Source organism: Dromiciops gliroides, chromosome 2, assembly GCF_019393635.1.
Source record: "Dromiciops gliroides isolate mDroGli1 chromosome 2, mDroGli1.pri, whole genome shotgun sequence".
NCBI lineage: Eukaryota > Metazoa > Chordata > Mammalia > Microbiotheria > Microbiotheriidae > Dromiciops > Dromiciops gliroides.
The window spans coordinates 122,471,412-122,593,307 of record NC_057862.1 but is presented as its reverse complement, the minus strand read 5'-3'; the positions used below and the strand labels follow the sequence as shown (position 1 = coordinate 122,593,307).

Sequence of the window (121,896 nt, the reverse complement as noted above, 5' to 3'; positions counted from 1 at the left end):
GGAGTATTTTTGAATGTGGCCAACAATGGCATAATTTGGCTTGACCGTGCATACTTAACAGGCTTTTGTTTTTCTTTTAGCAAATGAGTGTTCATGGGAACGTTAAAATAAAAGGTACATCAAGAAAAAGCCCTGAGGAGTGGAAGGATAGATTAGAGGTCTTGAAGTAGTAGATGAAAGTAGAAGTTAAGCCTAGGGGGTGATAGCATGATAAAAGTTTAGCGCAAGAGGAATGTCTGGTTTATTATTTTTTTTTAATTAGGGAAATGGAACAGGTGGTTAATGGTGACATCCGGTGTATGACCATCCCCTTGGGTGGCAGGGGGGCGGTATAGCAGTAGGACATGGGATTCAAGGAGGCTGAGTCCAATCCACGGGCATTTTTATTAAGCTGTAATTTGTGAGTACGAACTTTGACCTTCCTTTGCGTGTCCCCGCCCCCGCTCCCCCCCCACTCCCCACCGCCCCCTAGCACTTAGCAGAGGGCCTGGTACATAGAAGGCACTTAATAAATGTTTGTTGACTGACTGATGTAGGTTTATTTACTATGTGCTGGGGATACAAAGGCTTAGGCAGTTTGGAGGAGTATCAGCACGGATGCTAAAGGGTAGTGAGGGAGGAAAGACGTAGAAGGAACAACCCAAGAAGCGTTAGAGCACACTAGAGATAGAGAGCTGTGCTTTTGATGTTTTGAGACTGTGAACATCAAAAAGGGGCTGCGGACTGTCCGAATATAAGGGAGGACTGAAAGGGGCAGTGGAGAAGGAGACGCAATTAATCCACTCCCGCAAATTAAAATAAAGCTGTGGCTCCAACCTATTTATTCTGGTTTACCAAATGCCAGCTCCTTTCCCACTATAACAGACTGTCACGGCTACTTCCCTATTACCTTCTTGCTCTCCCCCCTTCTTTGTAAGACTCTTGGAACCGTCCATGCCATGAAAACAAGAAGAACGGAAGGCGGCAGCCGGAGTGTGGTGGGGGCGGGAGTTGTTGCCCTGAATGACGGAAGTGAGGTCATCGCGGTGTCCACTTTAGCGGGAAATTCGGAGTCAGTCCGCGGCTGTTTGGCGGAAGTGACCGGCAAGAAACCCGGGGGCCCTGAGCTCGAGCAGGAACTGTGCTTTTGGGGGTCCTGCCCGGCTACAAGCCTGGGCTCATTAGGTCCAGTGGTTCGGGAGCCCGGTAACGGGGGAAGGCTTGGGGCGCAGGGCTGAGGTGGGTCTCCAGCCTCCTAGTATTTGGCGCTTCTAGTGCCCGGGCCTGCAGGGCAAGGGGAAATGGGGAGGGGGGGGGGGGAATCCTGGGTCAGCCCCGGTCCGCCGGCCTCGCGGGGATTTGTGTCTGGTTCCCGGGGTTTGTGTCTCATCCCCTCCTCCTCAGGAGGCTGTAACCTCCATGAAGCCAGGAGCTGTTTACCCCGCAGCTGTCTCTTTTCTCCCTCCCTCCTCTGCCCGGGGATTCCGCACATAAAGTGCTGCAGAAGTGTTTACAGAGTGAGGAGCCTCGGACCAGAAGCCAATTACTCCGAGAAACTGCCTCCTTTTTAATTTTAAGAGATGGAAAGAACTTTAAAAGTCGTCTCATCTAACCTTTTCATTTTACCCTGAGAGGCCAAGTGAGTGGCCTGTGCTTGTACAGCGAGTGCTGTCAGTGACAGCCCTCCCACGGAGCCGAGCTCTCCCGCTTCCTAATCCCGGGCTCCGGGCTGATCACAATATTCTCACCGGAATATTGAGAACCTCAGTGACCTGCTAGTTCAGCTCCTGTTGCCAGTTTATGGATGTTCATGAACTCGGGCAGATCGTTTATCTGTTATTTGCCTTAGTGTCTAGTAGCTACTACGCAAGCATTTGTTGATTTATATTGAATTTATCTTCTCTTAGGTGTCATCAAACTTTGGAGTCATCTTTGACTCCACCCTGTTCTCCTAAATCCAGGCAGTACACATGCCTTAGCTTAACTTCCAATTGCTTCTCAGATTTTCTCTTGCTTCCCAACAGTTATTACACTATCTTGGTCTTTATCATCTGAATTTTAGCTGGTCTCTTTTTCTCTGGTTTTATTCTCGTTCACCAACCCCCCCCCCCCCAACTACCAGATTTATCTTTCTAAAACACTGCTTTTGTCATATCAAAGAAACCTTCAGGAGTTCACCAATGGCTACAGTAGTGATAGTTTTCAATTTTTTCCCCCCTCAAGGCACAGTTTCTTTGCCGTGACATATCATAGCACCCAGGACATTTAAATTTGTAAGAGAAGAGGGTTCTCAGGCAATCCATCTGGGTCTTTGAATTCTTCTGCCTTTCTCTTTCAACCTTTTCTCCTCATCTTTATTTATTCTCTTAGACTTCACAACAGAGGAAGTGGCTTGCTACTTTGGATAAAGCTGCAGTTGTGACCTTTGCAGTGCCAAACCAATTCGAGCAGACAGCAAAGTGCACCTGGCACTGGTGCCAACGATTTTGTCACATAAAATTAGGAAATTGGTGTTCTAAGGGACACTGTTTGAGAACCTTTGGCCTAGAGGATAAACTCCTTACTCAGGCTTTTGAGACTTTCAGTTTGTCTTTACTCTTTCAACTTTTCCCCCCACTACTCCTCACCTTGAAATTTCCATTCCAGCTGAGCTGCTTTACTTTCTCTTCACAAACACAATTTGTGAGGTCTATCCCTATGCCTTTGATGGTCTTGTTGCTACCTGTCCCATTTCAGAAGCCTTGCCTATCTCAGCAGAATGTCTGTAGCTCTTTTGTATAGCACAGCACATAGCATATTATTTTGTATTCTCAGTTAATTGTATCTATCCAGTACAACAAAGTTTTGAGAATGATAAACTTTTTTGTTTGTTTGTTTTGAGGGGCAATGGGGGTTAAGTGACTTGCCCAGAGTCACATAGCTAGTGAGTGTCAAGTGTCTGAGGTTGGATTTGAACTCAGGTCCTCCTGAATCCAGAGCTGGTGCTTTATCCACTGTGCCACCTAGCTGCCCCAGAGAATGATAAACTTTTGTAGTTCTCAGTACCTTGTATATGGTAGGTGCTCAGTAAATATTTTCTGTTCATAGAATTTACCCATGACCTGGTAGCCATAGAGTTTAGCCTCTTATTACTAGAGTATGATGGAAGTGACTGGTATATTATTGAGTATGTCCCATACCACTCATTGCAAGGCAACACATTAATTAAAATTACAAATCATTTACAGTCCCGAGATATTGTAAACGAGCTATTTTTCCCTTTTCCTTTTTAAAGAAGATAGCAATGTGAAAAGGTGATTTTTGTCTTAAGAATGTTTTCTGTTCCAATAAGATAAACTAATCAAAGATATATCAAGACTGATGTCCCTAGAAAACAAGTTAGGCTTTGGAATGAAATTAGTGGCAGCTCAGTATTAATAATAATTGCTATCGGGGCAGCTAGGTGGCACAGTGGATAGAGCACTGGCCCTGGAGTCAGGAGTTCCTGAGTTCAAATCCGGCCTCAGACACTTAATACTTACTAGCTGTGTGACCCTGGGCAAGTCACTTAACCCCAATTGCCTCACTAAAAACCAAAACCAAAATAATAATTGCTAGCACTTGTATAGTGCTTTAAAATTTACAAAGTACTTTACAAATATTTCATTTTTCTCACAGCATCATTGGGAAATGGGTGTTCTATCCTCATTTTAAAGAGGAGAAAACTGAGGCAAATAGTGGTTAAATGATTTGCCCAGGGTTACGAAGCTAATGTGTCTGAATCTGGATTTGAACTCAGGTCTTCCTGACTCCAGATCCTAAACAATCTCTACTGTGCTATTGTGACCAGTTGATTATTCATTTTGAGCAGTTCTCTCTCCTGAACAAAAGCTATGAAGGTCACTTGAGTACAATAGAGATTCCTGGGAAAGAGAAGGTGTTGGGGAAATCTAGAGATTGTTTTCAGTGCATTAAAATAAAAATACTTTGTTTTTCAGGAGGTTAGGAAAGAGAAACAGACCTGGTTGCCTGCCAACTTCTCTTTCAGCTCTGGGATTCTGTGAAAACCAAACAGTTGTGTAATGTATTTTCTCCACAGTTCCCTGAGATAGGCTACAATGGACCAGAAAATTATCTTGCTAGCAGCAGAAAAAACAGCAGAGAAACTGCAAGAATTTCTGCAGTGCCTGAAAGATGATGAGGTGAGTATGAAGATTCCAATTATTATTAATTATTGATGGAGAAAATTCTAAAAGTTTTTAGTAGGTACTAAAATGCTATATTATGTAAATGGAAAATAATGGTAATAAAAGAACAACTAATCTTTGATCCTCAAACTTTGGTTTTCCTGAAATATGTGAAGAGAGGACAAGAATTTAAGTAATTTATACATGAATGAGAAGTTCTTTGATGTTCTGTGATGTCATTGATGTGGGCATTTGCTGAAGTGGTGCCTTTTCTTCTTTAACCCCTTCTGTTCATGACCTCCCATGAACTTTTCCCTGGAGGTCCCCTCAGTAGATCAGAAGCTTCCTCTGGATTATGATCAGGGTCAGCACCATTGGAAGACATAGGCCACCTTCTTAGGATCCCTTGCTCTTGCTTCCTGAATGGCCTACCTCTTTTCCTACTTCATAGCTTTCTTGGATGAAGTCTTTCACAGCATTTCTTGACTTGTTTCATTTGTAATAAGACTGTCAGGATTGATATGATTCAGTTCTTGTGGGTGGGGGGTGGAAATGGAGGGGGGAAGAGAAATTGGAACACAAAGTTTTTAAAAAATTGATGTTAAAATTTTGTTTTTACATATATTTTGGAAAATAACATTCTATTAAAAAAAAAAGATTGATATGATTCAGGTCATCCAACGTTGAGTTCTCCAGCTAAGTGTACTGAGTACTAACAATTAAGCTAATGTGTAGAGATAGTTTGAAAACTGATTCTTAGCACCTTCTATCTCCTTCTTTGCCATTCTGCCACTATTGCAATCCTGGTTAGGTACGTGGTGAATAAGGCTCAGAGTTTTTAATGTATTGGTGCTATAGTAGTTGAAAATGATGTAGGCCTATCCTATTCACTACTTTATGGCAGCACTTACTGAACATTAAGATAAGGCTTTATTTTTTGCTGGGCAGTGGGGGTTAAGTGACTTGCCCAGGGTCACACAGCTAGTAAAGTGTCAAGTGTCTGAGGCCATATTTATCCACTGCACCACCTAGCTGCCCCAGGCTTCACTCTTAATTATTCTTTGAAACATGCTAAACTGCTATTTGCATGAGTTATGATTACTTTGTTTTACAGAAGTAAAATAAAAAGGTTGAGTTAACAGCATTTTAGTAAAATCTACCCTACTCCCATGTATATAAATATATATATATATAAATGGGGGCATTTGTGGCTTTTAGTGTCATTTAGAGGTCTGTGCCTACCCAGGTATATCTTTTATGTACTTTTTTACTAAAGAAGGATGTTTCTTACCATTCCCTAAAATTTACAGCCATTCTTCTTTCTGTGTTTACAGCTGACTGGTCTCCTTCAGAAGCATGCAGTGAAAGGAAAATCACCTGGAACACTGCTGAAAGGCATCTTCAAGGGTAATGATGAGGTTATAACACTAATGCCATTTCCTAAACATGCCTTAAACAATTGCCTTATTTCACCGGTTGTTAGTCATTGAATTTATTTACTGTGAAAAAAGATAACCTTTGCTAGAACAAAACGAAAGGACAGTTGGGGGGTTGTTCTTATTGTTGTTGATTTTAAAAAATTATTGGATAATATTCAAATGGTGTTGGTTTATTGGTGATTAAAGGAAGCTTTTTGCCTACTGTCCCCCTTGATTTGCTGTCTTTAGAAGTGTATTTAAGGCAATAACAGTCATTGCTACCTCATCTATACTTAATTTGAGGCTATGGAGCCCTAGGGTTTAATAAAAGACTTCATCCTGTGTTTCTTCAAAACACAGGTTTTCTTTTTCAGTCAAGCCATTCTTTGCTGCAGGGCAGCAGTCTCCCACTTCTCATGAGAGAAATGTTCAAATTGTTTGAGGCCACACGCATGGAAGCTTGAATTTTCCTACTATCCCTTTTAATCAGCATGCTAAACCCTACCCAAGAGTAACCCCACTATTTGCCTTCTCTGTGCCTCTTCTTGGATGGCTAAGGAAATCACACAACTGTGCTGGCTAGGTCCTTTACAAATTTGTGGTTTTGTAGCTCATCTAGACCCTCATTAGTGCAAAGCAGTGTTTACTTTTCCTTGGGACCATCTAGGTGGCATAAAGCACTGGCCCTGGATTCAGGAGGACCTGAGTTCAAATCCAGCTTGACATTTGACACTTACTAGCTGTGTGACTCTGGGCAAGTCACTTAACCCTCATTGCCCCACCAAAAAAAAAAATAGTTTGCTTTTCCTTAATGTACTCTCTATTGCACTACCTGCAGGGCTTGTGTCAAACATTTCTTCTTTCCTTAAGCCTTCCATTCAATCTTTTGTTACCCTTCCTCTCAATTGTGAACCTTAAAAAATACTTTATTGAGAAATTAGATGCTATTTTCTGCAAGCTCCTTCTCCTCTACATCTAAAAACCCCATAGGAGAACCCCCCACCTCTCCAGTGTAATGAAGGAGTGGCCCTTCTCTTCAGGGCTAACTAAAATACTTAGACTCTGGATTTCATCCCATCTATTCCAGCAGACTGCCTCTGCAACTATCCTCTCTCCCTAATCTTAAATTTCTATCTCTGGCTCCCTCCCTGCTCTCATACCCAGGCAGCTCCCATTCTTCTTCTCCTTTTTTTTTTTTTTTTGGTGAGGCAATTGGGGTTAAGTGACTTGGCCCAGGGTCACACAGCTAGCAAAGTGTCAAGGGTCTGAGGCTGGATTTGAACTCAGGTACTCCTGACTCTAGGGCCCGTGCTCTATCCACTGCGCCACCTAGCTGCCCCCAGCTCTCATTCTTTAAAAGCAAACAAAAAATGTTCCTTGACCCCTGAAATTATTATCCTAAACATCTGTCTTTCACAGCCAAACTCTTAGAAAAAGCTGTCAGGACTTGTTATCCTCACTTCTCAGCGACTTGCAGTCTGGTCTCCAACATTACTGGTGATTTCTTTTTTTTTTATTTTTTTTTTTTTGGGCAGGGCCATGGGGGTTAAGTGACTTTCCCAGGGTCACACAGCTAGTAAGTGTTAAGTGTCTTAGGCTGGATTTGAACTCAGGTCCTCCTGACTCCAGGGCAGGTGCTCTATCCACTGTGCCACCTAGCTGCCCACTAGTGATTTCTTAATAGCCAAGTCCAGTGGTCTTTCCTCAGTTCTGCAGAGTTTGACTCTGCTGATCACCTTGTCTTGGTGGATAGTCATTCCTGTGGATTTTCATGACATTTTCCTCCTACCCATCTGGCTACTCCTGTTTCTTTTTCTGGCTTCAGATCATGCCTCTTAGTTCTGGGTACAGTCCAGGGTTCTTTCCTGGACCCTATTCTATTTCTATATCCTTGTCAGTTATCTCATTGGCTCTCATGGGATCATTTATCATGTCCGGGCAGGTGACTCCCAAAACGCTATATCTAGCTGTTTTCCTGTGATTCTGCATTTCCAGCTGCTTATTGGACATAGCCCACTGGTTGTCCTGTGGTAATTTACACTCATGATTAAAACAGAATTCCTCTCTCCCCCCTCCCCCATCTCTCTTCTCCTTCTAACCATGCAGGTTTGCAGTCTTAGAATCATTCTCAGTTTCTCATTTTCCTTTACCTCTGATATTTAATTGGTTGCCAAGACTTGTTGAATCTATCTCCATAACATCTCTCTCATCCATCCATTTCTCTCCATTCATATGGCCATCACTCTAGTTCAGGCCCTCATCACCTATCACTTAGACTACGCAGAAGCCTCATAATTCATATCCTTATTTCAAGTCTCTCTCTTTAAAATCTGTTCTCCACCCAGTTACCAAGACGATAGTTCTAGGCATATGTCTGACTCCTACTCAAGATACCAGTGACTTTCTATTGTCTCTAAAGTAAAATACAAGGTGCTAAAGCTCTTCATAATCTGGTTTCAGTCTTCTTTTCCTTGTAACTTACATGTAACTCTCCTTTCACATGATGTACAGTTCTCCCAGAGTGGCCTATTTATTCCTCCTATACAACATTCTATCTTTCATCTTCATTTCTTTGAACAAGTCGTCCTTCAGGTTTAAAATACATTTCTTTCTCCACTTCTGCCTTTTGGAAATCCCTACCTCCCATCAAAACTTAAGTGAAATACTACATGAGGTCTTTCCTGATTCGGATCCCTTCGTCCTCCCCTCAAAAAATTTATCTACATTTACTTTATATATGCTACGTATTTACATGTGCATGTTTTTTCTGCTAATAGAGGATAAGTTCCTTGATGCGGGGACAGTTTTATTTTGGTGTTTTGTATCTCAGCCCCTACCTCAGTGACTGACATAAAATAAGCACTTGTAGGGCTGAAAGAGAAGGAAGATCACTTCTCTTAGGTGGGCTTAGCAAGTAAAAGGCGAAGAATGAAAAGAGGCTATCAGCAACCAAGGCCTACTACTCCTGCTAGAAATGTCATGATCTTTTTTTTCCATTTAATAGCATTTTATTTTTTTCCCAATTTACATGTAAAGATAGCTTTCAGCATTCCTTTTTGTACGATTTTGAGTTCCAAGTTTTTCTCCCTCCCTTCCCTCCCCCTCCGCAAGACAGCAAATAGTCTGATATAGGTTATACAGTACAATCATGTTAAATATAGGAAATAAAAATATAGGAAATGCCAGGATCTTGATGAAGTATTTTTTCTTCTAACAAATATATTTAGAATTAATTATTATGGCACTCCTCTGCTGAGCTCTGACTTATTTCTAGCTTATTGAAAAGGATGCCTTTGAGAGTACAGTTTTTAAAACCCTGTGTACATATGGCTGACAACTGACAGTATTTTGAAGTGGCCTTATATTAGAATTATCTGACAATCACCCTTGTCACAATCAGTATGAAATATCCTCTCAAAAAGACTTTTTGTTCCTTGCAACATCCAGTAATTCATAGAAAAGAAAAATTTCAGTGCATTTCTTGTAGTCAACTAGTAATATAATACTATAAAGTACTATGAATTTGCCTTTTAGCCACAGCTTTTAGGTACTACTATGATTTGTATTTGAGAGATGCATGATTTATTAGTCTTTTGTGTGTCTTAATTTGCTTTCTCTATGTATCATATATAATAATAATAATAGTATTTCTTCTTTTCGCTTTGTTTTTCAACCCCTTCTTCTAAAACAATAAGGTTCCCCATGTTCTGATGAGACTGGAGCCCTTAGGAGACTCAAAGTATACAAATATTGTATCCAGTTGGTGGAGTCAGGAGATCTGCATAGAGAAGTAGCATCTGAGATCACAGGGCTACTGATGCTTGAGGTAGGATGAGAGCTAAGGGTTCTTTGGGCTGGCTTTCCCAGGTTTGTACTTTGTTAAAAGGAGAGTTGTGTGGGGCAGCTAGGTGACACAGTGGATAGAGCACCGGCCCTGGAGTCAGGAGTACCTGAGTTCAAATCTGGCCTCAGACACTTAACACTTACAAGCTGTGTGACCCTGGGCAAGTCACTTAACCCCAATTGCCTCACTAAAAAAAAAAAAAAAAAGGAGAGTTGTGGATATTTCAATGTGTTAGCCTCAGCACAGTGCCATCTTTTATTATTGGCAACAGTTTTTTGTTTTTGTTTTTGTGTTTTAGTGAGGCAATTGGGGTTAATTGACTTGCCTAGGGTCACACAGCTAGTAAGTGTTAAGTGTCTGAGGCCGGATTTGAACTCAGGTACTCCTGACTCCAGGGCCGGTGCTCTATCCACTGCGCCATCTAGCTGCCCCATATTGGCAACAGTTTTTATATCTGGTTTTTGGGCCATACAAAATATCTAATAATTACATTGACTCTCTAGTGTTGTGTACTTTTGAAAACTTGACATGTTTGTGGTATAAAAAACAGGGTAATTGGTGGGAAATGTTATACCCCTTATACGGCCATTTCTGGTTTTTAGCATGAAGGCAGTGATCCTTTCAGGTTATTGCTTGAGCCTTTCGGGAGTAATTCGACAAAAGGTGTTGTTTCTTGGAAAAACATATCAATCATCTTCTGACCTTTATTTGATTTCTTTGACCTTTGACCTTTTAGGCTCACAGTCTGCCTGGCTCCTCATTGGTTGAGCTAGCCAATGGATTTGTTGATATTATCAGGGAAGGCAGCTTGGTGAATGGGAAGTCTTTGGAGTTATTACCCATTATCCTTACTGCCCTAGCTACCAAAAAGGAAAACCTGGCTTATGGAAAAGGTAATTTCTTTCCACTTTTCAATAATTCAATTCAGCAAACATTTATGAGTGCCTACTGTGTACAGAGTATTGTGTTATATGCTGGGGGAAATATGAAGTTTAGGTAAGCACTGAGGAAGCTTGCAGTCTTGTAGGGGAATAAGACATAAATATAGGCAACTTTAATGTACAATACTGAAGGATCAGTTCATAAGAAAGGTCTATAACAAAGTGCTCTGTGAAGTTGCAAGGGGAATATGGAAGCTTATAGCACTAAGACCTCTTTTTGTTTTAGGAAATGTTAAGAAATAATACATAAGTGCCATAGTCTCGCATTAATAAAAAGTCTAATGCATCTTCCTTGAATAAAAGACAAACAATTCAGGAATGGATCTTGATTTCTTGTTCCTGAGAGACTTTGTAACTTTTGTGCTAACCAAACCAGGAAGGGAAATGTCTTTGTTTATTCCAATTTAAGATCAGTCTTTGCTCAGATTGAAAGGGAAGTAAACCCTTGGAAGGAGTGGTGAAAGATAGAATAATTGGTTTGGGGATGACATTTTCTCTAGGGTACACTGATATCAGTGTTAATAAAATTCTGTTTGGTGAATCTAAAAGCCATATTACAAAGAGTTGAAAAGAGAATTGGTGCTGAGAAAGAGGTACCAGGCATAAATAACTTTCATAAAAAGTTTGGTAGTGGGAGGCAGCTAGGTGGTGCACTGGATAAAGCACTGGCCTTGGATTCAGGAGGACCTGAGTTCAAATTCGACCTCAGACACTTGACACTTACTAGCTGTGTGACCCTGGACAAGTCACTTAACCCTCACTACCCTGCCAAAAAAAAAAAGTTTGGTAGTAAAGAGGAAGAAAGAAATGGTCACTGTATGGGGCTAAGGAAAAGCTTTTAAGGATTGGATAAAACCTGAAAATTTTTTTTAGTAGGATGAGAAGAAATTAGTGGGGAGGGAAATATAAAAGGAGTATGAGAGAGAAGGGGCAGCTCCTGGAGGAAGAAGTTCTGGGACCAATGTGTGAGTAGGACTGGGCAGAAGAAAGGAGAATAAAGGTGGCTGATGATTCTTGGACACTTTGAGGAGCGGAGGTGGGAGGATGAAGTTGCTCCTATTGGATGTCTTTGGTCTCCTCAGTGAAGTAGTGTAGAAGGCTGAGTTGTGTACTGTCAATGTGGGGGTTGAGAGATTGAGGAGGGAATTATTTGGAACAGCTCCTATGGGGAATGAGAGTGATCATTAAAGGAAACTGGAATAGTTGTTGAGCATCAGTGAGGATCCAGGTCATTGTCTTTTCTTTGAAATAGATTAATTCATCATTGCAGTTTGTATTTCCAGGTGAGCTGAATGGTGAAGAATATAAGAAGCAGCTGATTAACACTCTGTGTTCTAGCAGGTAAGTCTGTCAATCATCTTGTGATTTTTTTTTTTCCTCCAGAGCTATCCATGGCCACAAAGAACAGGGACTTGGGTTTTTTAAACAATAAGTTTCCTCTTGCACCCTTATCATATGTTGTACCAGTATAGAATCATTTAATTTATATTGAATTATTTTAGACCAGTTCCATTCATGTTCTCAATGAACCATTTTCTTAGTGTGGGGATGTAGCTCACTTTAGGAGAGTCTTCATGGAGCTTCAGGTGTTCTCAGCTTCTCAAGCTAATAGTTACCCCTCACTTCGTCCTTTTTCTGATGGTCAGTTTCTTAAGAAAGAAAAGAGGCATACCCTTAGCCTCTTTGGATTTATTATGGCATAGTTTATCCACTTTCTTCCTATCCTTGCCTATTAGCATGACATATTAAGAGAAGGAAGAGATCTTAGCTGCTTGGGCTTAGTGGTATTAGCACCTATACTACATATGATAATACTAATCCTTTAAAGAATCACTGCAAACTATGGAGTCCATATACCTGGTCTTTATTTCCTTTTTACTCACATAACCTTGAGGTTTTTCTCTGCTCTGTTACGTGAAGTGAAAGTTGCTTGCAAGTGAAATTTGAATCCCTGGGAAAAGGAATGGAAAAACAGGTGTTTTAAGAGGTCGATTCCAATTACAACAAATATTTTGCAATGAAATATGACAAAAAGATTTCCAAGCATTAATTGGTAAATTGCTTTTCTTAAGGAGTATTTAATATAACAAAATTGTAATACGACAGAAAATATGGATAATTCTATAGGTTTATTTTAAAAGATTTTATCTGGGGGCAGCTGGATGGCGCAGTGGATAGAGCATTGGCCCTGGAGTCAGGAGTACCTGAGTTCAAATCCAGCCTCAGACACTTAACACTTACTAGCTGTGTGACCCTGGGCAAGTCACTTAACCCCAATTGCCTCACTAAAAAAAAAAAAGATTTTATCTGTTTGATTATCTAGAGTTTTCTACTATGAGTTGTAGACGTGGTGTTTTTTTTTTTAGTGAGGCAATGGGTTAAGTGACTTGCCCAGGGTCACACAGCTAGTAAGTGTTAAGTGTCTGAGGCTGGATTTGAACTCAGGTACTCCTGACTCCAGGGCCAATGCTCTATCCACTGTGCCATCTAGCTGCCCCGTAGATGTGTGTTTTATTGTACAATGGAAAGGGCACTGGAGATGGAGTTAGACCTGACTTAGGTTTGAGTCCCAGTTCCACCACTTATTAGCCAAATGGCCTTGGTCCTCTCATACACTAAACTGTGGTTATTGGGCCAGATGATCTTGAAGGCCCTTCCCACCTGTAGCATTGTATGCATTAATAGTCAAGTTGAAAAGGTGGCAGGTGATACTTTGTGGAGAGGAGAAAGAGGCAATTATTTCTTCTGCACCTCACAGTTATAGTTTGTCAAGAAAAGAATTGAATTCCTGCTTCCTAACATAATTTTGCAGACTGAGTCAAAGGTGAGAAACCTTTTATAATTAAGAAGCTGAAAATTACTCAAAGGAGTATATAGCTATAGATTGTCATGGACAATGGAGATTTTATGAGCCAATTTTTAAAATTACTGCATATAATGCAAGACTACAAAAGTAAGAAACAGTTTTTAAAAACCATAGCTTCTTTGCTCTCTTCTGTGTAGTCTTGGTCTCTTGCTTCTGCCTTTGTTTAACTCCTGGGTTTTGGTTTTAGTTTTTAGTTGAGTTCTGCACATTCTTATACATTGAACTCAAAAGCTGCTGAGTAGATGATTGGAAGCTCATGGAAGTACCACCAGATGTTGCCTTGTTTATTTATATGTTTTTTTAAATCCTGAGTCACTTACATTGTATGATGCCCACTGTAAACAGTGGAACAATTTTACTTCTTTGTATCTACCATAATAAGCACTGCTGTGGTAGTAAAGAGGGAAATAAAACATTAAATAAAATTCTCTAAAAACCAGAGCCATTTTACTCAGCTACAGAATTGCATCCTACTTGCTGTGTGTTTAAAGAAATATGCAGAAAGACAGAACTGAGAGTTGCAAAAGTTTACCATTTCTTATCTACATCATGCTGCTTTCTAATAGGGTCAAACCAAGTTTGACCAGCCAAAATTGTTCTCTTTGGGCTAGTTTTTGCAAATTAAAATAAGTAACTTTTCTTCTTTTTGCATTTTGTTTAACCAGATGGGACCAGCAGTTTGTAATCCAACTTACTTCCATGTTCAGGTAAAATGCTAGTTTTCCCTCTTTCTTTTCCTGGCCTGTCTTTTTAGAAACTTGTTGCATTATACTCTCACGTGTCAGTGGCTCATCTGTGAAATGTCTGGGCTATTAGCACATTTACTATCATATTTCATATTAAAAGTTCCTTTTCTCTTTGGCATCATTCATACTATTTAAATCAAAGTATAAGCCTATGGGAGGAATATGGTGTAGTGAAAAAAAGCCAGAAAAATGTGGATAATTTATCAGTATGATTATCTAGAATTTTCTACTATGAGCTATAGAGGTGTTTTTATTGTAGGATGGAAAGGGCACTGGGGTTGGAGTTAGGGTTTGAGTCCCAATTCTGCCACTTATTTAGTTAAACAAGCTTGGGCCTCTCATGCCCTAAAATGAGAGTGTTGGGCCAGATGATTCTGAAGGCCCTTCTCCCACCTGTAGCATTGTATGCATTAATAGTAAAGGTGGGAGGGTGGGAGGTGACACTTTGTGGAGAGGAGAAAAAGGTCAGAGGTTAGAAGACTTGTATTCAAAGCTGTATATAACTATGGACAAGTCACTTAATATCTATATGCTTACTTTCATCACCTGCAAAATGAGTGGCTTGAACGAGTTTGTCTGCAGGGTCCCTTCCATCTCTACATCTTAGGATCTTACAGGCTTTTCTATAGTCTTTGGTCTTTGCTTGAGTGGGTTTATTGTTTCTTCTAATGGGCTCTAGTCAGAAATCAAAAGGTAGATTAGTCCAATAATTCCCTGCAATTTTGTTTCTCAGAAATGTAAATGCTGTGAAGATTAAGGTAGAAATAAATAGCATTTGAGTATCCAGGATATGTCCACAAGATATAAAAATGTCTTGATCCACAGGGATGTCCCACTAAGCATAGAGGAGTTGGAATTTGTGGTAGAAAAGGTCCTGAGAATGCTCTCCAAGCTGGACCTCCAAGAGATACCTCCTTTGGTCTACCAGCTTCTGTTGCTTTCCTCTAAGGTAGGAACCAAAAAAACTTTTGCTCCAAAATTGAATTAGCCAAATTGAAATGGGCCATTCAGAATGGTCCAACCTATTATTCTCTGATTGGAGTTTAGAGATAACTCCAGAAATATTTTAGGGTATTGATTATGCGTTTCAGCTGTATGTGGGTACATTTGACTACACCTCACACTGAGAAAAACACATTCGCATAGTGGCAGACCAAGTTTTGTGTGCAGCAGCAAAATTAGTGGCTGTGGCAAATAAGTCATATTGTTTTCCCTTGTCTGGTTTCTCAGAGCCACTCTAGACCCACATGAAAGTATTCCGTGACCAATATGTGATCCAAAGATATAGTTTGGGTCCATTTAACTTTATGTTTAGGAATCCTTTGGATTTAAAGGCACTGTTAAACTTGGATGATTTACTTCATCTTTTTGTTTTTGTTTTGATTTACATAATTTCCAGGGATGTAGGACAAAAGTTCTGGAAGGAATTATAGCTTTCTTCAGTCAGCTGGATAAATCACACAATGAGGAGCAGAGTGGTGATGAGTGAGTAATATACAGGCGGTTTGAAATAGTTGTTTTTAAAAATTCATTCTCCTCTAAAACAAAAGTTTTCAGTAGTATATAATTACATTTTTTTTTATCTACTCTTGATTTTCCCTACCCAGAGCCTTCCTAGTCTCTATATACTCTGCAATAAAGCTGTGGAGTTGGAGAACACTCAACCTTCTCACTTGGCTATCCTCTCCTGTAAGCTTTGTGGTTAGCTACAGGGTTTATATAAAAATACTAGTGATTATTTGCTCTTGGTATAACCTGCACTAAATAATTGAGGACTGAGCTATTTCCTGGATTGTTATACTGAAAATATACCATTTCCTAGTTTCAAGTAGAGACAGTTCTTGCTTCCTCCCCTAGCCAAAACCCAGGATCCTTGGTACAGGGCAATACAAGCAGGAGCCAGAACCAGAGCCCAAGCAGTCTGCATAATACCAATTTACCTCAAGTAAGAACTGTCTGTATTGAAAGGCACTGCATGGGAGTAGGTAGGTGGTGCAGTGGATAAAGCACTGGCCCTGGATTCAGGAGGACCTGTGTTCAAATCCGGCCTCAGCCACTTGATACTTACTAGCTGTGTGACCCTGAGCAAGTCACTTAACCCTCATTGCCCCAACAAAAAAGAAAAGAGAAAAAAAAAAAGAAGGCACTGCAAAGGATTGTACTTCTGCCCAGCTATAGATCATCCAGGCAACCAGGCCTAATTCATAGTCATCAGTAGTGATTGACTTTCAATTTCTTTTTTGTATTATTGTTATTATGAATTTTACAACCAGCCTCCCAATAAACAATTATATATACAAATTTAAATAGAAAAAAAGAATTATATGTGAAACCACAAATCTCTTAGGAGGAACAGGTTATTTTTTTTTAAAAAACTTTAAGTTCAACATATTACTTTAAGGCTATCCTATTTATATGTCTCATAAATTTCCTTTTGTTCTATGTGCTTTTAAAAATGCTTCAGTGACCTTTTTTGCCTCCTTTTTTTTTGACAACACTGTCTATCTTTTCTCTCCTCTCAAATCCCTCGTGTCATATGAAAATAAGGAAAAACAGTCCTTATAACAAATAAGTATCCTCAGGCAAAACAAATCCACACATTTGCCACACACACAAAAATATATGTCTTATTTGGTACTTTGAGTCCATACCCCTCTGTTAGAAAGTAGATAGCCTTCTCCCCAATTGATCCTCTGAAGGCCTGGTTAATTATTTCACTGATTAGATTGATTTATGAAGTCTTTCAAAGTAGGTGTTTTGTTTTTTTAAAATGCTGGATATTGTTATTGTATAAATTTTTCTCCTTCACATTGTGATAGCTCATGGGAGAGACCTTGAATTTCTGTTCTTGATAAAACGTATTTGATCTTCATTTCTTTTTAAAAAACAATTTAAATTTTTATGTTTTGTTTTACATCACCTTAGTTTCCAAATATATATCTCCTTTCTTAAGTACCTGTTGAGCCATCCCCTGTTACAAAAAGGAGAAAAAGTAAGGGAAGAAGATGTTTAGCAAAACTATCTATACAATATTCCACACCTATAGTCCTCCACCTTTCAAATCAAGGAAAGGAAGTATAATTTCTCCTCTCTTCTTTAGCGAGGAGCTTGTTTATAAAACATCCAGCTTTCTTCTTTTGTGGCTGTTCTTTACATTTACCTTGTTGTGGTCATTGTATACATAGTTTTCCTGGTTCTGTTTACATTATTAGTTCCAACAAGTTCCTATACTTCTTTGTTTTCTTCATGTTCATTGTTTCTTATACACAGAATGTTCCATTATGTTCATGCACGACAATATGTTCCTCAATAGGCAGGCCCCTCATTTGGTTCCAGCTTAGTGCTACTACAAATGCTCCAATAAATATTTTGGTATATACTCCTCCTTATTTCTTTAGCTCTTTGCGCAGATGTCGTCTTCACTTATGCCATCTCTTCTACCAGCATCGCTCTCTCCATCTCCAATGTTACCTATTTTTCAAAGCTAAGCATAAGTGCCATGTCCTAATGAAGCTTCCCGAGATCAGTGATTTCTCATTCCTCAGAATTCTTCACGTACTTAGTGTCTATTTTGTACTTTCTCTGCTCAGTTTTAAGTTGCTGAAAGACAAGGACAGTTCCTTCTCCTTTACTTCCTTGCACATTATAGATGCTCAAAAATACTTATTGAACGAATCCATTTCTATTTTATTTGAGTCCAGTATGATTTGTTCCAGGGGCACAATTGAGTGTCTCAGCCAATTGCTCAGGCTCAGCGATGCAGCCCAGACCTTTCTTCCTATTCCTTTAGCTTGTTGGACCTTGTCACAGTGCCCTCTGGTGAACTGCGTCATGTGGAAGGCACCATTATCCTGCACATTGTGTTTGCCATCAAGTTGGACCGGGACCTAGGCAGAGAACTCATGAAACACTTGAAGGTAGAGCAAAACCTGAATGTGATTCAGTGTCTCTTGGTGATGTGGGGAGAGATTTAAACCAGAAATCAGTTTATGTTGGTCAATAATATCAGGACTCAAGTGAGAATATTATAGCATAAACTTACCTAAAAAGCAGATCATCCTTCTACACTTAGAAAAGTGAGACCAAATGATCTTCAACATATCATTAAGCAGGACATTTAAAGCTTTGCTGTAATTTGTTTTAATGAAAAAATCCCTGATATATTTGTCGGTAAATAGTCTTTTCTCGGTTACTATCTTATATGACTGTAAACCTTAGCTTCAGTTCTTTACTCTAAGAAGTGATGATAATGCTGTTTGTTTTTAACAGTCTTTCATAATCTTCCAATTATATCTCCTGTTGATCAATGTAATGAGTGTAGACCCTCTGAATATTAAAGTATTTCGATTTTTAGCAATTACTAGCTTGTAGCTGATGACTCAAGTTGCTGTCTCTTATCAGTGCTCTGTGATGGGCAGCCTCATGCTGGCCCCAGAGTCAGAGGGACCTCAATCCAACACCTGTCCTTACTAGCAGTGTGTCTCTGAAATTGTGTTTGCTTTGGTGTCCTCTCCTAAGAAAGGCTTATGTCTAGTGTCTCCCTCATCGGCTTATTTGGGGAATCCAATGAGATAAGGCATGTAAAGTACTTTGTAAGCTTTAAAGCTCTGTACAGATGCTGCTATTCTTAGCAAGCACTGGCCGTTCTACCTTGTTTTGAGGGAGGAGGAGCACTTAACAGAAAAGGGCTAGGTTTTCTAACAGAACAGGGACTGGGTCAAATAAATGTTACTCACTTGTTTCTCTAGAAAAAGACCAAATCACCAGCTTCATAGAATTTCTGTGAAGGTGAGTTATCAATTAATGCCTGTTGAATAGCTACTAATGAGCATAATCAAATAATCTATTAGGTGCTTTGAACCCCTACAGAGAAAGGCACCATAAAAATCCAGAGTGGTTTTATTGTACTATTTGCTATTGTTGTGCTTTTGAGTTGTAAGTAATAACTTCTTTTTTTTTTTTCCTGTTATGTTTATCCTAGGCAGGGCAGCAAGGAGATGCCAACAAGACTATATGTCCCTTCAGCATTGCACTCCTACTCTCAGTAGCAAGAATACAGAGATTTGAGGAACAGGTATTTATGTGAAAGGGTGGGATTCCTTAGTACCTAGCATGTATTTAGTGAGCATTTCTCTCATTTCCTTGGGGGAACAATACTTGGAGGCACTAGTCTCTGCCATCAGTTATATGATTTGTAGCCAATCTGTGGGGTCCAGGGTGACCTTTATATGTTGCCTTCTCATGTCTTTGTTTTCTTGTGGAAGAATTAGGGGATGGAGGGAGAAGTAAAAAATAGAAATTTAAAAAAAGAGCCCCCCCCCAAAAAGACAGGACGGGAACTTTAACAGAATTTTTGAACATTTTTGTTATGCATTGATTTTTAGAGATTGCTTCTGGTTGAATAAAAATTAGTTCAGGTGGGTAGATTGGTCATAGGGATATAGGAGGAGCCTAGTGTCCTTTCTCTTCAGAATTCTTGTCTCCCAAGCACTAAAAGAGTTAGAATTAATGATTTGTAATCCCTTCTTTCAAGGGGAAGGTTTTAGGTCAAGAATTCCCAACCTGGGGTACATGAAGCTTGTCAAAAGAATACAAGGAATATTTAATAAATAACTACATGAGCCTATTAAAATTTTCAAAAAGTAGTAATGTTAGTGAAAACATTTACAGATTTAAGAGGGGATGTTCGAGGAGAGTCGGGGTGAGAAGAGGAGGGAGTGTTATAGTGCATCTGAAAAATTTGATTCATGTTGACCACAAAATCAAATGAATTAAGTTTGGATTGGGGGGGGTGTTTTTTGTTTTTTTTGGTGAGGCAATTGGGGTTAAGTGACTTTTCCAGGGTCACACAGCTAGTAAGTGTCAAGCGTCTGAGGCCAGATTTTAACTCAGGTACTCCTGATTCCAGGGCCAGTGCTCTATCCACTGCGCCACCTAGCTGCCCCGAGGTTTGGATTTGAAACAAGTTTCATATTGACCTAAAAAAAGTATTAGTTACAGTGACCCAGTAAAAGATCAGCTACTTGATCTCCACAATAACCAAAAACTCTGAATTGATTTTCAGTCACTGAATTTATAAAATTTTTGATGTGCCCTTGGAGGAGCAGATCCCATTCGTACTAAACATATTCATCAGGCTTTAATTCTGTTTATAACAACTCATCTCTGAGAATCAGAATTCTTAGTCTTGTTCTCAATGAAATCTAAAGCAAGAAAACAGTTTGGAGGCTGAACATGATATGCAACTATCTCTTTTAAAACTTATACCAAGAATAAAACAGTTGATTGACAAGGAACAGAATCAAGAATCTCCCTGACTATGTTCTGATGAACATTTAACAATGTTAACATAAGAAGATGATAGTGAGAGCTGCTATTTTTTTTGTTTGTTTGATTTCTGTTTCCTCTAATTGTATTAGGTATTTGACCTTCTGAAAACATCAATTCTCAAAAGCTTCAGGGACCTTCAGCTCCTCCACAGCTCAAAGTTTCTGCAGAACCTTGTCCCTCAAAAACCTTGTATCTCCACAATGATCCTAGAAGTGGTTAAGAATAGGTGAGTTAGTGAATAATGCTTCCCATTTGCCATTATTGCTTTGGAAAATATTGTTTTAGGTCACGTGTATGTGCCTGCTAGTATCTGAGGAAATGTGTCCATAAACAAGTATAAGCAAAATAAATACAGGGTAAATTTAGGGGATGAGGCAGTAGCAGCTGGGGCGGGGGCTCAGGAAAGGCTTTGCTTGAACAGAATTTCGAAGGAAACAGGATTTGAAGAGGTTGAGATGAGGTGACAGTGCATTCCAGCATGGGGGTACAGAGTTAGAGAAGGAAGATGTGGCATTGTGTGTGGGCAGCCACAAGAATGCCAGTTTGGTAGAGTTCAGAAAGAGAGTAGCTGATATGATACAGTTGGAAAGTTGGGACCAAGATATAAAGGGCTTTAAAACTAAACAGATGCTTATGTTTGATCCAAGAGGCAATCAGGAACCATTGGAATTTATTAAGTATGGGGAATGGCACCTGTCAAATCTGCATTTTCGGATAGTCAATTTGGCAGCTGTATCAAAGATGAGTTGGAGAGGGGAGAGACTTGAGAGCAAGGGAGACCAATTAGGAGACTTGCAGTAGTCCAGGCAAGAGGTAATAAAGGCCTGAATTAGAGCTGTGGCTTTGTGAGTAGAAAGAAGAAGATGGATGTTAGAGATAGGGAGATAGAAATTACAAGATTTAATGATTTCATTCTTGAATGGTTCCTGTCTCCCTGGGATGACTTCCCCTGAAACATTGTAGTCCATGCAATTCTACCTCTCTGTCCTCCCTTTGAAATGTGCTTTCCCAAAATTTAAGGTGCATGTCATACTATGCCCAGCTTTTCATCCCAACAAGTAATTATTGAGAATCAGATCCAGAATATACTCTCCTCTTGTTGTTTCTTCTACCTTTTGAAATAAGAAATTAACAAGAAGTTATTAGCTGCTCTTCTTTCAGATGTTTGGATAATTTATGCTCTCTGTCACTGTTCAGTGTCTCTTGTTAATCTGTTTCCCAAACTCCTCATCTATTTCCTCTTTCTAGGTGGTCTATAATGTACTGCAGTGACAAAATCACTTCTGTTTCTCTCTTTTGCCCTTCACCCAAATATTCTCTCCTGTTTCCTTCACTCTAGTTCCTGTGTTTTCTTATCTGAGTATGTCTTCTTAATGTAAAATATACCTTCACCCCTCTTTTACCTATCTTGTTTCTTTTAAATAAAATATTCCTTTCCAGAGCCAAAGTCCAGTCATGAGTTTCATCCCACCAAATCTGTGATAACCATGAGGTCAAATTTCACCACTAGTTCTTCTTGTTTTTATTGCCTAAACTTTGGGCATTTGTGTATAAACACTTGAGGCTATGAGTTTTACCACTTTTTTTTGCTTGGATTTTTTCTCCTATGAGTTTGTATACCACCTACTATTCTTCTAAATCTATATGGTATCTAATTTGGGGGATCTTCATAAGTAGTCTTCCCCTTCCTTCATCCGCTTTAGTTTAAAGCCTTTTGATTGGATTTACAAGAAACCTGTCAAAACAGCAGACTTACCAGCTTTTGTTAGATCTGCTCTATCTCTGGCCAAGAACCATCAATCCTGTATTTCAGGGTCCAGAAATCCAAATGCTCTTCTCAGATACCATCTTCCTAGCCATCATTTCACTCCCCAAATTATTTTTTTTCTCCCATAACCCTTGCCTTCGGTGGGCAAAAATGAGGAAAACACAACCTGGGCATGGTTTTTTGCCCAAGACTTCATCATCATTGGTGATATGTTTTGGCTTCCTTCTTGAAGGATCATTCGTGGGTAGCTGTTTGTGTTAAGTCTAAGAAGGTTCTCTGTCATGTCTTGGATACAAGCCCCAGAAAAGACAAGAAATTTCTTTACTGTTGTAAGGTAGCCTCCCCTGCCTTAGAACCCTTGATCAGAGAATTACCAACTTCTTCTTCTCCTGTCCCTCCCACCCCCACCCCCATGAGCTCTCATCCAGTGACTGAATGCTATATCTTGTTCTTGGGAGTGACGTAGGAGGCAAAAAAAGGGTCAACAGAAAAACCTAAGACCCAAGCTTTAATTCAGATATTAGCTCCAAAAGGGAGTTAGACCCCAGTTAATGGATAACTTATGGTTCTCATACCCACAGTGATCAGTACCCATAAAAAATGGGTCAGGTCAAATAACAATAAAGGAAATGACAAGGGTATAGAAATTCTAAAGAAAAATGATTATATTTTGAAACTAGCCATGAGAATCAGAAAGAGACATGCGCAGAAAAGGCCAAATTTGTCCCCAGATTCACCTTATGACGTGTAAACCCCCAAAACATACCTCCACAGAAAAAGGTACCCACCTCAGGGGTTGGCTTAGGACCCCAGGAACTCCAAATTAGGATAAGCCCTCCCCTGTAATACCCCTAGGTGGAGATTATTATCATGAGACTGATAATCAATTTATCCATACTAGAAATATAACTGTCTTTCCTTTCCTAATCGAGAGATACCTTTCCACTATTCTGGTTCTCTCCCTGTTGTCACTCACAGTATTGCAATAAAACTTGGGAAACTGATTCACTGAGTCTTGTAATTCTTTTGGGATGACTCACTATTAATTTGATCCAAATTCCATCCCACATCAGGAGAACAAGTAGCTTTTTCAGAACATCTAGCTTTATCTTGTTTAGGAAGAACCTCAGATGTTTTTAAACTCTAATTATACAGATGATCTTTTCATCCTCTTTTTCTGCTGTATGATACTCTTTTATCCTCTTTCATCCTGATGAAGGTCAGCTCCCTTGCTTTACCTCCAAATTCTTTTTTCCTTTTGAAATCTTGCTTCTGTTTCCTTTAAGAACCCTTTATCCGGGGGCGGCTAGATGGCGCAGTGAATAAAGCACTGGCCCTGGATTCAGGAGTACCTGAGTTCAAATCTGGCCTCAGATACTTGACACTTACTAGCTGTGTGACCCTGGGAAAGTCACTTAACCCCCATTGCCCTGCAAAAAAAAAAAAAATACTAGGGAAAAAAAGAACCCTTTATCCTTCCTCTGTGGGAAGGCATTCTTCTGGTCCCTTCATCTTCTCTGGGAAGATCATCCTACACTTAGATCACAGATAAAGTCGCCTGATCACTTGACTGTAGTACAGATGTCAGTATTGCATACTTGATGCAAGTCACTGCCCAATTCTGCTACTCTCCATGATGGTTGAGATTTGGGGGCTCTTTTCTTAAAAATACTTGTGAGTAAAAAAAAAAATACTTGTGAGTATTTTTATCTCAACCGTAAGCACCGTATTAAAACTTTTTATAGTTTACTTTTTTTTTTTTTGTCGAGGCAGTGGGGGTTAAGTGACTTGCCCAGGGTCACACAGCTAGTAAGTGTCAAGTGTCTGAGGCTGGATTTGAACACAGGAGCTTCTGAAGGCCAGTGCTTTATCTACTGCACCACCTAGCTGCCCCCTATAGTTTACTTTTTATAACTAATTTACCCCCACTCACCTCCACACTATCAATTTACTTAACTCTGTTTTACTTAACTTTTCTTACTTTGTCTTGTTTGATCTTGCCAGTTACCTACTTCTTATCTTTCTTTAGTCTCTCCAGGTTCCACTCCCTAATTCTCCATTATCCTCTTTAATCCTTTTATAGCTTTCTTAACTGTCCTTGATCCTACTTCTCTTTCAACTTGGTAGAATCTGTACCTGGGCTGAAAATTATTCTCCTTCAAATTTTCTTCAGTTTATAAACAATTTTGCCAGATTTTTCCTCACTAAATATAACTTCTTTCTTTACTTGTCCAAATCCCTCCAAGTCACTTATGATTTCCTTCTCCTAATTCAATTCAAAGCCCTCTCTCTTTTCTCACTCTTATTACAACCTTTTCCCACAGAAGTTGAGATTTTTTCTCAGATCTCTTTAAGGTTTATGCTTACTAGTGATGTTACTGCATCAAAGGGTATGCAATTTAGTGACCTTTCTTGCCTTTTGTCATGATTTTTTGGGGGGTATGATTCCAAATTGTTTTCCAAAATGGTCAGAACAATTTGTAGCTTGACTAATAGGGTATAAGTATGCCTGTACTTCCATAGATCCTTCAATAATTGCCATTTTCCTCTTTTACCATTTTTGCCAATTTGATGAATATGACCTCAGAGTTATTTTAATTTGCATTTTTCTAATGAATGATTTGGAGAATTTTTTCATTTGGTTTTTGATAGTTTGCAATTCTTTTGAAAACTGCCTGCTCATATCCTTTTACCACTTATCTATTGGAAAATGACTAGTTTTATATTTTTATCAATTCCTTATATATTTCAGATATTAGACTATTATCAAAGAAGTTTGTTGTAGTTTTTTCCCCAGTTGTTTTTCTTCTTATTCTAGCTGTATTGATTTTGCTTGTGCAAAAAGTCTTTCAATTTTATGTAGTCACATATTGCTTTGCCTGGCATTCTATCTCATACTATTCTGATACTCAGTGCTTCAGTAAAACTGGACCACTGACCAGTGACCATGTCTAAGGTTTTCCCACCTCCATGAGTCTGGTATTACTCTTCTTCATGTATAGAGTCTTCTTTGCTTGTTGAATTCCTATCTGTCGTTTAAAGTTTAACTCCAGTGCCATCTCCTTCATGAAGTCTTTGCTGATTCCTGGGCAGTATTAATCTTCCCCATGGACTTTGTGTAGCATTTTTATCTATAGTATTATTGTTTACTATAGTTATGTATGGCTTATCCCTTTGCTATACTGCAAACTTCCATGGGGGCAGGGAGCATTTCATGAACTTTAGTTCCATTTCTAAATTTTATATCTCTCCAGTGCCTAGCATAATTATTCTGTACACCAAAGCTTCTTGAACTGTGGGTTGCGACCCTATATGGAGTCGAGTACCTGAATGTGGAGGTCGCAAAAAAATTTAACAGTGGTAGAAAGTTATGTATGTATACCTATTTTATATACCCAGAGTTTCATAAAAAATTTCTTGGGGGAAAAGGCGTTGTGAGTGGAAAAAATTTAAGAAGCCCTGCTGTACACAATGGATGTTTAATACGTATTTGTTGAATTGAATTAATAACACTGTCCTTTTTAACTAATATTTGTTCCATTAGTGTTCACAGCTGGGATCATGTCACTCAGGGCCTGGTAGAACTTGGTTTCATTCTAATGGACTCATATGGACCAAAGAAGATACCTGGAGGAAAAACTACTGAAACCAGCTTAGTTCCTTCCAAAACACCATCTCAACAAGCCTGCAGACTGGGAGCTAATATTCTCTTGGAAACTTTTAAGGTGAGACTACCAATTAACCTCTGTTTCAGTTGGTGGAAAACATCTTAATTCAACATATTTCTCAGTAATAATAAAGCAAAATGTTCTAAACAAGGAATATCTGTGCTCTGGAACTTGAGGTGAAAAATACATAAAGATGTACTTTCAGCCTGGGGAGAACAGGAAATTGTATTGTTTTAGAATATTATCAGTCTTTTAGTAACAACCTGATGGATCCTTAGTATCTAGCAATCCAGTTTGGTGGGATTTTCTTTTTAAAAAGAAAAAGAAAGAAACTTTGATTTACCATGTCTTTAGCTTATTTCACTAATTTCCACTTTCTATCTAGCCTTTCCTCAGAAATTTGAACTTAAAATCTTTTATACTATTTTTGTACTCTTCCCTCAAATGGTCATCTATTTCTGGACTCTTATACTACTTCTTTTGCATACAGATATTATTTTAGGTCATTTGAAACATGATAATTCTCAGAATTATGGTTAATTGCTGTTTTTGAATGTCCAAAGTTTACAGTTTTAACTTTTAAACACAACAAACAACTTATAAACAACAACTGAATCTTTTAAAAGACCATATAAGATTTAAAACATAAAAGCTTATTTTCTTTAAAATTTGAAATGTTAAGGTATGTCATATTGAGGCATAAGTTATTTTATCTTGCTAATGATTCTACTGATTCATTTTAGCTTATAAATTAGTCACATTTCCACTACTCCAAGAACTGAAATAAATTGGCATACCACAAAAGAACAGGATACAAATAAGAATCTTTACCAAAATGAAGCTAGACTTTCTAGGAGCTACTGCAATAAGCCACTGCCAATCTAGATGTGACATTGCTACCTCCTAGGAATTGGAGAAAGCTAATGATTTTCATGGTTGATAAAATTGTCATAGGCTTGTATGATATCTGTTTGGGGGTGGGGAGAGAGAGAGTGTGTTTAATACAGTCTTAAGTACTACTAAGACTTACTGATTTCTGGTTTAGGACTTTTCACTTGGCATTATTCTCTTTATTATTTTTATACTTAGGTTAACAAATTTATCCCTGTCTTTCGCTAATTACTTATATTGGTGAGAGTTCTCTAGTTTTGTGTTTTAAGATGATCCAGGCTTTATCCTGATTTGTCTTTCATGTCAATGGTCAAATTCTACTCACATAAAAAATGACAAAATATATTTGTATAGCATTTTATAGTCTTGAAAAACATTTTACCTACATTTGAGTCTCAAAGCAACCCTGTGAGGTATAGATAGCACAACTGTTATTACCCTTATTTTACAGATAAAGATCAGGCTTAGGTGAAGTGACTTTCCCCAAGTCACACAGTCAGAAAGTGACAGAATTTACATTCAGGTCTTCAGATTACAAATCCAGTGCTTTTTATACTCTACCATGCTGCTGCTTCTATACCTTGAACTGCTTTAGTCTTTCAAACATTCTGGTGTAGTGACGGTTGTATATATGCACCAGTAATGTTCAGTTAGCCCTTTGGTGAAGAATGGTAAAAAGGGTCTGTAATATAAAAATGTGAGTTATTGTCTCCTTGAAGAGGTTTCAGTACCTGGGGAAAGTCTCCATTTAGTTCTTCTGTTCTTTCCAGATCCATGAGATGATCAGAAAAGAGATTGTCGAGCAGGTCCTCAACAGGGTTGTTTCCAAGGCATCCTCTCCCATCAGTCATTTCTTAGGTAATGAGTCAGAAAGAGTTGGCAACTCTGGAAATTTCCTGAAATGTTTTCACTGATCTGCAGAAAACTTGAGCAGCCAGTAAAATGGAACTTTGGGATTAGGTATTATATCTGTAAAGTTCAAAAGAAACAAGAGGACAGTTGTTATATTTTTGTGTATTATTCTACTTTTACTATGTTTATAAAAGTTTTACCAAGAGCTAAAATGACATACATTTGATGCATGGCACTCTTTTTGTTTAAAAACTTGTCCTATTTTTCTCCTTCCTTTCACTACCAAAATTCTCACCAAGTCAAATTCATCAGTCTTCCAGAAACCAGTTTATACGTTGCAAATAATCTTTTAGTGTTTTAATTTTCATTAGGGGTAGATAGGTGGTACAATGGATAGAGCACTGATCCCAGACTCAGGAAGACCCAAGTTCAAATCTGGTCTCTGACACTTACTAGCTGTATAAGCCTGGACAAATCACTTAACCCTGTTTGCCTCAGTTTCCTCATCTGTAAAATGAGCTGGAGAAGGAAATGCCAAACCAATCCAGTGTCTTTGCCAAGAAAACCCCAAATAGGGTCACAGAGTGTCAGACATGACTGAACTGACTGAACAACAACAACAAACAAAACTCCTTACCTTCAGTCTCTTGTCTACTCCAGTTCATTTTGAACACTAACATTAGACTAATTTTGCAAAGTTTCATTTTCATTGTGTTTTTTCCCTTCTTAAAAACCTTCAGGGGCCTCCTGTTGCCTGCAGAATAAAACTTAAACTTTTTAACCTGTAATCAAAAGCGTTTGCCAGTTCTTTCAGTTGGTCTTCAAATATCATGAATTCAAGACTCTTCAACATATGCTTGTCCCTTCTATGTCCCAAACAAACAAAAAACAGTGTCTCCCTAAAGTGAACAACAGTACTGCAAATGAGTCTGAGCAGAGCAAAGTACAAGACTTTTACCTAGTCCTGGACATGAGACCTTAGAGTAGCCTTAAATTACATTAGCTTTCTTGACTTCCATTGATTCAAACAGCACTTGCAATCCAAGCCCCTATTCCTTTTCAGATAAACCAACTACCCACCTTTAAGACTTTTGAAAAAAGATAGTGAAGGAAAAGACAAAATAAACTTTTCTCTTTCCTATATATTGTTTCCTTTTAGTCCCAGTCAAATTGCAATGTTTGTGATCTTACAGTTATCTTGGGTGACTGACCAAAGATTCTGTTTTTCAGATCTGCTATCGAATATCGTCACATATGCACCTTTGGTTCTTCAGAGTTGTTCTTCAAAAGTCACTGAAGCCTTTGACTATTTGTCCTTTCTTCCCCTTCACACTGTGCAAGGCCTGCTCAAGGCAGTGCAGGTGAGGCCCCTTCAGTCCACAGGGAACTTGGGAAAGCTTGTCTATTTAGTCATAAATAAGTACAAGAGAAAATTTCTCTGCTGTATTCTAAAAACCTAAGATTTTTAATTAGGAAGAACTATAGTCTATATCTCTGTTCTTCTCAACGAACTTCTATTTCATCTCCTTCAGCATATTTTAGAATCAATGATATTGATCTTGGAAAACTATTGATTGTGGAACCTTGACTGTGAGTTTCAAAGCTAGTTTTTTGTACAGCATTTTAAAGGATCCTATTTCCTTATTGTCATACTTGGCATGACTCTTTTTGGTCTAACAGTCAAAGAAAACACTGATCATAAAACAATAATATTAACATAACCTAAATGTAGGGACCGAAACTTCATGCAGACTGGTAACTATATCCAACAGAAATCAAGCTAAGCTTAACTTATGCTCAATAACTTTTCTGTTTTCATCCACTGATTTTTTTCTTCCCTTTTAGCCCCTTTTAAAAGTGAGCATGTCGATGAGAGATTCCCTAATACTTGTCCTCCGAAAAGCCATGTTTGCCAAGTGAGTAACCTTTGGGAACCTAGGGAGAAAAATTTTCCATTATTAGAATAAGTCTGAGATTCTTCTTTTACCATTTCCCACTTCAACCTATGGGCAACATTCTTTGAAAGTTCTACATATCTATCTATACACGTGTATGCATATATATGTACAAATATATTCCTTACAGATATTCCAGTTATCATTTCATTGTTTGCTCCCTAAACAGTCTTGTTCGTATATCCTGAATCATTTTGTCAGAAATTATAAAAGGAAATACAGATGTTATCATGAGTTTAAATAGCCAACTTAAAAAATCAACTCTATTTGAGGGGCAGCTAGATGGCGCAGTGGATAGAGCACCGGCCTTGGATTCAGGAGTACCTGAGTTCAAATCCGGCCTCAGACACTTAACACTTACTAGCTGTGTGACCCTGGGCAAGTTACTTAACCCCCATTGCCTTACTAAAAAAAAAAAAAAAAAATCAACTCTATTTGAAACCAGTACTTATTTTGGGCAACTTTAGGTATCTAAATTCAATTTGTATTCTTCTATGCATGCTTGCTCATATAAATTCTCTATTTGTATTGAATAGATTTAGATTTTTCTCAGAAAACTATTTGCAATAAAGTTGGTGTCCATTTGTTGATTTTCTTTTTTTTTTTTATTTCTTGAGCCAGTCAGCTTGATGCCCGAAAATCTGCTGTTGCTGGGTTTTTGCTCTTATTGAAGAATTTCAAGGTTCTGGGCAGCTTGTCGTCATCTCAGTGCAGTCAGAGTATTGGTGCCACTCAGGTAAGGATAACTCACAATAACTAGCAGGAAGGATATTTCAGCAACTTTCTTTCCTTTTTAATCCAGATCTTGAAGCCTCAATGATCTGGTGGATTAGCCCCAAAAGAAACCCCAAGAGTTCTTAATTTTGTGATTTGCTCTCTAAAGATGATCCAAGGGCTTTACTGCTTTGAGCTCATCCATTTGACAGATTTAGGCGGCCTTCCCCCCCATCCCCCATCCATATTGAACACTCAGGATTTGAGTGTGAATTAAGAACCATATTCTCTCCCCCCCATAGATTATAAGGTTTGGGGGGCTTTTTGTTTTGTCTTTGTATCCCCTGTGCCTAGCACAGAGCCTTACACTTAGTAAGTAGATGCTTAATAAATACTAGTTGAATTGAATTGAATTTCTACTCTATGCAAAGCCCTTCATCAGATACTGGGCCAGGTCAGTAGTTAAGTACAATGAACTCCCTTGCCTCAAAGTTTATTTACTAGCGGCCTATGGTATATATGCAAATAATGGTTATACAAAATGATGCATTTCACATATATTGAAAGAGATGCAGTGTTAATGCTATTCAAGGTCAGGGGAAAAGGATTGTCACTGTGGGAAAAAGAGGAATTAGTGAAGGCTTCGTGAAGAGATGGTATTTGAGATGGATATGATTTCAATAGTAAGTAATGGATCTTGGGAAAGGAAGGATATTCCATATATAAGGAATAGTGGTCAAAGGAATAGGGACAGTATAGTGGGAACAGTCCACTTTGATTGGAGCATAGCAGATGTATAAGGGAGCAGGATGAAATAATTTTGAAGCAGAATGGTGCCAGATTGTGGAGGGCCTTAAATTCCAGCCTGGGGTTTTAAATTTTACTCAGGCAACAGAGAGCTACTGAAGATTTTTTGAGCAGAGGTGTGGCATGAGCACAAAAAAAATTAATCTGGCAGCAATGTCAAGCATAAATTGGAGGGGAAGAAAATGGAAATGGGAAGATCTTTTATGAGGTTATTAAATAGGTCAGGAAGGTGATAGATAGTTAAGGGCTTAGATCAGGGTGGTGACTATGAGAATAGAGAGGAAGGGATATCAGTGGATGGAGATTGTAGAAATATAGATGACACACCTTGAGAATTGATTGGATATGGGGAATAAGGAAATAGGAAAAGTCAAAGAGGTTTCTGTCATACTTGACTAGATGATGGATGATACCATCGCTAGGAACAGGGAAGTCAAAAAGGAAAGCAGGTTTAGGGAAAAAAGTTTTGCTTTGGACATGATGAGTTTGAAGTATCAATGAGACAGACATGTGAAGGTACTTGTGGGCAATTAGAGTTGAAGGTCTGGTGCTCTAAATAGAAGTTGAGGCTGGGCTGGGTCATTTGGGAATCTGTGTGGAAATTATATTTGAAACCATCCAAGTGACTGAACTCACTAAGGAGGAGAGAATATAGAAGAATAAGAGAAGAAAACTAAGGGCAGCACTAATATTAAGGGATCATGAAAAGGAAGAGGTCAGTGAGAGATATTTTTCTTGATTTCTAAGAGACTTATTCTAAGACGTAATAAGCAACATACTTTAGGAGTCATGTTCATTCTTTCAGTTCACTAAAGTACCATTTAGTATTGTGTTATTACAGTCTCTCTTGGCATGCAACGGTTAATCTGACTTCCTAAACACATTATTTGCTGCCAAGGAGTAACTGGGTTGGGAGGAGAACAGTGTTCATCGAGTTAATTTTGGTAAACATGCTCCATTTCATCCTCTGATGAAAGATTTAGTTTCTAGATCCTGGCCTCTAAGCAGTTTGAGGAGAAGCAGCTGCTCAGCCCTGGCACATTCACTACTTCCTATAGTACTCTCTGTGTTTATTGTTCAAATGATTGCATTTGGCAAGCAAGGAGAGCTAGGTTTGAATTTCTTGCATAGGAACATCTACACATTTTCCTTCTTGTCCCTGTTGCCTTGATAAAACAGGATGGGCATAAATCAGTCTCTTTCCTTTTTAGGTCCATGTGGATGTTCACAGCCGTTACAATTCTGTAGCCAATGAGGCTTTCTGTCTCGAGATCTTAGATAGTCTGCGGAGATGCTTAGGTCAACAAGCTGATGTACGGCTCATGCTTTATGAGGTAAATAGATTTAATGATGGGGCTCAGATTTTTCCCTTGCCTGATAAACTTGTTTAGCTATAATCTACCCCAGGGAATTTCAGAAAGGTTGATGGAAAGATCATTGACATTCCTAATTAGGTCCTCAGAACCTGGATGGGTGCTTGGGATGAAGTACAGAGAATGTACCAAAGGGAAAGGAACAGGAATCAACAATTGGTAGTGGTGGAGATGGAGGTAGAGACTGAAAGCCAAGGGATATTTATTTTGAAGGTTAAAGAAATGCTGACTGTGATAGGGAAATGCACCCCAGTGAAAGAAGTGTTCTTATGCTTAAGCCTGAATTTGGAAACTGTGGCTACAGTGAATCAGCTTTGTTTTTGCAGTCATTTGGCCTGTGGTCTCTGTATGTTCACTATCTGTTCATTGGAGTGTAAGGGGTGTTCAGGGAGGACTTGCCCAGCCCTTTTTAGACCTGCCCATCCACCTTTGGTGTCTACCTGGCAGCCAGCTCTTCCCCATGGCTCCAAGAAGTTACACCATGAACAGCAGCCACACCCTGGTAAATCATCTTGGCAGATGGGCTAAACCAGATTGAGGGTAACCGACAGGCCTCAAACTGTCGGTGTTAGGAGGGGTCTACCCCAAGCATGTGAAGACGTCCCCCAGTGGAATGGGCCGATGAGAACAATTTGGTCCAATGACTATGAAGGTGACTAAAGCAGGTGATGTGGATCTTGGTCAGACAATGAAGATACCAAGGTCATCTGCTGCATCCCAGGCCATCACCAGTCATCCTGACTTTTTCTTGCCACTGGACTGCAGTGACTGGAAGAGAGAATGAGGCTGACAACTTTGTGCAACTCTCCCTTACTTAAATCCAATTTACCCACAAGTTAAGGTGTCACCCTGTGATGTCATTGCTCTTTGAAAAAAAGGACAAACAACTTTTGTGTATCAGAGTCCAACATTAGGCAAAGGGGTTTCTCCAACTTCCTCTAAAGCCTAACTTCTTAAACTGGGTTGCAACCCCATATGGGGTCGCATAACTGAATGTGGGGTTTGCAGAAAATTTGGCAACAGTAAAAGGTTATGCATACCTATTTTATATACCAGGGTCACATAAACATTTCTTGGGTGAAAAGGGGTCTTGAGTGGAAAAAGTTTAAGAAGCTCTGCTCTAAAGGATAATATTAGGGGTACCAGAGAGAATATACTTAGCACACTTCAAGCTTCTCAGAGAAACAATGTTATGTTAAACTATTAGCTTAGTCATTAGTTAGCTTTGTGATGGAAGTTCATGTGTTCCCTGTTTGACTTCCTTCAGGGTTTTTATGATGTCCTTCGAAGGAACTCTCAGCTTGCTAATTCAGTAATGAACACTCTACTCACTCAGGTAAAGTATGTTCGGTGAATCAAAAGCAGATACTTAAAGGAAATTATTCAAATGGATTGACCTTTATAGGCTTTGCAAAGCCCAAAATATCAACTTCCAATTAGTTCATCGCAGCCCCGTGTTTTCTGGTATCCTAGATGTACAATAATGTCCTGAGTTTCCCTTCTCCCACCAACTATTGCAATATGGTGATGGCTACCACATTACAAGCATCTAACTAACAATCATTGCATTCAGATCTCAAATTATCTTAAATCCAAAAGCTCTGAAGTTCCTTTTATAAGTAAATAGTACATCAGGATTGAGTGGAAAACTACTTGGGCAAGAAAAAAACCATTTCATTTAACAAGAGAAGTAGCAGAATGATATAGTGAGAAAAGAGCTGGTCTGGGAGTCAAGCAACCTGAGTTTGGTCCTCGGTCTGTCATCTAGTCCCTCTATGACCTTGACCAAATCATTTAATCTCAATGTTAGGCTATGACTTTAAATTTCCAAAGTCTAAGAATTTTCTGAAATGGACTGAATTTGAAATTTTACTTTGGAAACTCAGTTGATTTTTAAACTTGTTACTTTGTTTATAGCAGAGTTATTGAATTATTCAGATTCTGACCAACAAAACAGTGATAGCTTGCAAGCATGATAGAGTTAGCATTTAGGTTCTCAGAGTAAATAGACTCTGAGTTGGACTGGACCATAGAGATCTTGCATCTCTTACCATGACTTTCTTATGACAGGTTGGTCAGCCTCTTTTTGTCCTAGATATTTTGGTAAATTTACATTCTGAACCTCACTTTCTTTCTCTGTAAAGTAAGGGGTTTAGACAAGATGACTCTGAGGTCCAGGCTCTAAGTCTGCTGTACTGAGGGGGAAATCCCCATCTATCTTTTAGAAGGGATTCTTAACTGAGGGCTCTTCGAACTGTAAAAAAAACAAAAATTATTAACTATTCTAATAATTGGTTTCCTTGGTAATCCTCTGTCATTTTATGTATTTCTCCCTTAGTAAAGATCATAAACCTCTATAAGAACCAGAGCTTTTTAACTGACTTTGTGTAACAACCAACCTGATTCCATATATATCTGAAAATTTAACAATGTTTGTTAATGACGATGTCATTAGTCGATGTTAAACACCTATATTGTTAGCTTGACTATTAGTATTACTATATTATTATATTATGGTATTATTACTGTAAGTTACAGTATTGTTTTTTTCTGCTAAGCAGTTAAAACAGTATTATGAACCAAAAGGGGACCTGCTACCTCCTTTGAAACTAGAAGCATGTATTCTAGCCCAGGGAGATCAGATCTTTCTTCAGGAGCCTCTGGTAAGATCTTTATTGCTTTTTTTTTTTTTAGCGTGGTTTTTCTTCCCCAGTTAACAAATATGAATTTTTTCTCTCATTTTAATGCCCTGCATATTAAAAAACAAAATAAAACAAAACCTGGTTTTTAAAAACGCAGAGTCAAATGACACAGATTCCTGCATTGGCCCTGTCTAAAAATATGTCTCATTCTGCTTTCTCAGTCTCTTACTTCTCTATCAGGAGGTGGGTCATATACTTCATCACCAACCCTCTGGAATCATAGTCATTGCATTGATCAGAGTACCTAAGTCTTTCAAAATTGTTTGTCTTAACAGGATTCTTTATTACTTTTTGCCACCATTGTTTTCATTGTTAAGCCCAGGATAATGTGTCAATCAAGGACTCATTTTCCTACAAATTTTCACCATAGTACTCCTAGGTCATGTTTATTCTTGCCTCTGGTGTTCTTTCTTCCTCCTCGCATCAGCAAGATGTTGTCACTTATGGACATCTCTAGCAGTAACTTAACAATACAAGATTCTCCCAGTGCCCTCCATAATTGGGTCTCTATAATTGAGGAGCTCTTGACTGGTGGTAGGGTACTTGGGATCAGGACAGGCCAAGTCTTCTACTTTATCCTCTAGCTATTTAGAATTCCTACTTAGAAAAACAGCCTTGGAACTTTGTTGGTAAAGGGACAACAGAGGTTGGTTTTATGTACTCACTCTCATCCTAGCTTTCCTAGGTGCTCAGCATATCCATGGAGATCAGGAGTCGAGATAAAAGCTGAAACAAGCCCTCCAGAAGTTGTCTCAAGCCTACTGAAAGACATATCTGCTTGGCTTCTTACTCTATATTGAGAATCTTTCCTAATGTACTCCAAGTTGTCCTGGATCTGGAACCAGCTTCCTAGTATTGATCTTTCAAGATCTATCTTGGGGGGCAGCTAGGTGGTGCAGTTGATAAAGCACCGGCCTTGGATTCAGAACGACCTGAGTTCAAATTTGGCCTCAGACTCTTGATAATTACTAGCTGTGTGATCCTGGACAAGTCACTTAACCCTCATTGCTCTGCAAAAAAACAAAACAAAACAAAAACTCTGTCTTGACCTAAATCTGTGTCCATAGAATGAAAAATACAGCTCTAGGAACTAAGGGAAGAGATTATGTATCAGTGTAGCAAGCCACAGAGGACATTTAATATTGCACTATGGTTCCTTTGTATTCATATCACGACTGAAATCATAGGGTTTGGATTCCAATACTGGGTATAACAGAAACACTATGTGATGTCTATTTAAATGTCTTTGCTTAAAAATCCAAAAATTCACTTAGATTTTACACACTTTTAGGTGTGGATGCTAATGAATAATTTGCTTTAACCCTAGCCTGGTAACACCCAGGAATTAGATTGAATGGTTTTTTCTTTTCCTGCAGGCTCACTTGTTGTGCTGTATCCAGCATTGTTTGGCATGGTACAGTAATAAAATAACATCCTTAGAGGAGGAGGAAGAGGAGGAAGAAGGATTCCAGCAAGACTTAGAAGACATGTTAGAGTCAATTACCAGTCGTATGATCAAGAGTGAGCTAGAGGACTTTGAGTTGGTAATTGATCTTTTTCCAGGAGTACTGTGACTTGGGTGATGGAAATGTTCAGCAATTTACTAATTTATTCAATTTTTTCTTTCAGGATAAATCAGCAGATTTCTCTCAGGCCACTAGTGTTGGCATCAAGAATAATATCTATGCTCTTCTAGTGATGGGAGTGTGTGAGGTCCTGATCGAATATAATTTCAATATTGGCAATTTCAGGTAAAGAACAACTATGCCTATCTATTTATTATTATTATTATTTTTTGTGAGACAATTGGGGTTAAGTGACTTACCTGGGGTCACACAGCTAGTAAGTGTAAAGTGTCTGAGGCAGGATTTGAACTCAGGTCCTTCTGAATCCAGGGCCAGTGCTTTATCCACTGCGCTACCTAGCTGCCCCCATTTATTGTTAATAGGGCATGTTGATAAATAAAAGATCTTAATTTTTGGTATCTATTGAACTCTATCAACAGCACTCATTCTGTAAACCACAGAATGTATATGTATCTTTTTCTGATAGGTTCACAATTTAAAAATTTTCACTTTAGTTCTTCATACCATGGAGCAATAAAGTGCACCAAATGGGTATGTGAATGTGTAGTTTCCCCTCATAAGCTGGTGATAGGCTCCCCAAGTCCTGAATTGAAGAGTGTCCTTTGGTTTTAATGGAGGGATTTTGGTTTCTTTTAGTACTGTATCCCAGGCAAGATTTATGTGACTTACGGGTAGTTTTGCTGTCTAATGAAAATTAAAACATAGTATCATTGGTCTTATCATATGGTCATACTATGGTAGAAAATTACTGTGGCCTTTACAGCCTTATTTCTGTAAGTGCACGCAGGGATAAAACATAGTAGCTTATGATTACCATTACTGCTTTTTCCCTTCCTACAGTAAAAATAAGTTTGAGGAGGTTCTGAGCCTGTTTAAGTGTTATAGCAGACTCTCTGATATCCTCAAGGAGAAAGCTGGGAAAGGCAAGTCTACAATGGCTAACAAAACAGTCCGTAGTTTCCTGTCCATGAAATTTGTGTCTACTCTGCTTGTGGCTCTATTCAGGTAAAGATCTCTCAATGTTATTATCTGGGAGAGTTGTTGGGTGTTAATTTGTTTTTATATAGGTTCTAAATTCTGTGAGTTTGACAGCAGTCCCCCAAAAGAGCAGCGTAATTTTTATAAATGTGTCAGTATATATGAAGCAACAGAATTTCTTAATATGCTCATAGCTCTATGGAGGAGAAGCACTCCTGCTCTTGCTTAGATTCACCAATATGTCCCAAATCAACACCAGCATCTCTGCCAGTTCCCCACATTTCTTATTTGTTGTGTACGCAACTCAGTTATATCACCTTTTACTTTGTGGAAGACAGTACCAGATAAACCCTAATGAAATAATAGAAATTGAAATCAGACACCTCAGGAAGATTAAAAAAAAAAGTATGAGATAATGTAGGTATGAATTCCAACCAAGACCATAGTCAAAGGCTGTTATATAGTGGGAATAGAACTTGTTAAGTCGGAAAAAACCCTGGTCTCTTAAGAGTCTAGAAACCTGGGTTCAGGTCTCATCTCTGCCTTTAATCCTCTAAGGTCCTTAGTTTCCTTAGCTATAAAATAAAGGCATATTACCAAATGACTTCTAAAAGCCTTTCTAATATTGACATTCTAAAATGCAAATGCTATTAAAAAAAAACAATTAAAAGACCTACATGAGATGTTGCAAAGTGAAATGTGAAATGTACTGTATACAAAATAACAATATTGTAAGGTGATCTGGTGTGAATGACTTGGTTCTTTTCAGCAATGCAATGATTCAAGACCACTCCGAAGGTCTTATGAAAAATGTAATCCATCTACAGAGAGAGAACTGATGGTATCTGAATACAGATTGAAGCATAATTTTTTTGTTAGTTCCTTTATCTGACATTTTGTTTTTGTCTTTTTTCTTTCACAATCTGACTAATGTGAAACTGTTTTGCATGACTGCTCATGTATACCTTATATTGAATTGCTTGAGTTCCTGTTGGGGGAAGGGAGGGAGGAAGAAAATTTGGAACACAAAGTTTTAAAAAAATTGATGTCAAAATTTGTGTTTTACATGTAATTTGGGAAAATAAAATTCTAAATATTGAAAAAGAAAAAAAAGAAAAAACAATTCAAGTGATAAAACGTATAACAGAAGAAGGGAAAAGGAAAGTATGACAAAAGCCTGCATGGCTGATAAAAGAACTAGAAAGCAGGGGGCAGCTAGGTGGAGCAGTGGATAAAGCACCGGCCCTGGATTCAGGAGTACCTGAGTTCAAATCCGGCCTCAGACACTTGACACTTACTAGCTGTGTGACCCTGGGCAAGTCACTTAACCCCCATTGCCCCACAAAAAAAAAAAAAAAAAAGAACTAGAAAGCAGATCAAGACAAATTTTAAAGAGCAAATTAATTAAAAGGGCAAAGTGGGGAGTATAAAGAAGGTAAGGGTGTAAGTACAAGCACGTGGAGGTGACCTGAGAAATCATAGATCTGGAGCTACAAGATGGAGAGTTGACCTCAAAGGCCAAACTCAACAGTATCCATATCTGCAGTCCAATTTTTTTTCTTTTTTCTTTCATTGATAAATTGTGTTTTGATGTGGCATACAAACTTCAACAAACTCAAAGCTGACCCACAACAAAGTAAAGTACCCCAAAATAGTTAAGCAAAACATCATGAAAGAATGATTGTAATTAATAGTATATGTAACCTTACACTAAAATAGTTTTCTCTTTTCCTAATTAATACCTTTATACCTTTAAATAAATAGGTTGCCTTTTGTTAAAATAGTGTGTGCTTAATTTTAATAAATTAGTTCTAGTGTCGACTATGTTCAGTCTGCATTTTGTTGACATTAAAAACTGTCACTTGTTCAGCTGTCCTTGTGTACATTCTAGTTCTTCTTTACTGCATCACTTCACAGAAGTGTTTCCCTATTTCTTGGAATAACTCATATTCAAGAAATATCTGTTCCTTAAGCAATAATATTCATTACATTTGTAATTCATACATTGTTTGGAATTCCCCAATCATCAGCCCAATTCTTTTTCTTTTTCTTTTTTCCCCAATGATTTTTTAAGTTAGGAATCTAGATGATCCTAGCGCTAGGAAATTTTTTTAAATGTCAAGATCCTTTTTTTTTTTTTCTCACCTTAGAGATAGTTCCCAAAGCCACGAAGAAAGTTTATCTGTCCTGCGGTCCAGCAATGAGTTCATGCGATATGCTGTGAATGTTGCCCTGCAGAAGGTGCAGCAGCTGGAGGAGACAGGACAAGTGGATGGTCCTGACGGTCAGAATCTGGACAGGATTTTCCAGAACCTCTGTGAAATCACTCGGTGAGTCACTGATCCTTCTAAGCCCTTGCTTTCCATCTTCTGTGTAAGAGGATCTGAGAGGGGAAAGATTCTGATTCAGTTCAACAAGCATATTATAAGTCCCTGCTCTGAGTAGGATCCTGGGTTGAGTGCCAGGGACACGAAGAGCAGAAAACACCAATTCCTACTCTCAAGGGGTTTATACTTTTTTTGGACTGGGGTTAGACCAGAGGAGTTGGAGAAGGGAGAAGAGAACGTGAACAAAGAGCACACCGTGCCGCCATTGTCTGAATTAGCTAGCACACGTACATGTGGTTTTCTCTGCAGGGTCCTGCTGTGGAGGTATACTTCAATTCCCACTGCTGTCGAGGAGGCCGGAAAGAAGGAGAAAGGCAAGACCATCTCCCTCCTGTGCTTAGAGGGCTTGCAGAGGATCTTCCACACAGTGCAGCAGTTCTTTCCTTCCAAGATCCATCAGTTCCTTAGGGCTCTCGGTAGGTCCTTGAAATGTGGAGAAACAGGCTTGAACCCATCTTCTCTTTACTGCCAGCCTTTTGCTTTGCAACTTTAGAAAACTTAGAACTGCTTGAATTGCCGAAGGTAGTTCTGATTTGTTATGGAGCGACATCTAGTGGTCGTTCAGTTGCATTTACTAAGCTACATATAATTAGGAATTGTTACAGGAAAATTTAGTATGGTATTGTTTGTTTGGGGTTGTTTTTTTTTGGGGGGGGGTGCCAAGGAGGGTTAAGTGACTTGCCCAGGGTCACACAACTAGTAAGTGTCAAGTGTCTGAGGTCGGATTTGAACTCAGGTCCTCCTGAATCCAGGGTTGGTGCTTTATCCACTGTGCCACCTAGCTGTCCCCTACAGAAAAATTTAGTATGGTATTTTAAAAGCCTGTAAGATGTATGAGATAATCCTTTTAAAGTTATTACTGATAGCGTTTGGTTTTCTATATTCCCATATATCCCTCCCATTCTTAGAAAGACATCTCATAACACAGAAGGAAAAAGAGGAAAACAGTTCAGCAAAACTACCCAACATAGTGAAAAAGCCTGACATATCCAGTGTTCTGTATCCATAATGCCCCCTACCCCTGCAAAGAAGGTAGGAAGGTGCTTCCTCCTACCTCTTTTTGTTGTTATTCAGTTGTTTTTTCAGTCACATCCAACTCTTCTTGACCTCATTTGAGATTTTCTTGGCAAAGATACTGGAGTGGCTTGCCATTTCCTTCTCCAGTTCGTTTTACAGATGAAGAAACTGAGGCAAACAGGGTTAAGTGACTTGCCCAGGGTCACACAGCTAGTTAGTGCCTGAGGCCAGATTTGAACTCAGGAAGATGAATCTTCCTAACTACAGGGTTGGCACTCTATTCACTGTGCCACCCAGCTGCCTATCTCTTCTTTGGGGGCAACACAGGTGCATTATAGTCCATGTCCCATAGCTTAGTTTTTATACAAAAACTGTTGCTATAAATACCTTTTTACACACACACACACACACACACACACACACACACACACACACACACACACACCAGCCTTTCTTTCACTGACTTCCTTGGGGTATATGTCTAGCAGTGACATTTCTGGGTCTGAACAGTAGTCACTTTATTTGTGTAATTCTAAATTGTTTTACAGTACTAAAGACCAATTTACAGCTTGACCAACAATATATGTGTGTTTATCCTTCCACAATCTCTCCAACATTCATTTTTCCCATCTTTTGTCATCTTTGGCAATTTGCTGGGAATGAAATGGAACCTCAAAGCTATTTTAATTTTTATTTCTTTTATTAATTGTTTGGATCTTTCTTTTATTTGGTTGTAAATAGTTTACAATTCTTCTTTTGAGAACTGTTTTATCTCTCTGGCCTCTTATCTCTTAGGGGATAACATTCACTATTAAAGCATATTACATATCAGACCCTTATCAGATATATTTGATACAAAGATTTTCTCCTAGTCAGCCATTTTCCTTTTTATCTTCATTGCATTAATTTTGTTCATGCAAAAGCTTTTGAATTTTTGTGTCATGATTTTTTAATATCACTTTTGTAATCACCTTGTTAGTTAAGTATTCATCCCCTAACCATAGCTGTAAAAGGTACCTGCTCTTGTTTTCTTTGTGTTTAATGCTAAAACTATTCGTATTTAAAGCAGTATATCGATTTTATGTTTATTGGTGAAAGATATAACAAAATTTCTGCCAGACTGCTTTCTGGTTTTCCCAGCAGTTCCCTCCAAACAGGATTCTGACCTGAGTAATTTATTTTTTCATTTTTTTTTAAACAGGGTTATTGAGCTAATACTTTTTTTGGTTCCTTCTTTTCCAGTCTGTTTCACTGATCTACATTTCTGTTTTTTAACTGTTAGCCAGTTGTTTTGATAATTATTGCTTTACAATGTAGTTTGAAATATGGAAGTGATATGGGGTTGGGGGAGTGGGATGGAAATTAATCTTATAACACTGCTTGATTTCAAAAATATACTTATTCTGTCTAATAGCAAAAAAAAATGTGAATCCATATCAAAACATTTAGCTTCCTTTCCTAGATGTCACCAGCGGAGATGAAGGAGAGGAAGATGTTGCGATCACCCAGAGAGCAACTTTCCAGATCAGGCAGTTTCAGGTGAGTGGCTTTGGGTAAGTCATCATCAATTTGACAAAACCCAAGTAAGACATGATCAGTCGCTGCAGCAATGTTGGTGAATTGGTTTGGCCTGAGCACTGAAAATGATTCTTGGGAGGAGAGATGGGAGTATATAGCAGAAGCAACTGATAAGGTGTTCTTCACCCAAGCTGTGGCCATTTCTTAGTCCTAGACTAAAAAGTTCTAATACACTTTATTGTTTGCACTGGATAACCTTTATATTTCTGGGATGTTGAAATTATCAAGACTTCATTTTCTTTTCATCATTTCTTGCCCTGCTATGGAAATCTCTGAGTACGTTATTTCTCCCTTGTACCAAGTAGGAGAGAGAGTGTGGCAGAGCGGATAGAATTGGCCTTGGGACTAGAAAGCCCTGGGTTCAAGTTCTACCTTTGACACATATTGACTGTGTGAACCTGGGCAAATCATTTAACCTCTCAGCCTCAGGGCCTGTCTGCATTGGTAAAGGGTGTTGTTTCTTTATCCAGGAACAGTGAAATCAAAGGTCTAATCCTGATCTCTCTCTCTCCCAGGTAGACATATCTATTAACAATTCTGTGAACTTTCTTCACACAGAGATCTCTAGTGAACTTGCTCAGCAGCCAGGATGATGACTTCAATGGCAAGGAGGCTCTCCTGTTAGTGACCATTCTTTCCAGTTTGTCCAAGCTACTGGATCCCTCCTCACCTCAGGTATTGGTACTAAGCTTTGAATTCTTAAGTTAGCTTTCCTCAGAAAAGATAGTTTCATATCATGAAAATAATTGGATGTCCTGTGGTAGCATATTGTAAATTATCTACATATATTTGCTTATGCCTTAAGTTAACTCCCATTAACATAAGCTGTATACTGTTTCAACCAGTCTTCCTGACAAGCTGCATATGTGAAAACATTCTCACTTTGATCTGTGTCTTATTCTACAAACTGTGGTTTCTGACACTCTGGAGTCATCTGTGCTCTTTACTATGCCCCCTCCTCCTAGAGCCAGTGTGAATAATATTACTGACTCATAAGAAAATGACCAGAGAGTTCTGCAGGACTCTCTGACACCAAGTAAGCTGAAGGTAAAGAGAGGAGCATCCTGGAGAAGAATGATCAAGAGGGGGTGCCTGGAGCCAGAGAGGAGAAGCAAGGCTGCTGGTAAAGACGGTTCTGTCTGTGTGCTATAGCAGAGAGCACCAGGAAGGTGAGGGGCAGGGCAAGGTTCTTACACAGACCCAAGGATGCTATGACCTTCAGGGGCTGCCAGGGCCCTTCACTTAGAGATAACAGAGTTGGAGGCACTTCAGGCCAGCCTGGCCATTGCAGAAAGACTATAGTGATTTCTGGCTTCTGAAAGAAATGGTCATGAAGGAGAAGGAACTAAAGGAGGAAAAGGACTTGAATATGAAGTAAGAGGAATTATGGGGTAATTTAGAGGACTTTGCTCTTTGGAAGAAGGTTAGAGAATTATTGAAGACCAACAACTGTAGATGAAGGAAAGTATGGAGGAGAGGGATCTGAGGAAAAGGTACTCCTAGGTAGCACAGTGGATAAAGCACTTGCCCTGGATTCAGGAGGACCTGAGTTCAAATCCAGCCTTGGACACTTGACACTTACTAGCTGTGTGACCCTGGACAAGTCATTTAACCCTCATTGCCCTGAAAAAAAAAGAAAAAAGAAACTTTGATCTAGAGGATCTTCCACCTTAGCCAAAAAAAAAAAGAAAGAAAGAAAAGGTACTCCTAAAGAAGGTGACTGGTAAGATAAAGGCGTGTAAACAAGAAGACTGGAATAAATGTGAGAGATGGGCAAGAAAGTTGGGTGTGGTTGTCAAGTTGTGAAAAGCTGGTAAAAGAGCAAAGTGAAATAAAAAGATAATTTTTAAAGGGTTCAAAGGTGTTAATGAAATGCTAAGAAGATAAGCTATTAAAAACCCATAAGAAGTGTGGGAACCTGAAGCTCTCAGTGTGGAAAGCAGGGTGAGTTTTGCAGTGACTTGGATGAAGTGTGTGATGTCCATATTTCTGCCATGGCCAAATGACTGCTCTCTATGCTGAAAGTGAAGGCTGGTCTCCTTCCTAAAAGAGAAGGTGAAGGTACTCAAGGAGCAGCTATCCATGAGAAAAGATCTGAAGGAGCAAAAAGGAACTCTGATCTGTCAGGAAGTTGGAAGATGGAAGTGTCATAGAGGAGGAAAGGAAGGACCATTATACATTTGGAACCAAAAAAATTTGAGAATTGGGGCGGGGGGCAGCTAGGTGGCGCAGTGGATAAAGCACAGGCCCTGGATTCAGGAGAACCTGAGTTCAAATCCGGCCTCAGACACTTGACAGTTACTAGCTGTGTGACCTTGGGCAAGTCACTTAACCCTCGTTGCCCAAAAAAATTTGAGAATGGGATTTAGGGTTCTGAATCCTGGCTTAAAATAGAGTGATGGGCCCCCAATCCAGGGCCACAGTGAACCAAAGAAGCACTGATTTTTTTTTTCCCCCCAGGGCAATGGGGGTTAAGTGACTTGCCCAGGGTCACACAGCTAGTAAGTGTAAGTGTGAGGCTGGATTTGAACTCAGGTCTTCCTGAATCCAGGACCAGTGCTTTATCCACTGCACCACCTAGCTGCCCCCAGAAGCACTGAAGAGAATGTATTTGCCTAGTACCTTCAGTGGAGTATCTAAACAGTCTCTATTTAGCCTTGTGCTCCCCGCCCCCCCCCTCCCCCTCTTTGCAGGGCAGTGAGGGTTAAGTGACTTGCCCAGGGTCACACAGCTAGTAAGTGTCAAGTGTCTGAAGCCAGATTTGAACTCAGGTCTTCCTGAATCCAGGGCCAGTGCTTTATCCACTGTACCACCTAGCTGCCCCCTAGCCTTGTGCTTTTCAACATTTTTATCAGTGACTTGGATAAAGGCATAGATACTATGCTTGTCAAACTAAATAAGACATTTGTTTTGTTTTGGTTTGGTTTTGCAAGGCAATAAGGGTTAAGTGAGTTGCCCAGGGTCACACAGCTAATAAGTGTCAAGTGTCTAAAGCCAGATCTGAACTCAGGTCCTCCTGAATCCAGGCCTGGTGCTTTATCCACTGTACCACCTAGCTGCCCCCTAAATAAGACATTTGTAAAGCACTTTACAGGGTGCCTGGCACAGAGGTGCATAAGAAATGCTTATTCTTGCCCCCTCCCCACAAAGCTGAGAGGGATGACCAGTACACTGGCTGAGAGTCAGGATCCAAAAGGATCTTGACAGGCTAGAGTATTGGGCTGACTCTAGGAAGACAAATTTCAGTAAGGATAAATTCAAAGGCTTCTATTTGGGTTTTTAAAAAAAATAAAAATCAAATATAAGATAGGAAAGGCATGGTTAGCCCTTGCTATGAAAAAGCTCTTGTGGCTACAAGCTCACTGTGAGTCAGCAGCATGAAATGGCAGCCAAAAAAGCTAATCCATGAAGAGGGCCACAATGTCCAGGAGTAGAGAGGTGAAGGCTTCACTCTACTCTGCCCTTGTCAGAGGACATGTTGAGTTTCAAATGCCTACGTGACTTCCATTTTGTGAAATGTATAGTAGGCAGTTGTTGATGCATGACTAGGGCTGAGTGGAAGAGGTTAGGGCTTGATATCTAGATCTGAAAGTCATTAGCATAGAAATGATAAGTAAACCCATATAGGCTGATAAGATCCCCAAGAGAGTAGGAGAGATGCAGAAAGAGAAGAAAAGAGGACCCAGGACAGAGCCTTGGGGTACACTTAGAGAGAGACCATGATATGTGTGATGATCTGGCAGAGACTGAGGAATGTTTAAAAAACAGGTAGAAGGAGATCCCAAAGAGAGAAGTCTCATGAAAATCCAAAGGAAACAATATTCAGGAGAAAAGTGGTTGACAGTGTCAGAGAGTTCAGGAAGGATGAGGAGTGAGCAAACGCCATCAGATTTGACAGTTAAGAGATGATTTTTAACTTTGGAGAGAGCAGTAACAGAAAGCAGATGTTGGAAGCCAGACAGCAAAGGGCTGAGAAGAGACTGAGAGGAGAGAAAGTCAAGGCAGTGAATATAAAACAAAGGTTCTTAACCTGGGATCTGTGACCTTTTAAAAAATTAACATTTTGATAACTATTTCAATGTAATTGGTTTCATTTCTAATCCTAGACATTTCATTTTGAATGCACAAAATTTAAAAGCTTATTCTGAGAATGTGTCCATAGGTTCCTCACACCACCAAAGGGGTCTCTGGCACACCTAAAAGTTAAGAACCAACTCCTGTCATGGCTGGTTTATTCTAAGCTTGACTGAGAAAGGGAATGGAGATAAAGGATAACAGCTTGGGGCAGCTAGGTGGCGCAGTGAATAGAGCACCGGCCCTGGAGTCAGGAGTACCTGAGTTCAAATCCGGCCTCAGACACTTAACACTTACTAGCTGTGTGACCCTGGGCAAGTCACTTAACCCCAATTGCCTCACTAAAAAAAAAAAAAAAAGGATAACAGCTTGAAGAGGCAGGAGGATCCAGAGAGGGTTCTTCAAGAATGGGAGTCATTTGAGCGTATTTGTAGGCAGCAAAGAAGGAACCAGGCCCTTGGGAGGGATTGAATATAAGGGACAGAGGCAACAGCTGTGAGGGAAATTAACTAGAGAAGATAGGAAGGGATGAGATCAAGGATGCATACAGAGGTATTGACCTTGGAGTGGAGCTGGACCATTTCTTCCTCAGGTTAGAGTGAAGGAAGAGAGACTGGAGGAGAGGGGATCGTGATGTCCAGTAGTTGTGAGATTAAAGAAGGGGAAGAGAGTTCTCATGGTAGATGGCCTCTACTTTCTCATTAGGGTATAAGGTAAGGACTTCAGCTGTGAGAGGTGAGAGAAGAGGAGGGGTGATGAGGGAAACTTGAGAGAAGTTTGGAGCAACAGCTGTGGAGAGTGAAATAGAGAATTAGATAAAACAAATTTATAGTGGACTCAGTCAGCAGAATTACATGACTATTCTTGTGGAAAAAATGGAGATGTGTGGGCTAAATGATAATACAGTAAGAAGATTTAGAATTACCTAAATGCCCAGATGCAGTCATCCTTAATGACTCCATGTCAGCTTGGAAAGATCTCTTGTAGTGTGCTAGAGATCTCTCCTTTGCTCTATGCTATTTTACACTTTTATCAATTACTTGCATAAAAGCATAGATGGCATGTTTATCAAATTTGCAAATAAGAGAAAGCTAAGGGAAAGATACCAAAACACAGATCCCTCAAATACTTCATTAGAGGCCTGCTGCCATGTGGGCATTGAACCGTTAATAACTACTGAGTCCAACCATTCAACCAGATGAGATCCATTTAATTGTACTGTCATTTAGCCCCCTTTCTAACTTTTCCACCAAAATAAAATAATACACTCTATCAAACGCTTCACTAAAATCATACTAGCATGCACTACAGCTAGACTGCTAGAGTGAAAGAACATTAGTGACTGTTGGACACCGACATCCTGTTCATTGGTCATTAAGCACCAACTTGATGCCTAGCACAGTCTTCATGGCACATTTTAACCCTTCTATACCTTCTTATCCTAGGCAACTTTTGTCCATATTCTTCCACAAGTCTTCAAGAGGAGATTCACCCAATAAGCTGAGTGCCTTCCCACAGATCTCTTAGCATCATATGAATACCAGTAGAGCATTTGGGCTGTCCGTAATTGTTCCATTCACTGAATGACCTGTCTGTTGTCTTCTTCAGCCATACATTTCACTGCTATCTCTTATATCACTTCTGCACTATTCTTTGCTAGTAGAATGTTTCATTGATTGATCTGCAGTTTTAATTTTTTGAAGACTGATACCTATCACCAGAAGACTATTGGGGATAAAAAGGTGAACCTTTGTTTCAGGGATAAGCTTGGGATCATTAAAAGTTTGTAGAGTTTCCCAAAGGCAGTCTAGCTTTCGTTTGTCCCTTTTTCATATCTGGACCCATTTCATTGCCCAGTTCATTCATTCATCTACAATATTTGTTCAAAATATAAGTACTAGTAGCCCAGCTTTACGTGCTGTCCCACCAACTGTGTACATCATAGTCTTTTGTTCTTTATCCACTTATTTTTTCCTATGTGACTAGCTAGGCCAAATTTTGGGTTTTTTGCTTTTTGCATGATTACAAAACTCATTTAGGACCATTTTATTGCTTAGGAGTTTTATGCAATCAGCATAATGTCATCCATAAAGTGGCGCATCTGTAGCACCTTAAAAGCTATAAGGAATCCCTTCTTTTGGACTCTTGATGGATATCCTCCATGATAGTGGCAAACACTTTTTCTTGGCAAGTATTCATTTCTCTGTTTTATGGACCACTTGAGATTAACAATCAGAAGGTCACTGAACAAAGTTCTCTTCTGTTCTTACATCACTCAGGTCATCTTGATTACAAAAAAGAATTGAAAAGTTTTTGCACAAATTTAATATAGTTAGAATTATAAGGGAGTTAACTAGGGAAAAAAATCTTTGCAGGAAATTTCTCTGGTCTAATATATAAGACATGGAGAATTGATACAACTATATAAGAACAAGAACCATTCCCCAGTAGATAGATTTTCAGAGGACATGGCCCAGCATTTCTAAAAAGAAGCATAAGCTATCAAAAAACATATTTTAAAATATTCCAAATCACTAATATTAAGAGAAGTGCAAATTAAAATGGTGAGGTTCTACCTCACACCCATCAAATTGACAAAGATGACAAAAAAGAAAAATGATAGTTGTTGGAGAGAATGTGGAAGAACAAGTACCCTAATATACACAGATTGTTGTAACCATTCTCCTAGAAAAGTTTGGGGCTATGCCCCAAAAAGACACTAAACTCTAAATTTTTGACCCAGTCATGCCACTACTGTATCCCCAAAAGAGGACCCATACATACAAAAATATAGCAACATTGTGTTTGTGGCAAAAGAACTAGAAACTAAAGGGGTGCCAAGCAACTTGGGACTGGCTGAAAAAAAAGCATGAGATATAAGTATAATGGAATATTATGTCAGAAGAAATGACAAAAAAAAGGATGAGTTCAGAGAAATCTAGAACACTTCTTTGAAATGATGCAAGAAGAAAAATTTATACAATGACCATAACATTTAAAGGAAAAAAACTCTCATAGACTTAAGAACTCTGATCATCATAATGACCAACCATGATTCAAGAAGACTAATGTTGGATCATGTTTCCCATCTATTAACAAAGGTGATAGACTAGAGGTACAGAAGGAGACAAATTTTCAGACATGGTCAGTTTGTGGATTTTTTTTGACTAATATTATTTATTAGAAGGGAGCACTTTGGAGGAGGAGCTGTGGAATGATGATGGGGAGGATAGTGATAATGCTGGGGGGAGAAATCAGTGCAATATTTAAAAATACACAGATAAATTTAGAGGCAGACAGACATGCAGAAGAGTTTCGGAAATACTGTGATGAATTTGGTAATTACTTTTTTGTGCTTAATAGATTTTTGTTGTTTCATATCCTTCCCTCTTCTCCCCCAGATAATTTTGATTACATGAAATGGAAAATATTTGCTATGAACAAAATCAATGCAACTAGGATACAAAGGGAAACTATTCCCCACAGAACCTGGTACTATCATTCATTACATATTTTAATTTAATAACTCCTATTAGGAGATGGCAAGAAGATTAGTCAATTTTAATCCCTGAAAGGATGGCAGTTCTTGAATCTAAGTCAAGTACAAAATCATTCTGAAAGAAGTCCTTGATTACAGTCTTAGGATTAATTTTGATGGGGATACTGGAGCAGAATTAGAATGGATTTATGCCCAAGTTGTTGGTAAATCATTTGCTTAGATTTGGAAATAAATGCCCAGTGGTCGTTTATTTTTGACAATTTTTGGAACCAACCTATTTTTGTTTGTAACTAACATCTAAGTGACTGGTCCTTCTACTTTGATACAGCTTATTCAGATGCTTTCCTGGACAGTCAAGATGTGCAAGGAAAACAGTCTAGGTATGTGCTTTTTTGGTTTTATGCCATATATAAACCATTGTCATCAAATAGCATTTATTAAAACAAATATTCTTTGACACTAGGAGTATACAGATCTTTTATTGGTTTGGTGACTTTGTTATATCATGATAGTGGACAAGTGCCTTCTCTTATCTGGCTTGGATAGATAGGAAGACAGACCCATACAAAATGGTTACAAGTTTGTTTTGGGTTAGAGTGTAGCAGGGCAGATTACAATGTGATCGGGGGGCAGCTAGGTAGCACAGTGGATAAAGCACTGGCCCTGGATTTAGGAGTACCAGAGTTCAAATCCAGCTTCAGACACTTGACACTTACTAGCTGTGTGACCCTGGGCAAGTCACTTAACCTCCATTGCCCCACCAAAAAAAAAAAAAAGATTACAATGTGATCTGATCGGCTCTCTCCAGCTGTTTCCCTGCTTTTCTTGGAGTAGGCCAAAATGGGCTTACTGGCCTTAATCATGAATCCTCTTTCCTTTCCTTTCATAGAGGATGCCTCATTTTGCAAAGGCATGGTGAATCTGCTCTTCAGCCTCCATGTCCTGTGCAAGAGTCCTGTTAGCCTCCTTCGTGACCTGTCCCAAGATATCCATGGACAGCTTGGAGATCTAGACCAGGTACTGTGGTGTTTCGGAAGCTTGGGAGCCAAGAGTCTTTTCTGATCTGAAAAGAGAATGATGACTGTCACCCTTTCTCCTTCCCCAGGATATAGAAGTAGAAAAACCAAACCACTTTGCAATGGTGAATCTAAGGACAGCAGCTCCCACTGTTTGTGTAAGTACTTACCAGAGCCATGTGGATGGATCACCATTCATTGCATACTGGAAGTAACCAAGAACCAATGACAATAGTTGAAACCCAGGGGCCTGGCTCCCATACCCCCAAGTCCCCTGTCTCAGCTGAGTCCCACACAACACATCACCAAGTCACTTTTCCCTTTGTAGTTGCAGGTTCTCAGTCAGGCTGAAAAAGTCTTAGAAGAAGTCGACTGGCTGATCACCAAACTTAAGGGACATCTTGGTCCTGAGACTCAGTCAGGTAAGTGCGTGCTCATTCAGATGAAGGTACAGTTTGGACCTGAGACTAAAAAGCCATATCGAACCATTTTATAGAAGGAGAATTCATGAGGTAGCATTAGTTTAACTTGATGTCAGTGGGATATTTATTGCTGGTAAACCACAAGCTTATTTTCACTACACTGTCATGAAGGGCTTTGAGTACGTAGCTCTAACGTTTAACTCTCCTTCCTTCTAACCAGAAAATAAAGCTGTGTTGGGTTTCCATTTGTGGATATTTTCTCCTTTCAGAGGAGGCTTCTCAGGATGTCTCACCAAACCAGGCACTCGAGAAGGCAGCTATCCTGCAACTTGGGACCCTGCTCACAGCATTCCATGAGCTGGTGCAGACGGCACTACCATCAGGCAGCTGTGTGGACAGTCTACTAAAGAACCTCAGCCGACTCTACACCATCCTTACAGCTCTCGTTAAATATGTGAGTGATGAATAGAGAAGTCATGCCGCGATTCTCTTCTTCCGTGGCCACCAGCCCAGAACAATAGAGTCCTCTTCCAAACTCATATCATAAAACCTCAACAAACCAGGTCTGCCTTGTTCCAAGGTCTTACAGTCGTCATTCATTTGGTCTTAGTTGGGACAGGCTTCCCCAGCATTGCCTAACAGTCTGTTAGATTAAGCAAATCTGTTACATTAAGCAAATAGAGCCCCATTTTTTCAGGTTAGGAAACTGAGGCTTGGAGTAGTTAAGTGACTTGCCCAAGGTCATGCAACTAGTAAGTAATGATTCTAGGACTAGAACCCAAGTCTCCTGATTTCTGCAGAGGCAGCTGTTGACACAGAGATAGAGCCCTGGGCCTGGAGTCAGGAAGACCTGAATTCAAAGGCACAGAGGTGGGAGATGAGTGGCCATGTAGGTAAAGCAGCAAGTCAGCTATTTTGGCTGGAGCACATAGTGTATGAGGGAATGGTGTGTAATTAGCCTGGAAGGATGGCTTAGAGCCAGATTCTCAAGGGCTTTAAATGCCAAGCAGAGACTTTTTTTCCTTCTAAATTTAAACTCTGAAATAGAAACATTTCCAAACACAGTAGAATACAGAAAGAGGAAATATCTATAATTGTGAATTTCTATTTCATACCACTTGCTTTTTAAAAAAGTATAAATTCTCATTACTTTCAAAACTGTCCTGCCTGTTTGTGCTTCTTTCTGAATTTTTTGTTCTCTGCATTTTTTTCAGTCGGCAAAAATCTACCTTCTCTCCCCACTCCCAAACTATTCCTCCCATTGCAAACAAAAAAACCCAACTCTAATATCCAAAGTAAATGTATCTCATCTAGCACTCCGTGTCCTTCACCTTTTCATCAGAAAGTAGGTAGCATGTTTCATCATTAGTCCTCTAGAATCATGGTTGATCACTATGCTGATCAGATTTCTTCTCAGCTCTTTCAAAGTTGTTTGTCTTTACCATATTGTTGTTGTATAAATTGTTCTCCTAGTTCTGTTCCGTCTATATATCAGTCCCTATAAGTCTTCCCAGGTTTCTCTGAAACTATCCCTTCCATCATTACTTGGGTTGGTTTTTTTTTTTCTTCTTTTTGGGTTTTTTTGGTGGGGCAGTGAGGGTCAAGTGACTTGCCCAGGGTCACACGGCTAGTAAGTGTCAAGTGTCTGAGGTCAGATTTGAACTCACGTCCTCTTAAATCCAGGGCTGATGTTTTATCCACTGTGCCACCTAGCTGTCCCCTTTGGTTTTTTGTTCTTTTAGGGGGCCTTCTACCATTTCTCAAAGCACAGTAGTATTCCATTACATTCATATACCATAACTTGTTCAGTTAACAAGGTATAATGTTCCCAACTTTATGGGCATCCCCTCAAATTTACGTTCTTTGCCACTTCCAAAAGCTATATTTTTGTACAACTTCAGTTAGTTTAGGAATAATCTCTCCCTTCATCTATCCTTTCTCTAATTTCTCTTCCCCTTTCCTTTCTATTTCCCTCTTGAGTTAAATATATTCCTGGTAACTATTCCCTCCTTACCCATCCCTACTTGTTTCCTTTTTGAGTTTGATATATTTCTACTGCATACTGTTTGTTCAGTGCTCCTCTCTGTTTCAGATAAGGGGGAGGTTCCTCTGATTCCCACTTCCCTTTGCCCCCTTCCTCTGTGTTTATATATTCTTATGCACTCCAGTTATGAGAAATAACAAATTCTACTCTTCTCTTCCTCCTTTCCTCTTTTTTAACCTCCCTTACTTTTCCCCTCTTTAGATTCTTGGAACAGAGCCATTCTACCCCCAGGACCTCTTTTTCTTGTTTAAGATATTCATTATCCTTGGAAGGTAATAAGGTTCTGAAGGGATACTTATTTCTTCTCCTCATATTACCATGTTAGAAATACATCATCTTGTTGGGGCAGCTAGGTGGCGCAGTGGATAAGAGCACCGGCCCTGGATTCAGGAGTATCTGAGTTCAAATTCGGCCTCAGACACTTAACACTTACTAGCTGTGTGACCCTGGGCAAGTCACTTAGCCCCAATTGCCTCACTAAAAAAAAGAAATACATCTTATGGTTTCTTCCAATTGCTCATTTTTCTTGACTCTTGTAATTGTATTTCAGAATTCCCACTCAGTTCTGGTTTTTAATATTCAGAGATGTGCAAAAGTCCTCTATTCCCTTGAGGTACATTTTTTTCCCTACAGGATTATATTCAGCTCTGCCAGGTAAAAATATCTCTTTTGCTTTTTAAACTATTGTATTCCAAGAGCTCCTCTGGATTTTAGTAGTAGATTCAGTGTCTCATATGACATGATACTGTAATTGAACTGCTGCTTTCTGGGTGCTTCCAGTAATTTTTCTTTGATGTGGAAAGCTCTGGATATTGACTCTGACATTCTTAAGACTTTTTTCTTTGGGGGTTATTTACAAGAGATCATCAGTGAATTCTCTTTAGCTTTACTTTACTCTCTGGTTCTAGTAGATCTTGGCAGTTTGCATTTATGATTATTTTAAATATAGTGTCCAGGCTTTTGTTTTGTAAACATGGTTTTCAGGTATATCAGCAACTTGAATTTTTTAACCTTGACACCTTTTCAGGTCATTTGTTTTTGCTCTGAGTATCTTCTGTTTTCTTCAGGTTTTTTTAGTTTTTATTTTAATATTTCATACTGTCTTACAGAATCTGTTTGGGCTATGCTGGCTTTTAGAGATTCCATTTCTTAAATGAGAACTTTTTTTTATCACTTAACCACTTTCTGTTATATTTGCCACTCTGATAGGTGTGGTGATACCTCAGAGTTGTTTTAATTTTGCATTTCTATGATCAATAGTGAGGGAAAAAAGTGATTTTGAGATTTTTTTATATAAATGACTATAGATAGCTTTGCCAATTCTCATCTTTCTTGCTCTCTCTTTGACTGTGTCAATCACCCTCTTCTCCTTGATACTTTGTTTTTGTGGGGCCATGAGGGTTAAGTGACTTGCCCAGGATCACATAGCTAATAAGTGTCAAGTGTCTGAGGCCAAATTTGAACTCAGGTCCTCCTGAAACCAGGGCCAGTACTTTATCCACTGCGCCACCTAGCTGCCCCCGAAACTTTGTTTCATGACATTCTCTCCTGGTTCTCCTCCGTCCTCTTTATGCTGCTTCTCCATTTTCTTGGCTGGATCTTCGTTCAGGTCATACATATTGGCTAATGGTGAATTTCCTTCAAAGCTTTGTCCAAGGCCCTCTTCCTTTCTCTGTACCAGGGGTTGACAAACCAAGGGGTTAAGCCATCACCTATTTTTGCAAACTCTGTAGTTTGCCAGCTCCTGCTCTATAACTTTTCACTGGTGATCTCATCAGTTCCCATAGATTCAGTCATCTCTATGCTGATTCCCAAGTATACTTATCTAGCCTTTACCTCTTCCTCAACCTCCAAATTCTTATCTCCATTACTCCATTAGACATCTCAAATTGGATGTCAGACTTTTTTTTTTTGAAGCAGTTAGGGGTTAAATTACTTGCCCAGGGTCATAACAACTAGTGTCTGAGGTCAGATTTGAACTCAGGTCCTGATTCAGGACCAGTGCTCTATCCACCGCTAGGTGCCCCTCATAGACATTTAAAATTCATTATGGGGGGCAGCTAGGTAGTGCAGTGGATAAACCACCAGCGCTGGATTCAGGAGGACCTGAATTCAAATCTGGCCTCAGACACTTGACACTAGCTGTGTGACCCCGGGCAAGTCACTTAATCCTCATTGCCTCACCAAAAAAAAAATCATTATGTCCCAAACTGAACTCATTAGTCTAACTTCCTCCTTTCCGATTACTGTCCAAGGTACCACCATCTTCCCAATCACCCAGGCTAACAACCCAGGGATCCTCCTTGACTCACTCTCTAACTTCCATATCCAGTCTGTTGCCAAGTCCTGTTGATTTTACCTTCATAATCTCTCTGACATATTTCTTTTCTTCTCTGATACCTTCACCACCCTGGCACAGGCCTTCATCACTTCATGCCCAGACTATTGCAGTAGCCTGCTGGGTGGTCTCCCTGCCTCATCTCTTCCATCATTGCAGCTGTCAGGGTGTTCTTCCTAAAGTGCAGATCTGACTATGCCACAGACTCCTCCCCCATCAAATAAAATGCAGTGGCGCCCTATCATTTCCAGGATTAAATATAAAATCCCCTCTGGCATTCAGAGACCTTCATAACCAGGCCCCCTCCTTTCTAGTCTTTTTACACCTCACTCCCATCACACTGGCTTCTTGGCTGTTCCTTACACAAGGTGGAACTGTCTCCTCACACCAAGCATTTTCAGTGGCTAGCCTTCAGGCCTGGAATGTTCTTCCTCATTTTTACCTCCTGGCTTTCTTCAAGTCCCAGCTAAAACCATACCTTTTGCAAAAGAGCCTTTGTCCCAGTCTTCCTTAAAGCTCATGCCTTCCCCCTGTTGATTATCTCCGGTTTACAGTTTATCTTATCTGTCTTCTTTGCACATAGTTGTTGGCACGTGGTCTCCATTAGACTGAGCTCCTCGAGAGCAGGGGTGTTTTGTTCTGTGTTTCTTGTATCCCCAGTGCTTAGCAGAGGGACTTACTCAATGCTTGTCAACTTGAAAGATTCCATTCAGGAACATTACTCAATGGAAGAAGAATGGTATTTCGCCTCTATATAAAAGTGCTTGCCTCACGACAGCCTTGGGAGATAGGTGCCGTTTGTAGATTTAAGAAACTGATGCTCAGGAAGGGAAATAACTGAGCTGGCTGCTGGACACCAGCCCTCATCATCATGCCTGGACTATCGCTCACAGCACTTTTCTAATTGGTCTCCCTGCCCCACTCCCATATATCCTGCCAGCCCATCTTACACAAGCTTCAGCTTATTCAAAGCGTGACCATAGTAGTTGCTCAGAACTCCAGTGGCTTCTTAAGAGCTCTAAGGTCAAATAGGAAATCCTTCAGTGTGGGCATTTAAAGCCTTGAAAAACCTGGTTCCTTCCTGTCTTTCCAATTTTCCCAAGGACCCAACCATCTAGTTATACCGATTCATATGTGCATGCTGCGTGCACGTGTGCGCACACACACACACACACCCTTCTCTCCATCTCCCACCTCTGGGCATTTTCACTGGCTCTTCTGTGCCTAGAGTGCTCTTCCTCATCTCCCTGGTGACCTCTGACTCCTGGCTTCCTTTAAGACTTCGCTCCAATCTCACTTTCTGCAGGAGGCTTAACCTAGTTCCCTCTGTTGTTAGACCCTTCCATTTATACCAAATACATTGTGCATTTATGTAGTTATCACGTTTTCTACTCTGTTAGAATGTAAGCTAATTGGGAGCAGGGGCAGCATTTTTATCTTGCTTGTTTGTACCCTCACCAGTGCCTTATGCTGGATGGGCTTAATAAACTCTTTCTGACTTGGTGACTTGCCAGCATCCAGCATTCAAACCCATACCTTTTGACTACAAGCCCAACACTCATTCCTTTCTACCACAATGACTTGCACTCTTACATAAAGAAAGCTGAAACAAAGATTTTCTTTTCTGTCAGTATCTCCAGGTTTGCCGTAGCTCAGGAGGAATTCCGAGCCGTATGGAAAAACTGGTATGTTTGCTTTTCTGGAGGGAGGGGAAGAAGAGGTTTTATTTGTAATGCAATTCTTGTATCTTTTGCTCTGCAGGTTAAACTCTCAGGCTCCCATCTGACACCCCAATGTTATGCCTTCATCTCTTATGTGCAGGTAAGAGGAACAAAAGTTCATTTCGAGTAATTGATTCTTACATACCAGAGCAGAGCAGGGACTATGGAGCCAAGATCTACAATGGATCAAATATCCAAAATGGATTTCTTCCCTGTCCACAGAAGGAAAGTTAGAGAGTACTGATAGAAGTCAGATGATTTACCAAGTTTGCAGCAAAACTGTCTCCAGTCTACTGTTGAACTATCTAATAGCTCCCAAAAGAGACAGATCTAGGCTAGAAGCTTTTGAAGAAAGTAGACATTTCTCAGCATTCACATAATTTGTACCTAAAGAAAGTATTTCCTATCCAGTATTTGGAGCAGAAAAAGACTATGCACTTGGGATTGGTGACTTGGTCATCTTAAAACTATGAGAAGCCTATTGGGAATATGAGCCAAGGGACAGTGAGGACCAAAATATGGTGGCAAAGCTGCCTGTCAAGGACAGTATCACTGCTAATGAGCTGAATCTAACAGATACATGTGGGCTTTTTTTTCATAGTCCTGTTGAATAGAGAGCCTTTTCTCTGTCCCCTCTGAATCCTTATGGGGTATGGCCTGTAGGGTCAACCTAATGGGCATCTTGCTTTCAATTCCCTCAGAACATCCAGAGTGAAAGCCTAAGCTTTTCAGGAGAGAAGAAAAAGGAGAAAACTGCTGCAGTTACCACAGCCATGGTGAGCTTATGCCAGGACTTTTAAATCTTGATGCAATTTATTGGTTCATTCAGTACTCGAGCATTTTGCAGTGATCTAACTTGTATTTATACGACTATTTGTTCAACGGCAACATCTTTATTTGGGGTTAAAAAAACCTTAGGTGTTAATTTTTGTGCAGAAAGGGCAATGAGGTATTGTGAGCTCTGTTCTGTGGCTCAGTATAAAATGGCCATCAGGGGTGGCTAGGTGGCACAGTGGATAGAGCACCGGCCCTGGAGTCAGGAGGACCTGAGTTCAAATCCGGCCTCAGACACTTAACACTTACTAGCTGTGTGACCCTGAGCAAGTCACTTAACCCCAACTGCCTCACTAAAAAAATAAATATAAAATAAAATAAAATAAAATGGCCATCAAAGATTGTATGTTCCAGCCCTCTGTCCCAATGTTTTTATTATCTAGATGAGAAGCAGAGAAATAATTTGCCCTAAGATCAGAGGTTTGGTTTGGACCTAGACCTCCTACCAATCCAGTGCTCTTTGCCCAGTATCACTGGGAGGGTTGGTCAGGGAGAAGTGCAATCACTTGCTACTGTATATGAAGCCTAAATGAAGTGGAATCCTGGCAGAGCAAATGTCTCTGTGGAACTGGAAGAGATAGCACAAGTGCTGGAGAGGCCTGCAATTCTAATATCACACCAAGTAACCAGAGATGTTTGTGAATGTTAAAGAGGACCTACTACAACCCATTCTTCAAGAGCAAATCAGTTTGAAGTAATATTTTGAAAAATTCACTCTGGCACATGTTAGGCCTAGGATAGCTTGATGAACCCCGAATTAATTCATCAGCAAGATTTACAATTTCACTTGGGTAAAGGAACTTTAGTTTATTTAGTTCTGGTGGACTGTAGGACTCAAGTCATGACAATTTGGTTTTAATTCTTGTCTTCTCTTTACCTTATAGGCTAGAGTTCTTCGGGAGACCAAACCAATTCCTAATCTGATCTTTGCCATTGAACAGTATGAGAAATTTCTCATCCACCTTTCTAAGAAGTCCAAGGTAATTCACAATCTGTGTACTAAATTCAGACAAAACAACATTTAAAACAAATTGAGCAGAGGATAATAGCTAACATTTACATAGCACTCTCAGGTTTGCAAAGTGTTTTACAAATATCTCATTGTATACTCAAAACAATCCTGTAAGTGTTGTTATTATGCCCATTTTACAGATAAGTAATCTGAGGCAGATAGAGGTGCATAAACTCACCCACAGTCACAAATCTATTAAGTGTCTGAAGCTGAATTTGAATTCAGATCTTCCTGAATACAGGTCCAGCACTCCATCCTCCATGAGAAGGAACTGAAAGATCAATAGTGTTCTAAATAAAACATGATTTAAGATGCTTCAGCAGAAAAGTCACAAAATAATGACAAAATTCTTCTTTATATGTACTACTGTCATAGGTAAACCTAATGCAGTACATGAAGCTTAGCACCTCCAGAGACTTCAGAATCAACGGGGACATTTTGGACACAGCTCTTCAGGAGCAAGAAACAGACGAAGAGGATGAAAGAGGGGCAGATCAGGTCAGTTCCCTTTTTTCTCTTTTTTGAAGCTCATGTAATCAGATCTAAGTATAGTTCTGAAAGGGTGAGACACTTTATGGTTTACAAAATGTTTTCCTCACGACAGTCCTTTGAGGCGATACCTTTGAGGTAGATAGTACAGGTATCATGGACAGATGACAAAATTGAGCCTGAAAGAGGTCCGTGGTCACTGACGCAAGTCGAGTGCTCTTTCCACCATACCTTGCTTTTTATAGATCGGTAATATAGGCATTCATATGGGCTGAAAGAAGAGAAATAAGGCTAATTGTAAAAAAAGGGAGGGGACCCTGGGCAAGTCTCTTAACTCTTTTTGCCCCACAAAAAAAAAAAGAGAGAAAAGAAGGGGGCCTATTGATATATGAAAATAAAGAAACAGGTTGTTTGTTCTTTATCTGGCTGCTTATACAAAGTAAGAGGATGATATATTGAGATGAAATAAAATTGAGGTTTAGTAATTTATCTATCCTATTCTGATCACCAACTGTGATCAGGTCATTAAAAAATTAAACATAGGTACATGCCTATAAATTCCTTTTTCCCTAAAGTCAGTACCCTAAAGGGAAAGACCTTTTCCTCCAAGAAGTAGGAGTGACACAGGCTTTGATCAAAGCTTAAATTTTATGAATAAATTTAATCAATTGAACATTTCTCTTTTCTTCCAGACTGCTGAATCTGAGCACAGCAGAGATAGTCAGGAACCAGCCAAGAAGAAAAGGAAAAAGAAATGAAATTCCTGAATTGCTACAATATAGGCTGCCAACTGCTCCAGGCCCATAAAGCCTTAGTTCCCTTTTTGGCCATCGCACTGCGGCCACAGCACCTTAGTTTTGAACCCATTGAAATGAAGTCCACTCTTCTTAGCATGTCAGCGGAATGCCTTATTGAATAGCAGCACATAAACATTTATCTTTGTAAAAATGTCCTTTTATTTTTGGAGAAATGATTGTCCCAAGGCAAACCCTGTCCTAAAAAAGGGTCAGCTAAGAATGCTGTGAGGTGGGAGCCTTCATCAGTGTTAATGCTCCATAGGAGCAAATGGGATGCCTTCAGATCATGGCATGTTAGAGGCTTAGCTTCTTTTCTCCAAGGAGCCTTTGGTGAGTTTAATTATTTGATAAATATCCAGCGCTTCACCTGAAAGACAATTAAAATTAGTTAGAGGCACTTGTCTCGTGACTTGGGAATGATGTATTCTAAAGGAAGATAGGGGAGTGGTTGAGAATGTTAATTCCCAGAAGAAGGGCCATTCTATCCAACAGGGTATGGCTCCCTGTTCTCTTTGGTACAGTGGACCATTTCTTTTTTTAATGAGAAAAAAAATCCCCATGTCTCTTAATTCAGCTGTAATTCCAATATCTGCATTCTACAGGTATAAATGGAAGAACACTATGTACTCACCTGGGGGGATTCCATATCTCCTTTCTAGTCCAGTTGGGTTGGAAGGTGTTTTACAATCCATTGTCACTTCTTTCCTTAAGCACTGGTCAATGTCAACTGCACTGAAAAAGGCCACAGACTGGGGCAGGTCATTAAGACCCAATTTATAGGCAAACATGCATCTGAAATAGACCAAATATTATTCTGCTAAGTGGACAGTCTCCCAAAGTCAAAGACTGACAAATATAGTCACACTCATCTATTTTGTTCTCAAACCATTAGGTTTAAATTTATAGTTTTCCGCAGAATCTTAATACCAACCATCCAAAGGGCAATGGGCTTCCCTAACTTTAAACTCCACTTAATTGCTAGGCTGAAACCCATCTCCCTTGAACACTTACAGGAGCCTTATATGACAAACTTTTGTTTTTACAAAAGGGCAAAAAGCAAGTACTTCAACATGAGTGAGCAATATTGATCCTTGTTTAATAATTGTTATATCCAATAAAATATCTCAAAAAAAAAAGATAAAAAATAATTGTTATATCCCTCTATTTCAACCTTGGTAGAAACACAATCATGATATCAATATAAAAAACTCACGTGGGAGAATATTTTTTTTAAATCAGTCATCAGAACACTGAGGCCAGCCTTTAAAGTCCCAGATTATGTACCAGTACATAAATAAACTTCTTTTGTTCAGATTGAGGTTCTTGTTTATAAGTCGTGTACACATTCAACTACCATTTTTGGATTAGAATGACGGAGGCTTTTTCTAAGATTCCTTCAACCAGGATTTAGTAGCAAGACAACTGAAAGAGTTTAAATGCTGTCCTATTCAGTGATACCTCATGGAAGGGAGGTGACCCTGGGTTCTCCAGGGCTATGCCAAAAGAGCCCAAGCTCTGTCTAGAAGGTTCTACCATGCTTGAAGTAAGATCATTACCAGTAGGCTGACCACTTCATGATAAATTCTTTGTTTCATAGGTTGCCATAGCCAAAAAAAACCCCAAAATGCCCCACAGCTCTCAGCAGTGACTAGTAGAATGGCATAAAAGCCGGGGGTCAGGGTGGAGAGAAGTGCTAAGAACGACAGTTTTTTTCTATACAATTTAAGGTTAGTCCTTCAATGAAAGATCATTTGTGCAGTGACCAACGAAGTGGAAGGCTATTGGTAGAACTGAATCACATCAATTTTGACTTCATTATAAATCAAGAGGTTCATATATTTGGGTGGGGAAAAAACATTTTCAGTATAATTGGTTTCTTTTTAAATTCTGTGTTTGGACTTCTTGGGAGGAGCCAAGACAGGCAGTGACTCTTCAGAGCTCTTCCCCAAATACCTTCAAATAATGCCACAAGACAGTAGCTGGAGCAGCAGAACCCACAAAAGGATGGGTTGAGATTATTTTCCAGCCAAAGATGGCTTAGAAGGTTGGCAGGAGGGGTCTGCTATGCTGGGGCGGGAGGGGAACCCAAGCCCAAGGTCGAGTTGACACAGATCCAGTCCCAGGCAGGCTGAGCCAGAGAAAGGGATCTCCAGAGCCTCTGAATCAGCTGCAGCACTGGCATCTTCTAACTAAGCTCACGGTCTGGTGAGAGGGCTGAGTGTTTGGCCAGGGGGAGATTACAGGGGTCTCTGCTGGTGCTGAGGCAGAAATTGGTTGTTTTACCCCTTCTGGGAACCAGGAAGCAGCCTTGAGTGGCAGCAGCCCAGGTGGGAGAGGGGCACAGGCTCACCAGAGCTATCAACCCAGCGAAACAAAAATTTTATTTTCTAATTAAAAAGCAAGTAGGCCTGGGGTTATTTTCAGACCAGAGTATGTACCGTTCCTTAAACTGTACCACCTGGGACCCTCTGAAGCTTGGGACAGTGCAGCCTGGAAGCAGGGTCCCACTGTAAGAAAGAATTAAAAGTCAAGTAAAAGATGGGCAAGATGAGCAGAAGGAGAAGATGCAGACCATAGAAAGTTTCTTTATCGACAAGGAAGATCAAGGTACGCCCTCAAGAGGATAGTGACATCAGGTCTCCTATATCCAAAGCTTCCAAGAAAAATATGGCCTGACATAGAGGCACTCAAAAAGGACTTTGAAGATAAAGTAAGAGGTAGAGGAAAATTCTATGTGTTCAATTTTATGCGTTTAAAAACATTATTGTGAGGAGTCCAACACACAAAAATAGGTTAAGAACTGCTATAAATGAAACCGGAAGATACAATTTGAAGCTAAACAGGATGACAAAAGATCTTGAATAGGCAAATAAAAGAATTGGCAGAGGAAGTTTCATTATGTTATCTGAAGGCAACAAGAAACATTTAATGGGACACATACACAAGCATTTACAAAAAAAAAAGACCAATATATAAAGGTAATTAAAACTTTTGTGCCAATATTTATTGAAAAGGAAAGTGAGTTCCTCTGATGAGCCTGGTTAAAACTTCCAAATACAATCAACCTATACTTTTTGATTAAATATGGTACAGTGGAAAGTACTGTCTTTAGAGTCAAGAGGACCTAAATTCAGTCACAACTTCACAACCATTTTCTTCATAAAGTGAAGGAGGTGTACTAGATAAACTTGAATGAATAAATGAAAAAAAAATTATTAGGTACTAGGGACATCATAAATACAAATGACACAAGTATCCTCAGGAGCTCACTTTCTAAAAGGAGGGTAACAACATAAGAGATTTGGTGGCCAAGAAAGGCTTCTCTGGTCTGGGAAGTCAAGAATGCTGAGTGGAACAACAGCATACTATTATACTAATAGGATACTAGTTTAGAGTTTATAGGGAGCCATTTGATGCTGGGAGACCAGAAACTTGCAATAATTCAGGTAAGAGATGATGAGGGTCTGGACTAGGCTGGTGGCCATGTAGTTAGGGGAAAAAAAAAAAAAAAGGATAGAGGAGAGAGATTAGGGTATAAATGACATGGCTGAGCAAAGGAATGAATATAATGGGGAGGGTAGGAAAGGGCAGGAAGTCCAAGACTTGGAGGTTACAAATATAGATGGCTAGTAAGGCAGTACCCTTGACAGAAATAAAGTTAGGAAAAGAGGTGAGTTTTGATGGAAAGAATGAATTTTCTTTTAAACAAGTAGAGTTTAAAAAGTTGAGCTTAATCAAGGTAGAGATGTCCTGTAAACTTCTGATGACATAGGACTGGAGCTCAAGGTAGATTCATCAGCATAAAAATAACTGAAATCCATATAAGCTGATGAGATCAGAGAAAAGAAAGGTCCTGGGGCAGCTGACCAGGGATAATAATGACCTCCCCAGCAAAGGATCTCTTTAATCAATCAAGAGTTTTGCTTTAACCAATTCAACAAACATTTATTAAGCACATATAGATGAGGCACTCTGCTAGATTCTAGGGAATCAAAGAAATACAAGTATTTTAGGTAGGGGGAAAACACTAACTGGAAGAATTAGGAAGGCTCTTCTGAAGCAGATGGCATTAGGGAATTGAGGGTTCCAAGAGGGGGACACGAGCAAGGAAAGTGTTCTAGGCATGGAAGACAGTCTAGGCAAAGACATAGACAAGGGGCAAAGTTTCGGACAAAATTTCATGATCAGGCTTAGAAACCACACAGGAAAAAATGCAGTGAATAAAGAATACCTATTGTTCAAACTAATTATGATAAACAGTTTAGATAGCTCACAGAGCCAACCAAGATGTCAGCACATATATCCTGACAGATGATGTAGGTGCATAACAAACTAGGCTCAGAGCAGAGTATGAGAAGGAAAGTGGATCTGACTGCCTTTTGGGAAATTGTGCTACATAATGGTCCTAACCTCACATGCACACAAAAAAAGCCCCGTCGTTTTTAACACTGATAGTTTTCCAATTCTGCTCTACGGCTATAAGTAATGGAATACTATGTCTCAAAAATTAAGAGGAAATGGAGAAGTGCAGATGTGCATGAAGATCATATTGCCAAGAGGGAATTACACAGGAGAAGCAATGTAAAAAAAAGTTGTATTACATCAGAAATCTACACTGTTGGAGGGAACACCCACCTTGATGAGATCTCAGATCCTTCAGAGTACTGAAGTTATGATGGTAAAATAAAGAGGATTTGGGGCAGCAGAAATAGAGCTGGACATAAAATAAATCTGACATGACTTTTTAAATATCCCTATTACTTGCCTGTGTCTAATTTGGTCTGTTCATTTATTTACTTTTTACTTAATACTATTTTATTTTTTTCCAATTACATGTAAAAATTGTTTCCAACAATCATTTTTATAAGATTTTGAGTTTCAAATTTTTCTCCCCTCCTCCCTTCCCAAGACAGCAGCAATCTGATACAGGTTATACAGTGCAATCATGTTAAACATTTCCATGTTAGTCATGTTGTAAAATAAAAATCAGAACAAAAGGGGAAAACCATGAGAAAGAAAAAAAAAGTGAAAATAATATGCCTCAACCCGCATTCAGACTCCATAATTCTTTTCTCAGGATGTGGAGAGCATTTTCCATCATGAGTCTTCTGGAATTGTCTTGGATTATTGTATTTCTGAGAAGATCTAAGTCAATCATCGTTGATCATCATACAATATTGCTGTTACTGTGTACAATGTTCTCCTGGTTCTGCTCATTTCACTCAGCATCAGTTCATTTAAGTCTTTCCAGGTTTTTCTGAAATCCACCCATTCATCATTTCTTATAGCACAATAGTATTCCATTACATTCATATACCACAACTTGTTCAGCCATTCTCTAACTGATGGGCATTCCCCTCAATTTCCAATTCTTTGCCACCACTAAAAGAGCTGCTATAAATATTTTTGTACATCTAGGTCCTTTTCCCTGGTCTGTTCATTTCAAGAATTTTTATCCTGCAATTAAATCCCCTATGAAAGTTTAGCCGTTTGTTATCTCCTCAATCCTAACATCATATTTGCAAATATTTGCAAAAAAATATTCATGCTTCCATTCAAGTTCCATTCTTTAACTTTTAAATTTCCTACTAAGAAACCTACAGTTACTCTTACTGATATTAGTGATCCATAAAAGTGTCCACTGTTGCCAGATATGATAACATCTATCTGTATTCTACTAGTCGACAGGCACTAGGCTAAGTACTAAAATTCGTAGTGTAATTTCCTTTCCAGAACCTCTATACTTGTCCCATTCTAACAAATTTTAGACTTCTGACTACACAGAAGAACTTTTCAAAAAGGCATCAGCAAAGAAGGAAAATTGGTCCTTTCTGAAGGACTGAGTAAATCCTGCTTTAAAAAAAAAGCTCATTTGAACTGAAAAATATAAAAGATAAAATCATGCTGACTAGATCCACCTCAAATGAGTACCAAACAAGCTATTCCTAATGTTTTCTCCTATTTCACCCTTGCTCTCCTCTCTTACCAATGACTTCAGCTCCAGTTTTGCTAAAATTGAAGCCATTTGGCAAGTCACCTTCTTCTCCTTCCCTCCTACACTTTAAGTTTCTCTGGTCTCAGAGGAAAAGGCACCCTTCTACCTCTGTGCTCGGTCCTTCCTTCCCATCTCTTACACGTCCTTCCTCCATAAAGCACCTCATGTGTTTCAAAATTCTCTTCTTTCTCCTTCCAATCATCTTATAAACATGCACAGGTCTTCCCTATCTGGCTTCAGTCCATACCACTTTAATGAAACATTCCTCTCCAGAGTCAAGATAATGACCTTAAGGTAAAACTACTAAATCCCCAACAACATTCTCTGTGATCTCTTTCCAACATACAACACTGGAGACCACTCTCCTTAATAACCTTCACTGCTGGCTTCCACAAAATTGCACACTCATGGTTCTCCCACCCCTCTAGTCATCTGTCTACTTATCCTCTTTAGGACCTTTTAATGTTGCTGTACTCCAAGGTTCTATTCTAAGCACCCTTCTAAATAATAAAACCTCTCCCTTAAGTGATCTCATCCACTCTCATGGCTTCAATTATCATCTACACAGATGACTCCAAATCTTTATTGTTATCTTCCATCTCTCCCCAGGGCTCTAGGCCCATTATTTCTAAATCTTACTAGATAGCTCCATCTTCATGTCCCTCTGGCACTTTAAACTCATCTTGAAAACTGAATTCTTTCCTGGAGTTGGTAGCACATTCCTGTAGTTCCTGCTACTACAGAAGATGAGTTCAAGAGTTCTGTGCTACAGAAGGACTAAAGTTAAGTGCACTAAGGGTATGAGCACCAAATGCAGCACCAATGTGGTGAACCCCTAAGGGGGAAAAGGGAGCGAGCAGGCTGCCTAAGGTGGAGTGGACCAGGCCAGGCTGAAAAACAACTATGGGGTGGGCCTGTGAGTGACTGCTTCACTTCCAGCCTGAGTGAGACAGAGAGGAAGACAGATGACAGAAAAAGAGGGAGGGAGGGAGGAGGAAAGGAGGGAAGATCATCTTACCCCTACCCACACTTTTCTATTTCTGTTAATGACACTGTTGTCCCAGTCACCTCTTTTTAGTCCTTCTACCTTGCCCCACACATTCAATTAGTTAGCAACTCTTCTATTTCTACCTCCACTATCTCTTATTTCAATCCCTCCCTCACTTCCACTGCAACCACATTAATCTAGGCCCTTTCCTTTCTAACTCAGATTCCTATCAAACCCAACCAACTGGCCTTCCTAACTCTAGTCTATGAATTGTTTTAACATTTTGAAAACTAGTACAACATAACTGATTTCTGTAATCCAATGTATCTTATTTTGTGTCTTTCATAATACTTCTCTGAGAAGGGGTCCATAGGCTTTACCAGGCCCTGTCAGAGGTGAAGAAGCCTTGTTCTAGTCTTCCCTCTCTCTAATCCATCCTGCACAGAGCTGCCCAAGGAACCTCCCTAATGAACTGCTACGATCATTTTGGTCCTTTAGTTCCCCTACAACCTGGCTCCTTACTACTACTGCCCTTTACCTATTTTATGTCTGTTCTTCACTCATCATCATCCGGCCCTCTCCCATGCCAAAATGCATTCCCCTCCTCTATCTCTGTCCCTAATGCCTTCCTTTTCCTAAATACTCAACTCAGATGTCACTTTGAAGCTTCCCCTGCCTCCCACCTTGGCAGAAGAAAAATACTTTCTCCTATCTTAAATTTCTTTTTAAAAAGTGGTATTAGGGGGCAGCTAGATGGCGCAGTGGTTAAAGCACCGGCCCTGGATTCAGGAGTACCTGAGTTCAAATCCGGCCTCAGACACTTGACACTTACTTAGCTGTGTGACCATGGGCAAGTCACTTAACCCCCATTGCCTAAAAAACAAAACAAAACAAAAACAAAAACAACAAAAAAAAAGTGGTATTTTTTTAACTCTTCAAATTTTTCATAACACTTCACCTTGACCTCTCCTTTATGTTTATTCCACTTCTTATATTAGTTACTTGTATGCTTGTCCTTTCCCTCACTAGATTGTAAACTCCTTGAGAATAAGACTAATATCAGACCTATCTTGGCATTCCTAGTGCCTAAAACAATGTCTTTCACAAAGCAGACATTTAATAAGTGCTTATAAATTGATTTCTCAGGAGCTTAACATTTCTAATTTTAAAACAAAACAGTTGGGGTAGCCAGGTGGCGCAGTAGCCCTGGATTCAGGAAGACCTGAGTTCAAATCTGGCCTCGGACACTTAAAACTTACTAGCAGTGTGACCCTGGGCAAGTCACTTAACCCTCACTGCCTCACAAAAAAAGAAAAAAAAACAAAAACAAAACAGTCCAGTTCGGGCCACAGGGAGATGATAAAACTAACAGAAGAGTCTCAACCAAGTATCAGAGAATTACCCAATCACAGAATCTGCGCACTGAAGGGGGCCTTAATGGTCATCTAGTCCTACCCACACGCCAAAGGAATCCCCATGACAACATGCCCAACAATTGCTCATCCAGTCTCTGCTCAAAGGCTCCCACAGAGACCGGCTCACTGCTTCTCAAGGCCACCTATGCCAATTCTGGATAGCTCCATCAAGGAGTTTTTCCCAGCATGAAGCCTCAATGGACTTCCTTCCAACTGCCACTCTGTTCCTGGTTCTACCCTCTGGGGCCGAGCAGAATCAATTTCATCCCTCCTCCAAGTGACAGCCCCTCAAATACTTAAAGATACTTATCATACCCACCCCTCCCCCTCTCCAGGCTAAACATTTTCAGTTCCCACAATCAATTTGCATATTCAGGCCCTTCAACAGCCTGGCTGTTCTCCTCTGGAAACTCTGTAGCTAATCAACGTCCTTATTAACTGGAGTTCCCAGAACTATACACAAAACTCCAGATGAGGTCTGACAAGGAACATCAGGGCCATTATACCCTTAGAGCCCGAAGCCACATTCTTCCTAATTCAACCCAAGGGGCAGCTAGGTGTTGCAGTGGATAAAGCACCGGACCTGGATTCAGGAAGACCCGAGTTCAAATCTGACTTCAGACACTTGACACTTACTAGCCGTGTGACCCTGGGCAAGTCACTTAGCCCTCATTGCCCCACAAAAAATAAAATTAAATAAAATACATAGGATTACAAAGGAAACCAACTCTATTGAAATATAATTACCTAATTCAGCCCAAGACTGCACTGTTTTTGGCTGCCGCATTACACTTCTGACTCATACTGAGCTAACAGACCCCTAAAATGCCTGAATTATTTTTCAGAATAACTGCTCTCTATCCATGTCTCTCCCATCTTCCATTTGTGAGGTTGATCGTATGTACCCAAGTATAAGGCTTTACACCTATAAATTTTGTCCTGTTTGGTTGAGCTCTAGGCCCAGGGGTTCTTGACCCTTTTCATGTCATGGACCCCTTTGACATTCTGGTGAAGCCCATGGGGTCCTTCTCTGGATAATGAATAATGCATAAAATACATAGGAAACACAGGATTACCATACATAGGATTACAAAGGAAGCCAATCATATCGAAATGCTGTTATCAAAATATCTTTGAAAATAAATTCACAACCCCAGATGAGGAATACCTGGCTCTAGACTGTCAAGTTCTTGTGAAATCCTCACATTCCTTCCTCCCAGCTTTGCAAATCTGATCAGCAGAATATCTGTCCCTTAATTAGTCACAAATAATGTTTAAAGGTCCCAAAGGTTACTGCCCTGGAGCCCTCCTGACACGTTGGCACAGAACGTAACAATTACTCTGAGTATGGCCATCTAACCAGCTTGGAATCTAGCTAATGGCAGTCCTGTCTCATCTTCGCCTTCTCCACAAGAAGAGTAGGAGACATTTTATCAAAGCTTTGCTAAAATCTAAATAAACTATGTTCACATCATTCCAGTTATTGACTAATTTAATATTCCTATCAGACAGGGAAATGCAGTGAATTTGGCACAACCTGTTCTTTTTTTTTTTTTTTTTTTTGGTGAGGCAATTGGGGTTAAGTGACTTGCCCAGGGTCACACAGCTAGTTAAGTGTTAAGTGTCTGAGGCCGGATTTGAACTCAGGTACTCCTGACTCCAGAGCCAGTGCTCTATCCACTGCACCACTTACCTGTCCTAGCACCTTCTTCTGAAGTGGCAAATAACTGGAAACTAAGAGAGTAGCCATCAACTGGGATGGCTGCTCTATCCACTGCACCACCTAGCTGCCCCAACCTATTCTTGATTAAGCTATAGTGGCTCTTTTTTCTTTCTAGAAATTTGCCAACCAGCTCTTTAATTATCCTTCCTGGAATTTCCCATTGGCCTATAATCTGCAGACTGTTTTTATGTTCACATACATAGCTGTATGTGGTAAAGCTAAACAAGAATGGCATAAATCATTAATAGTGCCAGTATTCTGTACACCACTCCATGACAGGAATCAATACACCAAATGCTGAATGAAAGGAAAAAAATTAATCAACACAGGTTGTTCCTAAGTCTGTTTTCCTCAGAACATACAAACCAATTCATAAAGAAAGCACCTGAAAAAGTGTTGAAAAAGTTTGTCTGGTTGCACAAAATTCTTCACCTCCAAAACCAAAGCTTGAGATTATTGTAAAATTGACAGTAAGGACTGCTGGAAAGGTAAGGTCCCAGAGGTATCAAATGCTGTATAAAACTTCCAGGATCAGTCCATATGATGGCTAACTTGCATTTCAAATAATCGCAGACAATATAAAATACATGGGAGTCTACCTGCCAAGACAAACCCAGGAACTACATGAACACAATTAAAAAACACTTTTCACACAAATAAAGTCAGATCTAAACAAGTGAAAAAACATTAATTGCTCATGGGCTGGCCGAGCCAATATAATAAAAATGACAATTCTACCTAAATTAATCTATTTATTCAATGCCATACCAATCAAACTACCAAAAAGTTATTTTATAGAGCTGGAAAAAAAATAAGAAAATTCATCTGGAAGAACAAAAGGTCAAGAATATCAAGGGAATCAATGAAAAAAAGATATGAAGGAAGGCAGCCTAGGCATACCAGATCTCAAATTGTATTATAAAGCAGTAATCATTAAAACAATCTGACACTGGCTAAGAAACAGTGGTGGATCAGTGAAATAAATTAGGTACCCAATACACTGTAGTAAATGACCACAATAATCTAGCATTTGATAAGCCCAAAGATCAAAAATTGGGGGAAGAAACTCATTATTTCACACACACACACACTGCTGGAGAAACTGGAAAACAGTATGGCAGAAACTATAAACCAACAGTTTACACTGTATACCAAGATAAGGTCAAAATGGGTATATGATTTATACATAAAGAATGATACCATAAGCAAATTAGGAGAATATGGCATATTTACCTATAAGATCTATGGATAAGGGAAGAACTTATTATCAAATATAGGGCTAGCTATAGAGAGCACTGTGAAATGTAAAATAGATTATTTTGATTATATAAAATGAAAAAGGTTTTGCACAAACAAACCCAGTACAAGCCAACATTAGAAGGAAAGCAGAAAACTGGGGGAAAAATTTTTACAGGAATCTCTGATAAAGGCCTCATCTCATTTCTCAAATATATAGAGAATGTACTCAAATTTATAAGAATATATGTCATTCACCAATTGATGAATGGTCAAAGGATATGAATAGGCAGGCAGTTTTCAGACAAGGAAATCAAAGGTATCCATAAACATATGAAAACCACTCTAGATCACTATTGATTAGAGAAATGCCAATTAAAACAACACTGAGGAACCATTTCACACCTATAAGACTGGCTAATATGACAGAAAAGGGAAATGATGAATGTTGGAGAAGATGAGAAGATGTGGGAAAACTGAGCCACTGATGCACAATTGGTGGAGTTGTGAACTAATCCAACCAATCTGGAAAGCAATTTGGAACTATGCCCAAAGGCTATAAATCTGTATATACCCTTTGATCCAACAATATCACTGTTAGATCTGTATCCCAAAAAAATCAAAAACAGGAAAAGGGACCCATTTATACAAAAATATTTATAGCAGCTCATTTTGTAGTGGCAAAGAATTGGAAATCATATGGACAGGGGAAGAATTTAGGACCAAATAAGATATAGAGAGCAATACAAAATGTAAAACAAATAATTTTAATTATATAAAATTTAAAATCTTTTGCACAAACAAAATCCATGCAACCAAAATTACAAGGGAAGCAAAAAACTGGGAAAGAATTTTTGAAACAAATATTCCTGATAAAGACCTCAGAACTGTGTCAAATTTATAAAAATACAAGCCATTCCCCAATTGGTAAATGGTCAAAAGATATGAAAAGACAGTATTCAGACAAAGAAATCAAAGCTATCTATAGTCATATGAAAGAATGCTCTAAATCACTTGACCCAAGAAATACAAATTAAAACAACTCTGAGGAACCACCTCACACCTATCAGATTGGCTAATATGACAGAAAAGGAAAATGATAAAAGATGGAGAAAATGTGGGGAAATTGGGACACTACTGCATTGTTAGTGGAATTGCGAATTTATCCAACCATTCTTGAGAGCAATTTGGAACTATACCCAAAGGGCTAGAAAACTGTGTATACCCTTATTAAAGAAATGGATAGTAATTCCATGGCTCCTGGAACCTTACCTTGTCAGAAGGTTTGTGATCTGCAAGGCAAGGGCTGCACGGTAGCGATCTTTCTCTTGAACCAGGTAGCGAACCTCATCATGAATGCTAATACAGAAACGGCCATTGATGTCAAATTCTTCAAATAACCATTTCATGGCCACAAGCATCAGATGCAGGTAATCCACAGCTGAACTCTGTACCACCCAGTTCACTCGGCTGGTCACAAACTGCAGAATGAACAAATGAGGCAATGGAAACTACAAAGAACACCAAGACTCAAGGTCCTAGGTCACAGATTGTTGAACTCAGATCCCTCAGAGAATGGCACACTTCTAAAGCTGTCATGGCAGGAGTCCTGAAGAAAGCTAGAGATAACCACATGGCAGTTCTCCCTTTGTGGGGTAGGGTGCTCTGTCTGTATGAGGGAGTCACAGTGACTTCACCCAGGCCCACTAAAACTGACCTACCTCCCCTCTGACAACTGCAGGCTCCAGAGCACGGGAAATTTGGCAGTCCAGCACAGGGGTTCTAGGGGCATCTGACATGGCAATGCTCTCCAATTTGTTGAACATCTCTGACTCTGTCCCTCCTGCCCAGACTCGATCAGCTACCAAATCCCACTTTCTCCTACGAGATCTGAAAGGCCACAAGAAAACAAGTTCCCCAGTTTGTCTTCTAGCCACAACACGGATCCTACCATCACTTGGAAACAGGCACAGCTGAAAAAATATCAGTATTCCTACTCTCTGGGGATGCAATAGGACAAAGGAATTGTTAGTAATTTTATAAATGGAGAACTAAGGTATATAGTAAGGTTATTTATTAAAGGGTCCTGGGAAAGACCAAAATCACAAGGCAGACAAATTTTATAGTGCCCCAACATAATGCATTTAGATAGTTCTTTTTAGTTACAAATAATTTTCAGATATATAATCTCATTTAATCCCCATAATAATCACGTGAGACAGATAATAGAAATGTTACCTCATTTTACAGATGAGGAAATTGAGGCACAGTGAGGTTAAATGACTTGCTGAAGTCTCCTGGCTTCCCAGGGCTTCAAACTACAATGCCAACTTAGGCACATCCTCCCTAACAAATTTTAGGCACAGTATAGGATCAGTGGGTCTCACGGCTTTGTGTCTGAAGTTTCTTCAAGGATAAACTCAGGTGCCATTTCTTCCATAAAAGACTTCCTTGATCCTCTCCCATATGAAAATGATCTCCCATCACTCAAATTTTTCAAAGCACTTTGCCTTGCACTTTGTTATGTTTCTTGTATCACAGCTATTTATGTACATATCTCTCCCCATCCCCTACCCCACTCCAACTAGATTGTGAATTACTTAAGAACAGGTCTAGAGCAGGACTTCTTAAAATTTTTGCACTCAAGACCCCTTTTCAACCAAGAAATTTTTACACAACCCCAGGTATATAGGAATATAAAATAGGTATACATAACCTTTTACTGTTGCAAATTTTTTTGCAACCTCCACATACAATTACGCAACCCCTTACAGTTTAAGAAGCTAGGGTCTGGAGCACATCTAGATTTGTGTCCCTATAATACCCAGCACAGTGCCTTTAACAAATTAATAAATGTTCATTTAACTAAGTTCAAGAACTGATAGGGGCTTTATAATGCCTTCAAAATGACACTTTATCTATGGTCCCCTACTCCTAGAAGTTTACTCAGATACCTACCTGCTCCCTTTCAATCCATCCTACATATTAAATTAAACTTTGAAAAAATGGCCCTTTCATCCTGGCTCAAGAACCCACCATGGTGCTTTATTCCCTACAAGCAAAACCAACCTTAGATCTGGACATGAAATCACTAGTTCCATGTCAACCACTCTCAAGAAGCAGACCCTTTTGCTTACATCTTGGAGGCTTCTTTCTGGATCTTCCGTAGGTCGTGAAGAGAGACCCAACCATCTTCTGTGCTGTCCAGTTGAATCCCGAGTTCCTTCACCAGCCACTCGCCATCCTTTGACAGTTGGTACCTAACAAAAAGGAAAGAGAACCAGTCCATGAGGTTTTCCTGAATACCTGCTCCGTGGTCAGTTAATGTTGTGAGGAATACATAGCCTTCCTTCCATCAAGGAACTTTCAGGGTAGTATGGGGTTATAAGACATGCATAATATCGAATACAAGTAACACACAGACAGAACAGAATTGCAAGGAAGCTGTGAGAGGAGGGGTCATTACCAACTAAGAAGATCAGAGAAAGCTTCCTAGAGGAAGCATCACGATAGCTGAAATTTAAGAGACAAGTGGTGGAAAAAGGCATTTCACAAAGGAGGAACAACACTAGGAAAGGCAAGATGACAGGAAGGTATGTGCCAGACACTGTGTTAAATAACTTTACAAATATCATTTCATCTGATCTTCACAACAACTCTGAGAGATAAGTAGTATTATTATCCCCATTTTACAGATGAGGAAACTAAGGCAAAAAAAAAAAAGGTTAAGTGATTTGCCCAGGATCACACAGCAAGTAAGTGTCTGAGGCTGGATTTGAACTTAAGTCTTCCAGACTTCAAGCCCACTGCTCTATCCACTGTACCACCTAGCTGACTGAATAATAAAAGCCATTCCCCAAATAGTCAAAGAATACGAACAGGCAGTTTTCAAAGGAAACTACAAGATATCAACAGCCATGACAAAATCGTTCCAAATCACTAATAAATGAAAAGTAAAGCAATTCTGTGGTTCTACCTCATACCTATCAGATTGGCATGGCTGACAAAAAAGGGGAAATGACAAATTTTGGAGGGGATGTGGGAAAAACAAGTGCATTAATGCACTGCTGGTGGAATGGTGAATTGGTTTAGCCATTCTAAAAAGCAATTTGGAACTCTATCCCAAAAGTCACTAAGCTATTAGTAACACTGCTAAATGGGACCATTGGCCCAGCAATATCACTACTAGGCCTACACCTGAAAGAGTAAAAAGATGATATTTTTGTATAAGCACAAAAGTATTTATAGCAACTTTTTTTTTTGGTGAGGAAACCGGGGTTAAGTGATTTGCCTGGGGTCACACAGCTAGTAAGTGTCAAGTGTCTGAGGCCAGATTTGAACTCAGGTCCTCCTGACTCCAGAGCCAGTGCTCTATCCACTGCACCACTTACCTGTCCTAGCACCTTCTTCTGAAGTGGCAAATAACTGGAAACTAAGAGAGTAGCCATCAACTGGGAAATGGCTGAACAAAATGTGGTATATGAATGTGATGTCATTTATTTTGGCATAATAGTATTCCAACAGAAATGGTTTCTGAAAAACATGGTCAGTCTTGTATGAACTAATACCAAGAGAATAAAACAACTTATATAAAAACAACATCAAAGACAACTGAGAAACTTAAGAACTCTGATCAACACAATGACCAGTAAGAATTCCAAAAGACCAGTCAGTGAAACATGCTAGCCACCTCTTAACAAGTGATAGATTCAAGATGCAGAATGAGAAATTGTGCATGACCAGTACAAGAAATTTATTTTGTTTGACTATATGTGTATTTGTTAGAAGGGTTTAGGGATTTTTCATGAGCGAATGGGAAGTGGGAGAGAGAAAATAAATCCTTGCTAACTGGAAAAAAAAGTGAATCAAAAAATTTTAATCCTTCTTTAACACTTATTCAAAATATATTATCCAGACATGGCAGAGTGAGAGGGTGCAATTTTGCATTAAGTCCCCAAAAACCTCCTCCATAACAACCTATCAGGCAGGCCAGACTGAATTCTGATCCCAGAAAGCCAAGAAGTCACAGTGAGTCATTTTTCCAGCCTAGAGAAGCTTAGGAGGATAAACAGAGAGCTCCGTGGACACCAGTGTAGGGGCTGACCACAAGTGTGGCACAGCAGCAGAGAATGAGCAAATGGAAGAGGTGCCTGACTGTGGCTGTGGCAGCAGTGGTAGGGAGGAGCCCAGCACATGGGGACAGTGAGAGTATTGAACACCTGGGCAGAAAAAGATTCCCTGGGCACCTGTCCTGGGAGTAGGAACAGCTACTATGTGGCAGCTCTGTCACCCATTACTCCGAATCCAGGTCACAGTTCCAGGGTAGACAGAAATGACTGTGGCTGCAGGGGCCCTACACAGTTGTCTAAGGAGCAAGAAATAAGTTCCAGAAATTTAGCTGTGCAGCTATGAACCCAATGGCAGGGAACATCTCAGTTCTAACCTTTAGCCCTGCACATAAGCCTGCAGGAGACCAAAACCAAGGGGTAGTTACTCTAAAACTGCAGAATGACTCAGCTGTCTACCTATGACTAAGTCCAGCCCCAGTCTACAGAAACTCAATCACATACAAGCCAATAGACCCAAAATGGGTCAGGAATATGCAAAGCACAGACCAGGAGGGGAGTGAACAGATCTCACTCCAAATCATACCACTTTGGAAGCACCAAAAATTTATAGGCCTCCCAGACTCAGCTGTTAAAGTAGTAGAAGGACATAAAAGACAGAGAAGCTCAGGCCAGATACCACCTCAGAGGTGAGTAACCAATACTAACATAAAATGTGAACTCAAGAAGTAAGACAGAAAAATAAGCAAACAAAAGAAACTGATCATAAAAAGCTACTATGGTGACAGAGGAGACCCTCAAAATACAAACTCCAAAAAAAGATAATAACTTTAAAACATATCCAAGCAAAACCTCACAGAAAAATGCAAATCAGATACAGTCCAGGAAGAATTCCTAGAAGAGTTAAAGAAAGTGATATGCCCCCCTGAATGGCTCTTGCCTCCAGGCCAATATTCAGGGTGAGCTGATATAGTAAAAGCTTAGGACTGATGAGAAAAATATTAAATTATAATATAGGTATTTATGTTTTTAGAAGCTGCTTTAAAATATCTTCTTTAAAAGATGATGGGGCAGCTAGGTGGCACAATGGATAGAGCACTGGTCCTGGAGTCAGGAGTACCTGAGTTCAGATCTGGCCTCAGATACTTAACACACACTTACTAGCTGTGTGACCCTGGGTAAGTCACTTAACCCCAATTGCCTCACTTAAAAAAAAAAAAAAAGATGATGGTTTAATATTTAAGACCAGATTTTTTCATCAAAAGCTTTTTAAAAAAATAAATTTTATGGTTAAATTAGGAGAACCAGAGCAAAAAGTCACCATCCAGATAATCAGCAAAACATACTTTTATTTGAACCTTACTGTTCAGACCATGTGGCTATTGCTATGGCACATCACTATCACCTGGTAACAAAATAACTAAATTGCAGACTCAGTGTGTGTGGGGGTTTTTTGGTGAGGCAATTGGGGTTAAGTGACTTGCCCAGGGTCACACAGCTAGTAGGTGTTAAGTATCTGAGGCCAGATTTGAACTCAGGTCCTCCTGACTCCAGGGCCAGTGCTCTATACACTGCACCACCTAGCTGCCCCATAGCATTTTTTTTAGAGGTAAATAATCCTTAGAAGGTAGAATCTACAAAACTAAAGACACAAAGTAACAGAAAACGTCACACCTTTGGAAGGCATGCCAGCGCCAGGTTTCTTTTTTTTTTTGCGGGGCAATGGGACTTAAGTGACTTGCCCAGGGTCACACAGCTAGTAAGTGTCAAGTGTCTGAGGCCAGATTTGAACTCAGGTCCTCCTGAGTCCAGGGCCGGTGCTCTATCCACTATGGCACCTAGCCGCCCCCAGCGCCAGGTTTCTAATCCAAACTGGCAGGCTTTCTGTAGGCCTGAAAAAGGAGGGATCCAGGATGATAGAATACAATTATTAGGTACTTTAGAAGAGAGAGAAAGAATACAGAACTCTAAATTAGAGGCCTACCAATTCCAAGGCTTTGGGGAAATAAGGTGGGGAATGGCCAAAAAGCAAACAGAGAAGGTCAAAATAAGGCAGAACTTCTTACTGGCGGAGACCTTTGGTAACAGCATACATCTGCTGAGCCTTTTCTTTGGCTTGCTGTGGTGTCAGGCGGTGGTTGAACTGCATCAGCAGACGCTCAGCAAAGGGCTGACCAGCCCCATAAATACGGCCATAGTTAAAGATCTTGGCATGCTCTCGACTGATGCCTACCGTAGATGCTGTCTTACTGTGCAAGTCAGTACCACTGCTCTTCTTTCCCTGAAGGGTCATCCAACCAAAAGCAGTACAGCCTAGAGAAAAAAAAAAAGGCTTGGAAGCTTTCACCGAGGTGGCCCAGGAACTCGAGAGAGCAACAGATCAGATGAACTCATCAACCTACCCTTCCCCCAATACCATTTAAAGATTTCCTGTTGCAAATCTTTCCCTCACCATGAATTCCAGCAAAGTGGGCATCTCCAAGCACAGCAGCAATCCACAGCTCCTGGGAATCCACGTCAGCCCCAACCAGAACATAGCCAGGCGGGGCCTGCACCATGGCTTTCAGCTCACTACCTACCCGGTCCACCTACGGAACACACAGAGGCCTATGATTCAGACACCTACGGCAGATGAGAGGGAGGAGGAACAAACCGACATCCAGCCCTCTTCCCCACACTGGCTAGACTACCGCAAGCCACCAGCTCTGAAGCTGAATAGGAAATTATAGGATCACCAAGGAAAAGGAGAGCAGGTGGAGGGGCCTAAAAACCCTGGTTATGTCTTGGGCATCTCTGATAGTCTCAGCAATAAAGGTGTGCTCTGGGCCCTTAAGCTCTAGAAACAGGATGTGAGAAGGTAGGGAGGAAACCAAGGAAGGAAGAGAATGAACAGATCATAAACTTCCCTTCAGGAGTCAAAAATCTCCCCTTGATTCCCAAGACAGGAAAATGAGAATCAGGAAAGACAGGCATACCCTGGCATTGCTGGCTGTGAGCCAGGTGGGCTCCACTGCTCTTCGAGTGATGGTGCCAGCAGTCACCACCTGTGGCAGAATGGCTCCATAGCAGCCCTCCTCATCATAAGCTGAGTGCCTGGAAGGGAAACTTGGAATCAATGTTTAGAGATACCCTTGAACTGGAAAGGGTATAGTATGGACACTGAAAACTGCACTGCAGCTCTTTCAATTACAGTGCTGCAAACGCATCCACCCCGCCATGTCACCCCCAACCACCAACTGTCACACATGTCACAGAATACCCTCACTTTGCCAGGTAAGAGATCCGAAAGGGGTATACTGTCTGTCCTCCATAAAAGAGCCCAACTGCCTTACGTAAAGGAAGAGGGCAGGGACTGCCAATGTCTCCCATGATCTCCCCCCAGGCAACAACTTAGCTCCCACCTAATCACTGTTCTTGGCAGCTCTCCTTTCTGCAGCCACACGACCATCTGGGAACTGTGAGGAAATAGATAAAGCACAGGGTCACCCAAAACCCAAAAGGTGACAATCTGCCTTTGCTAACTATATGGAGGTTGGGTCTGGATCCTTTCCAGCTCTAAATTCCAAGGAGTTTAGCCCAATGTTGGAGTGCAGATCCTGGCCTTTAATTTGTCCCCATCAGAGTACTGGTTCAAGTTTAACATTGGCTGGGCTTTGGATTCAGTTCAATCTAGGACTCCTAAGATCATATATCTCTTAGAGCTCTGAAATCAGATTCTACACTGGCCTTGAAACTGACCAATCCTGGGGATTTTCCATCATCAATATCCCATTCAAAGACAAGAAGGTATCTCTGTAAGGGGTCCTAATGACCTAATGACCCAGGTCATCTGACGAGCCAAAACCAGATATGCTCCCAAGACCCACACCCTCAGGATTCAGCTAGAAGAATCCCAGAATGGAATGAGACAATAATCTTTGGAGCTAGAACCTTAGAGATCATCTAATTCAACCCCATCATTTGAAAAATGAGGTCAGTAAGGCTCTCATAGGTTAAGTGAGTCCCCCGAGGTGTTTACAGAGCTAGGATAAGAACACAGTTCTAAGTACTGAGCTAATGGTCATTAACTTGGGCTCTGACAACTCAAAAGGTCAAGTGGAGAAAGTCTCATCACACTCTAAAGTCATTTCTAAAAGATAACCTACAGGTTTGGTGAAGCTAGGTTTTCCCTGGCTCTGGGAGAACACCCTTTTGAGGCTATACAATCTTCCCTAAGGTCTCTAAAGTGGAATAAGGAAGGGATTTTTAAAAATAATTTGCATTTACATAGAGCTTTAAGGTTTGCAAAGCAGCTTGCATGATGTCTCATAACTACAAGGAGGCTATCGAAAATATTATTATCCCCATTTAACAGCTGAGGAAAATGAGGCACAAATAGCTTTCCTAGTGAGCTCTGGCCCAGCCTTAGCTCATTCTGGGTTTAATTGGTTCTTAACATTTAGGTCCTCTTCCAGAGACAGTCTCAAGGATTTGGGTTAGTCAAGAAAATACAAGAGCCACCTTAGGCCTACCCTGGAGTTGTTACAAACTGCCAGTAGCTTGTGACTCCATTCAATCTCGCTGTAGGAAAAAGGAATCCAAACCATTTTTCTCTCTTGTGTAGTTTCTATTCTTTCCATTCAACCCCAGGAACCATAAAAAGGCTATTTCCATCTAGACAAGGGGCCCTTCCCCAGTGTTTGCACTAGGCTACCTGATGCGCTTGTGAGCATTCCTCCAGAAGGAGACCATCTTGTTGATTTCGAGAGCCCTCGGGCCACTGGCACCACCTGGACCAGCCTGCAGTGTACCATCCTCCATCTTTGGCAGGAAATCCTTGGCAAAGGGGCTTCCCACATTACAATTATTGCCATCCTTTGGTAGTGGGTGAAAAGACCCATGGTAGAGAAGAGCCAAGGGTCAGGAACACAGATTGAGTACCAAGAAAACTCCTTCCCTACTGGCCTGGGCCAGTTAAGCCAGACTATTAGAGCTGAAGGGCCAAAGGAACCGAAGACAACCCAAAAACACTGGGAGGGAGGGGAGCTAATTCTCTAGGCAGTGTCCAGAGCTCCTGTGATTCCCTTGATCAGTTCCTCTCCTTTGACATTAGAAAAGTCAATGCCTTGGCTCCTCACCTCAACTCTATCTCCCTATCAAATGGAAATGGTAGAGCTACACTCAATAGGGACATCTTCTAATTCAATTCCTTCATTCTGAAGATAAGGAAAGAGATGTTCTAAGGCATTAACTAACTTGCCAAGGTCACAGAGCTATTAAATGGCTGTTTAATACCACACAAGGAACCTGGCTATGTTAATGGCCCGGCCAGTCCAAAATTCAGACATTAAACCCCACCCCTGACTTAGTTCCTTTCAGGGCTAAGTCTAATTTCTTAGAGAAAGGGACATGGGGGGAAAACATGGTCATGTTACTTCCATACTAAGAGGACAAGCAAGAAGAATCATACTAATCAATCAACAACATTTATTATCCACCTACAATGTAATAGGCACACACTTACCTTGTGTGGCAGCTTGAAAAACCAGCAGCCAGGAATATTCACATCATTGTAAGGTCCATTGCCATGGTGATAGGTTGGCTGACTAAGCTGCAAACCATTAGTCTCCTCCTATGGGTATGACACATATATTATCCTAACCCTTATGAATACACAGCAATTAGAGTGGTGGTATAGAATAAAGGAAAATGACCTTAGATAGTCTCCTCCTATGGGTATGACATAATTATCCTAATAATTATCCTAACCCTCCCCTATGAATACACAGCAATTAGAGTGGTAGTATAGAATAAGGAAAATGACCTTATACTGTAAGGCTAGCCAGAGGATACCTAAGTCCCCAAGTCCTAGGCACTGAGGAATGAAGGTCCTGCCACCCTCTCAAGTCTCAATGGTGCTCTAGGTAGGCCTATAGTGATACCTGGAGTCAAGATTAGGATCTTAAGAAGAGGATCTTCTAAAGTGAATTTTTTTTTTTAATTTTTTTGGTGAGGCAATTGGGGTTAAGTGACTTGCCCAGGGTCACACAGCTAGTAAGTGTTAAGTGTCTGAGGCAGGATTTGAACTCAGGTACTCCTGAATCCAGGGCCAGTGCTTTATCCACTGCGCCATCTAGCTGCCCCAGAAGAGGATCTTCTAAGAAGAAGCTGTTCCAAGAAAGAACTATCTTCTCATCTCCTGATTCTTGCAGTACTCTAAACTCAAAAGTCTTCCGCAGAAATTCACTGAGAAAAACTAGAAAACAGGACCAATTCACCTGCTATTAAGTCCTACAAAGACAGACCCCAAAGAAGAAGCCCCCCAAGATCTTAACCAGTTACCTGTGTTGCTCTACCGTTTTCAAAATCAGCATCAGGTTCCAAGTGGCTCAGCTCCTCCACCTGAGTGAGGCAAGGAGAGTAAATAGCGACAATTAGGATGTTAAATGATCTCATTTATAGAGCACTTAGAAGTTTGCAAAGCACTTTCCTCACAACTACCTTGTAAGCTAGGTAAAACAAAAACCATTATCCCCATTTTACAGATAAGGACATTGAGCTCCAGAAGACCCGGCCAAAGCAATGAGGGTTAAGTGGCTGGCCCAGGGTCACACAGCTAGTAAGTATCAAGTATCTGAGGCCGGTTTTGAACTCAGGTCTTCCCCAACTCAGGGCCAGTGCTTTATCCACTGCGCCACCTAGCTGCCCCCAATCCTGCTTTTTTTTTTACTCCAAGACCCAAGCTCTTTTTACTTTACCATGCTGCCTTTTTCTGAAAAAAGACTAAGCCCAATAAAGAGATGACAAGTAAATTGCCCTCTCCTCGTCTCCTTTGTCTGGCCAGAGTACCCCTTCTCCCCCAAATCATGTATTGGAGGTTTACACAGAGCCTCTTCTCTTCTAAAGGAATCACGGACACATTAGTGTCCTGAGAAGAGGGGTCGACAGGAAATACAAAGAACAATACTTCCATTTACAAGTGCCTCTTTAATACTTTGTCCTCATCAGCTATCTCAATGACTTCAATCCAACTACTAAGAAGTCAGGGAGGAAAACCTGAAAAAGCAGCCTTAAGAGGACAGCAAGACCACCACCACCACTGGGACTTGGGGTCCCAATCTGAGGTTACATATTTATCCTTCCCCTCTTTTTACCTATATTCAGGAAGATGCCACACTCTCACCATCTCTGACAGAAAGAAAAGAGGAAGGTCTATATGTCTCCTCCTATTTTCCCAGGGAACTGCTTTGGAAAGCAAAGGGATAAGGGCCAGGAACAGAACTAGACTCCACAGTTAGTCAACAATTCTCCCTTGTTAATGGGGAGATTCAGGTGTCCCCACCTCTTCCTGTGGCTAAAGCTGCCCTTACCGTTTGCCACACTGTGCTGTCAGTGAGCATGAACTCCTCTGGCAACTGCTGGGCCATCAGCACAGGTTGCTCCTTCCCCGTCTCCCTGCAGTATTTCTGATAGAGGGCTTCAATAGCTCTGTAAAGGCAGGTTGAGAAGAGCAATGGTATCAAACCCATATAGAAAGAGGGTCACTAAGCCATACATACGATCCCTAAAGGCTACACACTGACTCAGAAAACTACCTATCAACATTATCTATGTTATACTGTATTTCAATTTACTTTGTTAAATATTTCCCAATTACATTTTTTTTTTTAGTGAGGCAATTGGGGTTAAGTGACTTGCCCAGGGTCACACAGCTAGTAAGTGTAAAGTGTCTGAGGCTGGATTTGAACTCAGGTCCTCCTGACTCCAGGGCCGGTGCTCTATCCACTGCGCCACCTAGCTGCCCCTCCCAATTACATTTTAATCTTGTTCAGCCACATTATTGCAGTGGAGGTTCAAGTCTGACACCTCTGGAGAAGAGAACCAATTGGTCAAGCCACAGTTGTTGGCTCCCAGTTCCCTCCAACACCACGCTAACCATCAAAAATGCTGATATAGCAGCTCTCTCTGAGACAGAGATCAACAGCAACTTAACAATGACACACAATTTTCAATCTATTCATTCATATTTTCTTCACAACCAAAAACTTAGGACATTCCCACCATCCATAATACCCATCTTCCAACTTTACCTATTAAAATCCTACCCCTCCCTTGTCCAAGTCTCAGCAAATGCCACCATCATAAAATCTTGCTTGACTAATCCTATCAGAAGTGATTTCCTCTGAATTCACACTTTGTACCACTTTTTATGGCCTTTATCACATATAGGGCTAAGAATTAGGGTTATTTGTATATATGTATTCTCTCCCCTATTAAAATGTATGCCCCTAGTGGGCATTTATGTATGTTTTATACATTCTTACAACCCCAAGCATCCTGCTTATAAGTAGGTGCTAATAAAAGTAAAAAAGTGTGGTAGGTACTACTTCCATAGTTAAGAAAATGGTCATGAAAAGGTAAGGTCAAGATCACAGAGCTACAAAGTAGTAGAGCTGGGAATAGAATAAAGGTTTCCCAATTCCAAGTTCTATTGCCTTATTCTGAATTCTTCTAACTTCAGCAACACAGCCTGAGAAACTTTATCTATTATTTTTGTTATTAATATGATCTATGACATGTATAAATTTCTTTTTTTTTTTTTTTGCGGGGCAATGGAGGTTAAGTGACTTGCCCAGGGTCACACAGCTAGTAAGTGTCAAGTGTCTGAGGCCAGATTTGAACTCAGGAACTCCTGAATCCAGGGCTGGTACTTTATCCACTGCACCACCTAGCCACCCCCTATGTATAAATTTCTTAATGCTTAAACATTCCTGAATTCCTATTATAATTCCAATCTGGTCATGCTGAACAATCTTTTAATTACTGCAGCCTCTTTGATAAGCTTTTATTCAATATGGCTACATAAGTATACATTAGTGATACTGAGCAATCATTCTCTTTTTCTGCTTTCTCTCTCCCTGTTTTAAGTATATGGACAACTGTTTCATCAGAGGAAATGAATGAAGTGCAGAAGAGAAATTTCTCCTAAGTATTGCAAGCCCCAGCTCAGGTCATGGCATTGCTCATATGCAATATCCATAAAGGAGAAGACATCCCCAGGGATATGGTAAATGGATGGTGAGTGGGGAGAGGATTTTTCACTTGTCAATGGGACTATATGTTATTTGATTTTCTTTCTAGCCCAAATTCTGCCCAATTGACATGTAATTCCTTAAAAACTCTCTCCAAGTAGAAGTGCTGATTTTATAATAGGCCTTTGAACATACTGACCTATCCCCATCTCTAAGGTAGTAGTGAATGCTCTTCTGAAGTTTAAACGCAGCTAATGATGTGGCAATCAGATCAAAATATTACTTATCTGTTGCTATAGTTCAAATTTATTTCTTGGGGCCAAAACGGCAGAGAAGAGGCAAAATTAAGAAATATTGGGTCTTATGCTAGAGCCATGACCCAACTACCTCAGAAACTTTGGATTTTCACCATCACCCTCTAACAGAATTTGAGAGGAGGGATTGTCTCATTCTTTGTAATTATAGTCCTAGCACCTAGTACAATATCTGATACATACTATGTTCTTAATAAATGCTAAATAACTGACAAGAGTTCTGGTTTTTTCACTATCTAGCTCCCTCAGATAGATGTAGGCCTTATTCTTGCCCCAAATCGAACACCGCTCTAAGCAAACCTCGACCAGTTGCCCATTATGTTTCAGTGGAATGTTGGGAAGGTGTAAGGATTCTGGAACTAAAAATATAAATCTGATTTCCTGAACTACAAATGTAATCTCTGAAAACCCCTTCAAGCACCTCTGATAATCCAAGTTACCCCTGCCCTATGTATACAAGGTGAAGAAGAAGAAGAAAAAAGGGTAGAGACTCTTCTAAAAAGCAGTTAAGGAGGGGGTGGCTAGGTGGTGCAGTGGATAAAAGCACCGGCCGAGTTCAAATCCGGCCTCAGACACTTGACACTTACTGGCTGTGTGACCCTGGGCAAGTCACTTAACCCCCATTGCCCCGCGCAAAACAAACAACAAAAAAAATTAAAAAAAAAAAAAAAAAGAAGTTAAGGAGTGAAAATTTTAACTTGATCCTTATAGCTCCAGGTTGAGAGGAGAATCAGAAGATACACAGAGGAGCATTGCTAACTGTGGCTTGGCCCTCTTAGCTATAGTGCCAACAGTGATGACTTTTTGCAGAGTACCCCTACCAAAACCTTCCTTATGGCCTACAGATGTCTGGACCCCTTCTCCCTACCCACTGAAACTGGATGGAGCCTCACTCCCCCCAGTTGTTTGCTCATTATACAAGATCTCTTAAAGGCATCCAGCCTAGGCTCCTACCTGTAGGGACAGCCAGCAACATCTGTCTCTGAGGAACCTACTGACAGGTTATCCCAACGCCCAGGTACCAAATAACCCCAGCCGTGCTGCTCTGAGTAGTGTACAGGGAAGCCATCCCATGTTAACATCATGAGCTTTGGAGTCACTCTCATCTGTAGGCTAATAAGGCTGGGCCCTGGCACCCAGGCAGAATCATTCAGCCGAGGGCAGAGCTTCCGATACCACCTGTGGTACAAACATAGAGATTACAGAAGACCAGTGTTTAACAATTACAACCGTACTTTCTTCCTCCTGCCCCCAAGTACCCAAATCCTAAATAACCTTCAAGCTCCAGCTCAAATCCTATCTTCTCTGTGAAGCTTTTCCCAAACTATTTAAGCCCAAACTTATCTTCATTCCTACTGAACTTATAGTCAGATCTTAACTGCTGTCAAATTATTTCAATTTTGTTAAGATTATCTCCCTAATAAGAATGCAAGTTCCTTAACAACAGGAACCCTTAACTTTAAATATCTTTGTATCTTCAGAAGTGTTGGGAATGTATCAGTGGCTAAATAAATTGTGGGTTGATTCTTTAAGATGATCTGGGATCCCAAAGACAACAGCAATAAGAACCTTACAGTCACCCTCTTCAGATAAGCTCAAAATGAGGGCAAAGAAACACCTATGCTTACATACACATTGAGGCTGGGAGTTCATTCATGTTATTCCTACTTCAATCCCAAACTTCTTTGAACAACTCTGGGAAACTGAAGGGTTCCTCCTTAGAGGAAATGCCAAAGATGAGATCTAAAAATTGCACAACTGGATTTAATGCCCTGAATTCTGAGACATGATCTCTACTGCCAAATCTACCCTCTGCCAGGGAACTGAAAAGAGACAGGAGTGAGGCAGGGAAAGATGAAGGCCTGAGAAAAGTTTAGCCTATGAAGTGGCGGGTGCCCAAAGTGTCCCTCCTCTCCTTGGCCCAGAAGCTCACCCTGGATGTCCTGGCAAGTGTTGAGTCCTCTTGGGTAACAATGATACCGTCTCTTTCAACTCCTCCATTCGAGCTCGGATGGCAGAATCACTCTGCAGCTCTTCTTCTTCACTAGGAGGGCCAGGATCTGCCCCAGAAAGATGATCAACTCAAAACACAAATGGACTCCCCAAAAAGGGACCTATTCTGTATTTCTACCCAACAAAACATCCTCTATTTGGTTTTGGATTTTGATCCCAATTTTCCCTATGACATGTTATGTCCCAACAGCTCAGCTCTGTCTATCCTTAAACCCTACTTCCCACACCTCCTAATCTCCCCTATTCCAGTCCTACCTTCTTGTTCTTCCGTCTCTGAAGATTTTTCAGCCTCAGTTGAAGACCTGCAGGATATATTCTGATCTTTCTTCCGAATCTTCTTCTTCTTCAACTTAAATTCCTGTAGGTCCCATTCCAGGTCCCAAAGCCAGGGGTTATCTTTGTACCTTAGGAATAAAAGTACTTAATACTCATACTCAGCTAACAGATGTTAATACCTATGCATGACTTTCACCCACTTTGGGCCTCCAAGGGTCCACTAGAAGCCACCCCAAGGCCCTCATTCCCAGGACTACCTGTCCCCAGACACTAATTGACAGGCATCATTGGCAAGGTCCATCAGAGACTTCTTCATTTCCCTTTGCAACTCCTCATAAGTAGTCTGAGCCTCCACTAGGTAGCGATCCCAGTTCTGGTTGACAGGAAGATAAGACACCCCCATCTCCAGCATTCCAGCCAGTGTCACAGGGTGAGGGCACCTTCAGGGATGAAGATAGGCCAACATAAGCCTCAGAGAAGGGAGGGGAAGAAGGGGCACGTAGTAGAAAGAGCACAAAACCAGGAATCAAAGAACTGGATCAAAGTGTTGGCTCTCAGACTTACTACACACATGATCTTGCACCAGTCACTTAACATCTCTGGGTCTGTTTCCTTGTCTTTAAATAGGGGTAATGATACTTGCATTACTCACCTCACAGGCTAGCACTATATAAACGGGAGCTAACATTATCACCCTCCACTTCACAAACAGAATCGAGACCCAACCAATCCCCCACCTCCCAAGAACGATCGATTTGAAAAAAGGTTTCCTCTTTCATCTTCTCTCCCTATGCTTTTCTTTTTTCTTTTTCTTTTTTTTTGGTGAGGCGATTGGGGTTAAGTGACTTGCCCAGGGTCACACAGCTAGTAAGTGTTAAGTGTCTGAGGCAAGATTTGAACTCAGGTACTCCTGATTCCAGGGTCGGTGCTCTATCCACTGCGCCACCTAGCTGCCCCCAACCTATGCTTTTCTTAAAGAGCTTTTGTAGAAACAATCAGGAACTAGAAACACTAGTGGAATAACCAAGGCTCTTGATAGACTGTCTCTGGAAAAAAGAGCAGAGGTGTGCACACCTCTGGACTTCTTCTGCCCTCAGGGTCCTCTTACCTCTCCATGAAGAGTGGCAACTGTTCCTGAAAAACCTCATAGGTGGCCCGCACATCCAAAGCACAGTACTGCATCAGATCCTATAAGAGAGAACCACAAGCGGTACAAAGTGGTACCTTGCAGAATTACAACTCCTCTTCTCTCGCTCAAGGCAAGAGCAGATTCTGCTACCTGCAGAAAAAACTTCAGTTCAATATAAGCCAGTCTTATATTCCAAAGGAATCCACCACACGAGAGAGACAGAAAAAACAGAATCCTGGAAGCCACTCACAAAAAAGTCCAAAGGCCAGACATACCTTCATTTTCTCCCTAGGTCAAAAATGTTTGTGTCTTCTCTAGCATTAGCCAATGCACTGCCCAACTACTATACCTGGAAGTTTTTCCTGATGTCCTTCATGGTCCCCTTGACAAAGAGTTCCCTGGCTTCCTTCTCCAAAGGTGGTCCCCCAACATACAGACTGTGCACATCTGCTAGGTTGTTGATGCTACTGATGTCCAGCCAATCCCAGGCACAGATCTAGGAGGAGGAGAGAAAACACGATTAGCTGTGTTCCTTTCCTCTAACCTATCTGGCTCTGTACCCTTCCCTAGCCAGCTTTAAAGGAAACAAAAGAGGCTGGGAACCCAAAGTAAGCTGGTCAAAGAACCAGAAGAACTGTCTCTGGCCACTGACAGCAGGAATGAAAAGGTGGACACCTGTAGTTTCCTCACTCACCAATGGACCTTTGACTTGACTTTGGGTTTTCTTAATATGCTTCTGGACCTGCTGATGGCCTTTCTGCTTCCCCTGCTTGGCTGCCATCCAAAGGCTGCGCTGGAAGCTACTCAGGCCAGAGATGGCCATGTGCATACTCAAAGTGTCCAAGAAGCGCATCCGAGAACCCTGGAAAACACACACACACACACACACACACACACACACACACACACACACACACACACACACACATGACTGCTGAGGTGACAAAAATACTCCATTTCAAACACCTAACTTAAGTCCAACTGGTCTACTCACTGTCACCTGAATACTTAGTACATACCTGCTTTCATGTTTTTGCCCACGCCAAGCAGCATAACCCTACAATTCCCCACCTACCCTTATCTTATTATACAAATACTACTCATATTTTAGGCTCGGTTCAAATTTCACCTTTGTAAAGTCTTCTCTGATCACCCCAGCCAGAAGGGAGCTCTACCTCCTCTGAACTGTCACAGTATTATCTGTACCACTCATTTGGCAATGAATTGGGAACAGCCTGACATCTCTCTTATTGTTACCTTGACCTGTTATTTGTTTGCTGTATTATCTGTTATTTTAACATTTAATGCCTTCTCCCCTCCAACCAGACCACAAGCTCCTTGACTAAGGGGCGAGGGAGTGGGGTGGGGAAAGCAGTGAAAACCCCTTGGCACAACTAGCCTGGAGCAGTGTGTCTTGAACCTAGTTGTGGGGACAAAGAATGTCACATAAGTCCCATGTAATTCTTTACTTTTCCCAGCTCCAGAATGGTTTAACATCTTGTATCCTTGACTATACAAGCACCAGAACTCTGGGCAAACAGAAGCAATAAACTTCTTTACCCGCATAAGGCTAGAAAACACACCAATTCAGAATCCTAAGCAGAGAGCAAGTAAATGGGAAGCCAAAGACCCCATGCTGAAGGAAAGTGATAGATGCAGAGTCCCCACCTGAATCAAGTACTGCTCCTTTATGTAGGCCCGATCAAAGCAAACGTTGTGCCCTACAATCAAACGCTCCAACCAATCCTGCTTGGCTGGACCACTAACACTGGTAGGCGTCTCCAAAGGAATAAGGTCAGACAGACACAGCTGTCTGGCCCAGGAGTAGCGTTCCTCTAAAAGCCTTCGGCTACACCACGAATACCTAGAGGCAGTGCAAAAATGGGGCTGGTATCACAAAGAGGAATACAAAACCACAGACAGCTGTGCATACAACTCCTGACACTGAGACTAGATAGGTGGGGAAGCTAAGTTCCTTGTTGTTGGAAGCCAAGATCCAATTTTCTACCAATATAATTGCTACCAATAATGACTGAATATAAGGTGGAAATTGGTGCGCTTGAGTATGGACAGATTAAAAAATACCACAGAGAAAAGATCAGAGAGGCTGAGAAAAAGATATAGAAGGACTATTTTACAGAAGTCAGATACAAGCCAAAGGGCAAGGAAATGACAAGGTAAGCTGAAATATCCTTGATATATCAGTATCCATAGTCATGATAAGTTTCCTGGAATAACCTGCAGATCACAAGAAAGACTCTAACCCATGACAGCAGAAGCTAAGTCTTGGTACTTAGCACAAGGTTATATACACACACATACACACACGTATATATACATGCATATATGCATATACACGCATACACACATGTATACATACATGCATACACACACATACATATACACACATATCCCCCTACACACAGTGCACTGAATACACAAGTCAGGGGTTTGAACTAGGGTCAGGACTCAACAGTAGCCTATGTTCTGGGTACTCAGTCAAACTAAACCGAACAAGTTGAAAATGAAAAAAAGGAGTAAAGAACTGGGCAAGGAGAAAGAGACTAGAAGAAAAGGAAAGGAAAATGTGAGAAAGTAATGAGTTGTTTTTTTAAAAAGCCATTAACAATTGTCTCATTTGTCCCTGGTGACCCAACTGTACCACAGAGTAGGTGCTCATGTGAATGCTATGGTAGCATGGTTTTAGCTTACCAAGAAGTTGATGATACAGCCACTGCCAAGGTGGGGCAATTGCCCTCTGACACGCAAACCTCCACATCAAATACCAGGGCACGATCCTCGGGGAATTCCACGTGTTGTGCCTTCCCATCAGGCTCATATCTGGTCCAGCCTTCCTTCCAGGCCCACTCGTTGGGTAGGGGAGGCAATCTGGCCTGGAGCAGCTCATGAGCAGCCTCCAGGTAGGGCAGGCTTTGCTTCTGGGCTAGGATGCGGAAGTGCTGGTCCAAGTCTTCCCCATAAAGATGAGGCAACTGCAGTTCTACATCAGGAAGAACAGAAGTCTCCTGGCCCCACAGCCCGTGCTTCTGCAGATGTTCTACACTCTGCTGTATGGCTTCTTCAGAAGGCTGCACCTCTGGCTGCCTAAAGATCTGCTCATGAAGCCCTCTAGACAGCATCTGAATATGCAACGCATTCTCTCTCCTTTGGCACTTCTCTCCAACTCCCACGGAAGATGCCACCTCTTCACAGGACTGTTGGCTAACAGAGGAACCAGAAGCCCAACATCGAAAACACCAAGGCCGGACCCCATGGGCTGCCACCGTTCTCCATACCAGGCGACTCATCTGTAGTGGAAAAGAGCTCTGGACTAGGAGTCTAAAGCCCTGGGTTCAAGTCCCAGCTCCCCCACTTACCAGCTATGTGTCTTTGGGTTACTCTTTTAACCTCTCTGAGCCTGTTTCCTTATCTGTAAAGTGGAGACAGAATCATAGAAAGTGATAACCGTAGAGAACCTTAAAGAAGCAAATTTATCTGTTGCCCCTCTCCCACTTCCTACAATCTGAAAACTATTTCTTTCCATTTCCAGTGGAAAAGAACTCTGGACTAGGAGTCTATAGAGCCCTGGGGTCAAGTCCCAGCTCCCCCCACTTACCAGCTATGTGTCCCTGAGTCAATCTTTCAACCTCTCTGATTCTTTTTCTTCATCTGTAAAACAGAGATGGAAGAATTGTAGAATGTGATAACTGTAAAGACCCTTAAAGGAATCTATTCATCCCCCATCCCTCACCTTGGCTACTTCTTCCAGGGTGATGTAAAAGTGTAATTGATTATTGCATAACTTAGTCCCTTCCTACCTTTCTAGTCTTCTTGCACCTCACTCTCCTCCATTTATTCTACATCCAGCGACACAGGACTCCTTGCCGGGCCTTCCACGAGCCATCACCTGATTCCAGGCCTGTTTTACAGGCTGTCCCTTACACTGAGAACACTCTCCTTTCTCTCTTTGCCTTCTGGCTTGCTTCCTTCCTTCACATCGCAATTAAAATCCCACCTTCTCTAGGCAGCCTTTCCCGATTCCCCTTAATCTCAGTCCTTCCTTGTTATGGTCTTTACTGTAACCTGTCTACATCTCGTTTTTACACGGCTGTTTGGGCTCCATCTCTCTCATTAGACTGGGAGTTCCTTGAGAGAAGGGACTGTTTGGGTTGGTTTGGTGTTTTGGGTTTTTTTGTTTTTGTTTTTGTTTTTTGGCCTAGCACGTTAATAAATGGCTCTGGACTTGGCTGCAGGAGCAGAGAAGGGCGATGAAGAAGCCTCGCACCAGTCTCTCAGGGGTACCTACCTACCTACCTACCAGCCAGCCAGCCAGCCATCCGCAGAGCCTTTCTTCCTAGGTGCTCCCCGCCCGCCCTGGCATCCCCAGGTAAGGGGTACACAGCCGGTGGGCAAAGGGCAAGCCTCTCAGGTTTGTCATCACCACCACCTGCCCCGGCTGCAGCCCCACCCATCCCCCAGGCAGCTCCCGGACCCCACCCCAGTTCCCGGACCCCACCCCACCTCCCCTCCCCTCAGGAGAATGACAGGAATGCCGGATTCTCACCTCTTCCGCTGCTGCTGCTGCTGCTGCTGCTGCTGCTGCTGCTGCTGCTGCTGCAGCTGTTGCTGTTCCTCCTCCTCCTCCTCTCCGTCTACCTCCGGAGCCCCGGGTCCGACTCGCTCGCCTAGCGGCCTGCACAGCCTCGGACTAAAGTGCTCTACCTTCTGCCGGCCCGGCCCCGCCCGGCCCCGCCCGCGCCGCCTCCGCGGACGCCGCCTCCGCCACCGCCTCGAGCCCCGGCGCCCTTCAGAGCTCGAGCTCCCGCTGCTCCCCTAAGGCCAAAGCAACGGAGGCGGGGAGCTGGGGAAGGGCGCTATGGGCTGGGTCGGCAGCGAGAGCGTAGGGGTGTGGACAGCAAAGGAAAGGAAGAAAAGGAAAGGAAAGAAGACAAGCCCACCCGCGCCCGGCCCGGACCCTCCTCGCACAGCGCGCAGCCTCAGGAACCTGTTTACGTCCCGCCCCCTCCCTTCTCAAGACCCAGAGATTGGTCTAGAGCGAGACGCAAGGCGGTGACGCATCTTTCTAAATGAGCTCGAAAGGGCTTGCTTGTGTGAGGCCGCGTGGCCTAATGGATAAGGCGTCTGACTTCGGATCAGAAGATTGCAGGTTCGAGTCCTGCCGCGGTCGTCCAAATCTCTGGGACGAGAATTTTTCATCTCCAAGGAGAGAATTCATAATACGAACGAGATTTTTGATACTCGCAAAGGGACCTCATCCAACCATGCGGCTTCATCTTCCAATTTTATAAAACACGGCAAAAACACAATTTACTGCCCAATAATTGCTTTTACTTAAATAAATTAATGACCATTTTTAACATCTTAAAGGCTACACTCAACTTCATGGAACCACTTCTCCTACCGGTAGAAAGCACTGACTTTGGAAGGCAGGGGGGGAAATGGATCCTTTACTCATCACAATCTTCCACCCCAGAAAATGCTCTCAGCAAACCGGGCCCTGCAGAAGCCAGGGATGGATCCATCGCCTAGCGCTGCCCTATTGCATCTACATTAAAATACCAACCCCTCCTCTCGGCCTTTAAAGCCCTTCTTACCAGCTGGTTCCAGTCTACCTTTCCAGGCTGCTTCCATTTTCCTCCATCCTACAGCCTCCAAGTTCTAGACAAATTGGCCTATTTGCAGTCCATGCTCCTCTTAAACCCCCAGCCTCCTTCAAAGCTCAGCCCAGATGCCTCCTCCTTCAAGAGACCTTTTCGTGGTTAATGTTCCACCCAAATCACTTTCGATTTATTTGTGTGTAACTTGCATCTGCTTATTTAGGAATATGTAGTATGCCCTTCCCAGTAGAACGGAAGCTCTTTGAGCAAAGAGATTGTCTCACTTTTGTTCTGGCATCCCCAGTGTCTAACACAGTGACTGGCACATAATAATTGCTTAATAAATGCTTGCCTGTTGACTGATTTGGAAATTGTTTCAGAAACCATTTATCTAGTACAACCTTTACCCGACCAAATAGATCCTCTTCATTTATCCATGCCTGCCTCCTGATCTCAATCATTGCTTAGAGACAGCAATATGGTACAGTAGAGAAATACTGCTTTTACGATCCTGTGTTGTGATGAGTTCAAATTCTGTGTCTGGTCAGTGATGCTGGAGTAACCTTAAGTTGATTAATATCTTTGGGTCTGAGTTACAAATGAGAGAGCAGGATTTAGGTGACTTCTGAAGTCCCTTTCAGATCTGTAATACTGGGTAAAGTTAATGAGGGGGATCCTTATACAACTTTTGTACAAGTCTGATTGCTAAGTTTTTCCTTATATTGATTTATAAAATTTGATGCTTGGTAACTTCTACCTAGTTCTGCCCTCTGGGGCCAAGCAGAGCATGTCTACTCTTGCCTCCCTGGAAGTTCACCTGAAATCCTTTCTGTTTAACATTTATTTTATTTTCCATTTACGTGTAAGGGTAGTTTTCAACATTCATTTTCACAAGATTTAGAGTTCTAAATTTTTCTCCCTCCCTCCCTTTCCTCCCCCCTCCACAAGATCGAAATCAGGTTATATATGTACAATCCACAAGTGTTCTTTTTATCACTTCTTTCTATAGGGATGCATAGTAAGCTTCCTCATTAGTTCCTTGGGATTGCCTTGGATCATTGCACTGCAGAGAGTAGTTAAATCATTCACAATCACTCATTGAACAATACTGCTGTCACTACTCACAATGTCCTCTCAGCTCTGCTCACTTCACTATACATTGATGTTCATTAGTCTTTCAAGGTTTTTTGGGGATCATCCTGTTTGCCATTTCCTGTAGCACAAGTCCATTCCACTACAATCATATAACACAGCTTTTTCCATCATTCCTCAATTGATGGACATTCCCTTGATTCTCAATTCTTAGCCTCCACCAAGAGTTGCTATAAATATTTTTTGTACAATTTTTCCTCCTTTTCTCTTCTTCATGATTATTATTGTTAATTGTTTCCCTTCCATCCTATTCCCTTCCCCATGATATTTATTCTATTATCCATATTCTTTCATCCTATCATTCTTCAAAAGGGATTTGCTTCTGTCTGTCCCCTCCCCCACTCTGCCCTTCCTTCTTTTGCCCCTCTCTCTTTATCCCTTTCCCCTCCTATTTTCCTGCAGGGTTAGAGAGATTACTCCACTCAATTGAGTGTGTACATTATTCCCTCCTTGAGCCAATTCTAATGAGAGGTCTTTGAGCCAATTTTGATGAGTGTTAGGCTCATTTACTGCCCAGATTAAATAGATTACTCCACCCAGTTGGCTGTGTCTGTTAGTCCCTCCTTGAGACCGCTCTGATGAGTTTAAGATCTTTGAGCCTTTTCTGATGAGTGTAAAATTCATTTACTGCCCTGCTCCTCTCCCATTTCTTCCCCCACTCCATAAGCTTTTTCTTGTTACTTTCATGTAGGATTTCTCTTCTGCCCTTCCCCCTCCCCCAATGAATTCCCTTCATCCCTCAATTTAACCCTAAAGATGTTATCATCTAGCTAAGTGACACAGTGGACAAATCATCACCCCCTGGACCCAGGGGGATCCCAGCCAAAACCTGGCCTCAGACACAAGACAGTCACCCACTGTATGACCCCAGGTATGTCCCCCAGCTCTAATTTTTTTTTTATGGTTCTCTAGGGTCTTGTATTTGAAAGTCAAATTTGCCATTCAGTTCAGGTATTTTCATCACAAATATCTGAAAGTCTTCTTTTTCATTAAAGTCCAATTTTTTCCACTGAAAGATAATGCTGAGTTTTGCTGGGTAGGTGATTCTTGGTTGTAATCCCATTTCTTTTGCCCTTTGGAATATCATATTCCATGCCCTCCAGTCCTTTAATGTAGAAGCTGCTAGATCTTGCTATTCTGACTGGGGCTCCACAGTACTTGAATTCTTTCTTTTTGGCAGCTTGCAATGTTTTCTCCTTGACCTGAGAGCTCTGGAATTTGGCTATAATATTCCTAGGAGTTTTCTTTTTGGGATCTCTTTCTGGAGGTGATTGGTGTATTCTTTCGATTTCTATTTTAGCTTCTTCTTCTAGAATTTCAGGGTAATTTTCCCTGAGAATATCTTGGAAGATGGTGTCTAAGCTCTTTCCTTGATCATGGTTTTCAGGTAGACCAATAATTTTCAAATTATCTCTCCTGGACCTATTTTTCAGGTCAGCAGTTTTTCCCAGAAGATATTTCACATTGCCCTCTATTTTTTGATTCATTTGGATTTGCTTTATTGTGTCTTGGTTTCTCATAAAGTCACTAGCTTCCATTTGTTCAATCCTCATTCTTGGGCAATTATTTTCATCAGAGAGTTTTTCCATTTGACTTTTCAAGCTGTTGACTTTTTTCTCATGTCTTTCCTGCATCACCCTCATTTCTCTTTCCATTTTTTCCTCTACCTTTCTAATTTTATCTACAAAGTCCTTTTTGAGCACCTCTATGGCCTGAGACCAATTTGTATTTTTCTTGGAAGCTTTAGATATAGGGGCCCTGATGTTGACATCTTCCTCTGACGGTGCCCCTTGGTCTTCCTTGTTACTGAAGAAACTTTCTATGGTCCGCACCTTTCTCTGTCGGCTCATCTTGCCTTTCTTTTACTAGACTTTTAACTCCTTAAAGTGGGGCACTGTTTCCAGGCTGCAGAATCCCAAGCTTAAGAAGTCCCAGGTGGTATGATTTAAGGAGAATCAGGTTCTTCACTAGCCTGGCCTGTTCCCTGGTCCTAGATGACCCCAGACCAACTTGCCAATCAACCAGCTTTGTGTGTTGTGGTTGTTAGCTCCAACGAGCCTGTGCCCCTCCCCCACCTGGGCCACTTCTACTGGAGCCTACCACCTGGTTCTCAGTAGGGGTGTAAAATCCAAGTTCTGCCTTAGCACCAGCATAGACCCCTGTAGTCTCTCCCCTGCCCAGGGCTCAGCCCACTCACCAGACAGTGAGCTTAGTTCCAGATGACACTGGTGCTTCAGCTGATTCAGAGGCTCTGGGGGTCTCCTTCTCTGGTGAGGACTTCCTGAGCCTGGATCTGTGTCAGGGTGATTGTGGGGTTGGGCCCGACTCCTGTATCAGCACAGCAGCTCCCTCCTTCTGACCTTCCAAGCCGTTCTTGGTTAGAAGATGATTTCAGCACATTCTTCTGTGAGTTTTGCTGCTCCAGGCATTTTCCTTTGACCTTATTTGGATGTTTTTTGGATCGATCGTGTCATGAGTTCGGGAGCTCACTGCCTTTCCTCCTGAAATCCTTTCTGAAAGGACTTCCTGATGCTCTTGGGTATTTTTGATTTCTTTCTTTTATTAGTTTCCCTTCTATTTATTTATCTGTGTATATGTTTTCTCCCTCCAAAAGAATGTAAGCTCCTACTGCCTCTGATTCCACTCATTCACAATGACTGTGACTGGCTAGATGAAAGCTATCTTTCCTAGCCATCATTCCATCTATGTCCTGTAGGTGTTCGTAGATTGATCAAATTTCACCACCAGTTATCCCTTCAAACCATCTTCATGGGGCATGAACTCCAGGCTCCTCAGTATCCAAAGAATATGTTCTTTAGGAGAAGAAACAGAAGCAAAATAAAATACAGGCAGTTATGCCTTCTCTTTGGTTTTCCATCTTATCCTTACCAGCATCACTAGGATGTTGTTTTTTGTCCTTTGTTCTGGATTTAAGTAGGGAACTGCTGTTCAAGGTCTCCAACCTCACTCTACCCTCCAGAGCCATCTGGGTCCAGTGGCAAGATATCAATATATAATCATATGGCAATATATAATCATATGGCAATATATAATCATATGGCCAAAGAAGGAAACAGGTTAATCTGGAATGATTTGTTTCTGATGAAGTCATGCTGGCTCTTGCTTATTATTGTCTCCTTTTCTGGATGGTTATTAACCACCCCTTTAATAATCTATTCTAGAATTTTACCCAGAATCAAAGTCAAGTTCACTGGCTAATAATTGGCAGATTTCATTCTCTTCCCTTTTAGGAAGACTGAATCCTTTTCCTTTTCCAATCCTGCTGTCCCAATTTCTTCTCTCTTTCAAGGATCACTGTTAGTGACTTAGCAACCACAAATGTCTGTTTCTTCAGAACCCAAGGCCAGATAACTTGAAATGATCAAAGCCAGTCAGGTACTCCCTTACTCTCTCCTTACTTATCATCAGGGTCAACTCCCTATTTATTAGCCATTTTAATTCTATCCTTTTCCAGTCCTAAGAACATGATTTTTTAGCAAAAGAAACAGAAGCAGAGTAAAAATTGGACAGTTATGGCTTCTCTTTGGCATCAGTTATCATCTCATCTGCCCCAAGGAGTGGTCCTAGCTCATTTTTCCCCCTTTTTCTTTCTTTCTTTTTGGTTCTATCCTTTCTTTGTCTTCTCTTTCTTTGAGGCAGCTGGAATTGGGAAGACCTGAGTTGAAATGTTCCCTTGCTTGTGTGACCCTGGACAAGTCACTTTAAGCTGTCTGCCTCCATTTCCTCAACTATAAAATGAGAACTGTAGCACCTACAGGGTAGTTATGAAGATAAAATGAGACAATATTTGTAAAGTTTGTTGCACAATGCTTGACACGCCATGGGTGCTTAATAAATGTTCATTCCTTCCCCCTGAAATAACTTTTTTTTAAACTTTTTTTGTTATTCTTAACTTTCCTCATCAGCTTCAGTTCATTCTTTGCATTAGTATTCCTGAAATTACAGACCCATGCCATTCTTCTGTATTCATCTATCAGCTTGCCCATGTTTCCTTCTTTTGCAGGTTGTTAAAAACTTTCACTGGGTTGGTCCACACTGGACTCTTTAAACAGCACCCTCTTTTTTCCTCCTCAGTTTCATTTTTTGAGAACTTCTAATCCTTTCTGGGCTGGCTTCTCTGTAGATCCTCCTCAGGTGAGGAAACACCTTTTACCCATGCAGACTCGCCCCTCTTTGCAATTTGTAGTCTTATAGAGTTGCCTAGAGAACTGAGAGGTTAAGAGACTTGCCCAGGGTCATACAGTCAGTAGATTCTAGTTGAATCCAGGTCTTCCTGGCTTTGAGCACAGCTCTCTATCCACTAGGCCAGGCTGCCTCTCAGAGCCTACTTAACACCGTAAATAAAGATGTAAAGCTATTCCGCATTCTGTTTCCTTGATTTCCTTTCATGAGTACATCTTATTAAAATGCTATGTATGCAGCACTGCTATTCCTTTTTTAAAAATGCTATTCATTCTGAATCACCTTCCATAGGAGCTGTATTCCACACGAGTTCCATCCCACCAAGTCTCTGTGCTTCTGATGAGACCGAATTTGCCCACATGCATTTAGAATTCTAAATGCACTTTGCTTGTTACCTATAGTTTGTGCATTTATATACAAACATCAAAGGCCATTAATTTTACTCCTGGCTCTCTTCTTGAATATTATCTCTTGTGAATTACTGGCCCTCCCTTACTAATATTCTCCACATGTTGTACCTTCTTTTCTCAATGGTATCTGGTTTGGTACCCACTAGCTGTGTGAGCTTGGGCAAGTCACTTAACCTGTTTGCCTCAGTTTACTTATTTGTAAAACAAGGATAACAATAGTGCCTACCTCACAGGGTTGTTATGAGATCAATCAATCATTCAACAAAGGAGTTACTAAGCTTCTTCTCTGTTCTAGGCACTTTGCTAAGTTCTAGGGGTACAAAGGCAAAAATTAAACAGTCCCTGCCCTCAAGGAGCTTACGTTTTCTTGGGGAAGGTAACATGTATGTATATGTGTGTATCTATGTATATACATGCATGTATATCTTATTACATATGCAATGCCGTATACATACTAGATACAAGGTGATTTCAGCACTGGGAAAGCGCTGGAAGCTGGGGAGATCGGTAACATCTTCATGTACTTACGACTACTACCTTCTACTTCATGTAGAAGGAGCTGAAATTTGAAGGAAACTAGGGACTCTGAGAGGAAGAGAGAGGGAGTGGGGGAATGCATTGCAGACATGGGGAACAGCTTTTGCAGGAAGTGTAATGTCAAGTGTAAATATTAGCAAGAAGGCTGGTTTGATTGGACCAGAGGGTAAATAAAGGGCTAAAAATGTAAAATCAGGCTGGAAGGGTAGATTGCAGCCAGGTTGTGAAGGATATCAAATGCCAAACAGAGGAGTTTATATTTGATCCCAGAGGTAATAGGGAGACATTGGAGTTTATTGATAAGACAGTAGCAACAGGAAATAATCTCTTTCTCCTCAGCATACCTATAATTTATTCCTTAAACACTTACCTGAGTATACATGTAGGCAAATATATGTATATATACTAGTATGCCTACATGCATGTGTACATACATGTATATGTTCACTGTAGGTACACACTCATGTGTCACACACATGCAAGTGTACACATAGACAAACATCTGTTTACCCATACATATGTGTATATTACATATATCCATGTTAGAATCATATGGCTGGAGATAGGTGTGTCCTGATAAATATTTTTAAATGGCTCTCTTTTTTTAAGTGACTTGCCCAGGGTCACACAGCTAGTGTCAAGTGTCTGAGGCTGGATTTGAACTCAGGTCCTCCTGAATCCAGGGCCAATGCTCTATCCACTGCGCCACCTAGCTGCCCCCATCAGTGACTCTCTTAAAAAACGTACATTCAGGGGTGGCTAGGTGGTGCAGTGGATAAAACACCAGCCCTGGATTCAAGAGGACCTGAGTTCAAATCCGGCCTCAGACACTTGACACTTACTAGCTATGTGACCCTGGGCAAGTCACTTAACCCCCATTGCCCTGCCAAAAGAAAAAAAAAAGTACGTTCAACACACTTCTAAGTTTAATTTACATCATTAACACTGTCTCTGCCTCTTTCTTAAGTCTTAGATAATCAACAGAAAAATAAATCAGGCTCTAATTTATAGCATTTTGTCATTTCCAAGATTTAAATGCTCACACTGAAAATTTAACCATCAGCTATTATGAGTCTGTATGAGCTGGCTCCAGTCTGTCACTGCAAGGGACCCTAGAAATCATCTAGTCTTACATGACCATTTCACAAATGAGCAAAGTGCGGTATAGAGACATAAAGGGATTGTCACATAGCGGGTTAATGCCAGAGTTATGATACAGGTTCTAAGTCTTCATAGGATTAGGTTAAAATGTCTCATTTGTCCTACTAGATTATAAGCTAATTAAGGATGGAACCCACACTTATTTATTTTTCTATTCTTATCCCATAGCATAGTCCCTTGCACATTTGTAGGCAGGGGTATGTTGGTAAATATTTAACACCAGCTGGGGGGGGGGGGTGTATTCACAACACATTGTTAAGTTTAATTTGCATTATTAACTTTTTCTTTATAGCATGACAATCAGTCAACAAAACTATATATCAAGCCCTAATTTGTAGCATTTGACAATTTTCTAGGTGTAAATACCCACATTGAAAATTTAACAATCAGCTCTTGAGAGCCTTTTTGAGCTAGATCCATCACACCTCTGTTTGCAGGTATTAAAAAAAAATGTTTGTTGAATGAATAAATTACTGATAGGGAACTTTTAAAGACAAATGACCCAAAGGAATGAATTTCTAATAATGGAATTTCAGGCATGATAATGATAACTCACTTTTGTATATCATTTCTCCCAAAACAGTTTCAGTATCATCATCCTGGGTTTGAAGATCAGGAAACAGAGATTCAAAGATGCTACATACATAACCATGATAATACAGCTATCATCAGATCCAAGATTTGAATCTAGGTCTTTTAATTCCAAGTCACTCTTGGTTTTGGGTTTTTGTTTTTTTTTGGCAGGGCAATGGGGGTTAAGTGACTTGCCCAGGGTCACACAGCTAATGTTAACTGTCTGAGGCTGGATTTGAACTCAGGTACTCCTGACTCCAGGGCCGGTGCCCTATGCACTGCGACACCTAGCTGCCCCAGCATTCATCTTTTTTTTTTTTTTGCGGGGCAAGTGGGGTTAAGTGACTTGCCCAGGGTCCCACAGCTAGTAAGTCTTAAGTGTCTGAGGCTGGATTTGAACTCAGGTCCTCCTGAATTCAGGGCCAGTGCTCTATCCTCTGCGCCACCTAGCTGCCCCCCCCATTCATCTTAAAAAAATTTTAGTTACAATTTTCTCCCTCCCTGCAGCCCCTCCCCTGCTCATTGAGAATGAAAGCAATATATCAATTATACATGTGAAGTCATGCAAAACACATTTCCATATTAGCCATGTTACAAAACAACAATTGCACACATTTCATTCTCGAGAGCACAAAGATACTATTATTATTTTGCTAAATTATTTTTGAGTAAAAACTCAAAATTCAAATTCTCTAGTGGACTATAACAGGTATAGGGGGAATGGTGTCAGGAAAATTGAAAAAGGGGACAGCTTTCAAATATTGGTGGGGAATACACAAATATCTTTTCCCTGTGCTGAAAACATGACTCCTCTTTCTCTGAGGGCGCATAATAAAAGCGGCACAAGGTTGGAATGGTTGGTACTTGGGGCAGAAATGGGAGGAAATCTTAATCATACATATTGAGATTCTCTAGCCCAACAGAGGGGAAGTATTGCCTTAGGGAGAATGATAGGGGGAAAGTCAGAGCATCAGAGTATTTCCATAGCAACTGCCTTTGGAAAGAAAGGAAATGTTGAGGGGTTTTCCTTCCTTCCTTCCTTCCTTCCTTCCTTCCTTCCTTCCTTCCTTCCTTCCTTCCTTCCTTCCTTCCTTCCTTCCTTCCTTCCTTCCTTCCTTCCTTCCTTCCTTCCTTCCTTCCTTCCTTCCTTCTTTCCTTCCTTCCTTCCTTCTTTCTTTCATTGTTTCATTCTTTCTTTCCCTTCTCAAGTAGGACTTTGGGTAACTACATATCATCCCAGGGCCTGCCTGGGAGTAATTTCAGAGAACAGTGAGGTTACTTTCCCAAAGACAATACTTCCCCTTTCTTGCCTATACCTAAAATTCCCTAATTAGTTAATTTAAATATAAATTCCCCAGGGAAGGGTGCCATAGATTCTTATTAGTCATTTGTATCCTAATGGGAATAAGAGAGATGTGATCTCATTTATAAGGCATATGAGTTTGCAAGGAGCTCTTTTGGGCTGAATTTTTGACATGGTGGAAAAGTTGGATTTCTTATAGGTCACTAAATACATGGCTTAGCAATCTGAGGTTTGGATGGTAGGAAATAGGGAGTCCCTGAAATTCTATATGAATTCAGGGTTAGGTAGTCTAAATAACACTAAATAGGGGTTAGAAGACCTGGATCTTGCTACTTCTTTGATCCTAGGCAAGTCAAATTTCTCCGTGCCTCAGTTTCCTCATTTGTAAAATTAGAGTATTGGACTATGATCTCTGAGGTCTCTTCCAGTTATATTTCTTACGAAGGGTTGATCAAGAGTAATTTTAAGAAGGGAAGAAGAGGAGCATGACGGCACTAGGCATCTGGGAGCGGAGGAAGAAAGAATGACAAAAGTGAAACAAGGTGGGAAGAAATGACAATAAGGATGATAACATTTGCCAATCATAATTTTATTAGAGGCAGTCCCTGCATAACCAAAGGACCCTATAAGAATTTGAACGATTAACTTCACCTCTTTGTGATTCAGCTTCTCCACTTGGAAAGGGAGTGGGGTGGGGAAATTATACAATAGAATTATGGATTTTAGAGATAGATAGGACTTTAGAGATCATAGACTTTAATGATCATCAGATTTTAAGTCACACAAAACTTAATGATCCAAGATTTTAGAGACAAGGAAACTAAGACCCAGAGAGGTTAATTATCTTGCTCTGATCACATAGTAAGTTATTATTGGCAAAGTCAGGACTCGAACTCAGGTCATCTTTCTTCCATACCTGCTGCTTCATGGGGATTTAGAGGGAGTGGAATGGATGTCTATGAGACCCTTCTGGTTTCCTAGAGACCTACATGGCTTGGTGGTGTAGTGAATGAGAATCCTCCTGAGTTTGTCCATTTACAGAGATAAATCTCGCTGCTTCCTATACACCTCTGGTTATGTAGATCATCACTTAATGAGGCCTGATGTGACTGGACACCAGGTGGCAGTGTAACCCTACTTGCCACCTTGAAGTCAGTAGTTCTTGACTTCTCTACATGGTGACTCACCTCAAGAAAAATCCATCTACCCCAAGTAGACAGAGTTTCTGGAATGGGAAGTGATGCCCACCTAAAAAGAATGTTAAGAGGTATCCTGTTTCATCAGGGAAATCTTGACCCATACTGCTAACAACATCTCTCTTTCTTTCTCTTCCCTTTCATTGACAAACCTTGATAAAAGTCCAAATCCCATGTATCTGCTTCCTCATAACCTATTCTCCCTTCTTATAATCCAACTTCTACATCCATCATGCTAAGGAGATCACTGTTTAGAAGGTCACCAGTGGCATGCCAATCAAATGGCCTCTTCTGGTTCCTCATTTCCGTTGACATTATTGCAACCCTTGACCACTTCCACTTTCTTTTCTTTTTTTTTAATTTAATTTTTAAAAAAATTTTTAGTTTTTAGTGAGGCAATTGGGGTTAAGTGACTTGCCCAGGGTCACACAGCTAGTAAGTGTTAAGTGTCTGAGGCCGGATTTGAACTTAGGTACTCCTGACTCCAGGGCCAGTGCTCTATCCACTCTGCCACCTAGCTGCCCCCCACTTCCACTTTCTTGAGGAGTCTCTTCCTTTGTCTTCTGGGACACCACATTCTCAAAACACTCCTTCTCTGCCATCTTTGTTAGCTGTTCTTCCCAACTCTTTAATATAAGTATTCCCCAGGTCATGCCCTTCTCTTCTTCTTACTCTGTGCTCTTTCCCTTCACAATCTTATCCACTCCCATGTTTTCCGTTCCTATCTCTAGGTAGATCAGATGATTCCATATCTTTGTCTCTAGCTTTGATCTCTTCTTAGAACTCAAAATCTAAATTTTCAACTTCTCAAATGATAGGTTCCACCAGTAAATACCTTGAATTGAACTCATCCAAAAGTAAATATATATTATCTCTCCCACTTAATCTTCTTTTGATTCTCCCAGTTCTGATAGTGAAAAAATTGAATTCATATACTCTCCAGTGTATGAAACCTTGGTCTTTTATTTGGCTTTTCCTTCTGCTTTACTTCTCATATTTAAATGGCTATAAATTCTTAATTTTAGTCCATGATAGCCATTGTATCTAATCTCTCCTATTATCATCATGTTAGGAGTAGTAGGGGTAGGATAGTGGGGTGTCATATAAAGCAGGATGGACTTGGAATCAAGATAGACTTGGATGGATACAGTCTCTGTTATTTAGTGACTGTGGACCATGAATGAGTCACTTAACCTCTCTAAGACTGAGTTTTCTCATCTCTTTAATGAGGCTAATAATAACTTCAGTCTCTATTTCAAAGAATTGTGAGGATTAAATAAGATATGTTAAATGGCATATAAATCTCAACTCTTTTTCATACATGCTCTCATGACCACTAGCCTAAACAAGTGGAATAACCTTCCTTTTTTTTAGTAAATATTATTTTATTTTTTCCAATTACATGTAAAGATAGTTTTCAACATTATTTTTTTATAAGATTTTGTGTTCCAAATTTTTCTCCCTCCCTACTTTGCCTCCTCCCTGCCCAAGACGGCAAGCAATCGGATATAAATTATACATGTACAATCATGTTTAACATATTTCCACATTAGCCATGTTGTGAAAGAAGAAACAGAACAAAAGGGAAAAGCCACAGTGTATTGTGTCCTAATTTTTCTATGTCCCCTCTAACATTTGTCATTTTCCTCCTCTATCATTTTAGTCAATCTGATAGGTGTGAGATGATATCTCAAAGTTTTGATTTGCATTTCTCTAGTCATTAATGATTTAGATCAGGTCACAGCTCCACCAACAGTGCATTAGTTTCCCATTTTTTTCTCATCCCTTCCAACAGTTGTTATTTTTCTTCTCTGTCATATTAGCCAGTCTGATGGGTGTGAGATGGTTCCTCAGAGTTGTTTTAATTTTAATTTCTCTAATCAATAGTGATTTAGAGCATTTTTTTCATATGACTATATATAGCTTTGATTTCTTCATCAAAAAACTGCCTATTCGGGGCAGCTAGGTGGCGCAGTGGATAGAGCACCGGCCCTGGAGTCAGGAGTACCTGAGTTCAAATCCGGCCTCAGACCTTAACACTTACTAGCTGTGTGATCCTGGGCAAGTCACTTAACCCCAATTGCCTCACTAAAAAAAAAAAAAAAACAACAAAAAAACCCTGCCTATTCATATAGGCAAAATTCTCTATTTGAGATATAAGATCTTTATCCAAGAAATTGTCTATAAAAATTTTCCCCCATTTTGCTGCTTTCCCTCTAACCTTGGATACATTGATTTTATTTGTACAGACCCTTTTTAATGTAATGTAATCAAGATTATCCATTTTACATCTCACTTAGGCAATATGTTCCATGTTCTTCTAATTTACTTATATCTCTCTTTATATCTAGGTCATGTATCCATTTTGGCCTAATCTTGGTACATGGTATAAGATATTGGTCTATACCCAATTTCTTCCAGTTTTTCCAACAATCTTTTTTTTTTTTTTTTTTTTTTTTTTTTTTTTTTACTAAATAGCAAATTCTCTCTTTTTGCGGGGCAATGGGGGTTAAGTGACTTGCCCAGGGTCACACAGCTAGTAAGTGTCAAGTGTCTGAGGCTGGATTTGAACTCAGGTCCTCCTGAATCCAGGGCCAGCGCTTTAACCACTGCGCCATCTAGCTGCCCCAGTAGCAAATTCTTAACCCAAAAGCTTAAATCTTCACATTTGTCAAACATGAGATTACTATAGTCATTTACTACTGTGTATTATATGTCTATTCTGTTCCACTGATCCACTTTTCTCTTGTCCTTAGCCTTCATCTCTCTTTCTCAAAGAGCACCAATGACATCAGGAGAGTGATGTCTTGACTTGCAAATGTAATAGATTTAAGTGAGGCAGAGTTGTACAAAGTCATCAACACCAACCATTCTCTTCTCCAGAGTCATTGGAGTCCAATGGCAAGTTACAGGCCAGGACAACTGGCAGTGGTCCAGTTCTACCTTTCTATTTCCTAGCCAGTACCAGATAGTTTTGGTCATTACTGTCTTATAATACAGTTTAAGATCTGGTACTGCTAAACCTTCTTCCTTTACATTTTTTCATTAATTGCTTTGATATTTTTGACTTTGTAATTCCAAATTAATTTTCTTATTATGTTTTCTAGCTCAATAAAATAATTTTTGTTAATTTAATTGGGATGGCATTGAATACATAGATTAGTTTAGGTAGAATTGTCATTTTTATTAGATTGGCTCTGCCTACTCATGAACAATCAGTGTTTCTCCAATTATTTAAATCTTACTTTATTTATGTAAAAAAAGTTTTGTGATTATGTTCACTTAGTTCCTGGGTTTTTCTTGGCAGATGTATTTCCAGGTATTTTATGCTGTCTATGGTTATTTTAAATGAGGTATCTCTTACTATCTCTTCTTGCAGGGTTTTATTAATGATATATAGAAATGGTGATGGGTTTATTTTACATCCTGCTACTTTGTTAAAATTGTTCATCGTTTCAAATAGCTTTTTAGTTCAATCTCTATGATTTTTCCATATCATCTGCAAAAAGAGTCTGTTTGTTACCTCATTACCTATTCTGATTCCTTCAATTTCTTTTTTTCTCTTATTGGTATTGCTAGTATAAGTTATAATAGGCTTTCTTATTTCACCCCTGATCTTATTGGGAAGGCTTCTAGCTTATCACCCTTACAGATAATTCTTGCTGATAGTTTAGGTAGATGCTTCTTATCATTTTAAGGAAAAATCCATTTGTATCAATGCTTTCATGTGTTTTTAATAGGAATGAGTGTTGTATTTTGTCAAAAGCTTTTTTTTTCCATCTAGTGATATAGTCATATGATTTTATTCCTTTTTTGTTGGTATCATCAATTTTGGCAATGGTTTTCCTTATGTTAAATTATCTCTGCATTCCTGGTATAAATCCCACTTGGTCACAATGTATAATCTGTGGTTTATTGATGTAGTTTTACTAGCTAGTATTTTATTTAGGACTTTTGCATACAAACCCATTAGTGAAATTGGTCTATAAGTTTCTTTCTCTGTTTTTGCTCTTCCTGGTTTAGGTATCAGTGTCATATTTGTTTCATTTAAAAAATTGACAGGACTCCTCCTTTGTCTTTTATTCCAAAGAATTTATTTAATATTGGAATTAGTTAATCTTTAACTATCTGGTGGAATTCACTCCTAAATCCATGTGGGCTTGATGCTTTTTTTCTTAGGAAGCACATTTATGGCCTTTTTGATTTCTTTGTCTATTTGTTTATTTAGATATTCTATTTCTTCTTCTGTTAATCTAAGCAGTTTATATCTTTGTAAGTATTCTTCCACTTCATTTAAATTGTTAAATTTATTGGCATATAATTGGGCAACATAATTCCTTATAATTGTTTTTATTTCATCTTCATTAATGGTGTATTCACCCTTTTCATTTTTAATACTAGTGATTTGGTTTTCTTTTATCTTTTTAAAATCATATTAACCAATGGTTTGTCTATTTTATTGTCATTTTTATAAAACCAACTCCTACTTTTATTTATTAATTCAATGAGTATTTTTTATCCTACCCATCGTTTAAAGTCCTACTCAAATGCTATCTCAGGAAGCCTTCCATCCTAGATACCCTAGTCATCAATGGCCTCTAACCTCACAGAGCACTTCACTTACACCTCTCTGATACATTTATCATTTGTCATTCTTTAATGTGGTGCCTGTCATATAATAGGTGCTTAATAAATGTCAGAATCAAAGGTACTGTACTAAATACCAGAGAATCAAAGAAAAACTTAAGATAGTCTGCTTCATGGAGCTCACAATGTAATGGAGAAAGACAATACATAAAAAGAACCTGACAAATGTGGAGAAGGGGTATGTGGAGAAGGGCAAGATGAAGACCTGTAAACAGGGTGGGAAATGATCAAAGGAGGGACAAGTTACAGAGTTAAATTCATCTTGCAGAATGATGAATATCTGTATATCATGAAGTCCAAGAGAGTAGCCTAGTGGGAAAAGATGAGCTGAATTCCCTGGAAGCCCTATTTTAAAATTTTAAAATCTTATTTATTTCTATTTTTTTGCGGGGCAGTGAGGGTTAAAGGACTTTCCCAGGGTCACACAGCTAGTGTCAAGTGTCTGAAGTCTGATTTGAACTCAGGTCCTCCTGAATCCAGGGCTGGTGCTTTATCCACTACGCCACCTAGCTGCCCCCTGGAAGCCCTATTTAAATAGCAGAGTACCTGAGAGGAGCTCTCTAATGTCCACTCTCCCCTGCTCCCCAAGGAGAAAGGGGCCCCAAGAGCATGGGGTACTAAGAAGGTATGAGTTCCAGAGTTTATTTTTTTGTTTGTTTGTTTTACAGGGCAATGGGGGTTAAGTTACTTGCCCAGGGTCACACAGCTAGTAAGTGTCAAGTGTCTGAGGCCAGATTTGAACTCAGGTCTTCCTGAATCCAGGGCTGGTGCTTTATCCATTGCACCACCTAGCTGCCCCCCCAGAGTTGATTTTATGTTGCAGAAAAAAGAGTTTCTGGAGATCATGAAGTCTAGGAGAGCAGTCAGGTAAGAAAACAATTCTTTATTGATTGATTTATATAATTTAATATGGCTGTGCCTCAGTTTCCCCATCTGTAAAATGGAGATAATAATGTTTGCATCTTGTAAATCTTAAAGGGCTGGAGAGTAGAGTGAAGATCAAATGAAATAATGCAAGTAAAGTTTATTAAACAAAGTGGCATATAAATGTCATCTATTATTATAGACACACAAAAAGTAAATAAATTCATCGGACCATTTTCTGAACACAGTTCTTCCAGGTAAAGGGAAGAGTATTGAGTATAGTTATGGAAGGGGAAAAGAAGGATGATATCTTGGGAGTTTGGAGATGAGGAGGAGTCTAGTTTCCATGGCTAAACAGTACCAATCATATACTTGCCTAGTTGATAAGTGGTATCAAAGGTCCCTTCCAACACTAAAGTTCTATGATTCTATCTAGTGAACAGCCTAGACTTTTGATCCTTAGTGTAGTGAGAGTATCCTATATGGCATATGGGATGGCATTCTGCAAACCCCTAGAAACTTCCTAGGGTTCAATACTCTAACAACTGGACTACTTTACTTCTAGTATTTACTTCATTTTTTGTTTTTTGTTCCCCTAGTATTTACTTCTACTATTTTATTCTATCTTAACCTGAGGCATAAGCAGCACTCAATAACTATTTTTGGAAGGAATTAATCCATTAATATTCCACTGTACCCTAGTGTTTCCCTCCCTGAAATCCAACCCTTTCAAGTTAAGCTAACCTCCTCACTGCCCTCTCCCACACATCATGCTAAATGCATTCTCCCATAAATAAAAACTGACCTGCTCCTCTCCACCAAAGCAAGCTTTACTCTTGCTTCAAGGTATAGTTCAAAACCAATTTCCTCCATGAATTCTGCTCTGGCTTTCCCAGCTCACAGCAATCTTTTCCTTCCCTCAATTTTTATAAGCATTGTCTATGACCTTAGCCATGTTAATTATTCTTTTTTTGTGGGACAGTGAGGGTTAAGTGACTTTCCCAGGGTCACACAGCTAGTAAGTGTCAAGTGTCTGAGGCTGAATTTGAGCTCAGGTTCTCCTGAAGCCAGGGCCAGTGCTTTATCCACTGTGCCACCTAGCTGCCCCCACATTAATTATTCTTAGGAGTTAAGCATGAATAATATCTAGGGTCTCTTTAAGTTCTAGAATTCTTCTATGATTTTGTTCTTCTATACAATACAGTTAGCTCTGTGGTATCCTTCCAGAGTTTTTCATAGTGCCTAAACTTGAAGTAGATATTTAATAAATGTGTTGACTTATTAATTACTGAACTGGCACTATGTCTTGTGATCACTCCAACTAGGCACCTTCCAGTAAGGTTAACTGAGCTATTATGGTTGATCATTATTAGAACTCATTCATTCTTTTATTAAGCACCTGTCATACATAAGTTATTATGATAGACTACAGGAAATTCCATGTATTATTGGCGGGCCTTGTGCTTGAACTTTCTACTTGGTACACAAAAAAGACACTCATAAGCTATCTAATGATTAACAAAAGGGGTTTTACTTAGCCATAGCAAGAAAAGCATATTAAGCAAAGATTACAGTATCCATTCAGCTGAGTTCAACTTCTTTGCCTTTGGATTGGCAATATGGTCCACTGGTCAGAAATGTGAGGGAAAGGAGCAACTTCTGCCTTCTTATGGGCTGGCTTTTGTACTTAGGCCACCAAGAAACCATGTCAATGACCTGAGTCGTAATTGCCCAAGTCAATTAAAAATTGTTTTGAAACTTTTGTGTGTGTGTGTGTGGGGCGGGGTGGTGGTAAAGAGAGTTAAGTGACTTGCTCGGAGTCACACAGCTAGTGTCAAGTGTCTGAGGTTGGATTTGAACCCAGGTCTCCTGAATCCAGGGCCGGGGCTTTATCCACTGTGCTACCTAGCTGCCCCATGTCTTGAAACTTTTAAAGGAAAAACTAGCCTAGCCTACATGGTAGATATTGCTCCTATCACAACATGGTAATTAATTAAGATATCATCCTTATAAGCAAATTAGGAGATTATGGAAATTTTTACCTATCAGATCTATGGAAAATGGAAGAATTTACGACCATACGAGAGATGGAGTATTATGGGATATGAAATTGGTAATTGTGATTACATTAAATTTAAAAAGTTTTGTACAAACAAAACCAATATATCCAAGATTAGAGGGAAAGTAGAAAACTAAGGGAAAAATTAATATATCAAGTGTTTTTTATAAAGGCCTCTTCTCAAATATATAAAGAACAGAGTCAAATTTGTAAGAATATAAGTCATTACACAATTGGTAAATGGCCGAAGGATATGAATAGGCAGTTTTTTATGAAGAAATCAAAGCTATATATAGTCATATGAAAAAAATGCTCTAAATCACTATTTACTAGAGAAATTAAAATTAAAACAACTCTGAGGAACCATCTCACACCCATCAGACTGGCTAATATGACAGAAAAAGAAAATGACAACTGTTGGAGGGGATGAGGAAAAATTGGGACAGTAATGCACTGTTGGTGGAGCTGTGAACTCATCTAACTATTTTGGGGAACAGTTTGGAACTATGCCCAAAGGGCTATAAAACTGTACATACCCTTTGGGCCAGCAATACCACCTCTAGGTCTGTATCCCAAAGATATCAGAGGTGATAATGATGGTACTTACTTTGCTGGACTATTGTGAAGAAAATTCTTTGTCAGGTATAAGGTACTATATAAATGTTAGCTATTATTGTTGTTTCAATAATCAACCTCATGGGTGTTTTGTAAGGAAATCTCCCTTTAATGTATATATAAATATAGTTTACTATTTAAAAAAGATGATCTGGATGCTATCAGAAAAACCTGGAAAGACTTAAATGAAATGTGAAATGTACTGTATACAAAATAACAGCAATATTGTAAGATGATCTACTGTGAATGACTTGGTTATTTTCAGCAATGCAATGATCTAAGACAACTTTGAAGAACATGAAAAAATGCAATCCATATACAGAGAAAGAACTGATGGTATATGAAGTATATTTTGTTGTTGTTAGTTCCTTTTTCTAAAGTTTTTTGTCTGTTATATTTTGCATGACTGCACATGTATAACATATTAAATTGCTTGAATTCTTAAAAGGAGGATAGGAAGGAAGGAAGAGAATTTGGAACACAAAGTTTTAAAAATTGATGTTACAATTTGTTTTTACGTGCAAGGTGGGGAAAATTCTAAATAAAGATATCAAAGGAAAAGGAATAGGATTTCTATGTACAAAAATATTGATAGCAGCTCTTTTGTGATGGCAAAGATTTGGAAATTGAGTGTATACTCTTCAGTTGAGGAATGGTTGAACAAATTGTGGTATATGATTATGATGGAATACTATTGTGCTATAAAAATGATGAGCTTGATGGTTTCAGAAAAACCTGTGAAGATATATTAACTGATGTGAAGTGAAGTGAGCAGAACCAGGAGAATATTGTACAAAGTAACAGTCATATTGTACAATGACCAACTGTGAATGACTTAGCTATTCTGAACAATGCAATGATCCAAGATAATTCCAAGGGACTTATGATGAAAAATATTATCCATTTCCAGAGAAAGAACTGATAGAATCTGAATGCAAAATCAAATTATGCCTTTTTTACTTTATTTTTCTTGGGGGTTTTTTGGTCAGTGTTTTCTCTTGTAACACGAGAAATATGGAAACATGTTTTTCATGGCTTCACATGTGTAATATATATCAAATTATTTGCTTTCTCAAGGAGGGGAGGGAAAGGTAGAGGAAGAGAATTTGGAACTCAAAATTTTAAAAAATGTTAATTTTTTCATGTAATTGAGAAAAAATAAAATAAGAGGAAAAAAGAAAGATCATCCTCAATGTTGGGTAATTTATAGTGTGCTCTTATTCTCCTTTGGGGATTCAGAAAAAAACAACAGTATATGGGTTGTATTTGATTGATTGAGAGGCAGAGTGTTGACCCAGATGGATATGGTGGTTCTGTCCTTTTCCTTAATGAAGACTAACAATGGACTGACATAAAAGACTATCCATGATATCACCAAAACATAGCTATTTACAGCTGCTTTTAAAAGGTTGGTTAGGAGGGGTGGAGCCAAGATGGTGGAGGAAAGACATTAAATGCACAGGGCTCCTGATACAATCGCCCCCAAAATAGCAATAAAATAACCCTCGGGGCAGGAAAACACACAAAAATACTGGCTGAGAGTTTTCTCCAGCTATAGATAGATTTCAGGGGGCTGCGCTGGACCACAAATAAAGCCTAACCCCACAGTTGGGCCGACACACCAGACACCCACCCAAGGAATTTGCCCCAGTGCCTCTGAATTGGCTGCAGCACAGGAGTCTTCTGGAACCAAGCGTGTGGTCGGGCTGAACGGCTGGCCTGGGGGGGTGGTAAGTGCAGGGGTACTAGTGGACTGGGGGGAAGGATTCGACTGTCCCACCCCAGCAGGCAACCAGGAAGAAAGCCTGAGCAGCTGAAGGCCCAGGTGGGGGAGGGGAGCAGGGGAGCAGTCTCATCGGAAGCTGAGAACCACACCATAGAAAGCTTTGCTGGTTGGTTTCTTGTAAATAGGCCTGAGGTTATCTCCGGACCTGAGAACAGGCCAGGTGAGATTAAAACCTGCCCCTCCTCAACCCCAAACACCTGTGACCCTCTGAAGCTGAGAACAGGAACGGAGCCTCACCCAATGGAGAGTTTAAAAACAAAAGAAAGTGAGGCCAGGCAGGCTGAGAAGAAGTCCAACCATTGCCCAGGCCATGCCGTAGCTTGAACAGTGTGTCCTGGAAGCAGAGCCACACTTTAAGAAGGAGTTAAAAGCCAAGAAATAGTAAGCCAGGATGAGTAGGCAGAGAAAGCAGAAGACCATTGAAAACTTCTTTGGGGGTAAGGTAGACCACAATACAACCTCAGAAGAAGAAGATAATAACAGGGTCAAAGCTCCAATGTCCAAAGCTTCCAAGAAAAATATGAACTGGTCTCAGGCCATGGAAGCTCTCAAAAGGGACTTTGAAGAGAAAGTAGGAGAAATAGAAAGAAGATGTAGAGAAAAGGAGGAAAGAATGGAAAGGGAAATGAGAGCGATGCAGGAGAGTCATGAGAAAAAAGTCAACAGTTTGAAAAGCCAAATGGAAAAGGAGATTAAAAAACTGTCTGATGAAAATAACTGCCTAAAAATTGGGATTGAACAAATGGAAGCTAGTGACTTTATGAGAAACCAAAACACGGTAAAGCAAATCCAATTGAATGAAAAAATAGAGGAAAATGTGAAATATCTCCTTGGAAAAGCAGCTGACCTAGAAAATAAATCTAGGAGAGATAATTTGAAAATCATTGGACTACCTGAAAACCATGACCAAAACAAAAGCTTAGACACCATCCTCCAAGAGATTGTGAGGGAAAATTGCCCGGACATTCTAGAAGCAGAAGCTAAAATAGAAATTGAAAGAATCCACGGATCATCTCCTGAAAGAGATCCCAAAAGGAAAACCTTCAGGAATATTATAGCCAAATTCCAGAACTCTCAGGTGAAGGAGAAAATACTGCAAAGAACTAGAAAAAAGGAATTCAAATACTGTGGAGCTCCAATAAGGATAAAGCAAGATCTAGCAGCCTCTATATTAAAGGACCGCATGGAATATGATATTTCAGAGGGCAAAGGAACTGGGACTACAGCTAAAAATCACGTACCCAGCAAAACTGAGTATAATCTTTCAGAGGCAAAAATGAGACTTCAATGAGAAAGAGGTCTTTCAAGCATTTGTGATGAAAAGACCTGAACTGAATAAAAAATTTGACTTTCAAATACAAGACCCTGGAGAAGCATAAAAAGGTAAACAGGAAGACGACTTCATGAGGGATATTAAAAGATCAAACTGTTAACATTCCTATATGGGAAGATAATACTTTGAAATCATAAGAACTATCTCAGTAAGCAATTCACAGAAGACAGGGCTGAACTGAATATGAAGGGATTATATCTGTAAAGCATTTATGTTTTGTTCTTTGTAGGGCAGATAGGGTGGGGTATCTTATGTCTGGGGCTGGATTTGGGCTCAGGGCCTCCTGGGTCCAGGGCTGGTGCTTTGTCCATTGTGCCACCTAGCTAATCCATGATGATATCATTAAAATAGGGTTGAGGTGTGGGAGGAATAAACTGGGGGAGGAAGAAGGGGAGAGATGGTCTGGGGAGAGGTAGTTCACATGAAGGAAACAAGAAAAAAGCTTATGGAGGAGAGTAGAAGAGGAGGAAGGAGTTGGGGAGTGAGTGAACCTTAATATCATCAGAATTGGCTCAAAGAAGGACTAACATACATACTCAAATAGATATAGTAATATATTTTTGCCCTGAGGGGAGGGGGGAGGGAGAAAAGGGGACGGGGAAAGAGGGGAAGGAGGAAAGGGCAGATTGGGAGAGAGAGCAGTAAAAAGCAAAACACTTGCAAGGAAGCTGAAGATGTTCTGCATTACTGCACCAGTATGACATATTGAATTGCTTGATCTCATAGGGAGGGTTGAGGAGGGAGGGAGGAAGAGCAATTTAGAACAAAGAATTAGCTCAGGGACCCTGATCTCATTGGAGCGGGCTCATGGAGGGAATAGCTTTCATACCCAATTGGGAGGAGCAATCTATTTAATCCTTCAGGAAAATAGGAGGGAAAGAAGATAAGGAAGGGAGGATGAAAAAAGGGAGTGCAGAGTGAGGGAGAGGATAGTCAGAAGTAAAACATTTCTGAGGAGGACTAGGTAAAAAGAAAAGGGAGTAAATGTCATGGGAAGGGAGTGGGATGGAGGGAAATAGTTATGATGATTGATTATAATGGCAAAACGTATGGTACCTACTTTGCTGGGCTTTTATGAAGAAAATTCTCTGTCAAGCTTGAGATACTATATACAGGTTATGATGAACAGGATACTATCAGAAAAACCTGGAAAGACCTACATGAACTGAAGCAGAGTGAAATGTACTATATACAAAATAACAGCAATAGTGGGGGATGATCTGCTGGGAAGCATGTCGTTATTTTCAGCAAGGCAATGATCTAATATAACCCTGAAGGACTTAGGAAGATTGCAGCCCATCTGCAGAAAAAGAACTGATAGTATCTGAAAACAGATGGAAACGTATTTTTAAATTTTTTTCTTTTCCTCTTTGACAATTCCTTAATCTGAAGTTTTTGGTTCTTGACTGTTTTCTCTCACAACTAGCTAATATGGGAATTTTTCCATGACTACTCATGTATAACTTATTTTGAATTGCTTGAGTTCTTGTGGGTGGGGTGTGTGAATGGGGGGGGGAGAGAAGTTGGAACACAAAGTTTTTAAAAAATTGTTGTTAAAATTTTGTTTTTACATATATTTTGGAAAATAAAATTCTATTGAAAAATAAAATAAAATTGAAAAGTAAACAAACAAAAAAAAGTTGCTTAGTAAAGTTCCCCAAGCTGTCCTCAACTTGTCCTCAAAGAACTCACAATACAATTTATATGGATACTCTATCCAATAATGTAGATCATAACCCATCCACAATTTTTTTATCCTGTATTAGTCTCCATGGTTCATTAACATCTTCTCATCTGCCCTTGTTTCACTTGCAAGGTGAAATAAAGACCCTAACACTAGAAAGAAACTTTGACTTCCTAGGCATATCTTGATGAGAGGGGAACCATATTTAGTATATGACTCTGGGAAGGTCTACTCTATGACAAAAAAAAGAACAACAGACCAGGAAAAGAGTTTCAGAGGAACACTGGATATTAAGAATATGTACTCATGTGAACAAATCCAGGTGCCAGAGGAAGGGAACATGATGGAGAACATTGGATGAGGATTAACAGGAGAAAAAAATATGTTGTCATGAGAGTAGAGTATATAAAATTCATGAATAGAAGGAGGAAATAGATGAAGAATTCTGGAAACAGATCATAAACCTAGATATTTGAGATTGAGAAGATTTAAATCATCTGGCATCTATAAGAGCTCTGTCTCTGTCTATCTCTTTGTCTTTCTCCCCAAACCAGAAAAAATGAATACTTTCATGCTGTATTATACTGATAATTTCATTTTTCCAAAGAAAAAGGAATTGATGAAGAAAACTGAAAATCTTCACCTCATTCTAACGAACAAAGAGAAATGTTGCTGAAATAGAAACGAGTAAAAATCTTGAAAAAAGACAGTATTGACATGGTTTGGAGAATATGATCAAATCTTGGGAGAATTCCTCTCCTCTTAATGTTTTACAGCAGATATTTTTGCATAATCTGCAATTATCTTCATGGTGGCCCCTTTTTTTCCCTCATGCTCATCAAGAGCACTGTATTTATCTCTCTGAGGAGCACCTGTGAGTCATCATTTATAATAAGGATGTCAATATGAATTTGGTTCATTTTCTTCAGTAGAATATTGAGAACTTTGCTCTTGGACAAGTGACTCTCATTTAAAATACCAACAATCAATCTAATTGTGTATATAAGCTCTTAAAACTGTGTAATTCTTAGCAAAAATATAAGTCATTCCCCATTTGATAAATGGTCAAAGGATATGAACAGGCAGTTTTCAAACAAAAAAAACAAAACTAGAGTCATATGAAAAAATCACTATTGGGGCAGCTAGGTGGTACAGTGGATGGAGCGCTGGCCCTGGAGTCAGGAGTACCTGAGTTCAAATCTGGCCTCAGACACTTGACACTTACTAGCTGTGTGACCCTGGGCAAGTCACTTAACCCCAATTGCCTCACTAAAAAAAATCACTATTGATCAGAGAAAGGTAAATGAAAACAACTCTGAGGTATCACCTCACATCTATCAAATTGGCTAATATAACAAAAACAGAAAATGCTGGATGTTGGATGGGATATAGGAAAACTGGGATGCTAATCCTCTGTTGGTGGAGTGGTGAACTGATCCAACTATTCTGGACAGCAATTTGGAATTATGCCCAAAGGGCTATAAAACTGTGCATTCCCTTTGGCCCAGCAATACCACTGCTAGATCTATATCTCAAAAACATTCAAAAAAGGGAAAAGGACCTATTTGTAAAAAAAAAAAACATTTATAGCATCTCTTTGTGGTGGTTAAGAACTGGAAATTAAAGGAATGCCCATCAATTGGGGAATGGCTAAACAAGATGTGGTTTATGATTTTAATGGAATATTATTGTGCTATAAGAAACTACAAGCAGGATGATTTCAGAAAAACCTGGAAAGACATGAACTGATGAATAATTCTAATAGAGAAAAAAGAAATTAGTTTCCTTTAGAATCTTAATGTTTTCAGAAGGTATTGAGACAAACAAAAGATTTAGGGGTTGATTGCTTCCCTTCTGAGGATTTAAGAGAGAAAGGGGGAAGGTGAAAGGAATATGCTTGTGTAGAAAGGAAGAAGGAGGTAGACCTATTATGTCTCAAAATTGGAGTCCATGAGAAGAGTATACAATCACAGAAAAAGGAGTGAGGGGAATAAGCACCAGATGAACCTCACTCTAACCTGAACCCAACAAAAAAAGATTGAAAGCACACAGACACACAAATATGCACACACACACATGCATGCATACACAGAGTTTGGTATAGAAATATATCAAACTAAAGAATTAATAGGCAGGGATTAACAGGAAAAGAAGTGAGGTTAAGAGAGAATAACATGGGGAGGGAATAGTCATAAGTAAAACAAACTTCACACACATATGAAATGATGCTGAATGAAGTAAGCAGAACCAGGAGAACATTGTACACAGTAATGGCAACATTGTATGATGATCAACTGTGATAGACTTAGCTCTTCTCAGCAATATAGTGATCCAAGACAATTCCAAGACTCATGAAGGAAAATTATCTCTACACCCAGAGAAAGAAATATGGAGTCTGCATTTTAAAGCATGCCATTTTCACATTCTTTATTTTTTGGGGGGGCAGGGCAATGAGGGTTAAGTGACTTGCCCAGGGTAACACAGCTAATAAGTGTCAAGTGGTTGAGGTCAGATTTGAACTCACGTCCTCCTGAATCCAGGGTCAGTGCTTTATCTACTACACCATCTAGCTGCCCCCATTTTATTTTTTTTAATAGTTTTTCCCCTTTTGTTCTGTTTCTTCTTTCACAACATGACCAATATGGAAATATGTTTTACATGATTGCACATATATAACCTATATCAAATTGCTTACTTCTTAGGGAGGAGAGAAGGGAGAGAAGGAGGGAAGGAGAAAAAAATTGAAACTAAAAATCTTAGAAAAGAATGTTAAAATT

At 40.1% G+C, this 121,896-nt stretch overlaps 2 protein-coding genes and 1 non-coding gene across 5 annotated transcripts; 2 read left to right on the top strand and 1 right to left on the bottom strand.

Annotated features, from left to right (window-relative positions):
• Nucleotides 1-1,069: 1,069 nt before the first annotated feature.
• Nucleotides 1,070-60,914, top strand: FANCI (FA complementation group I). Its single transcript, XM_043982972.1, has 38 exons — nt 1,070-1,218; nt 4,058-4,160; nt 5,480-5,552; nt 9,259-9,389; nt 10,144-10,300; nt 11,632-11,689; nt 13,880-13,921; nt 14,786-14,909; nt 15,360-15,445; nt 17,751-17,877; nt 18,942-19,034; nt 20,380-20,516; nt 25,603-25,783; nt 27,388-27,475; nt 28,700-28,830; nt 29,315-29,385; nt 30,046-30,160; nt 32,157-32,279; nt 33,586-33,654; nt 34,880-34,981; nt 36,397-36,564; nt 36,650-36,771; nt 37,447-37,611; nt 39,735-39,914; nt 40,221-40,387; nt 42,451-42,527; nt 43,125-43,241; nt 50,468-50,519; nt 51,029-51,156; nt 51,245-51,313; nt 51,484-51,577; nt 51,847-52,031; nt 57,591-57,644; nt 57,721-57,780; nt 58,382-58,456; nt 59,399-59,494; nt 59,902-60,024; nt 60,708-60,914. Exons 2-38 carry the CDS (start codon nt 4,077-4,079, stop codon nt 60,771-60,773), a joined length of 3,990 nt encoding a protein of 1,329 aa, XP_043838907.1. The 5' UTR covers nt 1,070-1,218; nt 4,058-4,076; the 3' UTR covers nt 60,774-60,914.
• Nucleotides 51,066-94,979, bottom strand: POLG (DNA polymerase gamma, catalytic subunit). Of its 3 annotated transcripts, XM_043982970.1 has the most exons (26): nt 94,543-94,979; nt 93,595-93,647; nt 93,356-93,408; nt 92,691-93,286; nt 91,647-91,842; nt 90,673-90,840; nt 90,328-90,474; nt 89,958-90,037; nt 89,107-89,289; nt 88,829-88,977; nt 88,494-88,620; nt 87,515-87,739; nt 84,585-84,702; nt 83,557-83,616; nt 82,739-82,846; nt 81,929-82,089; nt 80,637-80,690; nt 80,211-80,328; nt 79,688-79,823; nt 79,302-79,548; nt 75,307-75,429; nt 73,891-74,059; nt 73,442-73,650; nt 61,444-61,604; nt 59,705-59,806; nt 51,066-51,202 (listed from the first exon to the last, which is right to left on the bottom strand). In XM_043982970.1, the coding sequence occupies exons 4-25, from the start codon at nt 93,284-93,286 to the stop codon at nt 59,748-59,750; spliced, it is 3,594 nt and encodes a 1,197-aa protein (XP_043838905.1). In that variant the 5' UTR covers nt 93,356-93,408; nt 93,595-93,647; nt 94,543-94,979; the 3' UTR covers nt 51,066-51,202; nt 59,705-59,747. The 3 variants fall into 3 exon arrangements, with proteins under 3 accessions (XP_043838905.1, XP_043838904.1, XP_043838906.1); XM_043982969.1 differs by lacking the exons at nt 51,066-51,202; nt 59,705-59,806 and adding an exon at nt 60,948-61,179 and having other exon boundaries at nt 94,543-94,978; XM_043982971.1 differs by lacking the exons at nt 51,066-51,202; nt 59,705-59,806; nt 61,444-61,604; nt 73,891-74,059 and having other exon boundaries at nt 73,521-73,650.
• Nucleotides 94,980-95,093: 114 nt separating this feature from the next.
• TRNAR-UCG lies at nt 95,094-95,166 on the top strand. Its single transcript has one exon. It is a non-coding gene; the product is annotated as a tRNA-Arg (tRNA).
• Nucleotides 95,167-121,896: the final 26,730 nt, after the last annotated feature.

Excerpts from the sequence above, each read along its gene's own strand:
- POLG (XM_043982969.1), bottom strand. The coding sequence starts at position 93,286 with ATGAGTCGCCTGGTATGGAGAACGGTGGCAGCCCATGGGGTCCGGCCT. Across the intron at positions 91,843-92,690 it reads GCTGTATCATCAACTTCTTG|GTATTCGTGGTGTAGCCGAA; the intron begins GTAAGCTAAAAC and ends CACTGCCTCTAG. Across the intron at positions 88,621-88,828 it reads AGAGACGGAAGAACAAGAAG|ATCCTGGCCCTCCTAGTGAA; the intron begins GTAGGACTGGAA and ends TTTCTGGGGCAG.
- FANCI (XM_043982972.1), top strand. The coding sequence starts at position 4,077 with ATGGACCAGAAAATTATCTTGCTAGCAGCAGAAAAAACAGCAGAGAAA. Across the intron at positions 11,690-13,879 it reads AACACTCTGTGTTCTAGCAG|ATGGGACCAGCAGTTTGTAA; the intron begins GTAAGTCTGTCA and ends TTGTTTAACCAG. Across the intron at positions 58,457-59,398 it reads CTGCAGTTACCACAGCCATG|GCTAGAGTTCTTCGGGAGAC; the intron begins GTGAGCTTATGC and ends TTTACCTTATAG.